Raw genomic sequence first — 144,179 nt, forward strand, 5'->3', positions numbered from 1 at the left:
AAGTATGGGAGTAGTTCTGTCTCTCGATGCCTGTACCATGAAAAATGTGTTCCTGGAGACAACAGGTTTTTCTTACTCAGTCGGGAACCAAGAAGTTGGGCACTCTCATTTGGTAAATTTAGGTCTCTTACGAGATCATTCAGTTCATGTTGTGTGAAAGGTTGCGGAGTGCCTGTACTTGTACCAGGACAGAAATCGTCACTGTCATCATAGTGTGCACGTTCAACTTCAGTGTCACTTGAAGTGCTGCAATTATCACTACTCGTACGTGGTACAGGTACAGGTACATCTGGCCCATGAGGCACGGGCCTAATGGCCGATTGTACACTGTTAAAAATGGTTTAGTCAATAGTGACTAAATCGATATATTCGCGGGGGTTTTAGTCAAAATTGAACAAGCCGTTTTCTAACTTGAGTAAGTTTGGGTACTCAGTCTTCATCATGTCCATTTAGTCATTTGTGTAGAATATTTTATTTTAAGTTTTGCAATCTGATTGAATTCTAAATCACCCAGAGAAAATGTTTTCATCCATTCTTCAGTTGAAGCAGATATTTTTTGTGCGTACTGTCAATAGAAAGAAATAACTATTTTTTCTCTCGGTGTAGCTTTGTTTCTGTGTGCCCAGCATTGCGCGGAAGGATACTACCACCTTGAACGTGCTGTTGTGCTCGCTAAAGTTGACGGGAAATGTTTGTCTCGTCATGCCTTCCTTACAATTTTACAAACCGAACTGTATACAAGGAGCTTTGAGTGAAATTCCATTGAAGAAGATGAGATTTCCTTCTGTGGAAATATTTTCAGGATCGTCTCTGAATTTAGAACGTAAGTACTTTTCGATATTGAAATCTTGGTTTGTTTTGTGCTCGAATATGGCCGACCACATTTCTCGGCCAGAGTTACTTAAGTATAGCGTATTTTAATCACTGCATTGTAAAACTCTAGAAAAATCAAACTCCATTTTTTTTAGGAAGTACAATTGTACAATTTTTGCTGGTTTGCTGCACAGGAAAAATTAACTTGTTCAAACGTAGCAACGAGGAGCATTACCGACATTTCGAAAATATTATCCGAGTCACCTCTAGTTTTATTTAAATATGTTTTCACGAAGATTGCCGTGTTTAAGCAGGTTGCATGTATATTTCGTTTTCAATAAGTTCAGCTGTAAAGTAAAGATATCCTAAAACAAAGGATTTTACGAATATTTGTGTCCACGATTTGTGTATTAATAATTTTTCACTACCTTTAAGCAGTACAGAATTTTCCCACACAGGTACTACCGATATACGTTATATATAATTTGTGTGTGTGTAGTGGTAAAAGTGTTAAAAATGTTTTGTGTGTGAACTGTTTGTGTATTCATAACTTTTCACTACCTTTAAGCACTACATAAGTTTCCCACACAGATAGATAACATTATCCATAATTTATGTTTTAGTGGGAAAAGTGTCACCAAAAGCATTTGATTCCTTGTAATCGTGTAGCAAACCAGCACAAAGTTGTAAAAAATTATTTAACACAGAGACTTTAACCTGTTCACTTTGATGGTCAAGTATCATACACATTTATCTATGTATTTTGAACACTTTTCTCTGTAAAAGACTGATTTTATTACCACTTGGAACATTACTGGAGCTCTCCATTTTGACAGGGTTATTGGTTGAGAAGTATGAGGGTGTATGGGGAATATGCATGTTTAGCATAACATTCTATGAAGCTAGAATCCCAGGTTGAAACACTGTGTAAGATATACCAACTTTCTATGCTATATCTATTACAAAGTTTCCATCAGCATAGTTTTTCCACTGAATGTTTTGCTATGCAAAAGGAGGGATATATACGTATATAAGATGGAATATGCATGTTTATAGTATGAGGGGTTACATGTATGTATGTTGTACGTCGTCCACACTACACAAATTTAAATAACACTGGCTGACATAACTGTTTTTTATATCTACATCATAAAAATGTGCTTACAACTAAGTTTTTATTTTTATTCTTAAAATTTGAGGTCATTACAATAATTAGAAGCAGACACATTCACAACTTTAATTTTGCTTAGCAAGCAGCAAATATTTTTCATACATTGAATGTTTTATTTTACTGCATGTTGTTAGTGCTAATCAAGGTGTTGATCTGCCTGCAAAATACAACTTTTATAACCATTTGGAGTAGTATTGGAACTCTTCCTTTTATGAGTGTATTAATGTGTTGCTTATTATGAGAATTGTTGCCTAACCTGGAATATACATGTTCAGTAAATGAGGGGCTACACGTCTGTATATTATATGCCATCCGCACTGTACAAATTTAAACGGATGTGTTTACTTCAGATTTATTGATTTAGTTTTGAAATTGGATACCATTGCAATAAAGAGAGGGCACTTTCTTCACGATACAAGAAATATTCCATTATGTTTCACAATTTTAATTTTTCTGAACAATGAGCAAATTTTTTACATTCACTCTACAATTCATACATTCTTTATTTCACAACATATTGTTAGTTCTAATCAGGGTGTTGATCTGTATGGATAGCTTGTCTATTTGTGAAGAAAATGTTCTACATTTTCTCCTTCATTTTATTTCATTCTTTGCTGCATGAAGTTGCATTTAAATTTAATTTAAAAGGAATGTTGCTCATGTTTAGAATATAATATCTCTCTTCTTCCACTTGCATAGCAACACACTCAGGGGAAAACTGCACTGATGGAAACTTTGTAACACATCTACTTATAAGCAGAATCATATTCTTTAAAAAGTAATGAATGTTTAAAATGCTATGGAAAATTGGTATATACTTGTCTCAACCAGTGTTCAAATCTGGGATTCGTGGCTTCCTACCACATTATGCTAACCACTCCCACAAACAGGCTAATTTCACAGATATAATCAGGTATAATTTTCTTCTTTCCTGTACTACAATGTATAACAAGCTCAAAATTAAATCATTATCACAAACACTCATGTAATGGTAGTTATGTATAATGTAAATAATATATATTGCCACTTTTAACTCAAAATAGAACTCAACTGGGAACAAAGTAGGTTTATGATAGGTATAAAAAAGTATACATCAATTTTGCATAATCTCGATGCATCTTAACTAGGGCTGAGACGATACCACTTTGAACCGATGCCGATACTCTCACCGATTCACACCGATACTTGAATATTGTAATAATTAAAAGTTACTTAGAAATTTCATTAACAATAGTGTATAAGTATTCCATTTTAATTATATACATCAATTGATCAATATATTTGCCTTAAAATACACAAAAATTACATTAGAATATTGATTTTACATGTTATGTTCACACAAAACTGCTGAAAACTAAAGAGAAACTTCTAATTTTGCATAATTTCCAGATAGGCCGCACAACATAGTTATGTTGGACATATTTGCTGGCACTATGTTTAAAAAAGTGAGCTAACTGCTGTCATAAGTACATAGTAAACTCAACACTAATGATGTGACTCACAGTTGTAACCTTTGTATGCCTTTACATGATATCTTTTAAAAATATCCCATTATGCCATTCAACATGCCGGCTGTGTAAGGGGATGAAACAGAGAGGGCCAAATACTTACCAATCAGTGGGATCGTATTACTTGCCACAGAACAATTTGATGTTTGTATTGCTAGTAGTAAGTGTCCTGTTGCCAGGAATATGATGGATGCATGTTTTAAATCCCAGTGACTGGTATGTTGTGTCATATGATTATAAGAGCTATCCAGGTGACTTTTGATATAGTCCAGAATAAAATACAAGTCTTCATTATGAGTAGAGCTGGCTTATACTTTCAGTGGCCTCTGCCAAAGGACCAGATTTTTTTTGTAAGGGGGGGACTTATCTTGTGTGATGGTCAATAGCAGAGGACATCTTACATTGAATGAAGATATTTAAACAGTTTACGTGTGGTGTAAGTTTGCTTATTCAGATTTGTAATATATAGTATATGTGTTTCTAAATCTTTTACTCCATGTTACAAAAGTCACATCAGTGTGTGTAAATTAACTACAATAATTTGCTGAATTTGTAGAATCTGATATTTTGTCATTTCACTCTTCAGTTGTTCAGTGCACTGCAAAAAAATATTCATTTGATTTATAGAATAGGCACCATAGTTTTTCTCACATTGGAGTTTTTTGTTTCACTATGTGTGGCAAATATGTTACATTTACAAAATTAGTGAGCATTATATTTTACTTAAACATCTCACACCAAGCACTATGTCCAATACTTACTATGAGCTTTCTAGGTGTCTGCACTTTTCATATTCATGCTGATCATATGACCTAATATACAGGTCGGGTACATTATTTCGCTAACTTAGTCACTTTGGAATGACCTGAATGGATTGATGAAGAAAGAGATACAATAAATATTCTTTAAAAATTGGTTTAATTGTATGATGAAGAAACATTCTTGTAGAAACATTCAATTTATACCTTCAGTTTGGTTCCTACATTTTAACACAATCTCTTTGGAATATTTTGATTTGATTTGGCGTTTTAAGTCCACTTTATGCACAGTAAGGCTAATCTGGACTGGACCTACAAGTCAAAATGGATCCGAACCACTATGTGCCTCCACAGGGTATAGAATTCGGGACCCCTTGATTACAAGGCGGCGACGCTACCACTGCACCATCGGGAAAGCACCTTTCTTTGGAATATAACTAGTGGGATGGAATATTGACAATGTCTTAATTCAATATCAATTTTGAATAAGAAATACATGTAATTAGGATTTTTTTTGTTATCATCCAAGTAATGGTTTATTTTGGGTTCCTGCATAGCCAAATGGTTATGGCTCATAAATGATTTTAGTACAAACAGTTTTAAGTTCAATTTCCATTAGCCCCCCCCCCCCCACCAAGATAGTTTGTTAGTGCCAGCATTGTGAGGACAATTAAGAGCTACTTGAAAAGAAATAGCTGAATCCAATTGGGAAAGCTACATAACAATGTCACTGGAGATCTACATGCACACCACATGTCGTGCAATGGAAGTCCACTGACAGGTTCTTGCAGAGCTCCGACATACCATGTCGTGCACGTTTGTGAATCTCTAAGATTTTTTTAGTTTTGTGTTTCTTCATTTTCTGTTAATATATGTTTCTTTTTCTTCTTTATCAGATGGAAATTTTTCATGGTTTAGAAATGAGAAACATTGAACTGAAAAATTAATGGGTTACATTTATGCACTTTCAAAAGCCTCCAGCAGAATTGAATTTTAAAATCTGTGTGTGCATGTGTTTTTCAGGCAAGAGAACTACGCAGTCAAGATTAGATGTGTAAGTTCACTTTGTCTCAATTATTATGCTTCACGCATACTACAGAAAATGCCTGCTAATAAACAAAATTGGAATATGTTAGTGAAACTGACAATTGAGAAAAGATGTGACTTGGAAGGAATTGTAGTCTAGAGTCATGGAATTTATTGACAGTACCCTAAAACATGAAGATGTGTGCAATAACATTTTTACTTTCAATATCAAACTTCAAATGCCATTATTTTTGTATTTTTCTATGTTGATAAAAATTCAATGAACAATGATTTTAAGCACACCTTATGCAGAGATAGGCTAATTGGGAGTGGTCAAGCCGTTTAAATTACAATTCAATTTACATCACTGTGTCCTGCTGGGAATCAAATCCAGAGATAACGTGGAATCAGAACAATTATGTGGCTCCAGGGGGAGTTACAATAGGTGATTTGAATAATACTCAATATGATTGATTTGTGAATCACTTAGATGTAAATTATGCTTTTATAGGGTCAAATAAAACTGAGTATTTATGTCCCTCAAAATCAGACAGCAATGCAAGTTATGCTGATTAGTGTGTTGCAAATTGAATTGCATCGTAGCATTTTGAAACGTTTCACTTTACTAGTGAAGAATAGTTCAACGAATGTGTTTCATGGTTTTCAAAAGCCTGCCAAACAGTCTTGCATGTTTTAAAACTGACAGTGTCAAAAATCATTATATTTATATATTGTGAATAAAAAGGGTTTGAAAACTTGTTTTGCTGAATTGAAGTACCATATACAGTATATCTACTGCAGTGTATAACCGGGGATTGTAAAATTTTTTCGTACACTGTCTTATATTCAAGAATTGTGGGTTTCTTATTTAGGATAATGTATTCTTCAAAAGTAGGAGAGAAACACATTTTTGTTTTGTGGCAATTATTATACATGTTAGATGCTAATGAAAGTATTATTTTTATAAGCAATAGAAATCAGCTTCATGTGGTAAATAGCAGCAAAGTTGAGAACATGTCTCATTTACAGGTGATCTTGACCATGTTCTTATTGGATATTTTATTGCTGTAATCCTTTAGAAATATATGTCAAGTGCTCACTTATCATGATAAGTTGCAATATATTTGTATAAACATGTTTTTCAATTTTAATATTCACTAAATGTTTCTTCATATGGTATGTTTTTGTTTTTCAGGATGAAGATGTCTGAGAAATCGTAGGTTTAAATAAAATGGTCTTATCCAGTCACCTGAAGAGGATATGTGTTGGGATGAAACTGAATGAATAATAAGAATGGACTTAAGGTGATTTCCAGCTGCTTTTTTGTTTGAAATATTGACATGACGTAAGTAGCTAGGCTTTGCTGCATCTTTTGTGGAGGTGAATCTTTGAACAAGTGATTACAGGTGTGCCTTAGATTTTATTTTGCTATGGAACATTTATTAGGGTGTGGTAGTGTATGTGGATCACCATCTTACATGTATTTTCTTTAGTTTTTAACATCTGAAAAATGTAGCAAGGTAAGGTAGTAATATACTTTGCATAGGCATTCATTTTGTTTGTGTAGCATCAATAAATGGTTATTCATAGTCATAAAATTCCTTCCACACATCTAGCATAACTGAGGGTGGGGGGAAGTTTGCCATGCCCACCCAGTGGCGGAGAAGTTATAGTTCGGGTGGCAAATTTCAGTCGGGTACCTCATCTGACCGACAATAAGTTCTAACAACGCTTGCACTGTTTTACATAAATAATATAGACTACTGTGGACAGGAACCAAGCAGACTTCCATGGTCTAGTGATTAGCATATTGGTTTGCAAAAATAAGAGTCCAGGGCGGGGAAGAATTATTATTGAAATTGCTGTTTGCTTTAAGTCCACTTTATGCACAAATATGCTTATAGGGACTGGAGTTGAAGTTGAAACTACTGTAGAATCCAAATCAAAATATTCCTCCATCAAGTATCGAACCTAGGACCCTTTTATAATTCTTCCCATTGCCATTGTAAACTGAATGATCAGACATGAGAAGTAATGTGAATAACCAATGAAAACAAAAACCTATTTTCTCACGGGGTCACCTATTAAGGCACATTCCACAGTGGGTTGGATCCAAATTTAAACGGTGGATCCAGTTTCGGTTAGTCATGAGCATATAGTAGGTTTAAACTTTGTGATGAAACACAGAACATTTTGGTCTTCAAAAATATTAAGAATAATAATATTCAAAAACCTGGCAATTAGGAGGGGTGAATGCCCAAATCCCTCTCCCTGTGGGTGCGTGCCTAGACCCGCCACTTCTTGTTTTTCAAGAAGGGGGAAAAATTCAACTGGTGGACCTTTGAACGCCCCCACCCTCTTGCGCATGGCAGTAACAGTGTACAAGTGGGTGGTAATTTTTGTAATTATTATAGTTACTATATAAACTATATAGACATTAATATGATTTTATGAAGTTTAGGGAATGATAAAATATGTGTAAATTCATTTAATGATTGGTTCTTGTTTTTTTTATTAATGATAGTAATTGTTCAATTGTTATAGTATAACAGCATCTATGTAAACAACAATGAATCAGTGATTCAATAATATAATGGCTTGGAGTTTAGGGCTAAAAAAAATGTAGGCCTCTGAGTCGACCGCTGAAGTGTACTGAAAGAAAATCTGATGAAAATTTTTAAAAATCTAAATACAGTAAATGCCTGATATAGCCTGGCCTGCTAAAGGCTACAAATGAAATTGAGTATAGGGAAGTATCATAATGATGTTCACAGCAGGGAGTAGGCTTATAAGTCCACGTCAGCACTACGGCAGGACCAATGAAAGTCACAAAAAAATTTAACATTCATAAAATAATATATTCAAAATATTTGCTTGTTTGAACTAGTTGCAGGCCAATATTTTGTAATTTTTTACATAGTATAAAAAATATTGATTTTATTGGCCTACTTTTACAATGCTATTTTAGTCTGTTTTTTTCATTTTAATGATTTGGTTTTATTTTTCCTTATCTTTATATTTTAGCCTACATAGACATGTAAACACAAGCAACTTCTTGAGTTTTTTAAATGTAGCCTACCTATTAGTAAGAAAACATACTTTTTATCCATAAGGTCATTTTCAACTTCCTTCATGTCACAGTGTTTGTTTCTAATGTTTGAACCATTTTGCAATTATAAAATGTAACACATTGTAGCTGGGTATAGAGCATATTAAAAATAACATATATTTTTTGTTCAGTATCATGTTTGAATTGAGAATTTGTGGTTTGCTATTGTTACTTATTGAACAGTTTGTTATGTGAGAGTTCCAATAAATACATTTCAAAATGAATTGTCCATTTGTTTTGATTCACAGTTTTTTTCTTCCAATCCTTCAGTTATTTACGTAATGATTTTAATGTAATTTTTAATTCCAAGAATATTTCCAAAATACACTTAGTTTGTTATTTTTAAGTCATAAACAATGGTGGTGTCTGTATGAGCAGTGATTCTCTTCTTTGTGTGTGTGGTGGGTAACTTATTTGCCCTTATTGAGAATGATTTTGATCATTTTTCTAAGGTATGTGCTTCAAGAATATGTACAGCCAATTTGAAGCCAACCTATCCTCTTTTCTCAATTAAATTTTCAGAATATTTATGCAGAATTTTTACTGTCATAGAATTTAGTTCGTAAAGAATTTGAGACACTTGACTTTTTTAATCATAAATGCATATATTTACAATTGAAGGTGTAATGCTTGTTAATTCTGTGTTAAATTGAGGAAACTACTATATATTCTCTGCATATGTTTCTTCTACATGTATATCTATCTGAGGTAAGATATTATTTTTCAATTACTGCAAAGTTGTCCAGGAACCCTTTTTTTCCAGCTTGAACAAATATTACTACTACAGAATTTTAGTCGCATACTCAGGGATCCATAATTTTTTCATGTTACATTGTTTAGTCTCAATCTTGAAATAAACTTGTCATTTTTTAAGCAACTTGTCTCAAATACAGGTAACTTGAAAAGTGATAAATTTATTTTATTCTTGGAAAGTAGTTTCTCTTTAATTTTAACTAAATTCTACCTCAAGCTTGAGAAGCAATACTAATTCAATTTTGACCAAATTTTAATCAAAAATTAATAAACTGACCTCAGCCTTGAGAAGCAGTAATTATTCAATTTTGACTAATTTTTTGTCAAAAAATGAATAAATCCACTTCAACCTTGAGAAGCAGTAATTATTCAATTTTGACTAAATTTTATTCAAAAAATGAATAAATCCACCTTAGCCTTGAGAAGCAGCAATTATTCAATTTTGACTAAATTTTAATCAAAAAATGAATAAATCCACCTCAGCTTTGAGAAACAGTAATTATTCAATTTTGACTACATTTTAGTCAAAAATGAATAAATCCACTTCAGCCTTGAGAAGCAGTAATTATTCAATTTTGACTAAATTTTAGTCAAAAAATGAATAAATATATTTCTCACTTTTGACTATATAACACACTGAAATGAAATGACTAAATGCATGTCGTCACTTTTGACGCAAATCTAGTCGGTGCTAGTTTCAGTACTGGATTTAGTCAAAAGTGACTAATTTTTGTTCGATTTTGACTAAGTTGTTGGGATAGCTCACATTGCTCTTGTTCTTAGCACTGAAACCGCTAACATCTATAGCACAGAAATAGCAGTCATCAATGTGATTTTTTGGTTCCCGCCATACCATTGGTATTCCAAATGGCAATGCTTTCCTCTTGCCACACTTCCACAATCGCAAAGCTTCCATACATGTTTTGCAAACTTCATGCGGGGCCCAGTTTTTGTTCTGATCACCTACTTTAACACCAAAATATTCGTGGTAAGCAGACCTCACAAATGTGGTGATACGTTGTCTTTGCCTCTTCACTACATAGCTTCCACAAATGTAACAGAATACGTGGGGCGAGTTCAAACACTTCCTGGACGACGACGACATTGTCTCTCGACACAACACTGCACGAACTATCGACAATGACGAAAACTTTATCAAATATTTTGCATTCCCTACTGCTATTTACATATATATTATCTACAATACACTTAACTAAGGTTTTCGGGTCACGTAACCTTATACACGGTAAATAAATTAAAAACTGTACTCTTTGCATTAGTTGGTATCGAATAACAAAACTTAGAAACAAATTTATTGAATCATTCATTGTTACTAGGCGTCTTCAGCAATTTTGTTAATCATATAATGTATTAAGAGGTGCACTGCCATCTATCGGGAATATTATTAACTTCTAAATTCTGGGCAGGAATTACGATTTATACAACAATGAAGATTTCTAAATAACTGAGGGTGATACAACAAAAAGAAGGTCACTTCTGAAATCAGCATCAAATGTTGTTTCAGAAACCACAATTAGTTTCCAAACATCAGAACCCATGTCGACCAGTGTAATCAACGAGTTAAAGTGAGAATAGGAGACGAAATAACAGAAGGCTGTGAAATTGGAAGAGGAGTACGACAAGGATGTTGCGTATCGTGTACTTTGTTTAATAACTATTTACAAGATATAGTGATTTTTTTTCCAGGGCACAGGAGGTGTCAAATTGGGAGGAAGAAGAATAAACTGCATAAGATTTACTGATGACATGGCACTATTCGCTGAGGATAAAAGAACCATAAATAGTATGTTAGAAGAGTTAAACAGCAGCTGTGAGCAGTATGGGATGAAGATTAATCTAAACAATACAAAGGCAATGGTTATAGGACGGAAACCAAGGAATATTAATGTGAGAGCAAACAGTGAAATAATCCAGCAAGTGGATAGCTTCAAGTACCTTGGATGCACTATAAACAGTGACATGAGCTTCTACCAAGAAGTGAAAATGAGAATCGCAATAGGAAAAGAAGCTTTCAATAGAAGAAAAAATGTTTTTGTGGACCCATGGACATAGGTCTAAGGAAAGGATTAGTGAAATGTTTTGTGTGGAGTATAGCACCATATAGTACAGAAACCTGGACGTTGAGAAGAAATTAAGAAAAAAGACTCGACGCTTTTGAAATGTGGACATGGCGAAATATGGAGCGTGTAAAATGGACGAACAAGGTAAAAAACGAAGCCGTACTGAAGACAGTTGGTTAAAAAAGATCTGTACTAGAGACCATCGAGAAGAGGAAAAGAAACTGGTTAGGACACTGTCTAAGAAGGAACTGCCTGCTAAGGAATGCCTTGGAGGGATTGTTGAAGGAGGAAAAGTCCGTGGAAGAAAGATATATCAGCTTATGGATGATATTAAAATAACTGGGTCGTATGCTATTACGAAGCGTAAGGCAGAGAATACGGAAAGCTGAAGATTGCAGTGAAAAACCTGCCAATTAGGCATAAAACAATGAACGAATGAATGAGTGAATATTTTTTATAAAATTACCTCGCCTGTTGGGGTGAGAACAAAGCGCATTGAAGGGAACCTACAAACAATAAAATCTCATTCAGATATAGCATAACTGAAAGATTACGTAATTTCGATGCCAACACATCCAATTCGCCATACGATTTTCACAGCCTGTGTGGGAGATCTTCCATCCAGTTAAGGGGTGACGTGTGGTCAGCACGTCGAACTCGCAGTCGTTGTAGGTTACTATGACCGGGTTACGCTACTCATTCGTAGCTCCCCAATTTGCTCACAGTGGTTGGTGGCAATAACAGGTTGGGACATGCACAGGTCTCAGAAGAAAAGTTGTTATGTTTCCCCCAGAAAACTCGAACCTTTGCGCGTTCATCAGCCCGAGCCCAAAACCTGACGCCTTGGATCGCAAGGTGCGGGACTCCTATGAATAATAAGTTTAGCAAATGTAAATAATCCATTACTTTCTTTTTAGTGATTGTTGGAAACATTAAAGCCCAATTTCGTGGTTCTTACAAAAAATGGTCACCTTTCCTAATACTCGTATGTATATGTTTCTAACCGTTTACTGTGTATTCGTTGCTATAACAGGTTGGGACATTGATACACATTAGGAGAAGGTCTGATAATGTTGCTCATGTGACTCCATAGTGGCAAATATTTTTAATGTTAATGCACTTTATATTAAATGTGGAAATCTTTAAGAGCAGTCTTGGAAATTTCCTAGGCGAGGGGAAGGGGAGGTTTCACTCTACAACACTTGCTTCATATATTTTTTCACTTGCTTCATATATTTTTTGGGACGTAAGATCTGGTGGTTTCCTAGTCTGTGTACTTCATGCACAAATAGGCTAATCGGGACTGGGCCTACGGCTGAAAATAGGGATCTGAACCACTACGTGCCTCTGCCTGCTATCGAACCAGGGACCGCTTGATTAAAACTTCGCCACAGTGGAGGCCACCTAGTCTGTAGACGTAGTATCCTTAAATTTTCTATCTGTTTCAGTAGGAACATTAGAATTTGTGAAGCAAAGTCGCACATAGTGGCAGAGAAGGGGCGGAAATCGAGTGGGTAGAGCGAAAGAGTACACGCCGCTGCGAAGGCTTGTACCTACATTCTCTTCCCCCTCCACGTAATCCCGTTCCCTCTAACGTATTCATTGGTGGAGCCGTCTTGGGCCACTAGTTGCGCAGAGACTTGTCTTCGCTCCCAAGCTCCACTGATACCCGGGACAGAGTATTATTTTTGTTCGTGAATAGGTATAACCAGTGCTTTTTCTGAAGATAGATACGTAGGGATCATCAAGAATGAAGAATCGCAACCCAAATTCTGCTTTAGGCTCATTCGTGTGGGGACACTCTTCCATCAATCAATTTGAGGTTTAAGTCCATTTTATGCGCAGCTGGACTAATCTAGACTGGACCTACAGTTTATAAAGTATAAATTTTCTGTATTCCAGAATAGGACAGGAATAATTGTATTTGTAATAATTGTATTCACTTACATCTAAGCTCAAATAAAGTTTGTGAATAAATAAACGGGGGAATTCTGAGAACACTGACGCCCTGGTTGTTATTTGATGGCCCCACTGCATAAAGCACATACCCCTGAATGTATGCGGTAGGAAGCGGGCCCGTCAGAGGGTTCCCCCTTTATACACACACACCTCACTTTACAGTGGAATCCAAACCACCCGAGCTCGGGACCCCTTGATTAAAAGTCGACGACGTTACCACTCGCCATCGGGGAGACTTCATTCAATAGATTTGGATAATAATATAATAGCATAGCAACACATCTACTTGCATCATTCGTCCTGAAGGTTGCTGAAGAACATAAGAACAATTCGTGATAGTCATCAGCGTAGGTGGTTCCATTTCATCTAAACAAAGGAAAAAGCTATTTGTTAAATGATTCGAAGGTCCACTTCTCTGAGAAAGCCATTACATTTTCCTGCTCTACTTTCCTATAAAAACCCACTTCGCTTGACCTCAAGTTCTTCATCCACCGATTCGTTCACAGCTGCACACATTCTGAGCACGATGAGGTTCTGCGTGATGTTCGTTCTGCTGGCAGCTTCTTTCGTCTTCCTGTTAAGTCGAGACATGGTTGAGGTCCAGGTGAGTAGAAAATTGCATTGCACTGCTCTCGATACATTTTTTTTTAATACAGAGCAGCTGTTCTCAAACGTTTTCTTGTAGTACCCTTTAGTCGTAACTAAACGTCTAATGTACACCCTACCATAGGTTTTCTTCGAATGGGTTTTGGTGATTTTTTTGGCTGACGGATTTGTGGGAAGTTTTTGATAGGTTGGAGGCGTATATCTGCAATACATCAAAATGGTTTTCGAGCTGTATTTAGAAAGATGGTAAACAAAAATACATTACAATCCTATGTTTATTTTATTGGGTGTTCCTACGCTTACAATCTTTATGATTAGTCACAAAAATGAAAATGTGAAACACATGTATGCAAAGAAGTATATGAAAAACTAATTTTCATATACTTTTCCTAACTTACTGAAAAAGTGTAAAGTACAAAATTAAGTTTGAAAAGAAACTGTCAGGTACCATTTTGTAGTTTTTATTGTAAATCCTCAGAGTTTCTAGTGAGAAGGATGTGCCTGCGTAGACTGACACAGTTTCCTGATGTCTGGTTGGGCACTTGAAACTTTCATGCGGAGATTCGGCTCCAAATTTAGTCCATTATAGATTTCGAACGAGTAATTTATTTCAAAACATATGAAAAAAAAGATAAGAGTGTCAGTGACAAAAACCAGCCTGTTGAGTGTTAAAGCTATGAAGTCTGAAACAATGAAGCTGCTCTACACACCCGCAGGAAAAATGTCGCCGTGTAGCTATTCTCGACATTTCTTTTCCGAGCTGATCGCGTACCCCATTCAAGTCGTTCATGTACTCCAGTTGGTACGCTTTCCACACTTTGACAACCAATAATATAGTGCCCAGATCACCAGACATGCTATATCTTTGAATGATTGTTGTTTGCACCAATTGCCAATAGGCTCCTTTATATACGAGGGGATGCTGAAACGTTCGTAGCCCGACGTAAAAAGAATGCACTTGGAATGATGAAACTTCATAGTTACTCAACATACTCCCCTCGAAGCTCAGTGCACTTTCTGGCCCGGTGCTCCAACTTTTGCAAAGCACTTAAAAAAATTCTGCAGTTTGCTCCTTGCATCAATGCTCTGTGCAGTAATCACCTCCTGATCTGAAGCAAAATGGCGTCCCTTCAGGTGTCTCTTGAGCTGAGGAAAGAGAAAGTAGTCCGATGGAGTCAGATCGCGGAAATAGGGTGGATGATTAAGACACCGAGAGCCCAGGTGTCGCAATTTCTGTTGTGTTGCTGCTGCTCGGTGGGCAGGGGCATTGTCATGGACAAGCAGGACACCTGCAAGAACCAAACTTCAGAATGTTTTAAAGTGGTTTGCAAAATTTGGAGCACAAGCCAGAAAGTGCATTGAGTTCCGTGGGGAGAATGTTGAGTAACTATGAAATTTCATCATTCCAAGTACATTCCTTCTACGTCGGGCTACAAACTTTTCAGCGTCCCTCGTAATGCCTATTCCAGACGTTTCTAATGAATTTCAATCATTATGCACTCAAACCGTGTTCAGGGCAGCAACTTAAGGTGTTCTGCACTGCAATTGTCAACTCAAAAGGATTGTATACACTCCTCTGAGTGTTTGTTGTAGTCGTAGCAACGCCGAGAGTGTGTCCATTCAGGAAAAAAATGGTAGTGCAATACGCCTTATCGGCAAATTTTGGCTAATCGGGAAGATAATTATACTGGCCGTGAGATTAGACGCCAGAGCCTAGCTAGTCTGCAATTGCAATCAAGGGTTTACTACGTGGAAGAGAGGTTCACATTTTGGTGACTGAAAAAACAGCCTTACACCCCACAAAGTTCATTCATCAACATACACTCGAAAACACAAAGTTCAGAATGAAGTATCATTGGAACTATCCATCTGCATATCGCCTTATGGCTTGGTACGTACAATTTCAAATAAGTGAAGCTTGAACCATGGGCGTGGCCAGAACGTTTTGCAAGGGGGGGTCGGGCAAATGATAAAAGTTGAATAGTAGAAAAATAAGTATTAGTACGACAATTATAAATGTTATTATTCAATAACAAATATTATAAACTAACAAAAATAAATTTTATTCGAAATAATAATAATTACTATATATATATATATATATAATAATAATTATTATTATTATATAAATGAGGAGACTCAATCCACCAAACGAGTGGACACCAGCACCACTATTTTTTTTGTTATTTCTTTTGCATTTTATGCAGTTAGTATCCGAAATGCATTTTGATATTAACTTTTGCACGTCTCGTTCAAGAAAAGGCTTTAAATGTTAGGTTTTTTTTGCATAAAATTTGTTGTGTGACCTCTCACCTACAACTATAATTCTTACAATTTTGAAACTCTAGAACGATTGCTCTTTGGATTAAATGGTATAATATAACCTTGTTCGTGTATTTTTCACTCAATGTTTTCCATCCAATGCATTTTTACTTTGATTATTCTCTTCGAATTCTAACTCAATAAAATTTATTTCTGTTCTTAAAAGTAAGAGTAACAAACTTTCGACTTTCTTGTATTTTTAAATTAACAATCTCAATCTTCTGGGGGTCCACAGACCCGTTCCAGTTTCATTGGGTATCGAGTTTCATAACTGTACTGTAATGAAATTCTTAAAGTAGTCCCTCCTCCAATCAATTTTCTAATAGCTCAGTAGTATGCACTGCTCTTACATATAGTAACACTATTAATGTTAGTTTATATTTATATTATTAATGTCGTAATTGTTGTGATATCAAAGCGTTTGTAGTGGATGGACGTGCTTGACTAGAGCTCCGCGCTTTCACCCCTCAGCTAGCCTGGCATTCTATTCTCCACCGCTGTACGTTGCCACATCTTCCGCCAGGTCAATAGCTTCACCGTGCGGATCTTCGGGGTTGTTATCATGTCCAAGCCTACACTATCAGTTGTTTCGACCAAAGTGGAAGAAATAGGCAAAACTATGGAAGCATTCCAGCAACGGCTTGATGAGTTGCTAGACAACCATGGATCGGTTCAAGAAGATGCTGACCTCCGCAAGTCACTCCTGAACCTCAGAGAGGAGTTTGTGGAATTTAAGAGATCGACGAGCGACTCCATGACAGAGCTTCGGCGAGACCTAGAGAGCATGAACAAGCAGATACGCACGAACACAATTGAAATAGATGACCTAGCGCAGTACTCTAGGAGGAACTGCATTTTGCTGCATGGGGTCCCCGAAACCACCAACGAAGACGTGGACAGCATCGTGCTCCAGACTTTACAAAATAAGCTTCAGTTGCAGCACATCAAGCTCGAGCACGTTGACCGGTGCCACAGGCTTGGCCCTCCGAAAAGATCGTCTCCGGAAGTTTTGAGATCGGGAAAACGTCCCATCATAGTGAAATTTGTAAGCTACCGCTCCAGGAACGAGGTGTGGAAGTCGAAGAAGATGCTAAAGAACTCGTCCCTATTAATTACAGAGTCGCTAACTCCCTACAGACAGAGGGTTTTGCGGGTGGCAAAGGATCGCGTAGGGACACGCAATGCCTGGAGCCAAGACGGGCGCATTTTCGTATCTCACGGAGGTCGTCGCTACCTTATATCTTCCCCCGAGGATCTTGATGTTCTCCCTTGACATGGGGTGCAACGCGAACTGAGTGTGAAGTGTAATGAAGAGCATATGTGACTTTTCTCGTTCTGATACGCTGTGTATGAATAATTGTGTGTGTGATGTGTTCAAATCATGTGTGTTTAGTGTGAGTTTTTTGTCCGGGTTCTTGTTTATGTTATCGTTTTTTAATGTGAGTGTGTGTGTGTCATTCCCTGATGCTTTCCTCCATGCTATTGTGCTTGACAGGGTAAGTAATAATTCTAAATTTAATTTTGGTATGCTAATGTTTCTTCTCCCATCTTGTTTCTGTTCGTTAAACCTCAATTCTAAAAATGGCTAATCTGGCAACAACGCATCTCGGTGACAGTGGACGAAATTCTGAAGAGCGTCGTCGCTCTGCTAATTGCCCTGGCACTCCGCCCCCCGCGGTCAGCACAGCCGAAATTCTCGGAAACGAGCTGAAGACTTGTCCGAACTCACTGTTGGTGTCACACGTGAATGCACAGAGCATCGAAGCGCACCTCGATAGCTTCAAAGCTATTTTCTCCCCCCTGAATCTCCACTGCATTCTTGTATCGGAGACGTGGCTTAATCCCCTCACACCCTCCAGCATGGTCTCCTTGCGAGGCTACAACGTTTTCCGAAACGACAGGTTGGGGAAACGAGGTGGCGGGGTGATGGCACTGATAAGGGAAGATATTACTGCGGTGGTTGTGGCTAAATCTGACGGTAACTACGCAAGAAAGACAGAATATCTTTTCCTGGAACTTACCATCAACAAACAGAAGCTACTGCTGGCTGTTGCGTACCGTCCAGCTGGAACGTGCTTTGTAAATTGTGAGGAGGAACTGGCTAAACTCATTCCCATGTACTCGCATGTATTATTATTGGGCGATCTGAACTTTCATTTAGAAACTGACAAACCTGAAGTAAATAAATTCCGCGCTGCTATCTCTTCTTACAATCTAAATATTTTGAAGCTCGATCCTACCTTCCACACGGCTACATCGCATTCTTGGCTAGATGTCATCTTAACAGGAGACTGCTCTCGTATCACCAAACATGGACAAACGAGCGCCTGCGGTCTCTCGTTCCACGATCTTATTTACGTTGCTTACTCGCTCAATGTTCCGAAATCCAAGCCAAACATAATTGAATACCGCGATTTAAAGAAAATTAACCCCGCTTCACTAAACGAAGATGCTACAAGAACCCCATGGAATTCAATAAACAGCTTCACTAATATTAACGACAAGCTTAACGAATTAAATAGTCTAATCTTACACCTTTTCGACAAACATGCTCCACTAAAGAAAAAACGCGTCACGCGGCCTGCTTCCCCCTGGATGACCGACAGCATTCTCGCACTTATGGCGGAGCGCGATTCGGCTCACCGCAGGTTTAAATCTGACAAGCGCCTCAAATCTCCAAATACTTTAAATAGTTTTAATAACTACCGCGTGTTGAGAAATCGATGTAATCAGGCCGTGCGCAACGCAAAGAGAAGGCTTTCTTACGAATTATTAAATATGCAAGGCAACCCCCGAATGTTGTGGAATAACTTAAGAAATCTAGGGCTAGGAGAGAAACGTAACGTAGATCCTACTCGTGTTTCGTCCCTTGATGAATTAAATACGCATTTCTCTCTCTCTAATTCAATGAATAAGGATGCTAAAAATGTTACTATTAGAGCTATAGCAAACCACAAAACAGAAATGATAGAGTTTAATTTTTACCCAGTCTATGAGTTCCAAGTTGCAACTGCAATCGGTCGGATCAAATCTGGTTCTGAAGGAGCCGACAACCTCCCATTGCGACTAATAAAGCTGATTTTACCTCATGTATTGCCATACATCACTGACATTTTTAATCTTTCTCTGCGCTCTGGTATTTTTCCAGATAAGTGGAAAATAGCACACGTTCTTCCTCTCGCCAAGACTGACCCCGCCACTTCCGTTGACAATTTCCGACCTATCAGTATTCTTCCCGCGCTATCGAAAGCTTTAGAATACATTGCTCACGACCAAATCAGCCGACATACAAATGAAGTTCTGGCTCCGTTTCAGTCGGGATTTAGACCTAATCACAGCACTAACACCGCCATGACTCACATAACCGACGACGTCAGACAAGCTATGGACTGCAGACAGGCGACAGTTTTAGTTTTATTGGACTACACGAAAGCTTTCCAGTCACTCGACCATGATATTCTCATTTCCAAGCTAAAATCATTTTTTAATTTTACCACCTCTGCAACCGACTGGGTCAAATCCTACTTAACTGGACGTAAACAAAGGGTGATTTATGATGGAAAGTGCTCGGCGCTATCTGAGATCACTTGTGGCGTTCCGCAAGGAAGTGTACTCGGCCCTTTATTATTTTCTTTATACATTAATGACCTGCCAAATATCTTGAAACACTGCCGTTATCACCTTTATGCCGATGACCTCCAGTTGTACTATTCTGCACCCCCAGTAATGTTAAGCGATGGTATTTCCAAGGTTAATGAAGATATAGAGAGGATTGTTAACTGGTCGCTTGACAATGGTATGTATATTAACCCTAACAAAACACAAGCAATTTTGATTGCTTCCGATAAACTGAAACGTTACGTAGATCTTAACATTCTGCCTTCCATTCTTGTAGATTCGACTCACATTCCATTTAACCAAACTGTTAAAGATCTGGGAATTGTATTAGACGGAAATTTATCGTGGTCACATCACACAAGTTCGGCGTGTAGAAAAGCCTTCGCATCTTTGTATTCTATAAGACGCATGGGCAAGTTTCTCCCCACCTCTATCAAGGCCAAACTATGTCAGTCCCTAGTTTTATGCCATTTAGATTATTGTGACGTAGCGTATTCCGGCTTAACAGGTGAGTCAGCTAGACGTCTGCAGAGTGTTCAAAATGCCTGCTTACGATACATTTTTAATTTAAAATATTGGGACCACCTATCACCTTATTTTCTCAAATTGGGGTGGCTACGTATGCAAGAAACACGAACGCTGCACACTCTGATTTTACTTTACAAAGTTCTCAACCTCAAGTCACCTTCCTATCTCCTCTCTCGCTTCCAATTTCTTCACGAATTTCACGATCGCGACACCAGATCACGGAGCTCCTCAGTTCTCTCCATCCCCGTCCACAGATCAAACTTATTCTCCAACTCTTTCTCCGTATCGGCTGTAAGACTATGGAATCAGTTGCCAGAAAGCACTAGAGCAGTAAGCTCCGTCGCTTCCTTTAGCAGACGTGTTCGCCACTCTCTTCAGAGTAGTCGTTAGATCTTCCCCTGTCAAGCAGACTAAAAAGCATGTGCAAGTTAACGAATTCTTAAAATACCTTGCAGTTACTTAAATACAATTTTAAATTTTGCATTCTTTCATTCCATATTTAGTTTTTTGTGTATTATATATTTTGTATTTTGTGTGTTATATTCAGGGCTTTAAGACTTGTGTGTATGAGTATAATGTGTGTGTGTGTGGACCTATGTGAAATGACTTAATGTACTTTGTGTATAATATAATAATGTAAAATTTTAAATGTATGGTTGAGTGGAAGAAAAGGCTTTGTACGGCCTTAACTCCGCCATTTAAAACAAGGCATTAATAAATAAATAAATAAATAAATGAATTAACGTTACTTATTTTACTTTATTTGAAGGGCTCGCCTCAACCGGATAGGCGTCAAAAGAGGGGTGAGAATTTAAACTTTCTTCAATCTCTTATGTACTCTTGTATGCGTATCAGCCCCGTATTTGGGCGCTCTGTCAGGATTCTGGTTTGGCGCCCCCAAGTATAACTTTTCATGTGCATCGTAGTTTGCATTTCTTTTTTAAAAAACACATTTAGGATAGAGTATTTGAAGGATATCTTTAAAATCGTACAGACACTCAGGTGTCTGCATACTTTTGGACCACCCTGTGTATTGAGAAACAGGAAAGTCCTGCATTTACCAGAGTATAAGCCTAAGTAATGGAAGGGAAAACATATTAAGAAATTGTACCGAGTTGAAATGTGTATACAGAGGCGTCTCGTGAACGTATGCGGTGCATGCTGCGCATGCGTCAATTGTGGAAAAAAGGACAGCTTGCTCTGCGACGACATTCATGAGCATTTCTGCATTCTAATTTCTTCATATAGGAGAAGTACAAGGTAACCAAAAAAGTTCTTGCCGTTCTAGAGCAGTGATAAACAAAAATCAATACAGTGAATGGTACGTACCTTTAGGTTTCGAAGTAATCTCCATCAGAATCCAACACCTTTTGTCAACGTTCCTGCAGCTGCACAATACCCTGGTGATAAAACTCGGTGGGCTTGGATGCAAAGAAGTCCGTGAGTGCGTTCCGCATGTCTCCCTCATTTGCGAAGGATCTCCCACGGAGGTGGTTGTCGAGGGAGTGAAACAGGTGGTGATCTGTTGGTGCAAGGTCCGGTGAATATGGTGGATGGCACAGTTGCTGAAGGGTCTCCCGGGTCCTCTTTGCCACATGTGGCTTGGCATTGTCGTGCAGGAACAGCACACACAGTGCACCCTTTGGAACTACTGAGAGTAGAGGTCAGCAGTGATGGTCTGACCAGGTGGAAGGAGCTCGTAATGCACCACTTGCCGACAATTCCACCATACAGAGAGCATAACCTTTCTTTGGTGCAGAGGTGGTCTTGAGGTGTGAGGAAAAGGGTCAATGTCTGGTACTCTTGGGAGTGTTCAGGTGCCGAGTGAGCAAGAACAAACAGGTTGTCACTCGTTGTTCCTTGTTGGCTGCCGACAATGTGTGAGGTACCCACTAGCTTAACTTGTATGACTTCCCTATCCCATGCAGGCGCAGTCTGACTATTTCAGCGGAAACATGGAACCTTTCTGTAAGTTCATCACACGTTAGATCACTGTCCTCCTCGATGGCTGCTTTCAGGGCCTCGTCATCCAACACATGTGGTCGTCCACTGTGAGGTTCATCCGAAAGGCTCACATCTCCCGAACGGAATTTCTGGAACCAATTCCTGGCAGTGCGTTCGTTCACGGCATTCTCCCCAAATGCCTGCCAAATGCGGCGACTTGATGCGGCAGCTGACAGGCCCACTTTAAAGTCATACAACAAACACACGCGAACAAGCTGCTTCGATACCCCCATTTCTCTTCGACACTAGACGAGCTATGACTGCTGTGTGTGCGCAACGTGCCTGTATTACTGACAGTCGATGGTCAGACTAACTCCCGAACTTTCCTCTCTGAGCGCATTATTAATGGGACGTCAAAAACGGCAAGAACTTTTTTGGTTACCTTGTATTTATTTTACACGAGAGCGCTTATATTACATTTCTTGCATCAATTGTTGGAAAACAATTGTTACTTTCTTTCACTTGCACCGCATGCCTTCACGAGACGCCTCTGTGTGAATATCTTTTATCTCTTAGTGATCCGCCTCAAAGGAAGTATCTACTATCGAATTAAAAATTATAGACACTAGAGTTTGGACTCCAGTTAAAAATTAACCAGTAGACCTATATAAAAACGAGTTACATCAAAATTTATCTTATTCAATTCTGTGTTAATCTATGCTAGTCAATTTGTCTTTAGAGTATGCCTTATATTTTTTATGGTCGTGAGAAAAATAGATGGGCAGGTTATTTTTAGGTTTGCAAATGATCGCCATATTTGAAATTCTGAAAATCAATAACGGGTTGTCCGATCGTAATGGAATTTTTGTAGGGTACAGGCAGAAAGGTCTTAAACACAGATATTATTTTTTTGGTTTTCAAAATTTCTAAAAAAAAACGTTATTTTCAACTTTGCAAAACAACTTCTTCTTGGTATTGGGAAGTCCTACAAATACAATATTGTTCTTGTTTTGAAGCTCTTTGCATCTGTTTTTAAAATTCATTATCATTGTCAATTCGCAATGCGAAACTGATTTTATACAGATTTTTATTCAGCTGAGTAAAGCTGTTCGGGGAACGTCGCAACAGGCAAGCAGCGATGTTCGTTGAACCACGGAAACTACCGGTGGGCAATGCGAGTCAATGCTTGCAGTATTGCCACGTTCCAAAATACATTCTGAAATAATGCAAATGAGACGACTGGATTTCTTGTATTTTACATAAAATGAAGGCAATTTTAAAAATTAACCAACACAATTGACTGAATTTAGTGTATCTACCTACAGTGACTTATCACTAGTGCTAGCATTTTTATGACCAAAAAATCACCAAAATATGCAAAATAAAATATGCTCTCATCACATAAAATTTTACAAAATATGCACTATAATTTGAAAAATATGCCCTTATAACTGGACTGTTTCAAACATCAATACCTAAATGCTGAGATATTTTCACATCGGTACTATTTTTAGTTCACTTTATGGGCCCTGAGTTGCAATACACAATGAATATTTTCTCTAAATTTTCAAATAAAAAATGAAAAATATCTTGCTACAGTCCAAAGAAAAAAAACTCGAGTAAACATGGGAGAAAGAACGAATCCACTTCGAAAATAACTGTATATTCCTTGAAAATGCAACAAAATATGCTGATTATGCCCGAAAATCGATCAAAATGTGCTCTATCACGCAGAAATAGCCAAATATGCCAAAATATGACCTTAAAAAAGCACCTTACTTTGATTAGTTTCTTCATAATATGAATTTCTATATGTTCGAAGAACACATCACCCTTACCTAAAAAAATATGCTAAGCCATAAAAATCCTAGATCTACTTATCACATTTAAAGAACGTATTACAATTAATATCACCTAAAATTTAATTATTATTTCAGCGTTACTGAACACCACTGCACCAGGGAATTCCATAAGTATGTAGAAAATCTTCAGTCTCCTTTTTTAAATTGAAATTAAGTCAAACAAATTAATATTATGTTATAAATTATGAAAATATTAAATATTGCAAATGAAGTTCACATATTAACTGTAAATTAACTTACACTCATTGTAGTTTTCATTAATGTTGACTGTAATAAAATCTACGAGGGGAATTCCGTAATAAGTATCGGATAATCATAGGCGAGCATTAAATTGATTGTAAAGTTTGTATTATCAGGGACGTAAATACATATGGGAATAGCCCTATTGAATTGTTGAATAGAATTATAGAATATATAAAGTTAATATAATTAAATATATACATATATAAGCCTCCCACCTTATAATTTAATATAAAAATATAATATAGATCATTCGCCTACTCTTGCATATTGATAACATGATGTGCTTCGAATCCACTGAGAGTGACTTTGTTTCTATATTATCCAGCTTTTTCAATTTACTTTTCTGCGGATATCCATTACTTTGATTTCAAAGTAACATCGGGTCAAGTTGTATGTGACACAAAGTAACTGACGCTTACTTTAAAAGTCATTAATACGTTGTCTGTGAAGATAGTGTGGATTAAGTGTTCGTTTCCGGTACAAGAACTGTTTTCTTGTCCTGTGTCAGAGGATGTAAAATTAGAAAAAAATGTACGATAATGTCGTTCATAAGAAAATTCAGCAACACTGGATATTCAAATTATAAGTTTGAAAACATATTATTCAATCAATAAAACATATTTTAATATAGTAATAAGAGTATTAAATTATTCTTGCAGGACTTGTAGCGACAGTATATCTCTCGTAACATCAGTAAACAAATAGTAACATCGGGCCACGTTTTACATAACAGAAAGTAACCTTGATTTGCTTACTTTCTAAAGTAAAATTAAAATATTTTATATCCAATAACCTAAATATCCTTATTCAGTTAATTTTAACGTATTAATAGAATTCGAATACTAGAAAACATACTGATAGAACATTTTAATTTTGCAAATACTAATAATAACAATAATAAATTTTACAAAACTGACGGTTCCCTTGAACTTTGAACACTCTCAGTACATACGCATTTTTTATCCGAAAATGCTTGATTGTTTATAATTGTTCTTATATTATCATATAAAGTGTCGTTGAAATAATAAAAAATAGGCTTGAATAAAATTAAATTTTGCAACTACGTCATTAATACATTGTCTGTTAGGATAGTGTAGGTCGAGTGCTCGATTCCCGTACAAGAACTGTTTTCTCTTCCTGTGTCAGTGGATGTGAGATTTTCAAAAAATGAAATTTCTGACTACGAAAATTCAGCAACCCTGGATATTGAAATTATAAGTTTGAAAACATATTATTCAATCAATAAATCATATTTGCCTCCCGATGGCGCATTGGTAGCGTCGTCGCCTTTTAATCAAGGGGTCCCGGGTGGACGTAGTGGTTCGGATCCCACTTTAAGCCGCAGGTCCAGTCCCGATTAGCCTTACTGTGAATAAAGTGAACTTAAAACACCAAATAATTCATTTTTTAATATTGTCATTAGAGTATTAAATTCTTCTGGAAGAACTTACAGCTTGCCACATTATACATCAGTAAACATTCATTTCGAACTGTTGAAACATCAGCTGGACTCTTGCATGTTCCAGCAACTCTATCCATCCTTCTTAAAACCAAAAGTTTATGGCTGCAGCAACACAAGCCTTCCACGTGTTCCTATCCTGGGCAAGTTCAACCCAATCTTTTCCAACCTTACAAATTCCTTTAGGTTCATCTCAACGTTATCCCTCCATCTACGTCTTAGATTTCCTACAGGTCTCTTACCGTCAGGTTTCAAAACCAGTATTCTGTAAACCATCCTTTCCTCTTCCATTCGTGCTACATGGCCCGCCCATATTCCAGCATGGTCATTTGCAAAAATCCCTCTCCGTTTTGTCGTGATATAGTTAATTCTTAAAAATTATATTTGTCTAGAAAATATACGCCAATTAAACTATAATAATGATTTTAGTAGCTTTTCTGCCATTGAAAATAAGACATAACGGATGTACTATTTATTGTGACTACAAATATTTTTTATAATCTATCTAGCTGAATTTTGGTGATTTCATATGATAATTTCAAAATATAAGCCGCCATGTTTATTTACAATTTAATGATAATGTTATAATTTTCGGTGTAATATGATTAGTATTTTGTATGTTTTTCTACAGAAAATATTTGCTATTTTTGCTTATAAAGATTATTAAATTTCAAATCAAGATAATTTTAAGTTTGTTTACAGTTTACATATTATACTTCCTTTCGTGTGAGCTTCACCCCATAAGTACATATCATATATCTTGTGTCCTTTATTTTCCTTTCTTAGAGCCTAATAAACACCATTAAATGATTACTATATTAACGCACTTTCACCAAAAGTGATTCTGATATCTACAAAATCCTTATGCACAATATTGAATCAATTATTTCTTTAGTGTGATTTAAAATAGTGATTTTTGTTTTAAAAAAATAGCTGTTTTGTATCTTCATTTAAATCCTGATTCATTAAAACCCAACTTGTTGAGGACTAACCAATACCCTCGAGCTCATACAATGTAAGTAAAACATGCATACTGAATAAATGGCTCCTTGTATAGGAAAGTTGGCTGAAACCCATCCGTTACAATTCCGTATGCTGTTTTTTATTCGAACTCCAATAGAACACGAAAACATTCGAATTTACCAAGATTCGAGTTAACAAGAACATGTATCATTAAAGATGATTTCAAGAGGAAATAAACCTCCGGTGCCAGTTTTTCGAAAGTATCCTCACATAAACAGACTTTTGGATTCACTAGGTCACTGATCCAGGTGTACCTGAGAGCAGTTTTTGAATTGAAGGAGGTGGGGGAAGCCAGGGAATTTCCTCCATTCTACTTTTTTTATCGCCGGCTCCACATTTATATTTTCCTTCCCAACCAGGGAAAGAAATTTTTTCCCCTCTGAACGTGTACTCCATTATCATTTGTGATGGTGTGACATTCATTCATTGTTTGAGTCATAAATTCTAGCTGACTATTCACGATGTGAAGAAACAATACAGTCGTTGCACTTTTAATCTTTTATGGATCATGGAATTATTTATGTTCAGCAAAAGTCATTCCTTGCATGGCATGTCATTAATTTGTGTCAACAAAGATAAATAATCATTTTTTCAAATGAATATTTTGACTTCTCTAAAACGAACATTTTGGCTTCTTTCTAACTTCGGCTAACCTATTTCAGTTGCAGTTTAAATTCTCAGTTTTGAGGTTCGTACTTGCGAAATTAAGCCTAACAATAGAGCCATGGAAAACAACTGCCTCCTCTCCCCACAAGCCTTTCTCGAATAATTTTCATCTCTACCTACAAGAATGACTCCCCTGTGACAAAATGTTCTGAAATGCTGCATCATTCATTCATCGAAATCTGTTGCAAAAATTGAATGCAAAATCTAGGGGATAAGGTGGTGGCGGGTAAAGGCAACTACCCAGCATGCTATCCTTGTTGCCTCCATTGATCCATGGTTCTGAAGTTCCCTCCTTCCTCTGCATTTGCTTTAATTAGAACACTGCCTGGGAAGGAGAGGGGGATATGGGCGTTTAAGTGTGGTGCCGATGACATATTCTCCTCTATAGCCGACATCGAGAATGTAGGTAGCCCTAACTCTACACACTCATGTGCTTTCATGTTAGATTGCAATGTACAGAGATGAGTCTTACATCAACAGAATTAATTTTCATATGGAAGTGATAGTTTTATTGAAAACGTATCATCCAATTCCTACATGTAAAGTCGTCAATACAAGATGCAGTAATCCTATTGAGCAATAGTCCATGTCACATGTTTGTTAATTATCATAGTTGACAATATTCTTGTAGAAAACATTTAAATTGAAAATTATTAAATTTCTCTTCCAGAAGCTGCTAACTTAACTAAAGGTAAAATTTTGAACTTATCTATTGTTTTTTTTACATTAACTTCACGATGGCAAGGAAGGAACAAATATATCGTTGGACAAGTATCAGAATCATCAGTAATAATCACCACTATGCATTCTATGTAACTTATGCATTACATACACTGTACACGTGCATATACATATGCATACAATATACATATGTATGTATACAAAACGTGTACATTATTTCAGGGACACAGAAAAACACCGCACAAGGAAATTCCACGGAGATGTATGAAATGTTCTATTTCACTTTTTTGAAATTTCAAATAAAGACAAACAAATTAATATTAGAAAATATAATCCGAAATGTTGCAAATGAACCGATTGGATTTATTTTATTTTACATAAGGTAAAGGCAATTTTAAAATTTAGCCAAAAGAATTGACTGATTTTAGTGTATCTATCTCCCGTTACTTATCACATTTAAAGAACGCATTATATTTAATAACAACTAAAATTTAAATATTATTTCAGGTTTAACGAAATCCACTGCACCAGGGCATTTCAAGAGTATGTAGAAAATCTTCAATTTCTTTTTTTAAATTCAAATTAAAACATCAAATTAATTTTTATCTAATAAATTATCAAATAACTAAATATTGCAAATAAAGTTCACATATTAACACTGTAAATTAACATACACTCATTGCAGTTTTTATTAATGTTGACTGTAATAATATCTAATAGGGGTATTCCATAATACGTATCGGATAATAATAAGCGAGCATTGAATTGATTGTAAATTTGTATTATAAAGGATTGTAGTATAATATAGATCATTCGCCTACTCTTGCATATTGATAACATGATGTGCGTTGAATCCACTGATAGTAGCTTTGTTTCTATACTATCCAGCTTTCTCAATTTACTACTGTGCGGATATCCATTTCTTTTGTTTCAAAGTAACATCGGGCCACGTTTTACATGACACAAAGTAACTGATGTTTACTTTAAGAGTAGCCATGATTCGGTTACTTGTTTTAAGTATCTCTTCACATTGAACAGTAACATATTTTAAATCCACTTACATAAATATCGTTATTCAGATAGTTTTATCGAATTAATAGAATTCAAATACTATAAATCATAGTGAAAGAAAATTTTAATTGAATTCTGTAAACTCTTCTTTCCTCTCCCATTCGTGCTACATGGCCTTCCCATGTTCCAGCAAGGTCATTTGCGAAAATTCCTCTCCATTTTGCGTGATATTGTTAATTTGTAAAAATATATATGTCTAGAATTTATTCTACACTCTTGAAAATTGGATAGATATATGTAATGGAAAATAAACTTACGATGTCTAGAACATCACAACAATAGAAAAACTGTCAGAAACAACATTGGCAAAAGGTCATTATGAGTATGAATTGGATAATTATTTAATTGCATGTTCCTTTCTGTTAAAATTCAGTTAGATGTTGACATTTTGTTTCGCAAGTAATAACTCGCAGCTTCAGCTACACATCCTGTAATGGATGGTTTGCTGAAATCCATCCGATACAATTCTGTGGACTACCGTGAACTAGCTAGCTAATCAATCCTAAGACCTTTTACAAGAGACTATCTAAGATCGTTTTAACGTAATAAATATGTGCATTTACCTGGCTCAGAGGTACAGTTGACGCAGTCCTGTGACGAGCAGCTATTCCTCTGGACAGGCATGATGTTTCCTAAAATGGAGAGTTTTTGTAGCAAATTGTCTTCAGTGGCTCTCAGTGGCTCTTTATGCATAGGTCCATTGTCTCGCTGCTCGTACTGAGTTATCACAATAACTCATATTTATTTCTTGAACAATTATCCATATTTGGCTAATCACATGGTCCACTATTTTTGCTTGTTTCTAGAGAACCTTTAACTCACTTGTTGTTTACCACTGAGAATAGTTCATGCTATTATAGGTTAACCACTCCCTATTCCATCGTTGGACCTTAGCTCATGGATTGGACTTATCCCTTTATATATACTTCTGGCTCGCAAAGAGACAGTGACGGTATGATTTAATGCCACATGCCGACATTCATAAAGTGAAATGATACTTACATACCAGTAAGTTTCAGGGCCAGGGTGGATATAAATCATGATTTTTATTTAAAGAATCCTTTTTGATATTTTTTTCTTATTTAAGTAGGAATTTCCTTATCTAAATCGATTTTTTTATAAATCACGCTTAAAATTGCTTGCATGGTATTTGACAGCGTACATGTAGATATATGTTATTTTATAGAGAGTTTTTTTTCTGGTAAACGACCTTCTAAAATATTTAAACATTTTGAATAAAAATAAAAAAATATGTGTAAATATACATTTATCGGTTTCTGATGCAGTATATACGGACCTGCTATGAACATGTTTGTTAATTAAACTATAATAATGATTTTAGTAGCTTTTCTTGCATTGAAAATAAGACATTCCGGATGTACTATGTATTTGTGACTTAAAATATTTTTTACAATCTATGTAGCTGAAGATCTTTTTTATGATAGTTTCAAAATATCAGCTGCCATGCTTTTTTACAGTTTAATGATAATGCTATCATTTACGGTGTATTGATTGACTTGCTGTTTTAAGTCCACTTTATGCACAGTAGGGCTAATCGGAACTGTACCTACAGTTTCAAGTGGGATCCGAACCACCGGGTATCGAACCCTGGACCTCTTTATTACAAGGCGACGACGAAGAGACCGCTGGACCGGCTAATATGGAAGTGAAAGTCTTATATAAAACGTATCATCCAATTCCTATATGTGAAATCGTTATTACAAGAAGCAGTAATACCATTGAGGAATAGTCCATGTAACATGTTTGCTAATTGCCATAGTTTAAAATATTCTTGTAGAAAACATATAAATTGAAAATTATTAAATTTCTATTGCAGGACATCATAGCATAACTCATGGTAAAATTTTGAATTTATCTATTATTTTTTTTACACTATCTTCACGAAGATTGTTTTAGGGCAAAGAAGGAACAAATATATCGTTGTACAAGTATCAGATTCATCAGTAACAATTTCCAGTGTCACCTCTATGCATTGCATGTAACATATGCATTACATATACGTGAATATACATATGCATACATTATACATATGTATACACAATGTGTATATTATTTCAGACACAGAAAAACACCGCACAAAGAAATTACACGGAGATGTAGCAAATGTTCCATTTCACTTTTTGAATTTGACATAAAAACAAACAAAATAATATTACAAAATACATTCTAAAATGTTGCAAATGAACCGACTGCATTTCTTGTACGTTACACAAAGTGAAGGCAACTTTAAAAATTAACTAAGAGAATTGATTGAATTTTGGTGTATCTACCTCCCGTTACTTATCAAATTTAAAGAACGCATTACAATTAATAACAACTAAAATTGAGAAAATATTTCAGGGTTGCATCACATCAGTGTACCAAGGCTTTCCACGAGTATGTAGAAAATTTTCAGATTCCTTTTTTATATTAAAATTAAGACAAACAAATTAATATTATATTATAAATTATGAAATTATTAATTATTCCAAATTAAGTTAACATATTAACTCTGTGAATTTACTTACACTCATTGTAGTTCTTATCAATGTTGTCTGTAATAAAATCTGAGAGAAATATTCCATAAAACGTATCGGATAATCATAGGCTAGCATTGAATTGATTGTAAAGTGTGTATTCTAAGAATCGGTATTATCGAGTATTGTAGTATAATATAGATCATTCGCTTACCCTTGCATATTGATACCATGATGTGCTCTGAACCTACTGATAGTAGCTTCGTTTCTATATTATTCAGCTTTCTCAATTTACTTCTGTGCGGATATCCATTACTTTGGTTTCAAAGTAACATCGGGCGAGCTTTACAGGACATAAAGTAACTGACGTTTACTTTGAAAGTAGCACTGATTCGGTTACATTCTAAAAGTATCTCTCGGAATTGAACAGTAAAATATTTTGAATCCACTAACAAAAATGTCGTTATTCAGTTAGTCTTTTCGTATTAATAGATTTGATTTGATTTGATTTAGTTTATTTTACTTCGCGTTTTGTGCCTCTTGGCTAATTTGCGAAGATGGGGATGAGTGATGAAATGATGAAATTGATGAATGGACATTCACAAACAACCAAGTCCGACCGGGATTCGAACCCGGGACCCTTGGCGTCGCAGCGCGATGTGCTAACCACTCGGCCACAGGGTCGGGCGTATTAATAGAATTAGAATACATTAAAACATATTGAATGAAATTTTTAATTTTGCAAATACGATTATATAATAATAATAATAATACTCGTAATAATAAATGGAACAAAACTGAATGCTCGCTTGAACTTGGAACTCTTTCAGTACATACGCTTTCTTTTTCGAAAATGCTTGTTATTCAAAATATTCCAAAAATAGAATTGTTTATGATATAATTATCCTTAGAATATCTTGCAGAGTGTCGTTGAAATAATAAAACATATACTTATAGTTCATTTTGAATAAAATTAAATTTTACAACTTCGTCATTAATACGTTGTCTGTTAGGATAGTGTGGGTCAAGTGTTCGATTACAGTACAAGAACTATTTTCTCTTCCTGTGTCAGTGAATGTAAAATTAGAAATGAATGAAATTTCTGATAGTATGAAAATATCGTTAATAAGAAAATTCAGAAACCCTGAATATTGAAGTTATAAGTTTTAAAACATATTATTTAATCAATAAAGCATATTTTACTGCAGTCATTAGAGTATCAAATTCTTCTGGAAGGACTTTAAGCCTGCCCATTAATATCTCGTAACATTAGTAAACATTCATATCGAACTGTTGAAGCTACAGTTGGACTTTTGCATCTTCCAGCAACTCTCTCTAACTTTCTTAAACCCGAAGGTTTATGGCTACAGCAGACACAAGCCTTCACACGTATTCTTATCCTGGGCAAGATCAATCCAATCCTATCCATCCTTACCGATTACGACCTTACCTATATCCCTTCCATCTACGTCTTGGCCTACCGTCAGGTTTCCCAACCAAAATTCTGTAAACTCTTCTTTCCACTCCCATTCGTGCTACAAGACTTGCCCATGATTCAGCAAGGTCATTTGCGAAAATTCTTCTCTATTTTGTCGTGATATTGTTAATTCTTAAAAATTATATCTATCTAGCATTCATTCTAGGCTATTCAGAGTTCTAGAAAACCTCGACAATAGAGAAACTGTCAAAAACAACATTTTTCCAAAGGTCAAGTTCTGGCATGAATTCCTCTGGACAGGCATAATATTTTCTAAATGTAGAGTTTTTGTAGTAAGTTGTCTTCCTGTCTCTTTGTTTACCAGTGACCTTCCAAAGTCATTGGATCTCAATTGCTCTTAATGCCTAAGATCCTTGTCTCACTGCTCGTACTGGGTTATCACAATATCCCATATTTTGTTCTTGGGCAATTATCCATAATTGGGTAAACAGATGGTTAACTCTTTTCCCCTGTTTCTTGAGGACCTTTGTGTCACGTGTTGTTTACCACTAAGAATAGCTCAAGCTATTATGGGTTAGCTACTCCTATCTATTCCATCGTTGGCCCTTAGCTAATGGATGGATCTTATCCCTTTATATATACATCTGGTTCGCAAGGAGACAGTAACGTTATGATTTAATGTCACATACCAACATTTGTAAAGTGAAATGATACTTACTTTCCAGTAAGTAATAGGAGCAGGGTGGATATAAATCATGATCTTTATTTAAAGAATCCTTTTTGATATTTTTCTTATTTAAATGGGATTCTTCTTATCTAAATCGATTTTTTAATTATTTTTTTTATAAATCACGCTTAAAATTGCTTGCTTGGCAGCGTACATGTAGATATACTTTCTTATAGAGAGGCTTTTTTCTGGTAAACTACCCTCTAAAATATTTAAACATTTTGAATAAAAACAAATGATGTGTAAATATACATTTATCTGTTTCTGATCCTGTATATTCGAACCTACTATGAAAATGTTTATTAATTAAACTATAATAATGATTTTAGTAGCTTTTCTTGCACTGAAAATAAGACATTAAGGAAGCACTATGTATTTGTGACATAAAATATTTTTTATATGTAGCTGAATTTTGGTGATCTGTTTTATGATAGTTTCAAAAAATCAGCTGCCATGCTTTTTTACAGTTAAATGATAATGCTATCATTTTCGGTTTAATATGATTAGTATTTTGTATGTAATTCTACACAAATTGTTTACTACTTTTGCCTTTAAAAATTATTGAATTTTAAATCAAGATAATTTTATGTGTGTTTACAGTTTACGTATTACATTTCCTATTCTGTGAGCTTCACCCCATAATTACATATATTTTGTTTCCTTTCTTTTGCTTTCTTAAAGACTAATAAACTCCATTAAATGATTACGAGATTAACATACTTTCACAAAAAGTGATTCAATATCTACAAAATCCTTATGTACATTATTCTATAAATTATTCCTTAAGGGTAATTTTTAAAAAAATCACCTGATTTAAATAAATCTACCTTGTTGAGGACTAACCAATATCTTCGAGCTCAGAGAATGTAAGAAAACATCCATACTGTATAAATGGCTCCTTTTAATGGAAAGTTTGTAGTTTTTAATTCGAAATCCAACGCGACACGAAAAGATTCGAATTAACAAAAACATGTATCATTAAAGATGATTTCAAGGGCAACAAACCTCGGGTGCGAGTTTTTCCAAAGAATCCTCCAATAAACAGACTCTTGGATTCAATAGATCACTAATCCAGGTGTCGCCTGGGAGCAGTGTTCGAATTGAAGGGGGTGGGGGAAGCCAGGGAATTTCCCCCGTACTACTTTTTTATCCCCGGCTCTACATTTATATTTTCCTTTCCAACCAGGGAATGAAAATTTTCCCCTCTGAATGTTTATGTACTGTTTTATCATGTGGGATGGTATGACAGTCATTCACTGTTTGAGTCATAAATTCTAGCTTACTCTTCACGATGTGAAAAAAGAATACAGTTATTGCACTATTAATCTCTCATGGATCGTGGAATTATTTATGTTCAGAAAAAATCCTTCTTTGCATGACATGTCATCAATCTGTATGAACACTGATAAAGATTTATTTTTTCTGATAAAATGCCGGCTTTCTTAAATTGAATATTTCGGCTTTTTCAAAACGAACATTTTGGCTTCTATCCAAATTCTGATAACCTGTTTCAGTTGTAGTTTCAGTTGTGAGTTTTGAGGTTCGTACGTGCTAAATTATGCAAAGAGAAAAAGTGGAATGGAAACAACTGGGCCCCATCCCCAAAAGCCTATCTCCAATAATTTTGAACTCTACTTACAGGGACGACTTTCCTGTGTTAGCACATCGCGTCGTAGCGCGATGTGCTAACCACTCTACCACAGGGAAGTGAAAATTGTTAAATTTGTATTGCAAAACCTTCAAGCATAACTCAAGGTAAAATTTTGAATTTATCTATAATTTTTTTTAAACTATCTTCACGAAGATTGTTTTAGGGCAAAGAAGGAACAAATATATCGTTGGACAAGTATCAGATTCATCAGTAATACTTATCAGTGTCACCTCGATGCATTGCATGTAATATGTGCATTACATATACGTGAATATACATATGCATACATTACACATATGTATACGCAATGTGTATATTATTTCAGAGACACGGGAAAACACCGCACAAAGAAATTCCACGGAGATGTAGTAAATGTTCCATTTCACTTTTTGAATTTGACTTAAAAACAAACAAATTAATATTTCAAAATACATTCTGAAATATTGCAAATGAACCGACTAGATTTCTTGTATGTTACATAAAGTGAAGACAATTTTAAAAATTAACTAAGAGAATTGAATGAATTTTGGTGTATCTACCTCCCGTTACTTATCACATTTAAAGAACGCATTACACTTAAAAACAACTAAAATTAAGAAAATATTTCAGGGTTACATCACATCACTGCACCAAGGATTTCCAAGGGTATGTAGAAAATCTTCAGTTTCATTTTTTAAATTAAAATTAAGACAAACAAATTAATATTATGTAATTGCAAATTAAGTTCACATATTAATTCTGTGAATTTACTTACACTCATTGTAGTTCTTATCAATGTTGTCTGTAATAAAATCTGCGGGAGATATTCTATAATACGTAACGGATAATCATAGGCGAGCATTGAATTGATTATAAAGTGTGTATTTTCAGGGACGACCGATTCTATAAATTGGTATTATCGAGTATTGTAGTATAATATACGTAGATCATTCGCTTACTCTTGCATATTGAAAAAATGATGCGCTTCGAATCCACTGATAGTTGCTTTGTTCCTATATTATCCAGCTTTCTCAATTTACTTATGTGCGGATATCCATTACTTTGGTTTCAAAGTAACATCGGGCAAGCTTTAATTGACATAAAGTAACTGATGTTTACTTTGAAAGTAGCGTTGATTCGGTTACTTTCTGAAATTACTTCTCGGCATTGAACAGTAAAATACTTTGAATCCACTCACATAAATATCGTTATTCATGTAGTCTTATCGTATTAATAGAATTCGTATACCAGAAAACTTAGTAACAGAAATTTTTAAATTTTGTAATGATGCGATCATTACTGGATCCTTTTTTATGTTATAAATTGTGTATGGCTATGTATTCCTGTACTTTTGGGTTCTTGGCCGTTGGGGAGCGGTAAGTTTCCAGTAACGGTTTAGGTCATTAGCAGGGCCTATAAATAGGAAGGGCAGGGGAGGCGTCAACCTCAGATGTTTGGCGGAGTACAGCAATGTAAGAGGTATCTTTTTCTCTGAGGGGAGTGGCTGGGCGAGCATTCTCTCCTTACTATGTGAACCGATGGCGGGGATGTTAACTTTCTTTCTTTTAATACACACACTTGCTCTTTTCACATTATTCCAATAGTTTATTTCATGTGGGAAACCGGGTACATATGCACACATACCTTCAGCCACCTTTTTTGGTACTGAGGGTTATATTTTTTTTTTACTCGTGGAGCCAGTGGCTACGCGAGTCTATACACTCTCTTCGGGAAGGGGGGACAGGGTACACCGAAATGTAATTTTGCGAATAACGGCCAAGAATTAACTTCTGTAAATATAATATGAATAAACCTCTATATATATCTAAAAGGAAAAGGGCGTTAAGTTGTAATTTGAAGAGGTACGTGTCTATTGCCTAAACTAGCATCCACAGAACTTCAGGTACTGCAAGTTTTGAACCTTGGGACAAGGATTCAAAAATGTATGGTTGTGTATATTGTGTATGTTGCTGAGAATCAGCTTAAAAGCACAAAATATACCGTTACAATTTGCAAATACGATTATATAATAATAATAATACTCGTAATAATAAATTGTACAAAACTGCAAAACTGAATGCTCGCTTGAACTTGGAAAGTAGTGTGATTTGTGGTACTACTGGCGCGAGATAGTATGAACCCCCCTCAGGCAGATTTGGCTACACTTAAAACAAGCTCAACATGCCCATATGAGCTTTTTGCTCAAGTGTGGAACCCTGTCTAATCCAAGATTTTTGTAAAAATGCCCTCGGGAATTTCCCGTGAAAGTATGACCCCCCTCAGATTGATTTGCCTACACTTATAAAAGGCACTTCTGTGAGATTGTTGTCCATAAATTTGTTAAAAATATGCCCTTCTTGATATTTTTTTTGGCTACACTTAAAACTAGGCCAAACGTATTAACACACACACACACATATTTACTTCCGGTTTAAGTTTAATTGGGCACCAGGCTCAACTTGTATATCTAGTATTAAGATAATGTAAATCTTCTAGAATTTCTCTGTGACTCTCTCATTTCTTACATCATAAACATATGATTTTTCACCTATAAGAATAACACTACATATGGTGTCATCAGGGAGTGTATCGTGGAATTCACAGATAATTTTAATGTTTGTCCTGTCATTAACCACAACTTGTTTCCTTTTTGAAGTGTTGATGACAAACATGGGTCTCTGTGCTTTGAATTCATCTGGTGTGTAATACATGTCAGTATTGCCAGTAGTGACCCTTCTGTATGCTGTAAATGCTTCATATAATTTAAGGAAATCATCCTTGGACATGTCTAAATTACAATTTTCTCTGGAAAATACCTCATTTCTGCCATCTTTAAGATATATGTTCTTGATGTTGCAGTTATCAAATCTACTTGAATTTTTTTCCTGATTATTGTGTCTTCCAGTCTGAAACAGTACCACCACAAAATCCGGAATGTCATATTGTATACTGGAGAATGAATTTGTAGCATCAAACTCATAATAAGTACCAGCGGCAGGCTTCTGTACACATTGATATGTATAAAATTGTAAAGGAATCTGTGGATTTTTTATTATATCTGCTTTGTATTTAAGAGCATAACTGGCTTCATATTCAACAACTGGGATTCTTAGCTCCATAGTCTGAATAATGCATTTGCCTTCATCAGGTAGGGTATTGGGCAGAGCTTCCCCTGTAGAGTTTAATGTGCTGTACCTCATCAAAGCATTATTATCATTGGCAGCTCTTCTAAATGTGATTCTTAAACCACCCTTCCACATAATGTCTTTGTAATCTGAGAAGAATCCTGGCAACAGGCGCATAGGAAACAATACTGTGTGGCTTTTAGATAATATCTTATCACCAGCCTCAAATCCACCTATTTTGTAGTATGATGCCTCGGTTTTGGATAATTTTAGTGTGGCCAATGCCGGGTAATGCCGGGATAATCCACTCTGTTTATAACAACACCATGCTTTCTGATCTCAATTTCAGAGAACAGATGCGGCACAAAATTGTCTACCAATCTTATATTTGAATTTGCCGGATAATCTGTTAAATCGAGCTTTACAACATCAAATTTGATGTATAGATCTGCTCTGTGGGGGTGTATAAAGCCATCCCCTACATCAAGATCAACCTCAATTTCTGTGTTGGGTTGATCTAAATTTGCAAATGTCCTCCTGTTTGGGGGGAATGATTGTAGCTCATAACTCTCAATATTTTCCATTTTTTTTGTATGTATTTTTATTTAAATATTAATCTCTATGATAGCAGTTGTTGTGGCTCCAGCAAAATCAACTAATTCTTCTTTTTCATTAGTGACCATCAATTCAATGTTATCTATTCTATTATGGTACACAGGAAAATATAATGTTGGGGATGGAGTGTAGATGATGGGCTCCATAAATTCAGAATTAGGTTTAAATGTTGCAATGATGCCAGTTTGTTTGTGAGTGCCTATGCCATTTGATTTGGTGATCATACCCTCAGCCACATTACAGTGAATATTCAGAGCCTTTATGGCTAAGAATTTGGGTATATTAATAGCAGTGTGTTTGATGGCTGGTTCAAGTTTTGTGTTGTTCTCAAAGCCTAACAGCTCTCCTATAGTACCCAGATCGACTGTCTCTGTAGCAGATACAATCTCTACTCTGTGAGTGACAGAATTTTGAGTTAATACTATACCTCTGGGTAATTGAGCATTTAGAGTGGACAGATTATATTGCCCTGGAGTGATGACCATTTTTTGATCATCAACTGCAATTGTGTTGTTGTGGTGTGTAATATTAGGGATCAAGTACATGCCATAAAATGCTCTGAGAGCTATTGTTTTGGGATACACTATATCATCATGTAATTTGAGTTTCAATATTGAATTTTGGCTGGTGAGATGGAATACCCCCATGATGTTTTAAATACCACAGGACCTTTTGAAAATTTTCAATTGATGGTTTATTTATTTGAGACAGATATCTGAGAACAGATAAACACAAATGTCCACAATTAACATCTTTGAAGTTTTGAACACGGGCATTATTGTAATAAAGATTAGCTGATTTTAGATATTTTACTAAATTTTCAGGTGGAACAACTCCAAATGAATCAAACACAAATGCCTCATCTTTTAAATATTTAAGATAACAAATCCAGTGAGTGCCCTGATTTTTGTACTTATCCAAATTAACAATGCCACACTCTTTGTTGAGTGGTTGCTCTGGCAAAGAATCAGACATGTACACACCTCTAAAACTTTTGATGCCCAGTGGCTTGATTAAAGCTTCAATATCTTGGTTTGTAAGCGGCTCTTGTTTTTTTAAACTTATTCATGGCTCTCTTAACACCTTTGCCTTGTTTCTCCATGGCCAGGTTATGGCGCTTCAATTCATCTAATTCTCCCCTATTTTTCTTGGCATCTATTACTGTTTTTGCTATGGCAGCTGATCCCCCAGCCAAGCTCCCCACAGCCCCAAGTGCTGCTAAGATGGCGGGATGGTAAATATGAAACCCCCCACATGTGATGTTTTCCTGGATTGTTGTAATTTTTTTAATTGGGGGATACTAAGCAACAATTTCATACCATGGCCCTTGGCAATACAAGAGCTTTTTTTCTTGCGCTGCTTTTTGGTTACAAGGCTATCAATAGTTTTAAGAGATCTAAGACCTGCATAAGGTATTTGATACATAACACCCCTGGCCTTCATTATAGGTTTATCATATACATATTCACAGCCCCACCCCAGTTTTTGCTTGGTGTTCATAGCTATGGTGGTTCCCAATGCTGCTATATTTTCACTCAAAGAAGCATCTTTGCTTACAAATCTACCAAATGCAGCCTCTTCTAATTTCTTGTCTGCAACATGTATCTTGTCAAGATCAGAATGTGTGTTGTATGCTATGTCATGGTCTCTACAAGCAGCATCTAGGGGATTAACACCAGGATCACCTCTGTTTAATCTATGGTCCAATTTTGTACCGGGACCACAATACTGATAGCCTGGAATATGTAGTTCAAATGGCAGCTTGTTTATAATGTCATTAACCAACCCCCGACCCTCAGAAATATTCCAAAATTTAGGTGGTAGAGTATTAATAATTTTTGTAAGATATCCAATCCCCTTAGTGTCATTCACTATAAAATTAGACAATTTGGTGCTTATCATGTCCATAATTCCAACCTTTTCATTGTAAAAATTGTGGTTGCCAGCATTTTCCTCCCCAGCTATCACCAATAACCTATCTACAAGTTTCCTGACATCATCAACCCAGACAAATTCTTTAGGCAGGGTGTTGTATTGTTTGATTCCACTGCCAGTCTTGATCTGTGACCATATGGGCTTGATTAAATTATTGTATTTTGCTCCACTGCTATACTTGACTCTTTTTTGTGTGGGATCATTGTTCTGGTATAGAGCATCTGATTTTATTAATATTTCTTTGTAGTGCTCATAGTCTTGATCTGTATAGTTGCCAGGTCTCTTCCTAGTCATCAGTTCCCACAACCCAGGTGTGCCGGGATATTTAACAAAACCACCTTTTTCTCCAAGATGAGATTCTGAATATACAATGAGATCATCTCCCATAAATGTTACTCTGAGATTGCCAATTCTATGTATGATGCTACCATCACGCTCTGTGTCAGCATATAAGCCAAAGACCTCATCTTTGTTGTCTTTAGGTGTGCTTAAATATTTTTGAGCAAGAAGACCCAATTCAATAGGATCCAGAGTAGCTTCAATTCTTCGAGGAGCAACAGGACTAGGTGTATGAATACTGGAAAGTGGGGTGATTGGATAATCTAATATGTTCCTTGCAGCTACAGGTACAAGCTCTGTGATCAAATTTTGATTTTGCTCTGTAACAGTTTTGATATTTTTACCTAATTCACTAATAGCATCAATAATAGGCTGTTCTGTTTGTTTGTGTTGTTCATAAATTCCTCGGTTCTGTGATTTCCATCCCTTAAATCTTTTTACAAGATAATCTCTTAATTTAAGATCATCAATGATTGGCCTTTTCATGGTTATTTATATATGTTTCAATGTCTAGAAAATTGTTGATTTTATTTCTGTATTTGCCACTATTGGGTTTTCTTGTCATATCAATTGTGACAAACCCATAACTGTCCTGGTTCCAGCACCCACTGCAAAACTTGGAAAAATTATTGTAGCTCAAGTCCCCACCTACATATTCATCATGTATGTGTTTGAGGTTGGTATGATCTTGATGAAACACACATATAAAATTGCTGTTGTCTCGGATCAGCTGCTTCGGTATTTTAGAAAAAGTCTGTGCCAGGTAGAAGCAATCAATGTTTTTGTGTCGGCCCTGTGTAAAGAAATTTCTAACCTTGTTTTGATTATCCAGTATAATGTCATCAAACACAACAACAGAATTATCGAGACATTCATGGAGTGGCTTAACATCTGATTCAAAAGTGGCAATATCCAATCCATCATATAGCTTCATCAGCTGCTGATATTTTAATTGTTCCAAGCTCTTAGAGAAAACATACAAGTGCCTGTTTTTCCAGTCTAACCAGTTGGGTGCCAATAAAAAATTATCAATCATTAGTGTAGTTTTACCACAAGCAGATGGCCCAACAATAAGACATCTAATATTATCAGGCAGCAACTTGCCATTTCTCTTAATCTGCTGTTCAGGTTCTGGCAGCCTTTTTATAACATCCCAAGTGCTCATATTATCACTTTGTCTGCATCGATCCAGCTGTGTTCAGGAAGTCCTAGCCATTTGACAAATAACTTGTTGCCTTTTCTGCGGATGATTTTTTCTATGAGATATGTGTCAGGCTGTTTAGTTTTGCTGAGTTCTTCTTCATAGAATCTGCCTTTGAGAATTTCTCCTCGCTGATCTTTTATTATATATGTGTTAAGGGTCCCAGGTTTAACTTGAACCACTGTAAATAATTCAGTGCTCCAGTTTCTTGTAAAGCCTCTTTTGAATAAGTGCTTATATTTGCTGATTCTTACTTGATCACCCACCTTGTATTTGGCTTTTCTTGTTGTTGGCTGGTATCTAGGATAATAAACAGTCCTGATCAATTTTTGCTCATCAGATGAAGTTACTTCAGAGGGTTTCATGTTGATTGTGGAATGGACCGAGTTGTTATATTTATGTAGAAGTTCTGGAAGAATATTAAGCCATTTATAATTACCTTGAAGTGTAAATTGTTTATACATAAGATTTTTTAGGGTTTTGTTGAATCTCTCTACAATTGAGGCTTTGTGATCACTGTAACTCGAATAATGTTGTATTGACTGGCTTTTAATAAATTGTTGGAACACAGAATTATAAAATTCTTTGCCATTATCTGTTTGCAAATATCGCGGTGATCTTCCACTCTGATTGATGATTGTCCTGAAGGCTTCTGTAACACATTTTCCAGTCTTGGATTTGAGTGGCACAGCCCAGGCAAATTTTGAAAATGTGTCTATTACAGTAAGTAGATACTTGTAGCCCTTGTTGATTTTGTCTAAGTTTTTCAGCTGTCCACTTGCCATCTCAATCAAGTCGCTCTGCCATAAATCATCTATGCCTTTTGTGACTACTGGCAGTCTCTTATAATTATGTCTGGCTTGTCTGTGTAATTCATCAACAATAATTTGTCTAGACATAATATGAAAACAAGAATATTGCAACTATGGGGTGTTCAGCAGCTGATACTACAGGATTTTCTAAATATAATTTGTCCTCTATTTGTATATGAAATTCCAGAGAGCCATCATCTTCAGCATAAGATGTTTCTAATGTATTGGGATCTGTAAAATCCTCTAACTCTACACTGGTGATTTTTGCTTTGTTGTCAGCATTTGTTATTGATAAGGTGGGGTAGTGGTGTGCCTGTGGTTGTAGCTAATATTTGATCTTGATTGGTCTCAGTGTGCCCCCAACAAAAAACTGGTAATAAAATTGAGCAGGGGACAGCATATATATTTTGCCACCTGGTGTAAATGGTGAATCATATTCTTTGTTGGGGATGCTGTACAATTCAAGAATTACTGTATGTTTAGGATTCTCGATTATGCCGGTTATTTCTTTTTCTGCTGTAAGCAATCTGCTTGTTACAGATTCAAGGTGCTCATTGATGGTCCTAACAATCTCATCGTGGCCAGGCTTGATTCTTATGTCCACAGCAAGTTTCTTGTATTGCTGCACAATCTCTTGTAGCTGGGTGGCAAAAACAGACAGGGCATTTGCTTGATTGGATTCCATGGTCCCTAGCTGTTGCTTGATATTAGCTACAATTTGCTGTAAATTTTCAATAACTGCCAATTTTGAATTTTGAGCAGTAAGATCATGGACCTGTCTTCTGATATCCTCAAACAGGGCATGCAGTTCATTAATATGTTGATTAGTTGGTAGAGTGGCCACTGTCTGAGTGAGTTGTTTGATCTCTGTCTGGATATTCTTGATATCTTCTGATTTCAATATGCGATTTACTGCTCTCTTAATATTTTTAAGTTCCTGTGATGTAGGCAGATTTGTTACAGTATTTTGCAAAGATTCAAGTGCCAATTTCACATTATTTAATTCAGAAGCATCAGCCACACCACGCATAGCATCTTGGAGCAGGGCTATATCTGCCTGAGTGGGTGTTGATTGTTGTAAAATTTCAAGTTTTGTTTGGATATCATCGATCAAGTGATGAAAATGAGATAGCTCAGATTCAGTGTTGAGGTTTTCAAGCTTTGTGATCTGTTGCTGGACACTGACAAGTGTGTCTACAATACCAGGCAGGCGGGATTCTAGAGATTCTTGTACATTTGTCAAATCACTTTGCACTGCTGCTATTGTACCCTCAAGATGGGTTATGGTACTTTGCATTTTTCCAAAATCTTCATATGTTTCAAGTTGCAGCTTAATGTTGGCAACACTCCGAGTTATTGCACTCAAAGCATCAGAAGATGGCAAGTTGTTCATAAAATTTTCAAGTGTCTCAATGTTTTCTTTAACCTCGGCTATGGCATTGTTCAAGGGGTCCAGATTAGGTATTTGGAGTGGTTGAATCTGTTCTTTTAGAGTGGAAATCACTAGATCAAAATCTTCTTGTGATTTTATGCTTTTGACAATTGTTTGGAGCTGTGTCTGGACATTATTTATCTGCTCTTCCAATTGTTGTTTCAATTGCTCAGAGTTGGTGGCCTGGGTCTTAAATTTGGCTTGAAGAGCTGCTACAGCTTTTTCTAAACTTTGAAAATTATCCAATGTTGCCAGATCAGTATATTTCTGAAGCAATAATTTGAGTTCAGAATCAATTTTAAGAAGAGGGTCCATGCATTGTGATTGTAAATTTGTAATTTCTAGTTGAAGACTGGCATTGAGTGTGGTTTGTAAAGCTTGTAAATCACTTCTTAATTTCTTGACTCTGACATCAAGCATTAGAATCTCATCTTTGTGATCTTCATGTCTTGTATGGCCAAATATATCATTAGGCATTTTTGTTTTAGTGGTTATTTATTATTGAATATCTGATTCTTAATTCTATGAAAAAAGGTATAAGCTTGTCATATGACCCAGGGACCTCAATATATAAGCAGTCACCAGCAGAAACAGTATATCCAGTGCCAGAAATCATGTTTGAGTGCTTAATTCTATAAATATTTCTCCCTACTGAAATCTTGACATTACCCTCAGGGGTTGTAATAAATTGCAATTGACCACCTACAGGTAATTGGTAATGATTTAAATTATTGTTAAATATGTACAATATTTTACCTGTTTCATCATCAACATCTGTAAATATGCTGTTCAGATGAATAATTAACAAACCACTTAGTTTAGATATCATATCAGAAGAGGGTTGTGGTGTTGGCAGGTCCATAATAGCCTGTTTTTTGAACCCAAATAAGTTCATAGGCATGTTTATTTATTTCAAATCATGCTCTGTAATTGGGCATTGTTTGCCACTTTTCAAATCACAATGACCCCATGGTAGAGTATGTATGCCACATGACAAAATGCATCTCTTATCATCATGTGGGTCCAGAGCCACTTTTCTTACAATATTTGTAGTCAATAAGTGATCCACACTCTGAATTCTGGATTCTGATGTTCTGATTGTGCTACATGATTTGAGGCAATTTTTGTAATCTTCAAATTCAAGCTTTTTGTCTACAGTCACTCTGCCAATGCCCTTGGCTTTTTTGGCAACAGCGCCACTACATGTTTCAAAACTGTACATCTTGGCCCTTAACCCAGCAAATGCCACAATAACATCACCAAGTGTCTCATCTTTTAACTTGCCAGGCACCTTTTTGTTGTGGGGTTTAATTTTTGAATGTTCAGTGGTATCAAAATATTTAAACAATTCAGGCTGTGCTATATCTTGACAAACATGTTCTGTTTGAATATCAAGAACAAAACTATCTGTGTCCATGTACATCAGTTTTACACGATCCTTATAAAAAGGCTTCAACACATCATAATACAATTTTAACATGTGTAATTTGGCCAATTCCAATATCACAGCCCCTACATAAATAGGCTTATCAAACTTAATTTTTGTTTTTTTCATGTTGAAAAGTGCCATATTCTCATCATAAATTCTTCTGTAATTGAAGTTGGGCTTTGCAATCAATTTTTTGCGCCGGCTGGGGTCAGTAATTATTTTAACATCAATATGTTTTCTGACATTTTCAATTGTTTTGCCATACACTGAATTGACCATCAATTTAAACAAGGTTTTATCAAATTGGCTCATTGCAGATGTTCGAAGCTCTGTGTTTGTATCAATATATGGATTCAACCATCTTGAGTGTCTGAACCTCAAAACTTTTCCAACTTTGGTCACTTGAACACCATGTTTCATCAGGAACTGGAGGTTTTTGTAATATATGACATAATCCTGTTTTGGCTCCAGAGTCATCATCAATTTCTTCTGTTTAGAGCCAGGTGAGCACTCAACCTCAGGAATTGGGGGCAGATCAGAAAATGTGTTGTGTAAATTATCTGGAATTGTCAGATCAACCTCTAAGAACAGGCCATAGTTACTGTCATCAAAATCATGAAGATCTTCAATATTGAAATCTTCAACCCACTCAAGCCCTGCATATGGCAGTTTTTTCATCATGGCATAACCATAGAGGCTGTTGGCATCTACATACAGTATATAATTTGATGGCAGTGCTGGATCATAATCAGGAATATATTTGTTATTTGCTCTGGCATATCTCTGAGAACATTGCACCATGCCTCCTCTTATACATTGTTCCATAAACAGATACATATATTGATCCTGGATCAGATCCAATTGCATTTTAGTGTTTAAAAACATTGCAGACCATGCTAGGCCCGGAGCACTGTAAAAATACATTGGATCCAGCTTATAATTTTGCATGGAAGATTTTCTGAATGCCTGCAGTATATCAGCTAAGAGGGTCCCATCAAGTTTTAAATATGCCTTGTGATAATCACCAAATGTCTGGGATTTTAAATTGTTCCACATCAACTGGGCATGGTGATAATCTTCATCAGTGATTCCAGATCCTCTGATTTTGCTGTAAAACTCTTGTTGTGGTGGCAGAGAACACTCATCAAATTTAGAAAAATCTGTAACATAATCATATGGATATACACCCTTCCGCCTAATTAATTTCAGCTCCTGATTTGGAAACAAAGCACATGTGATTTTGAATTGATCATCAGATAATTGAGTGGCCAGTGTAGCCAGGCTAGCAGAATTCTGTATGAGTCAAGAAATCTTAAGTGAATAGGAACACCATTAACTTTAATTATTTTGCTAATAGCAATATATTTCTCATTATTTTCAGCTAAAATATTTAAATTCTGCTTGTCAAACCCCTTGTACCTGATCAAATGATGAAAATCATAATTGGATGCACCATGGCAAAATATAGGGATAAATTTTGGTCTCTAGATCTTAATATTACAGCTATTACACAGGGCCATTAAGAATTTACCATCTGTATGAGAATGGTGATGAACCTTGATATTTGTATCTGAAAATTCAGAATCACATACAGGGCATTTTTCTCCATTGTTGAAATCTTCAATCTGTTCCTCTGTTAAAGGCAACATAGGTTTTGATTTTAATAATACATTAGATGCTATGTCATGGCACTCATTTTCTATTGTAAGTGCAAATTTTTTGATGGCATCTGCTCCCATGTATAAATCTTCTTTACTAACAACACCATCCTGTACAATCACATAACAAAAACTAGAAGGTTCATGTAACTGGTATGATGTAATTGAATGTTCATCAGGATCTGGGCTACAGAATGCAAGAGGTTTGAGATTTGATTCAAAATCACAGACTATATATGCTGGGTGTTCCAACAAGGCTTCAAATTTTTTGAATTTGGCATTTTCACTTGGATTAGGCATCACCATATAAACAGGTTTATGGTTGCCACAGTATTTCAGATGCTCAATTAACTTGTTTTTAGCAATTTCTGCATTCTCTTCACAAACACCATTCACCATTTTTCTACCATCAAATACAATTAAACATCTTCTGCACAACTTGAATATTGTATGAGTTTTGTCTAGTTGTGTTCTGACTAAAGCTTCAAGATTATGTGTCAGAGTGTAATGATATGTGCCATCCTCTTCAATTAAGAGCAGATCATCGGAACAGCAGAATCATCATCAAATGTACTGATTCTGAGAGGTGCTATCAAGCAATTGCCACGGCCAGTAGAACAAGTAAATACATTAATAGATAATTGTTTACCATTAATATCCCTGGCTTTTTTTTCAAATTTATCAATATTCTGAACAGACATTGGATATTCTAAGCCCTTCATTGCTTCATCAAAAACATTTTCATGCTGTTTATAATAACTTATTCTCTCAGGATCCCTTGAAACTGGATACAAAGCAGCTAAAATACATCACAAAAAGCATTTCTCATCATTATTTTTATATTAACCACGGCTTGTTTGTTTTTAATATTGGCAGGTAAAGGCACATAATTGGAACCTTGTAATGGGCTGAATTCAGAAATATTAACATATAACTTGTGTGGAGATCCGCATAGGCTCCATCCAGACTCTTTTCCAGCAAATTCAGAGTGTTTAATATTCAATTGATCTATCAAACTGCTTATTATTTTGTCTGAATTTGTATTTGAATATACAGGTACAGTTTCTGTTATGTGGGGCTGTGTAAATTTTGTGCCATTTGGCTTCTTATATTGTGTAAACAATTTGAGGGACAACTTATAAGAGCCATTTTGTGCATTTAGAATTGCCTGCACATCTGGATTTATACTGTTCAAAAAATTCTTAATGTCACATCTTGGCTCTGATACAAAACGGTGATCCCTTAATTGGCCGTTAAAACTGCTATGGATGGGTTCATAGCGTGGCTGCTTTGCCGGTGAAGCATTAACAGGTGTTTCATGCTTCCTTTTCAGACCAGATGTAGATGGTTGTGGGGGCAATATTGATAACTGTGCAGAGCAAGTACCTTTATGTGTATATGTGAAGTATTGCATACTATATTCTCTATGGCATTTTGGGCATATTTTTGTGGGAGTTCTGCTTTTGTCTGGATTACAAATCTTTTGGTGCTTAGCCCAATTGGGGCTGGATATATTCTTATTGCATTGATTACAATGTTTTTCATTTGGCATTTTTGTTGTTGTTTATTATATAAGATTTCCTGGGGTCCAAATCAAAATTCTATGCTTAATAAAAAATATCAGTTGGGTTCTTTATATTATATAGTATGCATTATATTAAGTTAAATTATAATTAGAAATTATCTCACGAAAATTTCCCCCTTATTGTTTTGTATACCTAGTGTGTGTATATGTGTGTGTATGTGTGTTAATATTTTTGGCTTTGGTATTTATATAATATTTCTTGGGGTTCAAATCAAAACTCTATACTTAATAAACCTATGACAGGTTGTCAAAAATTCTGTCTATTAAATAAAATAGATTTGTAATTCAATTTATATAAATTTGCAATATTTTTGTGTTTAAAAAAATATGAGCAGCACTGCAACAACACACCCTTACTCTTCAACAACTCTCTCAATACTGGCTGATATGCAATGCAAAATCTCTTTATATAGCCTAAGCACAGACCGCATTGAAAGCATCTGAAACAATAAGCCAATCAGAATATAACACATGTAACGTTCGAGTTGCCGGGTGCTTTTATCTTTTGGGTAAACTGGGCCCCTTTTTGTTACAAACAATTCCCTAGAGTCCTGGATCTAAATTATGTGCACCTCGGCATACGTCACAAAATCTAAATGGGGGGTAGTGACTATGAAAAGGGAGTGTAACAGTCTTTACAAGGATATCCGCAAACAATATTTATACAAAGTATCCAAAGGGAGGAGAACGTATTCCCAATAAAGTTTTCAAAAATGCGTTGCGCAATCCCTGCAAAATAAATTATGTCACTAAACTATTACTACACAACTTTTACAAATCTACCAATCACTAACTACTGTGTGACACACACTCTTGCATACTAGTAAGTACAAGCGCACGACGAATTAGGAAGGTACTTAGAGTAAATTGTATCAACAAAAAGTCAAAGGTTCAATTTTAACAATTTAATAACAATAGTGTAACTCATTTTTGGTATTCTAACAATTTACAACGATTTTAAGCGTAATTTTTCCAGTAATAATCAATGAACTCAAAAACGAATTCAAAAAGGTAGACGCATCAAACTAAGTCAAAGGTATACAATTTATTTTAACTTGCGTTTATGTCCAAGTTTTAAGTTTCTTTCATTCTACATTACATTAATCAAAGAACACTTCTTACATCTTCAATAATAAACAACCACCGATTTGTTCGTGATCACAAGTTCATAAAAATGTGGAAAAACCCACCTTTGAAAAGATAAACGTCTCCAAGAAATTACAAAAAAAATCTTATTGGTACGTATAAGAAAGGTTCCACCCCTTTAGATGCTCATTCCCAAATTACGTGTTTCATTGCCTCATTCAATTATAAACAAAGTTTTAACCAAATCTAAACGACCAAAAAGGAGAAATGTGAGGGGAAGTTACGTTAGCGAAACTTCGTCGCGATTACCTGATGTATGCTTTTGCGACGTATCTTATAAAAAATGCCAACCGTCGTTCTCGTTAATATAAATGTTGATGTAAGCACATTGCAGAATAGCTAATATGCTACCCAATTTTGCATCCGCGTATTTTTTGATTTTATTTTGTCTGTTTAAAGTGAGGGCCAGATGACGCAGTATCGAGTTGAACAGTTATTTAACAACAAGACGTATTCAGTTCTCAATTACGTGAATTTTTTACATTTTTGTACAAGGAAGGTTTATTTCTGTAATATGGCGCACTTCGTAAGCAACTCACACGTATCGGGCTCAAATATTAAACTCGTGCTTTTTGTCTGTCGCACTTCTATTCACCACAAATGTAACAAATCCACTGTTTCCTACCTTGATTTTGGATGTTGCCTCTCTCATAGTCCTGGAAAAAGGTGGGGATGCCCAACTTCCTTCACTTTTTGATCATCAAATCCTCGTTGACCAACGTACACCTTGCTTGGATTCCGACGTAGAACATTTTTCATTGCCAAAAATTACTGATAATTGCAGACTGTCGAAATGGCCTTTTTCGCAATCCGCGTGTCCATATTCCAACAAATAACGTAATTTAAGAAATAGTGCTTGGCACCTTTACAAACAAATGTTCCGGAATTGTATTTAAAGAAGCACTTGCAATTCATCGCGTGTTATAAGTAACATGGTAGAGAACGTCAAAGTTCACGGAGTCGTTACCGATGATGCATTATGCAGCGTACCACGCAACAGTCGACGGAACCAAACGCAATACACGACTGTTGCCCAAGGAATATAGAAGTATTTTAGGAAGAGCATTCCGAGACACGGAGCTCTCCCATTGGCCAGAAGCCGCAACGAGCTCTGACGTGACCAAGGGGATCTGTCAAGGGGCGGGGCTCGCGTAGCAATGGAAGCTTACGGGAAATATTTTCATTTTTAATTGTCCATATATTGGTTCTATTAACCATTTGAGGCAGAATAATAAGCAAAACGCAAGGAATAAGACCTAGGCAATAATATGAAGAAGTTTACAGCACGCAATTACAATAAATGGCGTTATACAAATCAAACAAAAAGTAATCACGACTATCCTCTTATATCGCCCCTACATTGAAATCTGAAGTTGCGTATGGGTAAATAAATACAATTTTACGTATTAAATATTTCGCTACCACATCAATACTTATTATCCTTCATACCTTCAAATTTTCACAGATGTTTGTTATTAATAATTTGTTCATTATAATTTATATATCTAGTATACATAGGATGTCGATGTCGCTGTTGTTATATGACGTCGCTTTTCTACGTATTTAGGGTAACCGCAACAATAAAAATGAATGATGAAATGATAAATTTGATGGGAGCGTAGGCTAGATGAGTGTGGCAAGCACTGGCGTACGCAGGGGGGTTTAAGGGGCTGCAGCCCGCCGAAATTCTTAGAAAATCAAAAAATCAAATGAATACAGTAATGAATTATAACACCAGTAATGAAGTAAAAAAAAAACTTTAAAATGACCCCCAATAACTATTTTTGTGTTTGAATAACTTTTAAAACGAAGGATTAAAATGGTAATTGGAGCTCGTATCTAATGAAAATAGAACAGCGACAACGGGATATCAGCGAAATTGATTTTCGGCGATACATTCTATGAACCAATCTCATTCTGTTCAGTAAAGGTTAGATTCATGGCACTGAACCCGCGTACAATTTGAATTGAATTAACATAATCCTTGAGTGAGGTGGAAATGGGTTTTGGATATTTTTTTTTGTAGATGTGAAAATCTTTAACTAGTGATGCACACATGTTTTCGCTTACATTAAAGTTTACACTATGGTAAAATTGCAAAAATATTCTACCTAAACTGATTTGTGTTTAAAAAACCGTAACATCAAACTATGTTTTTTAGAACTTAATAAATAAATAATAAATGGATAAAATGCAATGTCGTGGGAAAGCGTAATCCCTGAATAAATTCAAGAAAACTCGTGCCAGCTAGATGGCGAATCTGGTCAACTGCGTGTTCGACTTTGAATCCCATCACTGAAGTTCCCGACTTGGAGTCACGTCGTGGGCATTGATGTTCTTTGTGCCTGCCCTTTCATCAATTTTATGTGATCAACACTCATCACCGCGATTAACCAAAAGTGGTAAAAAAGCGACGTCAAATAACAAATACATGAACAATAGGCCTGGCCTCTGTCTTGGTTTAGCAATGTGATTTGTTAATCACTATACGGTGGAGGCCGAGGCGGAAATAAATATCAGTAAGAATAAAAATTCATTACAACTTACCCTTCCTGGAGACTTATGATTTTGAAGACGATGCTACCCACTGTCGTCTTTTTCTCGCTGCACTTGCTTCCATGGACTTGAGTTTCATTAGTTTATTCAAATGTCGAATTCTAATAAAAGTTCTTGTTCTGACATACAGGGAAATAATCTTTTCGTTAACTTCAGGAAATTTTGACTGAAGTACTGTCTTTAGAGTGTCCATAACTTTATGTTGCTTGGAAACAGTTAACCCATGGAAGGATGCAAACACAATCTCAAATTGAATAACTTTTTCCATATCCGAACCACTACGTGCCTCCACCGGGTACCGAACCCGGAATCCCACGATTATAATGCGATGACGCCACCACTAGGCCATCGGGGAGGCCTTCAAAATAGAAACAGATGTGGTGCCAGATTCCTTAAAGCCCCAATTGGTACACTCTGCAACAGCACAAGAATGTTTACCTTTGGCACGCTTATTCATGGTACAGACACCGAATAAACGTAATACGACCAAAAATTACTCGCTTTAATATTCAAGACAAACAGCACAAGCACTTCTGTAAACGAATACCTGATCGCTACTACTGGACCTGCAGATTTTTCTGACATCTGGGAGAAATCTGTGCCTCGAACTTGGCTTATACCGAACAATGAAAGCCATGTCGCTTTCGGAAACTGGAAGAAATTACTTTCCATTTGAATGTTCCCAACTGCAGGTATGAACCCCCTCGGTGTACGTCAAATAGTCTATCGTATATCCCTTACCTGGAGGAATGGCTAGCGTAACGCTCTATGAACTCGGAAGCGAACCCTGGTTGAGGCATGGGTGTGTATCATTGTATGTCTTATCTATTTCATCTTTCATTTTCATTTAATTACCCTAGTTTGCTCTATATGTCAAAAAGCGACGTGAAACATTAAGACAGATTGATTGAATTGGCGTTTCAAGTCCAGTTTATGCACATTGAGGCTAATTGGGACTGGACCTACAGTTTAAAGTGGGATCCGAGCCACTATGTGCCTCCACCGGGTACCGAACCCGGGATCCCTCGATTATAAGTCGATGACGCCACCACTACGCCATCCGGGAGGCCCTCAAAATAGAAATAGATGAGAACGTTAATTGGTTCAGTAACGATCTCGCTACCCAGCGAAGGTTTAAGGCTCGAGTCCCGCCTGGACATTGTGTCCCTTTGCGGGTGTCCATCTATTTCATCTATTCATTACTCATCCTCGCCTTTCAATTAGGTAAAAGTTACAGGAAAGCAACCCAAAAATAAGAAAAAAATATTTGCCTCGTAATGATACAATTTGACAAGGACGCCCGCAAGATTTTTTCACAGGAGAGGCAGCAGTGCTCAAAGAGGGGAAAGGTTTTGGAATGCTATCTCTCTAGTTAAGAAAATCCTCTTAAAGAAAATTCCCCCACTAGGATAAATTGCATAGACATCCTCCACCCACTGCATTTTGTCTATGATTTTGCAATATACTCGTACTTATTATGTTATGCAGCAGTAACTTCAATTAATTCTTGTCAACAATAAGTCGCCCCTGCAAAGAAGTTGCTGAAATTCTACTGCTGGAAATTTTTAAAATACAACACTACCTGAATATATGTACAATATATTGACATAATTTGATGCATGTTTCTTCCGTATCAAAAAAAAAACTACGTGTTAAATAAAAATTAAATAAGAAGGATACTGTTATAGACATTCGTATTATTGAAACTGATGGCAATATTTGCATTCATACGGCTTAGACGTTTATTATTGCATAACTGTAACTTCATAATAATAATAGTTTTATTCACACGCACATAACACCGAAATTTTGGAGCTTCCCGTGGATGCAACTCGACAGGACTCATACCACTGCATTTTACATACTAGTGACTAGCGAGGCTCTGGCGTCTGGACTTGTGGCCATTATAATCCTTGGTGGGGCTCGTATTGTGTTGTCCTTACATGTTTATGATTGTCCCTTCATCCGCCTCATCTTATCACGATTCATAGTCATCTTCGCGATTAGCCAGAAGTAGCAGAAAAACGAAATAATAATAAATCAATACGTATGTATGTGTCGTTCATTTAAAGACGAATTTCTACTGGGTTGATCGCTACTATGAGGATGAATGATGAACTAATGAGTGGAGAATGAGACAAACATTGCTATATGCCTTACTATGGTTCAAACTGGGGCATCTGGCTTCCTAAAGCGTTATGCTGTCATGGAGACCCGTTATATACATGTAGAGGGACTTACTTAATCCTTTCCGTTCAATCTTACTCTCTCGATCCTGTTGCAGTTATGTCCATGGTATAATTAATTAAGTTAGTAATCTATTTGCATGAAAATATGCGCACGAGACTCTACTCCCACCCCCCTCCAGCACACACAGGCATTTAAAATTGTTTCACTTTACGATTTATCGGGTGTTCTATCTATTGTGCTCGTCTCAAGATAAGACTCTCATCTAATAATCATTTAACTTCATTGCTGTCTCGTAATCAAGGGGTCCCGGGGTCGATACCTGGTGAAGGCACATGGTGGTTCGGATTCTACTTTAACATGTAGGTCCAGTCCCGATTAGCCTTACTGTGCATAAAGTGGACTTAAAACACCAAATCAACCAATCAACCAACCAACCAACCAACTTTATTGCTGCGTGTAGAAGTGTAGACAAATAGTGTTAAAGAACCAAAGACATTGATTCCCTTTTTGCTGAATTCAGCATGAATTTGTTCGTTTGCCAACCTCAGTTAACTTGAGGAGGTACGGGAAAGCAGTGAAGAAGAACTACATGTTATAAACATTGCTTCCCAAGAGTTATAATCGCCTCTATGAGGCGATAAACTTGTATGATTTTACATGTTATTAAGAGGCCCGCAGCTGAGGGATCCCCTTTTTGACGTCACTCTAGCAGAAGACCTTCACGTGCCGCCATAGCGCGGGAAGCCGGAATAGCACCCCCTGACTGTTGCCTCTAGCTGCACATGTCTGCCGCTCTCGCCTTCCGTTGATTTTGGGGGCGTGGTTTTACGATTCGATAACTGGAGAGTGATTATAGGAGCCATCTGTCGTAACTCGTGAGAATTAAATCATGAGCGATTATACATCGCGTAATTTTGAGCGGAGCATTTATTTTTTTCAACGAAGTTGTAAGTTGTAAGATTTTTGCTAATTTTACTGCAACAAATCGTTACACACATCATCACTTTATGTCATAACCAACCAATCAGAAAACAACACATGTCTAATAATTTATTGCATAATACTGGGTAATAATTTGTTGCAAAACATGATGCAATATAAATAAACCAGAAATAGGCTACAAGTGGACCGGAAGTAGGCAAACCGGAAGTGGACCGGAAGTGGACCGGAAGTAAATATGTGTGGGTGTGGGTGGGTGTGGGTGTATGTGGGTGGGTGTGGGTGGGTGTGGGTGTGGGTTTTATGAGCATCTTGGCTTAGTTTTAGGTGTGAGCAAAAAAAATATCAACAGGGGCATATTTTTAACAAATTTATGGACAACAATCTCACAGAAGTGCCTTTTGTAAGTGTGGACAAATCAATCTGAGGGGGCTCATCATTTCACAGGAACTTCCCGAGGGCATTTTTACAAAAATCTTGGATTAGACGGAGTACCACACTTGAGCAAAAAGCTCATATGGGCATGTTGAGCAAGTTTTAAGTGTAGGCAAATCTGCCTGAGGGGGGTTCATCATTTCTCGTGCCAGTAGTATATACTTTTATACTACTTTGGAATTCTCTCAGTACATACGCTTTCTTTTTCGAAAATGCTTGTTATTCAGAATTTTCCAAAAATAGAAATGTTTATGATATAATTCTTCTTAGAATATCTTGTTGAGTGTGTTGAAATAATAAAAAATATGCTTATCGTTCATTTTGAATAAAATTAAACTTTACAACTTCGTCATTAATACGTGGTCTGTTAGGATATTGTGGGTCAAGTGTTCGATTACCGTACAAGAACTATTTTCTCTTCCTGTGAAAAAAATGAAATTTCTGACAGTATGAAAATATCGTTCATAAGAAAATTCAGAAACCCTGAATATTGAAGTTATAAGTTTTAAAACATATTATTTAATCAATAAAGCATATTTTACTATATTCATTAGAGTAACAAATTCTTATTGAAGGACTTGTAGCCTGCCACATTATATATCTCGTAACATCAGTAAACATTCACATCGAACTGTTAAAGCTACAGCTGGACTTTTGCATCTTCCAGCAACTCTCTTTAACTTTCTTAAACCAAAGGTTCTATGGCTACAGCAGACACGAGCCTTCCACGTATTCTTATCCTGGGCAAGATCAATCCAATCCTATCCATCCTTACCGATTTCCCTTAGGTTCATCTCAAGGTTATCCCTCCATCTACGTCTTGCCCTTCCGTCAGGTTTCCCAACCAAAATTCTGTAAACTTTTCTTTCCTCTCCCATTCGTGCTACATGGATTGCCCATGTTTCAGCATGGTCATTTGCGAAAATTCTTAAAATGATGCGAAAAATGAAAAGGGAAAATTCGAAAGAAGCCCAAAAAAACGCCATGGAAAACAGCTGACCCTTCCCCCCTCCCTTCCAAAGAAGCCTTTTTCGAATAAATTTCAACTCTACCTACAGGGACAGCTTTCCTGTGACCAAATTTTCTGAAATGCTGCATTATTAATACATCGAGTTTTATTGCGGAAATTGAATACCAAAAGTGGGGGAAATGGGGACGTTGGAGGAAAATTTATTTTTTCTTTATAGTCAAGGCTTAACATTAAGATGCCAACTACCTAGGCACGCCCCCTTTTCGCCGCCACTGATCTATAGTTTTTTTTCATTTTCTTCAATTTTCATTTCCTACATTTTCTAAAATTCTAACACTGCCTGGGAGGGAGAGGGGGTAAAGGCGTTCAAGTGTGGTGGGGATTACATCTTCTCCACTATAGCAGGGATTGAGAATGTACGCAGCCCTACCTCAACACACTCATGTGCCTTCATGTTAAATTGCAATGTGCAGGGAAGAGTCTTACTTTATTAAATTTCACTTTAATGTGAAAGCCAAAGTCTTATTTAAAACGTATCATCCAATTCGTACATGTGAAATCTTTATTACAGGAAGCGGTAATCCTATTGAGGAATAGCCCATGTAACATGTTTGTTTATTGCAATATTGAAGTTATTCTTGTAGAAAACATTCAAATTGAAAATTGTCTCCTGTATGCATTCCATTTAACATGCATAAGCTATGCATACAATATACATGTATATTATTTCATGGACACAGAAGAACACCGCACAAGGAAATTCCACGAAGATGTAGCAAATATTCCATTTTACTTTTTACATTTGAAAAAAAAAATATTACAGAATACATTCTGAGATTTTGCAATGAACCGACTGGATTTCTTGAATTTACGTAAAGTGAAGACAATCTTAAAAATTTACCAAAACAATTGACTAGATTTAGTGTATCTGCCTGTCGTTACTTATCACATTTAAAGAGCGTATGACATTTAATAACAACTAAAGTTAAAACATTATTTCAGTGTTCAAGAATATCAGTGTACCAGGAAATTCCACGGGTAAGTAGAAAATCGTAAGTTCCGTTTCTTAATGTGAAATTAAGACAGTCAAATTAATATTATGTAATAAGTTACGAAATTATTAAATATTTCAAATGACGTTCGCATATTAACTCTGAAAATTAACTTACACTCATTGTAGTTTTTATTAATATTGACTGTAATAAAATCTACGAGGTGTATTGAATAATGCGTATCGGATAATCATAGGCGACCATTCAATTCATTATAAAGTTTGTATTATCAGGGACGACCGAATCTAAGAATTTGCCTTAGGTGGTATTATCGAGAATAGTAGTATAATATAGATCATTCGCCTACTCTTGCATATTGAATATTGATAACATGATGCGCTTCGAATCCACTGATAGTGGCTTTGTTTCTATATTATCCAGCTCTCTCAATTTACTTCTATGCGGATATCCTTCTCTTTGGTTTCAAAGTAACATCGGCCCAAGTTTTACATAATACAAATTAACTGATGTTTACTTTAAAAGTAGACATGATTTGGTTAATTTCTAGAAGTATCTCTTGGAATGGAACAGTAAATAATTTTGAATCTACTAAAATAAATATCGTCATTCAGTTTGTCTTATATATTAATAGAATTCGAATACTAGAAAACATAGTGAAGGAAAATTTTTATTTTACAAATAAATAATAATAATAATAACAATAATATTAATAATAATAATAATAAATTGTACAAAACTGAATGCTCGCTTGAACTTTGAACTCTCTCAGTACGTACGCATTTTTTTAAAAAATGCTTCTTATTCAAAATTTTCCAAAAATAGAATTGTTTATGATATGATTCTCCTTAGATTATCATGTAAAATGTCGTAATAATAAAAAATAAACTTATCGTTCATTTTGAATAAAATTAAATTTTTATAACTACGTCATTAATACGTTGTCTGTAGGATAGTGTGGGTCAAGTGTTTGACTGACGTACAAGAACTATTTTCTCCTCCTGTGTCAGAGGATGTAAAATTTGAAAGAAAAATGAAATTTCTAATAGTTCGAAAATATCGTTCATAAGAAAATTCAGCAACCCTGATATTGAAATTGTGAGTTTGAAAACATATTATTTAATCAGTACAGCATATTTTACAATAGTCATTAGGGTATTATATTCTTCTGGAAATACTTGTAGCCTGCTCCATTATATCTCCCGTAACATCAGTGAACATTCATATCGAACTGTTGAAGCTACATGATGTAAACATTTACTTCATGTTTAATATGCATACTTCTAATTGTTGTAATGTTATTTCAGGTGTACCAAAAATTACACATTGTTTCGCAAGCTCTTACATATGTATCTAGTTAAAATTATTTCTCTATTCATTTAGAGAGAAATAAATATTCTAATGTAACATAATTCTCATAGTAAAAAAATATATAATCTGAAATATTAGTAACCGTTTTCTGACGTTTTAGGCTCTGATATTAATATTATGATTCGTAAGTAAAATTTATTTTAAAGTTTATTGTCATAAATTTCTCACTTTAAAGGTAACCTCTCCATGTATTGATTATAGAACGAGATTATATGTAACAATATTAATAAATGATAACGTTGAAATTTTTATCTCTATCCAATTATCTAATAAATATAATATATTTTAGAAAATGATAATCCGTAAATTATTTTTTAGTTACTGTGTGTTACATGAAATATTTTTCACTAATTTAAAAACTTGTATAACTTTCATCATGTTCAAAAAATATTAGTACATTAAAAACCTGTTTTTATTGAAATGACTGACGATTTGACGTGAGTAAATAAGGCGATATTAATTAACGATTCTATTTAACTTAACGAATTTTGAATTTCAAAAAAAAAACTTGATGTCTTTTATCTTACATTGTAGAGCTTGCTGTTCACGGTAAGTCACTATTTTTTTCGATTTTTGTATAATTGTGTCTTTTTACGTGGATGCTGCTAATGGTGTTAAAGTTGAAAGAGAACATGGGAAACAAAAATTTGAAACACTGCGTGCACGTATAGCTTCTGATTTTAATATTTATGAAAATTTTGGCACACAAATGTTACTCAAAAAAATAATCCAACACACTTTTGTTTCAAATACATTTTTTGAATTTTTATTCCAATATTATTTATTCCTGTATTATGACGATCAGAATTTTATTATATTCATTTTAGTACTGTAGTTATTCTTATTGTTATTTTGAGTTTTCTTCTGCTTCGGGTTATTCACTTCTTAACTGTGAATATAGTGAAAGAAATAAACGGACATACACAAAGCAGCATTGCTTTACTTACAATTTGAACGAAGAACTCAAGAATTCTTCCCAATTGCTACAAAAGCTGAGTTTCGTTCTCATATCGCTATGCTGTCGCGATTAGCCGAAAGTGACACAATCTGATACGAAATAAGTAAATTCAATCAAATTCTTAGTTGGTGCTTTAAAACAAGCCTCCTTACATTATAGTCTCAACTGTCAACGCATATAGTCGATACAACATAGTCTGCAAATTGTATATTTTGTTGAAATTACCAGCATTTATATTAAGGAATAACTTAAAAATGATTGAGAAGTTAAATGATTTAATATTTTATTGCTAGAATTTGGATACATTTATTTCTTCCGAATAGAAGTGAAGTGAATGGGAATACAATACTTCTGTTCATAATTACATAAATACTTTTTTAAAATTCTAAAATTGCAAACTGTTGAATGACATGACTATGTTAGCCAAATCTCAAATTCACATCAATCTACGAGAAATATTGTTTTTCACCCTCTGATCTCTAGTCTCCTTCAAAATATATACCCCGAGCATTGCATAACTATACAAGTTTATAAATTACGAATCCTTGAGTTTTCTTTCGTGCGAAACATTTAATATATCGCCAACAGAAAACCGACTCGTTTTGGTTGTATTGTATTTTATGGCATCAATTTGGCTTTAATGCAAGAAAAGTCCGTTTGTAATCGATTATATAGAATAAAATTAATTTAACTTTCATTGTATTTTAGTTCCTAAGCAAGAGAATGGAAGTAAGTATTTAAAGTTCTATAATAATTTTATTGCAATGAGTGGAATTTGAAATATTGACGATGAACAAAAAATTATAAATATATTTCTGTTCTGGCTTTGTACTTGCTAGTATTGTCATAATTGCGTTGTATTGTACATATTAATTCAGACAAATTAAACTGTGGTATGGTTCAAATCTTACACTATGAAATTAATTCAATATTAAATTATTATTATTATCTTTCATATGTATTTCCAGTGTTGTATGAAGGATGTGCTGTTGGCAACACTAAATTAAGCCTTTCTATTTTTATTTCACTAATAATTTCGAGGAAAGAGGAGTTTACAGGATTCTTGTTGGGAAACCTGATGGTAAAAGACCTGTAGAAAGGCCAAGACGAAGATGGAGGGACAACGTTGAGATGGACCTAAGAGAAATCGGTAGGGATGGATAAGAGTATATAGAACTTGCTCACAATAGGGAAAGATGGAGGCCTGTGTTGCTGCAGCCGTGAACCTTCGGGTTTAAGAAGGCTAGAGAGTTAGTTAGTTAGTTAATTTCGAATATCATTTATAAAAATATGACATATATATTTATAAAAAATATAAAAGTATTTGCGCTAATATGGAAGATACTGTCTCATCTATTTTTTAGTTTGTGTAATATCCAAAATTCAACTTCGGTTTTCATTCATACGTACTTGAATTCTACCAATTACAATTTCTTATACGGGCTTAAATAATAGAAACTGGAATAATACTTACATTTATTCGTCTATTCCAGCTTCTTCCGCAGCTAATGGTGAGATAATTTACACTTTATTTTGCCTACAGATCATCTTGTGCTGAATGTTTTACTCGTATTTTCAAATAAATTATATTATTGCATGATTAAATTGAGGAAAAGTTTCACAGTCACGTACAGTTTACGTTTGTAAAATATATTAACATAATTTTCTGTGTTTTCACGAATAATATTACTGAAAATTATTCTCAGTCAACAAAGTGGAATTTGAAACTTACTGCCTACGTGACTCAAACTAAACTCAGTACAACACTAGCTGGTGCGACAAAAAATTACAACTTATTGCTATAGTAAATACTATATATTGCACAAAACGAATCCTAAAAAGAACTTCTAACTTTATCTATGTCTCTCAGTATTCCTAGTGTAGGACAGGAATAATGAATAGTGTAATTAATCATTATATAATTATTAATACGGTTGTAATTATGTTTCCCATTAAAATTAATTCAAGTACGACATTATTATTACTTTAACACAGAAATTAATAAATGATGAACTAATGAATTATCACATTTAGTGGGTAGTTGAAATTGTACGCACTTATTTAAAATATGTATTTCTTTCAGAAACTTCAAAGGCAAATGAGAGTAAGTTTTGAATTTGCTGCTTAATTTTATGAATTTGAGTATATAAGTAAAGGATTGGAATATAATTAAGCCTTGTTTCCATATTAAAACCAATAAGTTGCTGACCAAGGCAGTTTATTAAGATAAAAACACTTAACACGTAACGTTTCGACCCTGTATCAGAGTCTTCCTCAGACGAAGAACTAAACTAAAATGATGAAATATACTACACACAGAAAGATTACATACACATAGCAGGGTCACAAGCCACACAACAACAAATCAAGTTGACAGTCCTTATCTAGGAAGATTTCTCCAAAGGAATTAAACATATCACCTCCTGACAGTTGTTGACTAATGGGTCTACTACACTGACAGGTGATTGGCAGGTTAAGATTAGCAAGAGTCTAGAACCACCTGCTTACCACTCCCCCACCCCTCCTGCCTTTTTGGTTATGGATGAATACCTCCTTCTCTGGTCTTCTTCTTTTCTCTTTTTTCTTCCTTCTTCATACTTCTTTTTTCTTCATTCCTTTTCTTCATCCTTTCAACTTTCTCTAACACACTCTTCCATTCCTTATTTATCTTGAGTCTTCCTAGATAAGGACTGTCAACTTGATTTGTTGTTGTGTGGCTTGTGACCCTGCTATGTGTATGTAATCTTTCTGTGTGTAGTATATTTCATCATTTTAGTTTAGTTCTTCGTCTGAGGAAGACCCTGATACAGGGTAGAAACGTTACGTGTTAAGTGTTTTTATCTTAATAAACTGCCTTGGTCAGCAACTTATTGGTTTTAAAGGATTGGATTAACAAAAGAGCTATAAGTTTGTGAAATATGAAAATCTGATATGTATTTTTAAGTAAAGTAAGTTATTCCTTCATTGTATGAGTCGTTGACTTCTAATACACAATAAGGTTTAAGGTTTATGTATCGTATATGAAAAATTAGTACATAATATTTTTTCTGTTATATATACATATATAATAAAATTTCTGAAGAAGATATTCAAATTTTCATTTGAGCTTGTGGAAGTTTTTACGTGTCTTGTACAAATGCAAACTTTTAAAAATATACCAAAATGTTAAAATATATTCTGTGATTATTTAGCACTGTAGTAGGCATTCAGCTGATGACATGGATGACATATCTTACTTTCACTCCATTAACGATTTCGCACCAACATTCTCTGTGTATTGTTTTATCATTAATCAGTTACATGAAAATAATCATCTGTCCTACATCACGTATAAAGAAAGTTCTCCAGTACATCTTTGGTATTAGTAAACCAGTGCAAAATGGTATGTAAAAATATGTGAAATTTTGCCATTTTAGCATAAAAAGGTTTCTAATAATCCAACACAATTTTTTTCAGAATAACTTTTGAAATGTTATTCCAATATTTATATGCTATCAATAAATGGATCAGCATTTATATACAATTACTGATTGATTGATTTAGTTTATTTTACTTCGCGTTTTGTGCTTCTGGGCTAATTTGCGAAGATGGGGATGAGTGATGAAATTATAAAATTGATGAATGGATAATCACAAACAACCAAGCCCGAGCAGGATTCGAACCCGGTACCCTTTTATATTAAATTAATGAATGTTGAAAACTATTTATAAATCTATGTAGCACATTTTTACTTATTCTGCATTATGACGAGCAGAATTTTTATTACTTTCATTTTAGTAGTATATTATTCTCTTTGTTATTTTGAGTTTTCTTCTGCTTCAAAAATGTGGATATGGTGAAAGAAATGAAATGACATGCACAGAGTAATAGCCTTACTTTATTTGAGATTTGAACCAAGAACTCAATGATTTTAAATTTACGAGATTACTGTACTGTGTTTCTGTAAGTGAAAATTACCATTAATATTTTATTGGCTGTATATATACACCCTGAAATCTGATTGTAACAGCAAATAAATAAACACATTAAAGTTCAGTTTCTAAAAACTCTAATTTTTTTGTGTTTTAGTTCTGTCCTTAGCACCTAGTATGGGTAAGTTCCAGTACTTATTTCTGTTTGCATTTCTTATTACTTTACGTCGCTTTACTAAATTGTGATTCATTGTAACGATGAGAGCTAATGGTGAAATAGTTTTATAAGTGAAGAAGCAAATACAATACCTTAAGCTTATCCATTTCATATCCACGATTTGAAACCTGGAACCTCTAGTTTCTAAGAAAGTAGGCTCACGACACTGCCAGAAAAAAATGTGTGTGTTGGAATATTTCATGAAGGGACATTCGAATTTAACAACCACGATGTACAGTAAGATATACATATTTTGCTCAAAAGAGCATTTATTTACATATTTTTTATTGTTTGTTGAGGGACATAATGGTCAATCTATGGTGGCTCCCTCCTTGCCCCCTCAATGGGGGTCAACCTAAGGTTGTCATATATTTAAAGATATATTGTTAAAATTTATATATATTATATATATATATATATATATATATAAAGATTTTTAAGCAATTGATAATAACTACTATACTAATTAGTCTATCGCTATTAACCTTGTATTACTACATTAACAGTAATGTTAATAAATTACAAAATTAATATATGAATTATTTATAGTAAACCACTAAATTTAAAACAACAAATTTTATGAGTAATTACAATTTTCATATCAATTTCTATAATTATTCTAGTTCAACAAATTTATATATCTCTTAAGGTCTTAAGTTAAGTTATGACCTTCAAATTCACAATTAATAGATATTCTTTTAGGCCTTAATACATACTATAGTATTACCTTGAAATTGTAGTTCAAAATTATATATTAATTACAAAGGCTACTTTGAAAAACAGAAAATTCCATCAGAATATAAGCCTAAAGTTAAAATAGAAAAAAAGTTAAGAAATGATATATAGTTCAATGATGACATGTATTTTTCGCGTGATCCTCCGCGTAATTACCTAGGGGTCACGTCATCATTTGAAAATCTTCAATGGAAAACAGGCTCGACTAACACCTTGTATGTTTTCCATCTTCTCTGCCAAGTGTAGATTTCTCCGTCACATATCCTGATTTTGATGTCTTTAAAAAGTAGCAGGGTCTTCGAACGGCGCCCTCCGTGAATAACGCCTAGGGCTTCAGCCAAGGGGGTTCGCAGGGAGGGGCCAGAGGGCATTGCCCCCCACCCCCTGAGATGTATGGAAAGAGTTAATCTAATTCGAATGGTGAAATTGTAGAGATATTTTGTAACAAAATTGTTGTTTTCTGTGACTTGCAGGCCTTAAGTTACAGCAATTATTATTATTATTATTATTTGAAACAGGATTACATGTTAGCTTACAGTCTTTTTTACACTGATTAATTATCTAACTATAAAAAACAGCTGTATGATATGTATATGTATGATACAAATCTAAACAATTATAATAGAATAAAGCGAGAAGTTAACCGAACGTTTAGAAGTAAAAAAAGAGATTACTTGAAAAGCAAAATTAACGAAATTGAAACAAACAGCAAAAATAAAAATATCAGAGATTTATATAAAGGTGTAAATGAGTTTAGAAAGGGGTGGCAACCTAAAGTAAACTTGATAAAAGATAAAGACGGTGATTTTCTTGCTGACCCAAGCGATATTCTAAATAGATGGAAGAACTACTTTAATGACCTTTTAAATGTCCATGTAGGAGATAAATCAGTAGTGAATGAAGTACACACAGCAGAACCTTTAGTTCCAGAACCTAACTTTACTGAAGTTAAAGATGCTATTAAAAGGCTAAAGAATAACAAAGCACCTGGCATTGATTTAATACCAGCTGAGTTAATTAAATATGGTGGAAATTCATTAATATGTCAAATTCATAAATTAATTTGTTTAATATGGAATAAACAAGAAATCCCTCAACAGTGGAAAGAATCCATAATTGTCCCTGTGTTTAAAAAAGGTGATAAAATGAACTGCAATAATTACCGTGGAATTTCTCTACTCTCAACAACATATAAAATATTATCTAACATTCTTTTAACAAGACTAACCCCATATGCTAATGAAATTATAGGTGATTATCAATGTGGATTTAAACGTAACAGATCAACTACAGATCAAATTTTTCACATCAGACAGACACTTGAAAAAAAGTGGGAATATAATCAAAATGTCCATCAACTATTCATTGATTTCAAAAAAGCATATGATTCAGTCAAAAGAGATAAATTATATAATATATTAGTAGAGTTTGGAATACCTAAGAAGCTTGTTAGTATGATAAAAATATGCACCAGTGAAACAGAAAGTAAAATTCGTGTGGGTATTAATATGTCTGACAAATTTACAATTCATGATGGGTTAAAACAAGGAGATGCATTATCTCCATTGCTCTTTAATTTTGCCTTAGAATATGCTGTTAGGAAGGTAAAAGAAACTAAAGAAGGACTAAAATTAAATGGTGTGACTCAGTTGTTAGCATATGATGTAGACTTACTGGGGGATGATGTGAATACAATTAAGAATAATGCTAAAATATTTTTCAAAACTGCTAAAGAGATAGGTTTGGAAGTTAACAAAGAGAAAACTAAATATATGCTTACAGGCCGAAACCAAGTGTTAGGTAATAATCAAAATCTAATTATTGATAACAACTCGTTTGAACCAGTTTCCAAATTCAAATACTTAGGAGTAATATTAACAAATGAAAATTATATTAAAGAGGAAATAAAAAGTAGGCTTAATTCAGGAAATGCATGTTACTTCTATCTTCATAAACTTTTGTCTTCTCGTTTAATATCTAAGAAACTAAAAGTTAAAATATACAAAACAGTAATTTTGCCTGTAGTATTATATGGATGTGAAACTTGGTCCCTTACATTGAAAGAGGAACATAAATTGAGAGTATTTGAGAATAAAATCCTTAGGAAAATCTTTGGACCTAAAAGGGATGAGGAGACAGGTGAGTGGAGAAGGTTACATAATTTAGAACTACATAATTTGTATTCATGTCCAGATATTATTAGAATAATTAAATCAAGAAGACTTAGGTGGGCAGGCCATGTGGCACGAATGGGAGAGGAAAGAGGAGTATACAGGATTCTTGTTGGGAAACCTGATGGTAAGAGACCTGTAGGAAGGCCAAGACGAAAATGGAGGGACAACGTTGAGATGGACCTAAGGGAAATCGGTAGGGATGGAAAAGAGTATATAGATCTTGCTCAAGATAGGGAAAGATGGAAGGCCTGTGTTGCTGCAGCCATGAACCTTCGGGTTTAAGAAGGCTAGAGAGTTAGTTAGTTAGTTAAAAAACAGCTTTTGTCAGTATACAGTTATGCAAATTGTATATAGATATACAGAATATGGAAATTACAAATGTATGTAATTTTTAGAAAAATATAAGAAGTAGTAGTAGCAATTATTATTATTATGAAAGTTTCTATGACCTTGTCCCACTGAGAAGAAATCGTGCGGGCGCCCTTGGCTTCAGCTCCCCCCCCACCCCCCAGCCTACCGCTCGCTACCAGCTTGATAACTCTGCTCAAAGTAGGATGTAAAGAGTTAACACCACTTACCTAATCTCAGCAGCCAGAGGCTCGTTAGTTTGCTAAAATTCAGATTTCTGAATGTATACTCTGTCCCAAATATCTCTGTAGCAAGGACGCGCATAGCGGCAGAGAAGAGGAGGAATCGTGTGTGCAGAGCGAAGCAGTACACACTCCTGCGAAGGCTGGTAACCGCAGTTGCTTTTCCCCTCCACGCAATCCCATTCCCTCTCATGTGTTGAGTGGTGGAGCCGTCTCGCGTCACTACTTGCGCAGAGACTTGTTTTCGTTCCCTTGCTCCATGGACATAAAGTGTAAATCACCAACCCGGAGACCTTCTGTAAACAAACCGTCTCACCGATTCGATGTATTACTCCTTTGCGCACACATAGAACTCGCCATGTTGAAAGTGGAACTACTTCCTTGCTGTTCACATGATTATTTTTAGAAAATAACCAATGTTATAAAATATCATTATGTACACAAATCTCTAAGCTCATTGAAAGTTACAATGCATATTCCTACAAAATGTTCAAACTTATCTTGCCTTGCCATATCACCAAGTTATTTTACGAAGTGCACTACATTTGGCGGAACAAAAATCGTTATTAGGATGCTTGTCAAAGTTTCCAACCGTAATAAATTTACGAACTTTCTTTGTCTTGTTTTGATCATCATCATCAATATATTTATTGGACTTACAGCATTGCATATGGCTGTTTATGTCCATTATATCTTTTATTTACATAAGACACAATTTACATAAAAACTTCAAACAAATTTCAAATACACTCCTATGTATATCAAACCTTAGAAATATACATTACCATGTTATATCATTTTGTCTAAAAAAAATGCAAGTAAAATATATTCAATTCGCATGCAAGAAAGAAGCCAAATTTATGGGAAATGATTACTGGTGCAAAGAGTTAACCATAAAGGTGAAGCAATAAGTACAAAAGAAAGAGCATTGGGTTTAAAGTGAGACGTCATTTGCGGCAGCGTATCCCATACTACAAATTGGCCGTTGTTTTACCTTACGTAATGAATCCTGTAACAACGCTGGATTTTCGTGTGGATTATTTTACTTCTATGAGTTTGCAATGCTTTCTGCATGCACGTGGATTTGTTTAGGTCTTAGGGTTGGTGATTTGAACTTTAGTAATCTTGCATTTTCTTTAGTATTTAATTTTACGCTGGTTTTCTGCCCGTTCTCCTGTAATGGCGAAGATAACATAAATGGTGAATTGGTGTAAGAACAAAACAAGAAGGGACTGGCGTTACATATCAAAAATAAACCACTTTATACATCATGTCTAGTAGAGTACTGCATTGGACAACTTTCGCTCGCTCAAACTCGATCGAATCTCCCCGCTCGAGCATGATTCGCTCCAATATATAGAATATCAAATATGATCTGAATGTGACAATAATTGTGCTAATATATAAATGAATGGCTTATTGCAGAAAGGGACCTGAGTCACTTTTGCACAATTCTGAGAAAAAGAATGAAAAATCGTATAATATTAATAGTGTAAGAAAGAAATGTGCCGTTGTTGGCTCAAATATTCAACATAATGAATAGTTAATTTTGCAACCCTCAATGCACCCCCCTGCAGTATGCTGCTAGACACAGTGGAGATGAAAAAATTAACTCCGATACCTCAAAAATGTGACTCAGGTCCCTTTCTGCAATAAGCCATTCAAATGTAAAATTCGTGCTGGCAGTTTCAACCCATAATCATTTATTCATTTTTATATATTGCTGTTCGATACCCGGTGGAGGCATACAGTGGTACGGATTCCACTTTAAACTGTAGGTCCAGTCACGATTAGCCTTACCGTGCATAAAGTGGACTTAAAACACGAACTTAATCACTTAATCATATATTGCTATGCATTTGTAAATTACAATTTAACATGGAGCTGATAACTATGTTCACTTGAGTTTTCATTTCTCTGCGTCTTACACTTCACGAAGCTATTTGAAGGCCCACTACCACAGACAAATTACGGTTATATGTGAACTACTAGGGTTCGAGCGTGTACAGATCGTTTGCCTGTTCGAGCGTAATTCGCTCGAGCGAAGAAACTGTCCATCCCGTAAGCCATCTAGCGTAATCCGTCCGAACTATTATACGATCGAGCAAACAAGCCACAATACAGCACTCTACATGTCTACACTTTATCCAAAAAAATTCAAATCAAACATTGATCGTAATTTTCTCATACTTTAGATATTTTCATTGATCTTGGTAAGTTATTTATATTACCCTTTTATTTGCACATTTTATTTTTTTGCTTATGAATTGAATTTGTGTGCATAAGGTTGGTAGTTTCGAAGACTATATTTGTTTTTACGTACATTATAATTCCAGTGACAATTTTAGGTAAGAATTGACAATATAGAGAAAGTCTCCAATTTTGTTAATTTTCGGTATACTAATTAATTTTGGCATCCTAATCACGAATGTGTTGTAAAAAAAACCGGGGGTCACGTCTGGAAATTGTACATTTTGATGAAACATTGTTCGTTAGCCACACAAACCATTGACGTTAGCCCCAAAAACCATCCGCGGGTAGCCCCACGAACCATTCACACGAGGTTAGGTTAGGTTCCATTAGCACTCATTTTACCCCTAAATTCATAGAAAAAATAGAGTTCGTACTAGAATTGAACATCATAAATCATTTTCTTGTAAAACAACGGCGTGGTTGGAAACAATGACAGGAGATTACATTTTTGTTCGTAAAACTACGCATATACACCTATATATACAGGGTGACTGGTAATTAGATGTATTCCCTGAAAGGGGTTAAAGTAGAGAGAATTTGCAATAAATTTGACCATATGATACCCCGTCCGAAAATTAGTAGTTTTCGAGATAATCGAGTTTCAATTGTGCTTTTAAAAAATGACAATTTTCCACATAAAAAGATGAATTGAGAAAAAACTGCTCATTGTATGGAACTTATTTCAGCGTTTTCTGATAGCTAACAAATAAGTGATTCGTTGAAAAAAAAGTTTTCCCCAAATAACAATCACATGTAAGTAACGGGTGGGTCTAAACTTACAGTAATGATAAAAAATTGCGCTCTTAGTTTACTTGGCAACCTATTAATAACAAAAATGGTATGACACGAAGCGTACAAATTACGTAAATGACATCTGCTATCCAACAAGGTAGAAATGTTGCTAACATACACATTTGTGTACAAGAAATAATACTTCATTCATCTTCATGTGAATGGAATCAATGAACGATACAATTAAAGAACATTACACGTCTTGCTCAAAGTGGGAACCTCCGTTACGAATGCAGGCACGCAGGTTTTTACGGACATTTGGTCTCTTAACTCGTGATGTGATGGTGTCCTTGATGTGTTGACCAGCTGTTAAGATCCTCTCCCTGAGCTCTTCTTGCGAGTTTACCGGTGTCTTGTCATGTGGCTCCAAATGTAAAAGTCGCAAGGCTTCAAATCGGGGGATCGAGCCGGCCAGGGAATCGGGCCGCCTCGGCCAATCCATTTCTTTGGGAAATTTTCATCCAGCCACTGTCGCACGCCCAGGCATAAGTATGGATGGGCGTAATCAACAATCATTTCATCGAGCCATTTTTCCTGTCCCAAATCTTAAATTACATCACTTATGAATAATTTTTGAGGAACGGGATGGCAATGTTGTTGGAGGATGTGCCTCTAGCTACAAGACGTGACATGATTTATCAGCATGATGACTGACTAGCTCAATTCCCCGATCGATTTGACGCCTTGAGAATTTTACAACAGATTCGTGATTAGGAGGCCAAAATTAGTTAGTATACCGAAAATTAATAAAATGTGAGACTTTTTCTATATTGTCAATTCGCTCCCAATTTTATGATTTAGTTTTACGTTGTTCACTTAGTTTATTTGCATTGATTAAAAATGATTAAAATTCAGTACTGTAAGTGGAAACGTTGTAAGTGCCAAAAGCGAAAGTGTTGGGAAATCGCATCGTTCAGCACATCAGCTGAAGAACGTTCACACTAGTGTGACCTCTTTACACGCCCTTTGAACTACTTAGAGGGCTACCAGCCACTTTTCACGTTTACCACATTATAAATCATGACACATTTCACAGTTTAACGTGGAGAACGGTGTTTGAATTATTGTGGCACTTACAGCATTTATCAATTTTAGTCTTCAATTATTATGGATTATCCTATTTCCACTAATTTAGTAAAATCTAAATCAAATTAAACAAGTAAATGTGACAATTATAAAGAATCTTGCAGAAGTGAATTGTATCGAGAACAATGTATGCTCTTAGTGAATTTAAAATGTATCTGATTAAAAATTAATCTTATACTATTTCCTTCGTTTGCGTTCAAATATATAAAAGTCAATATCGTTGTAAATCCATTTTAACACAACATGATCATAATTGTATTAATAGTTGTATTGTATTTAATATACAATAAGATATTTTTCTGTATTTAGAGAATGACTTCATGAACAGACCAAAATATTTTAGTGTAAAGGTTCACTATGGTTAGGCACTCATAATTTTCAACTCATTTATTTAATATATATATATATATATATATATATATTACATTATTACATATATGTATGCATATGTGTATGTACTCACTATGATTAGGAATCGTAATAAGAAATATGTACAGTGATATCTCATTAATATTCTACTTCAGAATGATAACCAGCATCATGAACTGATTGCAACAATGCGCTCCAACAATTAGAAGAAGTGCATTGCATTTTGTCAGCACCCTTCATATCCTCAGTTATATATACTTTTGCATTTACAAAATTCTTGCAATAAAGTAAACCTACATAATAATTTTGTGCATTATTTATATTCATTTGTATTACCTTATTTGTTATATTATTGATAAACTTACTTTAAAATTTTAAAAATAATAACAGAATTATGAACTGAATAAAACTTTGTGCTCGCCACGTGCTCAGTTTTACACTTGCAAGAAATCAACTAGGAATAAATAAGAACTGCTATATTTCGAACTACAAAGGTTTTATTGAATATTTTCTAATAACAATAAAACATTACAACAAGAACAATAAACTTTGTTAGCCGAAGACGGAGCACACCTCAGCTTCTATATTTCTTCACTGTCTGCTATTTCTGAAGTAATAAATAAGTATTCAGTTAGAACATTTAGCAAATAGTTTCATATTTGAATATTTTATAGTTTCATTATAATTAGCTTAGGGATAGGAGCGACATGAAATATATGAATTCAATTCTTGCCAACCTAATCAAACTTTCCATGTACATTGCCAGAACAATACTTGACTACTAAATTAAAATACTGGTGAAAGTTTACGAATAATAATAGAGTTCTCATATAACTTCACACTGAATTCTAAATGTATCAAATCTAGGATTTGGTGCATCCGATTATACACGCAAGTTTGGTTTATTTGAAATGACTTTGTCTGATATGTTCAATTGATATGAAAAACTCAATATGCTGACCAAGGCAGAAATATATTTTATTATAAAACATGAAACATAAACAGCAGAAATTTATTTTATTATAAAACATACAGTTGACAAGGGAAAGCCACCTGCTAGATTGTTACAGAACAACTTTCTAATACTCTGGAGGGGAGCAATCTTTGTGTATATATATCGTCCTGTTTTGTACCTTGTTACATTTGTACTTGGTACAGAGTCTGAAGAAGACCTTGCTAGAAGGTTGAAACGTTACGTTTAGTTTATGTTTCATAATAAAATAAATTTCTGCCTTGGTCAGCATATATCAATTGAACATATCAGACAAAGTCATTTCAAATAAACCAAACTTGCGTGTATCATGGATGCACCAAATCCTAGATTCGATTCATTTAGAATTGAGTTATATGAGAACTCTATTCAGTTGATAAAAGCACTATTTGATGCATTTCTGTTTATATTTTATGCACACAACAAACGCCCATCATTAGCTGTTTACGACTTAAATCAACAATTCAATCCAATCAATCCAATCATTAGCTGTTTGTGTTCTTTCCGTGTACTACTGGAGTGAAAATAATCAGATTAACGTCAATTTATACATTTTGGAGTTGTGTATGTTAGATTTCATTAACTGGTCCCTTCTGATTGAAGATTATGTGTGGAATGTATCAATAGAAGAAAGGCCTGCAAAGACTTTGAAGAAATTTGATTCCCTCAATCTCAACTTCAGCATAATTTGAATCGAAGATGATACCTTATGGAATGTTATGCTAATTTAGCATAACATGTAGTGAGTTTTGATAGCAAATATGAATTATCGTATATCACTGAAACCAATAAGAAAGAAAGTTACTTTGTCCATCACAAACTGAATTGAAGCCAATAAGAAGAGAGTGATATTGTGTATCAACGTTTGGAGAGCTGATGTTACTCTTATCTTCAAGGACCTAAGCCATTAAGAAAACAATATCATTATCTATTCAAAGTTTGGAGAGCTAATGTCAGTCTTATCATCAAGGACTGAAGCCATTAAGAAAACAATATCATTATTTATTCAAAGTTTGGAGAGCTAATGTCACTCTTATCTGTAAGGACTGAAGCCAGTAGAAAAGGATATCATTACCTATTCAAAGTTTGGAGAGCTAATATAACTCTTATCTTCAAAGACTGAAGCCATTAAGAAAATAATATCATAATCTATTGAAATTTGGAGAGCTAATGTTACTCTTATCTTCAAGAACAGAACCCATTAAGAAAAGAATATCATTATCTATTCAAAGTTTGGAGAGCTAACGTCAATATTATCTTCAAGGGATGAAACCATTAAGAAAAGAATATCATTATATGTTCAAAGTTTAGAGATCTAATGTCACTTTATCTTCAAGGACTGAAGCCATCAAGAAAATAATATAATTATCTGTTCAAAGTTTGGAGATCTAATGTCACTCTTATCTTCAAGGACTGAAGCCATTAAGAAAATAATATCATTATATATTCAAAGTTTGGAGAGCTAATGTCACTCTTATCTTCAAGGACTGAAGCCATTAACAAAAGAATATCAAAGTTTGGATAGCTAATGTCATATATGTCTTGAAGTACTGGAATGGAACTGAAAATAATTATGTTTTCTGTTAAAAAGATTGATTTGTTAAAATCAGTAACGTGTCTAACATCTATAGTGTTTCATTCTTGCAGAAACATTAAGTGATATTTCCAAGAGAGCTACACAATATACATTATTTTATTTTCTCTTTGACTTCATACAAAGCAATTATTCAGATACGGTGCATTCTTCATTTAAAAATGTTCAGAAATCTTTACAGCCTTTTCTATGTAACAGTGTTGCAAACTGATGTTATGAACACGGCAGAAATTGTAATTTAGTAAATTTCGGATTTATAAAATTAGTAAATAGTACTCACATGCGGAAGGTTCAGTTGCAGGCTCCTGTCTCCGTTTACGCTCAGCTGAGATTGGAAGAAAGGAAAAATGTTTTTACTTGGAATTTTACTGAAGTACTCAAGTTGTCATGGCTCAAATTCAGATTGTTTAATTTCAAATTAATCATGGTAGACACAATTTCTTTAAGATGGTTTGATTTTTAATTATGTCTGTGCATCTCTATCGTTAAACTATTTAATTATTATTGCGCAGAAAATATAAATATATGTAGTTCTTATGCATATTTTGGCATGGAATCTCAGTGCATTCTTAATTACGTGTTGAATAAGCTATACTGGGTGTATCACAAGTAATAGCGTTGCCACCTCGTAATCAAGGGGTCCCGGGTTCGATACCCGTGGAGGCACAAATGGTTCGGATCCCACTTTAAACTGTAGGTCCAGTCCCGATTAACCTTACTGTGCATAAGGTGGACTTAAAACACCAAGTCCACAACAACATCGTCCATGTTGCATTATTTCTTCCAGACGGCCAAGAGCACCTGCTGGGGGACACAGACGGGCAATTGCCCCCCTCGATATCAAATTTTATACAAATGAAAATACATTCCGTAAAATTTTCTTGATTGCTTCGCTCGCAATGTCAGATTTTCGAACAGTTTTGTCAAGTTCAGAGCCATAGATAGGAGGCGGCGTGAGTTGGCCCTGGGCACCGAACGATCTATATGAAAAAAGAAATATAGAAGAAAATACCATGGCACTCAATGAAATTTTTTGTACCGTATTAAGTCAATATTGTTTTCAGTTTGCGGAAATTTGGATCTCAATATTTTCTTGCTCGCTTCGCTCGCAATTTTATTATTTTCTGTAATGCATTGTAAATTACAAAAGAGAGAAGTTATAACTGCTAAGCACTTCAGGCTCTTGCTGTTAAACAGTTTTGCCTTAATTGTATGAATATAATTGTTTGGAGGAAAAGGAGCGCGGTACAAGTTATTTATTCGTTATGCTACCTCTATGTTGCTGCATTATATATATACAGTATATATTTATTTATATATCAATACAATTAAACTAAAACAGTGATAAAATACGGTTTTTCTTTCTCGACTGAAATTTCATCAAGGCTTTTGCCCCCCCCCCCCTCCCCCTAATCAGAGGATCTGTGCACGCCTGTGCGTGGAGGACTTGTCTCCACAGTCCCTACGACGACAGGGGTTACACAATAACTTAAATATAATGGCTGCTGGCAGCCCGAGACAGTTCGTTTCCTGCATGGTGCACCTGAGGGGGCAGGGTATGTTAATGCAGTGCCATCTGTTGGCTAAGTTAAATAGTAATATGATTTTCGTAAAGTGGGCCACTTTGGGAACACGGGCTACCATTGGCTCACCTACCTTATTCGTAATTATGGTTCTCTGTGCAGACTTGATAATGGTGCACCTGGAGAAAACCACTAACAAATGCAGTATGTTCAACCTCACAGAAGTTTCTCTGCTTCCAATTTTAACATGTAGAATCGCAAATATTCTCTAACAGTATTCCTTATTTTAAGTCTCAAAATTTTGTTCTCCATTCATGTGTTGGAATACAGTTTCTCACTTCAGGTATCAGTAATAATATAAAATTTTCACCATGGTGTTTCTAGTCTAGTAAAGCAACCTATATTGGCTACTCTGTACTCATGTTCAAGAGCTCCGTTGCCAAGTTAAGAATTTGTGGACTTAGAAATATTTCATGGTGGTCAGATAACCTTTTGGAGAAGTGTACAATCAAAATCAACACTAAGACCATAATGCAAAATTGTTCATATTCTTTATACATTTCCATGCAGAGTTATCAACTATTTGCGTTCGACTAAAATAAAAGAAAAACAACAAATAAGTTTAAGGTCTAATGCTCCGTTCTGTAAATATTTACAGTGCATTCGACTGAGGAAAGAAATTTCATGTTGTAACCTTTTCTTAAAATCCATTTTTCGTGCCTGGTGCTGAATATCTACAATACGATTGCACCGTAACGATGTGGTATGATCAGCACCATGCTCCGACCGCCCATACCAGCACCTCGCGTGCCCGTTAATTAGAGGCTGAGTTACCCCAGAGCAGCATATACAGTTATCGAACCCGATTTTCTAGATGTTCGATCCCCTATGGAGACACATTGTACAGTTGTTGTGTTACCATTCTAAACTGTGTGCCCTGGTCGGGTCATGTGTGTTCATTGTGAATGTCCTTTCATCAATTTCAACTAATCATCATTCATCCTCGCGAGAAGCCAAAAGTGGCTGAAAAGCAACTAAATTGAGGTAAATACTACAAACTCCCTTGCTTGGTTACACATCTCGTAAGGCCAGCAGCCTGGAGTTAGTTGTGAGGCATCGCGTGAGATGGCGTTACAGGCCAGCGGCCGACAGAGACATCTGCGGTAGAACTTGGAACTACGTGAAGGTACGCAGCCTATTAGGCAGACTGAATGTTCAATGTCTAATCACAATGACTTATTTACACACACAGCTTTCATAGAATCCCATAGAACTTACACGATACGTGAAGTCCATAAATGCATCAAATATTTACTTAAAGTTGCTCGCAGGGGCTCTTATTACAATTATACAATTTATTTCAATGTGCTCATAATCTTACAATAATAATGATGATGACGAACAGTAAAATATGACATAATATTAAATGAATTAGATGGATGCATTTCACGTGCAAGTTCCGTCATATCAGGCTTAGTTACTGAAACATTTATTCTGAATTGTAGTTGAGTATTTGCCCAGAGGTTGTGACACTTGTTTTTAAGATTTGGCAGATAACAATCCCCACAAGAATGTCATTATTACTAAAGGCAATACCTCCAGAGCCCTCTTTTGAGACCTTCGATAACCTTTTCTGTAAGTGAGCCAGAAATTCGGAAAATATTTTTCCTTGTAAAGGAAAAAGTAAAGTGCTCCCCTGTGCTTTGCACAACGCCATGAAGGCGTATAGGGGGTGTGGGGTTAGGGCCTCACACTTTCTTGATCTCGGCCGAGCTGGGGGTGATGTGATCAGCAAAACGCCCCTGGCCGCCTTTGCCCCCTTCCCCAGAGTCTCCTCCAGGTACCCACGTTATACGACGCTGGGTGGGAGCCGGAGCCGCTTGAATTGGTGGAAAAAAATCCCGTTTCTCCCCCACCAGGGATCGAACTTGGGTCTCGCGCATGGTAGTCAGACGATCTGGAAATGTGAATTTTCATTATAAGAAGTGCCCGACCCTGTGGCCGAGTGGTTAGCACATCGCGCTGCGACGCCAAGGGTCCCGGGTTTGGATCCCGGTCGGGCTTGGTTGTTTGTGAAGGTCCATTCATCAATTTCATCATTTCATCACTCATCCCCATCTTCGCAAATTAGCCAAGAGGCACAAAACGCGAAGTAAAATAAGCTAAATCAATCAATCAATCAATATTATAAGAAGTTTTGTAAAACAGTTTTTAAAATTAATAAGAACAAAATAAAATATTGTGACGTTATTAGCTGTAGCGTATACGTGTGTGTGTGTGTGTGTGTGTGTGTGTGTATATATATATATATATATATATATATATATATCCTATTCTTTAATTTTACTTAGTATTTGAATTATTTTTTTAATAATAGTAGCTTCATAATAAAGCTTCATTTTTGCCTTCAGATTCCGTAATATGGGAGACTCCCCTAGGGCACAGTGTTAGCGTCGTTGACTTGTAATCAAGAGGACCCGGGTTAAATACCCGGTGAAGGCACATAGTGGTTTTGATTCCACTTTAAAATGTAGGTCCAGTCCTGATTAGCCTTACTGTGCATAAAGTGGACATAAAACACCAAATCGTCAATCAATAAACATTCCGTAGTATGCATTTACTGCTTGTCTTACATGAATTCCAATAATGTGAAAAACCCGTCCGGATGTGGGTTCGATTTACAGACAGTATTTCCTTGTGTTTGATGGAATTATCTTCGCGATTAGCCGAGAATGGAAGAAATCAACCTTATTTTTTAAAAAAAATTCTGTTCTCGACTTGAGAGCATACATAATGTTTAGTAATTCAATGCGAATGCTGTTTATGCTGTGCCGTGTTAAACGACGAGTTGGTGGGGGACTTAACCCTCCCCCATCCTTTGGGCTAGAATTCCTAAGAAAAAGAACGCCAATGGAAGCAAAATATGGCAAAATGGGAACTGAGTGCTAAAAAAATGTATACGTAAGCCCCCTTTAGTAAATCCTGCGCACGCCACTGTGTTTATGCGCATTTCAAAATATAAATAGAATTATATACTCACATGCCGGGGGTTCGGTTTCAGGCTCTTGCCGGCGTTTACGTTCGGCTGAAGGGAAAATACAAAAGGGATAAAATTAACGTCACAACCAATCCAATTGCAGGACCTCCTACAGCCTATCTATGAAAACTATTTATCAGATTTCATATTGTAGCAGGGCACGGATTTTGATGACCCAAAAATCTTTGAAAAATTACCTTTAAAAATACAACAAAAATCTGAGAAATGACCCAAAATATTTTATGAAACTCAATCTGCTTTTTGAAAGTAGTATAGTACATATATTTATATTGTTCACTTACTTTATGGATCACAATCAATAACATCGGAAGAATTCACAAATATCAGAGTATTACACAATAAAATAGGTATCCATACTTTCTATACAGTCAAAGCACAAGTATTAATTGAAAAACATTTGGAGAGAAAAAAAGAATTTCACTGTATTAAAGGTGCATGTTGCTTTGTTGCGCTGGTAGGTAAACACAGAGTAAGCACCACAAGATAACATTCTACTGAATATAGAACAGAAATTGTTGAACTTCTTATGTTTCAACCTGCAATTTCACAAAAGTTTAAAGAAAATTACGCCAAATTTTAAAAAATGACCTAAAAATGACGCAAAATTTCAAAAAAAATTACGTAAAAATTTGAAAAATGTTAAAAAATGACCCAAAAAAACCCAAAAAATTACATTTCTTCAACCTGAGGAGGGTGTTCAGGATTTCTGTACTAATTAGCAATGTCTACGTTGCATCAGTGAAAAGATGAAATGTCATCAAAATCCGGGCCCCAAGAAATAAGAGAGACCATGAACCATTTGATTTCTACGCTTTTTAGAATCGTAGAGCAAAATAGAGTTGAAAAGTACGAAAAAAAGTAGTGACTTAATGATCCACTTACTAAAAGAATAAAAACAAAATCACTAAATTTTTTTAAAATATATGATTTAAACAGAAATCTATGGCTAATCCCAAAACCTTTATAACACCATTAAGCTTTGATTCCATGATATGAAAAACTCAATATGCTGACCAAGGCAGAAATTTTTTGTCCTGTTTTGTACCTTGTTACATTTGTACTTGGTGCAGAGTCTGAAAAAGACCTTGCTAGAAGGTTGAAACGTTACGTTTAGTTTATGTTTTATAATAAAATAAATTTCTGCCTTGGTCAGCATATTGAGTTTTTCAAAACCTTTATTATAAATTTCAAAGTTACGCTAATTTCAAAGAACATGTGAGCATATGAGCCGAAGAAGGAAAACGTTGCAATAGTTCTAATTAGAATTGGCAATACTTTCGACCCACTTACGATAATTGTAATTCCGTTATGAATGCCATGTTTCGTAAAACAGTTTTTAAAATTAATAAGAAAAAAATAAAATATTGTGACGTTATTAGCTTCAGCCAGTCGTGATAACGTTTATTTAGCAGTTGGCAGTCAATTTTCTTCTAATAATTGCACTAAATACAGAAGCTCATAACATTGTTCAAACGTTTAACCAGAAAATCATTAAGCATTTGAAAGAGTTCCCCTTTTTATTTATTTTTGCGTAGACCATGTTTGTTCCTGCCTCTCAACACAAAAAAATATGAAAATGTTTTTTGTAAAAATCATTCCATGGAATCGCATTGTCATCATCATCATCCTTTGCCGTTTCCTGCCTCTGGCTGGGTCGGCATTGAAGTAAAGCCTGTCCATTTTTTCCTGGTCTTCCACCACTCCTCTCTTTCCACGGTGTTCCAATCTTGTCCTCTTCTCCTTACACTCTACACTATCTGCTCTTTCCACCCATATCTTGGTCTCCCCTTTGGCCTGGTTGCCACTCCTTGTTTATTGTAAGCTCATACTGGCAGTCTTTCTGCATCCATCTTCTTCATGAGTCCGAACCATTTCAACTGTGCCTGATCTACCTTGTCCTGAAGCTTCAGCGCCCCCACTGTCTGTCGAATCTCCTCATTCCTTATTCTATTCCTTCTAGTCTTCTTCAATATACTCCTTAAAATTTTCATCTCCACTGGCTGCATCTTTCTTTTGTCTCTCTCTGCCATTGTTCAAGTCTATGCTCCACACATAATTATTGGCACATAGAATGTGTTATATATTACCTTCTTGCATTTCATAGTGACATCCCTTTTCAATATTAATCTTTGATATAGTCCACCAAACATTTGTCCTCTTCTGTTTACCTCATCTATTCTTCCACCTCTCTCAATTATCGCATTGTATTCTTAAAAAGACAGGTTGAATATGTTACAATAGCTTGAACAATTAAATGTCTACATCAAACACTTCCCTTAACGTAATGCAACTTACCAGTGGGTGCTTCAGTTTTTGGTTCATCTTGCCTTCGCTTGCGGTTCACTAGAAGGAGAAAAATGATACGTTTATTTTAACCGATAAATTTACACTTTCAAGCATTCATGGGGCGAACTGTATATATACACAAAGCTTTATTTTTGCTTTCAGATTCGGTAATATGTGGGCCTCACCGATGGCACAGTGTTAGCGTCGTTGCCTCGTAATCAAGAGTTTCCGGGTTCGATACCCGATGGAGGCACATAGTGGTTCGGGTTCCACTTTATACTGTAGGTTCCGTCCTGATTAGCCTTACTGTGCATAAAGTGGACATAAAACACCAAATCATAAATCAATCAACATTTCGTAACATTCATTTACTGCTTTTCTTACATGAATTCCAATAATGTGAAAAACCCGTCCGGATGTGGGTTCGATTTACAGACAGTATTCCCTTGTGTTTCATGGAATTGTCTTCCCGATTAGCCGAGAATGGCAGAAATCAACCTTATTTTTTAAAACAAAAGCTGATCTCGACTTGAGATCATGCATAATGTTTAGTTATTCAACGCGAATGCTGTTTATGCTGTGCCGTGTTAAAGGACGAGTTGGTGGGCGACGTAAACCTCCCCCATCCTTTGGGCTAGAATTCCTAAGAAAAAGAACGCCAATGGAAGCAAAATATGGCAAAATGGGAACTGAGTGCTAAAAAAATGTATACGTAAGCCCCCTTTAGTAAATCCTGCGCACGCCACTGTGTTTATGCGCATTTCAAAATAAAAATAGAATTATATACTCACATGCCGGGGGTTCGGTTTCAGGCTCTTGCCGGCGTTTACGTTCGGCTGAAGGGAAAATACAAAAGGGATAAAATTAACGTCACAACCAATCCAATTGCAGGACCTCCTACAGCCTATCTATGAAAACTATTTATCAGATTTCATATTGTAGCAGGGCACGGATTTTGATGACCCAAAAATCTTTGAAAAATTACCTTTAAAAATACAACAAAAATCTGAGAAATGACCCAAAATATTTTATGAAACTCAATCTGCTTTTTGAAAGTAGTATAGTACATATATTTATATTGTTCACTTACTTTATGGATCACAATCAATAACATCGGAAGAATTCGCAAATATCAGAGTATTACACAATAAAATAGGTATCCATACTTTCTATACAGTCAAAGCACAAGTATTAATTGAAAAACATTTGGAGAGAAAAAAGAAGTTCTCTGCATTGAAGGTGCATGTTGCTTTGTTGCGCTGGTAGGTAAACACAGAGTAAGCACCACAAGATAACATTCTACTGAATATAGAACAGAAATTGTTGAACTTCTTATGTTTCAGCATGCAATGACACAAAATTTTAAAGAAAATAATTTAAAAATTACGCAAAATTTTAAAAAATGACCTAAAAATGACAAAATGTTTGAAAAATGACCTAAAAATGACACAAAATTTTAAAAAATTACCTAAAAAAAGAATGGTAAAAAATTTCCATAAGATGGCCACAAAAAAATACATTTCTTCAACCGGAGGGTGTTCAGGATTTCTGTACTAGTTAGCAATGTCTACGTTGTGTCAGTTAAAAGATGAAATGTCATCAAAATCCGGGCCCTAAGTAATAAAAGACACCATGAAGCATTTGATTTCTACGCTTTTTATAGAATCGTAGAGCGAATTATAGTTGGAAAGTAAGAATAAAGTAGTCATTTACTAAAGGAATAAAAATAAAATCACGAAAACATTTTAAAATTTATAATTTAAACAGAAATCTATATGCCTAATCCCAAAACCTATATAACACCATTAAGCCTTGATTCCATGATATGAAAAACTCAATATGCTGACCAAGGCAGAAAATTATGTTATTATAAAACATAAAATAAACGTAAGGTTTCAACCTTCTAGCAAGATCTTCTTCAGACTCTGCACCAAGCACAAATGTAACAAGGTACAAAACAGGACGATATATATACACAAACATTACTCTCGTCCAAACTATTAGAAAGTTGTTCTGGAACATTCTAGCAGGTTGCTTTCCCTTGTCATCTGTACTTTCACCTGAAAGGCTAAACAGTTTCTTCCATCTGTAATGTGGTTGGACTCTCTATCTCACGCTCTTTTTCCTTCATTCTTCTTCCTTCTTCTCTCCTCTTTCTCTCTTGTCCTTTCCACTCCTTCTAACACCTTCTTCCACCTTGTTTATCTTCAGTCCCCCATTCCAGTTTATTGTTTCTCCTTCACTTTCTTCTCCATTTCCTTGGACTCCTTCAAATTTCTCACTAGTATTATCTTCTCCTTCCTATCGCATAGCCTCATCCCACTCTATGACTGTCCTGTTTCTCTCAGGTGCTTAAATATCGCATTCCTCTCTCTCTCTTAAGTCGTACATCATCTCTATGTTGTTTGAACCTGTCTTTCAGCCTCCTTTTTGTTTCTCCTATGTACACACTCTGACATTCTTTACATTTCATTTCGTAGATAATCCCTTCCTCTTCCTCTTCTCTGTTTTCCTTTTTCTTGTTTGCATTCTTCGATATTCTTAAGATGATTCACCGCCCCTTCCTGTAAGATTTAATACCCCCTTTCCTAAGCACTTTGCATATCTTTTCTGTGATCTTCCCCATACTCCTTACCCCAAACCACCTCACTTTTTCTTGTTTAGCCTTTCAGGTGAAAGTACAGTTGACAAGGGAAAGCCACCTGCTAGAATGTTCCAGAACAACTTTCTAATAGTCTGGAGGGGAGTCATTTTTGTGTGTTTTTGTGTATATATATCGTCCTGTTTTGTACCTTGTTACATTTGTACTTGGTGCAGAGTCCGAAGAAGACCTTGCTAGAAGGATGAAACGTTACGTTTAGTTTATGTTTTATAATAAAATAAATTTCTGCCTTGGTCAGCATATTGACTTTTCAAAACCTTTATTATAAATTTCAAAGTTACGCTAATTTCAAAGAACATGTGCGCATATGAGCCGAACAAGGAAAACGTTGCAATAGTTCTAATTAGAATTGGCAATACTGTCGACTCACTTACGATAATTGTAATTCCGTCATGAATGTCATACAGTTTTTAAAATTAATAAGAAAAAATAAAATATTGTGGTTATTAGCTGTATTAGCTGCGTGATAACGATTATTTAGCAGTTGGCTGTCAATTTTGTTCTAATAATGGCACTAAATAAAGAAGCTCATAACATTGTTCAAACGTTTAACCAGAAAATCATTAAGCATTTGAAAGAGTTCCCCTTTTTATTTATTTTTGCGTAGACCATGTTTGTTCTGCTTCTCAACAAAGAAAAAAATATTAAAAATGTTTTTTTGTAAAAATCATTCCATGGAATCGCATTGTCATCATCATCATCTTTGCCGTTACCTGCCTCTGGCTGGGTCGGCATTGAAGTAAAGCCTGTCCATTTTTTCCTGGTCTTCCACCACTCCTCTCTTTCCACGGTGTTCCAATCTTGTCCTCTTCTCCTTACACTCTACACTATCTGCTCTTTCCACCCATATCTTGGTCTCCCCTTTGGCCTGGTTGCCACTCCTTGTTTATTGTAAGCTCATACTGACAGTCTTTCTGCATCCATCCTCTTCATGTGTCCGAACCATTTCAACTGTGAATGATCTACCTTGTCCTGAAGCTTCAGCGCCCCCACTGTCTGTCGAATCCCCTCATTACATATTCTATTCCTTCTAGACGTCTTCAATATACTCCTTAAAATTTTCATCTCCACTGGCTGCATCTTTCTTTTGTCTCTCTCTGCCATTGTTCAAGTCTATGCTCCACACATAATTATTGGCACATAGTATGTGTTAAATATTACCTTCTTGCATTTCATAGTGACATCCCTTTTCAATATTAATCTTCGATATAAATCCACCAAACATTTGTGTTCTTCTGTTTACCTCCTCATCTATTCTTCCACTTCTCTCAATTATCGCATTGTATTCTTAAAAAAAAACAGGTTGAATATGTTACAATAGCTTCAACAATTAAGTGTCTACATTAAGTTATTCCCTTAACGTAATTCAACTTACAAGAGGGTGCATCAGTTGTTGGTTCATCTTGCCTTCGCTTGCGGTTCACTAGAAGGAGAAAAATGATACGTTTATTTTAACCGATAATTTCACACTTTCTGGCATACATGGGGTGAACTATATATATATACATACACAAAGCTTTATTTTTGCCTTCAGATTCGGTAATATGCGGGCCTCCCCGATGGCACAGTGTTAGTGTCGTTGCCTTGTAATCAAGAGTTTCCGGGTTCGATACCCGATGGAGGCACATAGTGGTTCGGATTCCACTTTATACTGTAGGTTCAGTCCTGATTAGCCTTACTGTGCATAAAGTGGACATAAACATCAAATCATAAATCAATCAACATTTCGTAACATTCATTTACTGCTTTTCTTACATGAATTCCAATAATGTGAAAAACCCGTCCGGATGTGGGTTCGATTTACAGACAGTATTCCATTGTGTTTCATGGAATTGTCTTCGCGATTAGCCATTCAATCCGAATGCTGTTTATGCTGTGCCGTGCTACATGACGAGATGGTGGGGTACTTAAACCCCCATCCCTTCGGCCAGAATTCCTAAGAAAAAGATAGCCAATGGAAGCAAAATATGGCAAAATGAGAACTGAGTACTAAAACAAATGTATACGTAAGCAACATAGAGACTTAAGAGAGAGAGAAACACACGAGAGAAACAGGACATGACATAGAGTGGGATGAGGCTAAGCAGATAGGAAGGGAGAAGAGAATACTATTGAGAAAATGGAAGGAGGCCAAGGAAATAGAGAAGAAAGGTTAAGAAGACACAATGAACTGGAATGGGGGACTGATAAAAAAACAAAGAATGGAAGAAGGTGTTAGAAAGGGTGGGAAAATAAAAGAGAAAGAGGAGAGAAGAAGAAAGAAGGAAGAAGAATGAAGGAGAAAGAGCTTGAAATAAAGAGTCCAACCACATTCCAGATGGAAGAAAATGTTTAACCTGTTAGGTTAGCCCCTTTATTAAATCCTGCGCACGCCACAGTGTTTATGCGCATTTCAAAATATAAAAAGAATTATATACTCACATGCCGGGGGTTCGGTTTCAGGCTCTTGCCGGCGTTTACGTTCGGCTGAAGGGAAAATACAAAAGGGATAAAATTAACGTCACAACCAATCTAATTGCAGAGCCTTCTACAGTCTATGTATGAAAACTATTTATCTGATTTCATAATGTAGCAGGCCCGGGATATTGATGACCCAAAAATCTTTGAAAAATTGCCTTTAGAATTACAACAAAAATCTGAGAAATTACCCAAAATTTCGTACAAAACTCAATCTGCTTATTGAAAATAGTATATATATATATATATATATATATATATATATATATATTTATATTGTACACTTAGGAGAAAATGGGGTAGCCCCGGACATATTCACACAGTGATGTGCTTCTTGGTAAGAAGATGCAAAATTGTTTTAAGACAAGCCTGAAATATTTATTTGGAATGTGATCTTTATTGACAAAGCAAAGTTATCGAAAGAAATGCAAAAAGAAGTACATAAACAAATGACAATACAGATCGCTACATTTTACATATTTTCACATATTGGCGGGTACCACCGGACACTTAAGATAATTGAAAAAAATCATATTCTACACTTGGAAGGAACAATAAGAACACCTACCCAGGAAGTTTACAGTGATCACATGTGTAATGGATATCAGTTGATTCGATATCGGTGCAGTTGTCATGGGTCCAGCCATCGCAGGATTGACACTGAATCCAGCCTTCATTGAAAGTTTCACTGCAAATGATGCATTCAGTTGTGCTTTCCTGTTCGTCTGGTCGTATGTCCTCTTTGTTATTGTCACAAGCAAGCTGATCGTGGCCCATTAGCTTCTTGTGACCTTTCTTTGCTAGTACATGTGTTGAGGTCACCTTTCTTTCAAGTTGCTTCTTATATGGTGAAGATGTTAGTATCTCACTCACTGCAGTTCTTCTTGTTCGTGACGCTAAACGTCTCTTACGATTTTCTGGTAATGGTGATAACTTTTTAATACTGGAGAGCCCTTTGCTAATTGATGGACGAGGAGATTCAGGTTCCTCGGTGACATGTAGAGAACGTGGATCCACTGCAGACGACTGAGAAGAAGCAGCCCTCGTTGCCTCCACCGCTGCTGAAGTTGAAGGTTCTGGGTCTTCACAGGTTTGCGGAGTGTAACATCTTTCAACGCGAGTCACGTTTGCGGGCAGGTAGTCAATATCTGTGAATATATTACGGTTGAATGGATATATTCCAGTGCACGCAAATCCATTGAGAGCAATGTCCATGCGACACACCTTACGGCATGCCTCTGCAACAAGGTGCGCTACATCATAATCGGTTATCTTTACTCCAGCATTCTTGCGCATCCACATCGAACAAGCTTCATTGTATGCTCCTTTAAACGGTTTCATAAAAGACCTGTCAAGGGGCTGAGTCTTGTGCGTGGTATGTGGAGAAGTACTGAGCATATGAATACTGTGATCCCTCGCATATTGGATCACTATCAAATCCTTATGACTGCAATGTTCGTCATAAGTAGCAGAACTGGAACGCTATCACACAGTGTCAAGAACTGCTACATTTCGTCCGGTGTTACCCTCCAATTGCCTGTCCGGGGCTACCCGACACGTACCATTCGACAATAACATGCCTCATACTAACACACAGTCAAATATATACTTGCGGTTTCACACACGATTTGTTCAAACCCTAACCAGTACACTGACAACTATTTGTGTTTCGTTTACTTACCTTTATAATAGCAATGACCTTCCTTAAGTTACTTCGGGACGAACACCGCATACGCAGAAACAGAGCGGCTTGCAGTCCGTCCGCTATTCTTCACCGACCAACTCCTACTACTTGCACGTGCAGGGGAGAACAAAGTCCTTTCTTTTTCTGCTGATACAGTGTTGCTAGCTCATACCGCAGTTTCGGAACTCACACTGTCCGATGGTACCCGATGTCCGGGGCTACCCGATTTTACACTTTATATATCATAATCAATAACATTGTGAAGAATTCACAAATATCAGAATATTGCACAATAAAACATTTATCCATACTTTATATACAGTCAAAGCAGAAGTATTAATTGAAAAACATTTGGAGAGAAAAAAGAATGTCACTGCATTAAAGGTGCATGTTGCTTTGTTGCGCTCGTAGTTAAACACAGACTAAGTACCGCAAGATAACATTCTACTGAATATAGAACAGAAATTGTTGAACTTCTTATGTTTCAGCATGCAAAGACAAAAAAAAATTAAAGAAAATTACGCAAAATTTTCAATAATGACCTAAAAATGACGTAAAATTTCAAAAAAAATACGTAAAAATTTAAAAAATGTTAAAAAATGACCCAAATATAACCCCAAAGAATTACATTTCTTCAACCTGAGGAGGGTGTTCAGGATTTCTGTACTAATTAGCAATGTCTACGTTGCATCAGTTAAAAGATGAAATGTCATCAAAATCCGGGCCCCAAGTAATAAGAGAGACCATGAACCATTTGATTTCTACGCTTTTTTAGAATCATAGAGCGAATTAGAGTTGGAAAGTAAGAATAATAGTAGTGACTTAATGATCCACTTACTAAAAGAATAAAAACAAAATCACGAATTTTTTTTAAAATATATGATTTAAACAGAAATCTATGGCTAATCCCAAAACCTTTATAACACCATTAAGCTTTGATTCCATGATATGAAAAACTCAGTATGCTGACCAAGGTAGAAATTTATGTTATTATAAAACATAAACTAAACGTAACGTTTCAACCTTCTAGCAAGGTCTTCCTCAGACTCTGCACCAAGCACAAATGTAACAAGGTACAAAACAGGACGACATAAATACACACAAATTACTCCCCTCCAGACTATTCGAAAGTTGTTATGGAACTTTATAGCAGGTGGCTTTCCCTTGTTTACTGTACTTTCATCTGACAGGCTAATCAAGACAAATAGATTAGGTTTGGAATAAGGAGTATGGGGAAGACCAAAGAGAAGATATGCAAAGGGGTTAGGAAAGGAACCATTAAATCTTACAGGAGGGGAGGGAGAAGCTTCTTAAGAATAGCGAAGAATGCAAACAAAATAAAGGAAAACAGAGAAGAGGAAGAGGAAGGGATTATCTACGAAGTGAAATGTAAACCATATCAGTGTGTGTACATAGGAGAAACGAAAAAGATGCTGAAAGACAAGTTGAAACAACATAGAGTCTTAAGAGAGAGAGAAACACACGAGAGAAGCAGGACATGACATAAAGTGGGATGAGGCTAAGCAGATAGGAAGGGAGAAGAGAATACTAGTGTGAAAATGGAAGGAGGCCAAGGATATAGAGAAGAAAGGTGAAGAAGACACAATGAATTGGAATGGGGACTGAAGATAAACAAAGAATGGAAGAAGGTGTTAGAAAGAGTGGGAAAATAAGGTAGAAAGAGGAGAGGAGAAGAGAGAATGTAGAAGAATGGAGGAAAAAGAGCCTGAATTAAAGAGTCCAACCACATTCCAGATGGAAGAAAATGTTTAACCTCTTAGGTTAGCCCCTTTGTTAAATCCTGCGCACGCCACTGTGTTTATGCGCATTTCAAAATATAAAAAGAATTATATACTCACATGCCGGGGGTTCGGTTTCAGGTTCTTGCCGGCGTTTACGTTCGGCTGAAGGGAAAATACAAAAGGGATAAAATTAACGTCACAATAAATCCAATTGCAGCGCCTCCTGTAGCCTATGTATGAAAACTATTTATCTGATTTCATAATGTAACAGGGCCAGGATTTTGATGATCTAAAAATCTTGGAAAAATTGCTGTTAGAATTACAACAAAAATCTGAGAAATGACCCAAAAGTTTTTATAAAACTCAATCTGCTTATTGAAAGTAGTATAGTACATATATTTATATTGTACACTTAATTTATGGATCACAATCAATAACACTGGGAAGAATTCACAAATATCAGAGTTTTACACAATAAAATAGGTATCCATACTTTCTATACAGTCAAAGCACAAGTATTAATTGAAAAACATTTGGAGAGAAAAATAATTTCACTGCATTAAAGGTGCATGTTGCTTTGTTGCGCTGGTAGTTAAACACAGAGTAAGCACTGTAAAATAACATTCTACTGAATATAGAACAGAAGTTGTTGAACTTCTTATGACAGAAAATTTTAAAAAAAAGTAATTTAAAAATTAAGCAAAATTTTTAAAAATGACCTAAAAATGACAAAAAGTTTAAAAAATTACCTAAAAAGCTTAAAAAATTACCTAAAAACAATGGTAAAAATGTCCATAAAATGACCCCAAAAAAATACATTTCTTCAACCGCAGGGTGATCAGGATTTCTGTACTAGTTACTAGCAATGTCTACGTTGCACCAGTTAAAAGATGAAATGTCATCAAAATCCGGGCCCTAAGTAATAAGAGAGACCATGAAACATTTGATTTCTACGCTTTTCTTAGAATCGTAGAGCGAATTAGAGTTGGAAAGTAAGAATAAAAGTAGTCATTTAATGATCATCTTACTAAAAGAATAAAAACAAAATCACGAAAACATTTTAAAATTAATAATTTAAACAGAAATCTATGGCTAATCCCGAAACCCTTATAACACCATTGAGCTTTGATTCCATCATATGAAAAACTCAATATGATGACCAAGGCAGAAATTTATGTTATTATAAAACAAGAACTAAACGTAACGTTTCAACCTTCTAGCAAGGTCTTCCCCAGACTCTGCACCAAGCACAAATGTAACAAGGTACAAAACAGGACGACATAAATACACAAAAATACACAGAAGTTATTCCCCTCCAGACTATTAGAAAGTTGTTATGGAACATTCTAGCAGGTGGCTTTCACTTGTCAACTGTACTTTCACCTGACAGGCTAATCAAGAAAAATAGATTAGGTTTGGAAAAAGGAGTATGGGGAGGACCACAGAAAAGATATGTAAAATGCCTAGGAAAACGACCATTAAATCTTAGAGGAAGGGAGGGAGAAGCTTCTTAAGAATAGCGAAGAATGCAAACAAGAAAAAATGAAAACAGAGAAGAGGAATACTCTTGGTTGGACTCTTTATCTCAACTCTGCGTGATCTATCCTGTCCTGAAGCTTCACCACGTCCACTGCCCGTCGAATCTCCTAATTCCTTATTCTCTTCCATTTAGTCTTCCTCAATATACTCCTTAAAAATTTCATCTCCACTGGCTGCATCTAACTTTCTTTTGTTTCTCTCTGCCATTGTTCAAGTCTATGCTCCACACATAATTATTGGCACATAGTATGTGTTAAATATTAACTTCTTGCATTTCATAGTGACATCCCTTTTCAATATTAATCTTCGATATAGTCCACCAAAACATTTGTTCTCTTCTGTTTACCTCCTCATCTATTCTTCCACTTCTCTCAATTATCGCATTGTATTCTTAAAAAAAAAGGTTGAATATGTTACAATAGCTTCAACAATTAAATGTCTACATTAAATACTTCCCTTAACGTAATGCAACTTACCAGGGGGTGCATCAGTTGTTGGTTCATCTTGCCTTCGCTTGCGGTTCACTAGAAGGAGAAAAATGACACGTTTATTTGAACCGATTATTTTACTCTTTCTAGCATACATGGGGCGAACTGTGTATATTTATATACACAAAAAGCGTAATTTTTGCCTTCAGATTAGGTAATATGCGGGCCTCCTCGATTTCACAGTGTTAGCGTTGTTACATTGTAATCATGATTTCCCGGGTTCGATACCCGGTGGAGGCACTTAGTGGTTTTGAGTCCTCTTTAAACTGTAGGTCCACACCTGATTAGACTTACTATGCATAAAGTGGACATAAAACACCAAATCATCAATCAATCAAGAATTCGTAATATGCATTTACTGCTGCTGGTGGTGGACTTAACCCCCCATACCTTCGGCTAGAATTCCTAAGAAAAAGATCACCAATGGAAGCAAAATATGGCAAAATGAGAACTGAGTACTAAAAAAAATGTATACGTAAGCCCCTTTTAGTAAATCCTGCGAACGCCACTGTGTTTATGCGCATTTCAAAAAATATAAAAAGAATTATATACTCACATGCCGGGGGTTCGGTTTCAGGCTCTTGCCGGCGTTTACGTTCGGCTGAAGGGAAAAAAAGGGATAAAATTAACGTCACAACCAATCCAATTGCAGAGCCTCCTGTAGCCTATGTATTAAAACTATTTATCTGATTTCATAATGTAGCAGGGGCCGGATTTTGATGATCTAAAAATCTTTGAAAAATTACCTTTAAAATTACAACAAAAATCTGAGAAATGAGCCAAAAGTTTTTATAAAACTCAATCTGCTTATTGAAAGTAGTATAGTACATATATTTATATTGTACACTTAATTTATGGATCACAATCAATAACACTGGGAAGAATTCACAAATATCAGAGTATTACACAATAAAATAGGTATCCATATTTTCTATACAGTCAAAGCACAAGTATTAATTGAAAAACGTTTGGAGAGAAAATAGAATTTCACTGCATTAAACGTGCATGTTGCTTTGTTGCGCTGGTAGATAAACACAGAGTAAGCACCGCAAGATAACATTCTACTGAATATAGAGCAGAAATTGTTGAACTTCTTATGTTTCAGCATGCACTGACACAAAATTTTAAAGAAAATAATTTAAAAATTAAGCAAAATTTTTAAAAATGACCTAAAAGTGAAAAAAGTTTGAAAAAAGACCTAAAAATGACACCACATTTTAAAAAATTGCCTAAATAACAATGGTAAAAATGTCCATAAAATGACCCCACAAAATTACATTTCTTCAACCGCAGGGTGATCAGGATTTCTGTACTAGTTAGCAATGTCTACGTTGCATCAGTTAAAAGATGAAATGTCATCAAAATCCGGGCCCTAAGTAATAAAAGAGACCATGAAGCATTTGATTTCTACGCTTTTCTTAGAATCGTAGAGCGAATTAGAGTTGGAAAGTAAGAATAAAAGTAGTCATTTAATGATCATCTTACTAAAAGAATAAAAACAAAATCAGGAAAACATTTTAAAATTTATAATTTAAACAGAAATCTATAGCTAATCCCGAAACCTTTATAACACCATTAAGCCTTGATTCCATGATATGAAAAACTCAATATGATGACCAAGGCAGAAATTTATGTTATTATAAAACATAAACTAAACGTAACAAGGTACAAAACAGGACGATATAAATACACAAAAATACACAGAACTTACTCCTCTCTAGACTATTAGAAAGTTGTTATGGAACTTTCTGACAGGTGGCTTTCCCTTGTTTACTGTACTTTCACCTAACAGGCTAAACAAGAAAAATAGATTAGGTTTGGAATAAGGAGTATGGGGAAGACCAAAGAAAATATATGCAAAGTGCTTAGGAAGGCGACCATTAAATCTTACAGGAAGGGAGGGAGAAGCTTTTTAAGAATAGCGAAGAATGCAAGCAAGATAAAGAAAAACAGAGAAGAGGAAGAGGAAGGGATTATCTACGAAGTGAAATGTAAACAATATCAGAGTGTGTACATAGGAGAAACGAAAAAGATGCTGAAAGACAAGTTGAAACAATATAGAGTCTTAAGAGAGAGAGAAACACACGAGATAAGCAGGACATGACATAGAGTGGGATGAGGCTAAGCAGATAGGAAGGGAGAAGAGAATACTAGTGTGAAAATGGAAGGAGGCCAAGGATATAGAGAAGAAAGGTGAAGAAGACACAATGAATTGGAATGGGGACTGAAGATAAACAAAGAATGGAAGAAGGTGTTAGAAAGAGTGGGAAAATAAGGTAGAAAGAGGAGAGAAGAAGAGAGAATGAAGAAGAATGGAGGAAAAAGAGCCTGAATTAAAGAGTCCAACCACATTCCAGATGGAAGAAAATGTTTAACCTCTTAGGTTAGCCCCTTTGTTAAATCCTGCTCACGCCACTGTGTTTATGCGCATTTCAAAATATAAAAAGAATTATATACTCACATGCCGGGGGTTCGGTTTCAGGTTCTTGCCGGCGTTTACGTTCGGCTGAAGGGAAAATACAAATGGGATAAAATTAACTTCACAACCAATCCAATTGCAGAACCTCCTACAGCTCATGTAGGAAAACTATTTATCTTATTTCATATTGTAGCAGGGCCCGGATTTTGATGACCCAAAAATCTTACCTTTAAAATTACGACAAATATCTGAGAAATGACCCAAGAAATTTTATGAAACTGAATCTGGTTATTGAAAGTAGAATAGTACGTATATTTATATTGTACACTTACTTTATGGATCACAATCAATAACATTGGGAAGAATTCACGAATATCAGAGTATTATACGATAAAATAGGTATCCATTCTTTCTATACAGCCTAATCACAAGTATTAATTGAAAAACATTTGGAGAGAAAGAAGAATTTCACTGCATTAAAGGTGCATGTTGCTTTGTTGCGCTGGTAGTTAAACACAGACTAAGTACCGCAAGATGACATTCTACTGAACATAGAACAGAAATTGTTGAACTGCTTATGTTTCAGCATGCAATTGTAAAGAAAATGTTTTATAAATGACGCACAATTTTAAAAAAATGACCTAAAAATAAAAAAGTGTTAAAAAATGTCCAAAAAATTACCCCAACAAATAACATTTCTTCAACCTGAGTATTGTGTTCAGGATTTCTGTACTAGTTAGCAATGTCTACGTTGCACCAGTTAAAAGATGAAATGTCATCAAAATCCTGGCCCTAAGTAAGAAGAGAGACCATGACGCATTGGATTTCTACGCTTTTTTTAGAATCGTAGAGCGAATTAGATTTGGAAAGTAAGAATAAAAGTAGTGATTTAATGATCCTCTTACTAAAAGAATAAAAGCAAAATCAAGAAAAAAATGTAAAATTTATAATTTAAACAGAAATCCATGGCTAATCCCAAAACCTTTATTATAAATTTCAAAGTGAGCCTAATTTCAAAGAAAATGTGCGCATATGGGCCGAACAAGGGAAACGTTGGAATAGTTATTATCAGAATTCGCAATACTGTCTACTCACGATAATTGTAATTCCGTTATGAATTTCATCGTTACGATTAACCAAAGGAGTATAGCCTGTACCAGCTAACTGTAGACCAGGCGAACGAGAACAAGGCTCTGCGCAAGAAGTGAAGCGAGACAGCTCACTTCGAGAGCGAGAAGCGAGACCAATGAACAGTGAAGCGAGACCAATGAACAGTGAGAGAAACGGGATTGCGTAATGGGCTGCTGGAGTTACCCGACTTCCCAGCTTTGCTCTGCAGCGTTGCAAACTTTGAAAACGATAATACCGTACGCACATGGCAAACGCATCGTATTTTTGTCTCCAGGTCCGTACGATTGGTTTAAGAATAATTTCTTAGGAAAATATTAAGGATAAAAGTGCAAGAGGAAATTTTGACAAGACGTGCCTTTTGCGTACGGACATGCGATGAAATTTCCGTACATGTACGATCAGGACAGTACTGTTGGCAACGATGGGCTTTCACCACTGGATTACCCTCCTCCTCATCTGCCGCTATGCGCACCCCTGCTCTAATGTTACCTGGAACGGGGTATAGACAAGCGACGTAAAATAAACAAAACAGAATGAAATTGGTATAAATCTTAAAATAAGCATACATAATGCTTTATCTACCAGCACGAAAATGGGAAGAACAATTCATAATCCCATCATATACAGGGCGTCCTATGAGTAAGTTGATAGATGTTCATTATAAATGTAAACACGTTATATTATTTTCTTTATAAACGCAGAGCCGTAGAGACAACTAATATATATAAGAAATAGATAATTGTGCACACAGTAACAACAAGTAACTTAACTAACGTAAATTACATGTTTTAAGTGCGCTCCTTCCTTTTTGACGCAATGAAGAAATGAAAAATTTTCAACCGATATTAATTCAGCAATCGACATATACTCTGGAATTCCACAGACAGAGGAACATATAAACGTTGAACGGCCACGTCGTTCGTCAGATTTCAATGTGTTGGGATTTTCAGTGTGGGGAATGCTAAAAGATGGCAGTGAAAATGTCTTTCAATAGCTACCACTCATTAACACAGCTCTGTAACGTCAGGACCTCCCCGATGGCGTAGTGGTAACGTCGTCGCCGTGTAATCAAGGGGTCCCTGGTTCGATTCCCGATAGAGGCACATAGTGGTTCGGATCCCACTTTAAACTGTAGTCCCAGTCCCGATTAACCTATCTGTACATAAAGTGCACTTATAGCAAAACTCACACAAAGCTACTACCCTAGGCACTTTATGCACAGAAAGGCTAATCGGGACTTGACCTACATTTTAAGGTGAAGTTACTGTACCATGTGCCTCCACCGGCTATTGAACCCGGACCCCGAGGTGAACTAACTATGGCCTCCCCGATGGCGCAGTGGTAGAGTAGTTAGTCACATTGTAATCAAGGGGTCCCGGATTCGATACCCGGCGAAGGCACATAGTGGTTCGGATCCAGCTTTAAACTGTAGGTCCAGTCTCGATTAGCCTTACTGTGCATAAAGTGGAATTAACACTCCAACTCAATCAATCGAACCGAGGTGAATTGCTGTTAATGCAAATTGACACTGTTTATTGAATATTTTCGAAATTTCACATGCGCTGAACGTTTTCTGGTGATTTTACTTGCAAACATTTATATACTTAGTCTATATACTGGGCTGGTATAGGTTAAGTATATAAATACAGGGCTAAGGAACTGGTAAAGCAAGGATTGGTTGAACTTGTCTTGAATTCCGGAATTGGACATATTGTTACGGACATTGAATTTTCGCGATGTGCGAAATCGCGAAAAGTGGAAAAAAGATGCAATTTTGAACATTCTGCACGTAACTACACCTCCAATGATGAAATATGCATGACTTTTATTCGCGAAGTAATGTGTGCTTTCCCACGAAATGAACGCTTTCGCGCGAAATAACCGTGAAATATCATCAAAATAAGTAGAAAACACGCAAAAACCGGCAATCGAGGTTGTGCAAGGAAACTGTCGATTTGTAACGAATCATTTGCCTAAAGTTTGCTACCACTTGCAGCTGAAGAACGTTTTATCTTCGATCACATCAGGAAGACGCTGCAAATTGGGATTTCCCATTCACATAATCTCAGTTCGAAAACTTCGCTCCCTGTCAAGCTGCATTCCTTTCTTCCCCCGAATGTCTACACAACTTCCAGTTTCATTGAACTTGCTAGCTGTAGCAGCGATAAGATTAGTCTGTTCCCGCACATCAAGGGAAACAATGGTGTCATTTGTGTTCAGTCATGAATGAATTTTGTTTGTCATCATGTGATTTTCAACATGTGTTTGTGTATGTGCAGTAGTGATTATTTTATTTGTTGGACAGCAAGGATATCCTTTAAATACATACAATGAAAAAAATCACTTGAGATATGCAATTTAGAAATGAAGTGATTTTGTGTTGATGTTTTATTTTTGGTTGGACAACTAAGTACTTGTGTATGTGTACAGTATATAAAAATGAAGTAGTTTATCAATTTATAGCTCTTTTGTATGTTGTTTCCTCTCATAATGAAAAAGTGTGTACCAATTATTTTTTTCCACCGCTGGTATATACCGCTGATCTAACATTTTATTTTCCGCTCTCCTCAGTTTTTATTTACCATAAATTTGTCTCCCTACATATTGTATACGGTAGGGTAAGAGTGACGTATGCAAGACCCTTCCTGAGCATAATATACGCTGAACAAGGATCTTGCATACATCACTCTTGCCCTAGCGTCTACAACATGGAAACCTTGGTATTTCGGAGTATCAGATAGCTATAGCATACCTGAAGCTTCAGTTGCAGGGGGTTCTTCTTGTCTACGTTGACGGATAACTAAGAAGACAAGAGAAGTAAATAATTAGTAAAGCATAGCATTCATTAAACATAATATAATATTTTGCAAAGTAGACATAGAATCAAAATTATTGCATTTTTTATACATCAATTGACACCGTTAAACGCGTGAAATAATCGCGTGTGTCCTGATAAAAGTGTCCTTTTATTTATTCTGCATGTATTTTGATGCACAAGGAGTTCATTATTAACCGTATATGCAATTTAATGTTTTAATTAATATAGGGAAACACACGACTGCTTCAATTTACATATCTCTGACTCTACAGCCACGACATAAAACCCATTCTCTAGAACAGTGGTTCTCAAACTGAGGTACGCGTACCCCCAGGGGTACACGATCGACTTGAAGGCGGTACGCGATCAGCTCGGAAGAGATATGTCGAGAATACCCACATGACAACATTTTTGCTGCAGATGTGTAGAGCAGACTTCATAGCTTTAACATTCAACAGGAAAATAAGCATGATTTTTGTCACTAACCCTCTTGTCTTTGTTTCATATGTTTTGGAATGAAATATTCTTTTGAAATCTATAATAGACTACATTTGCCGAATCTCCGCTTGAAAGTTTCAATTACATAACTAGACATAAAGAAACTGTGTCAGGCTATGAAGGCACAATCTTCTCACTTAAAACTTAGGATTTACAATAAAAACTCCAAGATTTCGTTTGGCAGGTTGTTCGCAAACTTATTTTTCTTCTTTACATTTCTTCAATAACTCTGGGAAAAAACATATGAATATTAGAGTTTGTTATATACTTATTAGCATACAGGTGTTTCACAATTTTATTCTTGTGACTGATCTATTGTTTATTTGTTTACCATCTTTCCACACACAGCCCGAGTACCATTTTCCTCTATTGCAGATACACGCCTCCAACATATAAATAACACTCTACCAATCAGGCAGCCAAAAATAATCCCCAAACTCACTATTCGGAGAAAACGAATTGTGGGGTTACATTAGACATTTAGTTACGACTAAAGGGTACAATGAGATAGAATTTTGAGAACCACTGCTCCAGAGGAAATCATGAGCTAATAATTTAGTCCAGTGACTTTAGGACGTAAATTTCAATTACATATTTGCTATGATTTGTCTAGGAAATCAACTTTTACGCAAATTCTAAAAATTAAACACAATATTCAACGCTTTCTACTTCAATTAATATTTATGGTAGCTCTATCAAACAAAAACCATAATTTAGAAACATTTCTGCTATTTCATTTTGGTTATCTTCACTTTTTGTGTACAATTCACTGTTTTCGAGACATTTTCTATTTACTTTCAAGGTAAAGTTTTGCCGCCATTTTTTCAAGATGGCGGCAAACTTACAGGTCAGAGAGCGGTACACCCTTCAAAATCCGATTTGTGACATTGTTTCTTACTACAGAGACAGTTGGTTTCATATCTGGTGCAAATAGTTCTTCAAATGGCCAAAAAATGCCATAACCTATCATTCTTCGGGTTGTTCAATAAAATAAGACTGATGTTTACACCAAGTAAATATTTGAAGGACACCTAAGAATATTGTTTATCAAAATTTTGATAAAATTGCATTATTTGAAGTAGTAGCTTGTAAACCCGTTACGAGATATAATTTTTCGTTAGTGTTAATGTAGCGTGGTTACTTGAGCTTCACCTGTAACGCAATTAATACTTATTTTTGTATTTACTTTGTTCTAGCCTAATTCACGGCTTTTGACCTTCAAAAAGATTTGCAACCTTTTTCCACTTCTACCTTGTGTACAATATACGTAGTTCTTACAACGGTGATTTCAATAGATAACTATTAATAATTACTCGTAGTACAGTAAAACCTCGTTAATCCTGACCCCAATATGCCGGACTTCGCTTAATCCGGACAGGCAAAAGGTAAAAAGAAATGCAGAATGCAAGGTTTTAAATTTGACTAGAAGAAGTCAACAAGAGAACTTCCCAAAGAAAAGGAAGTCAACCACTGATGTTTCCAGCAGACATTGGACTGCACTCTATAGTGTATTTAGGCCTATGCCCTTTAAATACACCATAATAAACGTGTTTTGTTTCTATAAACGGAGTTTTAATGCACTTTCTACTGTTCTTTTAGGTTATTTCAGTTAATCCAGACTTTCGCTAAACTGGTCAATTTATCACCCCTCCATTAGTCTGGATTAACGAGGTTTTACTGTACTTATTACAGCTCTTTTTCCCGAATAATAATAATAATATTAATGTGAACCAACCTGCATGAGAATCCACATCGGATGGGAGGGCGGAAACCTGCAAGAAATAAATATTGATATGAATAAACATCAAGAAAATATCTAACTAATATCATTATTGTAAATTCGCATGGCATGTAAGTTTATAAAATGAAGACAAACACCTGTGTACAAAGGTGCAAGAAAATGGAGCATACCAACGTGTTGCTCTTGAAATTATTTCCCATTTTCATGTGCCACATGCCTACTTTTTTAATTTAAAAAAAAAAACTGGAGTTTAATCCAAGATGACGGACTTCAAAATGGCTGTCATTTTGGTCACATACCCTATCCATTTTCCCCCCTTTTCTGTGTTTTGTTCGTGTCCCATCATCAATATATTAAATCAATGCTTGCCTACTTATGGACAAGCTGCACCGTTTCCGAAAATTTACGGTACTGTACCGTTAAAATCTAACAGTCTGCCTGTTAATTTTCAGAAAACGGGGCGCAACCGTTCTAGCAATTTTCATGTTCCGTGGCGAGATCCTGACCACTTAAGGTCACGAGGAACAGTTTCAATGTCCAGCCGGACACGAGGTTGTGGAAAGACCCCAAACCAACGTTTCCCCACGGTGAGCAGTTGCGTCTACACAGTAGACAAACAATTGTGCCGAATTTCAATTGATATCGTAACCTCAAACCTTAAGAATGTCGTGAAAAGATTTGCTTTGGAAAGCGTGCATGTACAAGTAAACATAAGTTGTTTTCTTTCGACTATGCATTTGCTGGTAAATTCTCCAGAGTAACAGAAAGTGTGTCGAATTTCCCTTCTTACAGGCGACCTTTCACACACAACTTGTTCACAATGAATATGAACATTTAGGCCTATGTTTCTTAAACATGTTTGTATTGTATCTTTCTAAGCAGCTTTGTATTGTCATTTGTGGGTCTTTTACACTTTAATGTCTGGCTTATTGGCAACAACTTGGTATTTCATACACTTAAACTGACGATAAAATGATAAATAAGTTATATGAAGAATTTCCCAGCATGTGGCGGGAATTTCGCCACTTTTTCTTATTTTAGTATTTTTAATATTACGTCATAAGTATAAGTAACGCAGTATTTATGTTATATTCCTCATAATCCACAATGACTACTTTTTGTATCGTATAAATTTTGTCCTTCTCCCCCAGTTCGTTTAGAAGGAAAAGAATGAAAATCATTTTGGTGGCGAACTTCCCTTCCCTTAACCTATTACATTTGACACTTTACACTTCCTGAAAATCACTGTTACAGTAGAGAAATCAAAATGAAACATTCATACTTATAATATAAACAATTAATGTACTGAAGGTACAGAGTTAAATCTAAAACCACAATTAGAATACAATTGTTACAGCTAAAACTACAACCAATATCTCATTCCCATTCATTACAGAAAAGAGAAATCCAGACACTATTGTTTGGACAGTAGATCTTTTTTAGGTTTATTTTGTGTGTTGCAGGGTGGAGCTCCCCTGAGGTCAGTGGTGGGGGGAGTTCATTCCATTCTTTTATTGCAGTGACTATGAAATAATTTCCATAGAGTGTTATTCTGTGTGTGGGGATCGTGAATTGTGGACTAAAAGTGGTAAACGTTGTAAGTGTCAAAAACGAAAATGTTGGGAAATCGCATCGTTCCGCACATCAGCCGTAAGAACGTGCACACTAGTGACCTCTTTACACGCCCTTTGAACTATTTAGAGGGCTACCAGCCACTTTTCACGTTTACCACATTATAAAGCATGGCACATTTCACAGTTTAACGTGGAGAACGGTGTTTGAATTATTGTGGCACTTACAGAGTTTACCAATTTCAGTCTTCAATTGTGTTTTTTGACGAAGGATAATTTGTTTCCCCTTCTTCTTGTACGGGGCAATTTGATCATATAAATATTTTGGTTGATTGTGAATCAGGGTTCGCACAGAACCAAGTTATTGAGCTAAAAAAACACCCCAAATAGTTTGACTGTTCAGAGTTGCATGAGTATATTTTGACTAAACCTAAAATTTTGAGAAAAAATCCTCCTCTCAGAAATCATTAAGATTTTTTTAAAACTAAAAATTTGTCAATTTTACATTAATTTTAACGTGTTCTAGATATTTGTATTATTTTGTGTCCTACAGTCCTACTTTTCCATATGGCGATCTATACCCTGTACCAGCTAACTGTAGACCAGGCGAACGAGAACAAGTCTCTGCGCAAGTAGTGACGCGAGACGGCTCCACCAATGAACAGTGATAGAAACGGGATTGCGTAATTGACGACTGGAATTACCCGCTTTCCCTGCTCTGCTCTGTCAGTGTTGCAGTCTTTTGAAAACGATAATACCGTACCCGCATGGCAAACGGACTGTATTTTGTTTCCAGGTCCGTACGATTGGTTTAAGAATTTCTTAGGGAAATATTAGGGATATAACAGCAAGTGTAAATTTTGACAAACCGTGCATTTAGCGTGTGGACTAAGGTCTGGACCTTACGTGGGTACATGCCATGAAATTTCTGGGCATGTACGGTGATGACCATACGATTGGCAACGTTGCGCTTCACCACTCTATTTCCCTCCTTCTCCTTTGCCGCTCTGCTCTACAGTTAGCTGGAACAGGGTATAGTAACCTACCTATTTCTGAAGTTGATAAGGAGTAGATGTGCAATATAAACTTACCACAGCAACCGTGGCGAGCACAGCTAAAAGACCAACTAGGCTCAATCTCATTTTAGTTGAGTACCAAATCCTGCTCGACAACTGAAAAGACGGAGTGACACCAGTAGCTACAACACTATGATACCCACTGTCCTATATATACCCCTCTCCGTGACCTTCGCCATTGTTTTCCCGTATACTTTACTAGTCATGAAACCTATAGGTTCGTTTCCTCACTGGGCTAATAAATCTACACAAAGGTAGAACTTTGTGGATTATCAGTTCAGAATCGGGCTTCCCTTTCCTGATTATTCATGATCGTCCGGAGCAGTTGCGAAATGTATCCTATCGTGGCATTCAGTGTATCGTTGTTGCATGTTTGTAAGTGAATTCTCGTGTTACCGTGTATCGCAAGAATACAATATTGTATTCAATGTCACTGGGTTAGGAAATACGCAATTAAAACTACCTAGAGCTCCGGACTTGAATGGTGATTTATAATGTTTCGTGCCTCTAAACGCCATTTCTATTGAGTTTGGATACAGGGGTTTAAGACATGATCTTCTATAATAATAATAATAATAATAATAATAAAGTAATCTTTATTAGAGCGGGCATTTTTCGACCTCTTAACTGAGTGATTATTACAAAGCAGGGTGGATTTTAAATCACTGATTTAAATCACTCTAAATAAATAATTTATAGAATAATGTACATAAGGGTTCTGTAGATATCAGAATCACTTTTGGTAAAAGTACATTACTCTCGTAATCATTTAAAGGTGATTATTATGTTCTAAGATAGGATAAATAAAGGAAATAAAATATATGTACTGATCGTGTGAAGCTCATACGAAAGGAAATTTAAACACAGGATTTCTCTTGATTTAAAATTCAATAATTTTATGAGTAAAAGTAGCAAACATTTTATGTAGAAAAATATACAAAATACTAATCATGTTAAACCATAAATAGTGTCAATATCATTAAACTGCAAATAAACATGGCAGCTGTTTTTTTTTCAAACTATCATTACAAAATCTCCAAAGTTCTGCTACAAAGACTATAAAAATATTTAAGTTAATATTTTAAATTACAATTATGTAGTACATCCAGAATGTTTTATTCCACTGGAAGAAAAGTTACTGAAATTATTATTAGTTTCTTTAACATACTCAACAAACATTTCCATAGCAGTTACAGTATCAGAAACAGAAATATGTATGTTTACGTATATTTTTTATTTCCTTTAATCAAACTGTTCAAATATTTTACAGTGCTATTTACTATAAAAAGCCTTTCTATAAAAACATATATCTATGTGCATGGTGCCAAAAACCATGCAAGAAATTTTAAACATGTTTTTTTTATATATATAAAGAATTGATTTTAAAAAATCAACAAATTTATTTTTTAAATTAAAAATCATGGTTTTTATCCACCCTGTTACAAAGTAACGTAAATATATAGTACCCTGATTATATGTAAGTTTGATGAACTCTGAATATAAAAATATAAATTGAATAAAATAAAAAGAAACAAACAAGGATAACATGTATAAACTAATGGACATAGATACCTAATGTTTGTCACTTTCATCTTTAGTAAATGTACATGTGTGAAATGAACTGGAACAATAAATTAAACGACAGTAGCAATATAAAATAATAATGATAAAAAAAATTGAAAAGACCAAAGAAAATGATGAAATTTTGAATGCTAATAGTTGTAAGAAGTTATATGAATAGAGATGCCAATTATTACAATGGATATATATATATATATATATATTTATAACAGAAAAAGTTGCTCGTGATTATGTGCTTACCTACCTTGCTAGTAGATGATTTTTTTTTGTTTCTTTTCAAACTGAGGGGTGTAAGGGGTGCTCCTTCCACGTAGTGCACCCAATGGTCAACCTCACTTCCACGTAGTACACCCTGGACTGCAGACTAACGAGGCTCTGGCGACTGGCCCCATGGCCAGTATAATTTTGTTTGAGTTGTCCTGTGTTTTGTCCTTATTTGTACTGAGTGCTCCTTTACAACCTCAGCTTTTAACGAAAGTCAGGAGATTTTCATATTTTATGATTTTAGTTCTGCGACGTTAGAGTTGTTATGTGTAACGATAAGGGGCTGGACCCCGTATAATGTGACGGGTGCAAAATAGCCTTAGTGCTGACGCACCCAGCTTATTAGATATGGAGCTGCTTGCAATGAAAGCAACTATGGGTCCATAGATTAATCGTGATAATACTAGGCTTTCTCACAATTTGTTCTTAGCCTCAGTGCCTACAATATTCTTTAAGTGGTACAAGGCTCGAAGAGATTTGTTGGCTTTTTTTATCTGCGTTGAGATATGACCTGACCATTCCATGTGGGGATCCATGACAAAGACTAGGTTATTAACATTCTTTTCTAAAGTTAGTGTGTTCAATGTAGGGAGAATCATGTGATTTGTGCTTGCGCTTAGCTTTTTCACAAGACATTTGGATCCTATTATTATGAACTTCGACTTAGTTGGGTTTAATTTTAGCAGGCTAAATTGTGCCCAGTTACTAATGGTCTCGAGGTCCTTTTGTAGCTGGGATATCATACTTGAGTATTCTTTTATCCTTGTGTGTATGTAAACCTGAGTATCATCAGCACATTGGTGATACTGAACATGTGAGAGACTTTTATGCAAACCCGTTACATAAATGGAGAAAATAAGAGGTTCAAGGATGTTCACCTGGAGGACTCCATTACGAATGATTAACCAGCCAGAGGAGCAGATATTTTTGCCTCTGATTTTTACACACTGCTTTCTGCCAGAAAGGTACGATGCAAACCCAATTATGGGTAGTACCATTAACTCCAAACTTAGCAAGTAGAACTTCATGGTTTACGCAATCGAAAGCTTTTGAGAAATCAAGGCAAACAAGTAAGGTGATTTTGCTTTCATCGATAGCTTTGTGTGCATCGTCAGCAATTTTCGGAATGGCTGTTGTGGTGCTGTGATTGGGCCGAGAGCCAGATTTGAAGAGTAAGATATTTAATAGGGGTTGCCTAGGGATCACCCCCAAAACCCTGACAACAAAGATAAACATTTGGGGTGTCAGAGATGACCTTCTAGTAAGGCACCCATAACTCAACCTTACTTCAAGGTAACAAACTGCGCTTTGCAGAGCAACGAGGCTCTGGCGTCTGGACCCGTGGTCAGTATAATCCTCCAAAGGGTGTATTATCCTGTGGTTGCCCTTCAGTGTGCTCCTTTACAGCGTCAGCTTTCAACTATTGATTGATTGGTGTTTTTAAATACACTTTATGCACAGTAAGGCTAATCGGGACTGGACCTACAGTTTAAAGTCGGATCCGAACCACTATAAGCCTCCACCGGGTCTCGAACCCGGGACACCTTGATTGCAAGTCGATTATTGTGCAACTACGCCATCTGGGAGGCCCAGTTTTAGTTCATGTTTAGTAGTGAATAAGTAAACTAGTTTTAAAAATTGTATAAGGATGTTTTTATCAGACGTTTTATTTTGTTGTTCCTGGGCTGTCCCCGCATATTGTGGCGGGGAAAAGTACCCTACGTGCTGAAGTCCTCATTATATAAAAATATCAGTCAATCAAAGGCAAACTTTCAACCCTGTCAAGTATGATTTCTACCCAAAACTCAATATGCTGACCAAGGGAGAATTTTATTTTATTTTAAAATATAAACTAAACGTTACGTTTCAATCTTCTAGCTAGGTCTTCTTCAGACTCTGTACCAAGTACAAATGAAATAAGGCACAAAACAGGACGATACATATACACAGACATTACTCCCCTCCAGACACAAGAGTATTAGAAAGTTGTCTATCTGGAACAAAAAAAGGATGAAAGACAGGTTGAAAGAAAATAGGGATGATGTACGACTTAAGAGAGAGAGAGAGAGAGAAATGCGATATTTAAGCTCACAAGAGAAACAGGACATGACATAGAGTGGGATGAGGCTAAGCAGATAGGAAGGGAGAAGAGAATACTAGTGAGAAAATGGAAGGAGGCCAAGGATATAGAGAAGAAAGGTGAAGAAGACACAATGAATTGGAATGGGGACTGAAGATAAACAAAGAATGGAAGAAGGTGTTAGAAAGAGTGGAAAGGACAAGAGCGAAAGAGGAGAAAAGAAGGAAGAGGAATGGAGAAAGAAAGGATAAGGAAAAAAGATAAGGAGTCCAACCACGTTCCAGATTAAAGGAAATGTTTATCTAAATCGCGTGTCAGGTGAAACAACAGTTGACATGAGAAGGCCACCTGCTGGAACACCTGGAAAGGAATGTTCCAGATAAACAACTTTCTAATAATCTTGTGTCTTTAGGGGAGTGAATATATGTATGTTCCTGTTTTGTACCTTACTTCATTTATGTTTGATACAGAGTCTGAAGAAGACCTTGCTAGAATGTTGAAACTTAACGTTTATGTTTTAAAATAAAATTAAATTGTGCCTTGGTCAACATATTGAGTTTTTGGTTTTCATGAAAACAGCGTAATGGTGTTATGATTTTTATCCCCTACCCATCCGACTATAAGGAAGAATGCTGTTTGACTGAGGCTAGGAATCTAACCAGCAACCTTCGGTGGTGAGCCACTCCGCAAGCTTTGCCATTTTGTCTGCTTGTCTTCCTCTAGATAGGCAAAAGCTATCCTCCCTGGACGTTGCTATATAGGTGGAATGTGGAGGCAGAGATCCACACATTCTCAAACTTGGCTATTTGTGGAGGTGATGTGGTAAGCACCACACTCCGGCCACCCCAGATACCCATTTATTAGGGGCTGGCTGAACCCAAGAGCTTCTCTACGCAGGGTAATTGCCAAACCCGGGAATCGAACCAGGTACTCCAAGTGCCCCACCAACTTGATCATTTCGTCTTCCAGTTAGTATTAGCATTGCTTTTATGCCACTTTTGGCTAATCTCCACAATGAGGATGAGTGATGATACGACGAAACTTATGAAGGAGCACTCATACAAAACATCCTTACCAGGTCGGGAATCAAATTTCGAGAATTAAAATCCCCTTAGCTAGTTAAAACTGAGATTGTGAAGGGGCACTCATCACATATAAGAACGAGAAACAGGACAACACACAGCCGTACAGATGATTATACTTGCCGCAGGTCCAGTCGCCAGAGCCTCGTTGGCCTTCAACATTTCAGTCACCGCGGTGCAATACGTGGAGGTGAGGTTGACATTTGGTTACCTCCTCAAGAGACCACCTGGGGCCTGCCAGATGGCGCAGTAGAGTGATCGCTGCCTTGTAATCAAGGGGTCCCGAGTTCAATATCCATATAGTGGTTCGGATTCCGCTTTAAATTGTAGGTCCAGTCCCGATTAGACTTAATGTGCACAAAGTTGACTCAAGACAGCAAATCAATCAATCAATCGAATCAATAGGTCACCCCTTAGAACTCTTTTGCGCATTTTGGCATGAATTATTTTGACAATTCTCATCAGAAAATATTTTGAAAAGTCCTTCATAATTCTGAGGGTGTTTTCTCAGGATAATTATTACCCCCCCCCCCCCCCCAACGCCAACTACAGATATTCTGGCGCCATTCCTGGTGGGAAAACCCTTCAACATGCATCTCTGGTTTGACAATAACATCCGCTCTTGTGAAGTGACAATTGAATGTGTATTTATTGCACCGCGAGTGACCTTCAAATGACCTGCGTGACTCTTAACAATTGTCATCTCTTCCACATACTTTTATCTCATATTTTTCATCGTTTCACATCCTTTTTGGTGTGGTTGTTAACGTGCAAGAGAATGGACGCCAAACTGAAGTATATTATGGCAGTCCTTCATAAATTATTCCAGAAGGTCGATGTTTATTTGTCTGCATTTATGTTCCCTGTTCTGTATACATCTGTGATATGCAAGCATCCTGTTATGTTGGTGTAAAATGCCTAATTCTATCTTTGCGTCCGGTGATTGGCTAGTTCATTTTTATTATTCGTCCAATCGGCTGCTGCCACTCATCCCGTCCTTGCCAATATGTCAATTCCTTACATCCCGTTCTTGGCTGTTAATATTAATCGCGATTTAAATCAAGATTTAAATAAATAATTTATAGGAAAATGTACATAAGGGTTTTGCAATATCAGAAACACTTTTGGTGAAAGTAGCCTATTGGTGTTTAGGAAACTCAATATATGTACTTATGGGGTGAAATTCATACGAAAGTAAACTGTAAGCACACTTAATGTTAAATATCTCTTGATTTAGAATTCCATAATTTTCAGACGAAAATAGCAAACATTTTGTCTAGAATAATATACAAAATACTAATCATGTTAAACCATAAATATCATTATCATTAAACTGTAAATGAACATGGCAAACTATAATTAAGAAAAATGGCAAAATTCAGCTACAAAGGTTATAAAAATATTTTAAATTAATTATAGAGTGCATCCAGAATGTTTATTTTGACTCGGAAGGAAAGTTACTGATTTTATTATGGTTTCATTAACACACTCAACAAAACATTTCCATAGAAGTTTCATATGGCTACAGCCGGATTGCGCACACTTTTCCGGTTATATCAGTGGCATCTGATAAGCCGTTGACAAGCTGTCGCAATGTACAGGATTGCGCACAAGAAAATGAGGCGATGTTGTCAGATGTAAAATGTTCTCAAGCCGTTCTCACTTCTCTTGTGTTTGTGTGTTTGTGTGTGTGTGGGTGTGTGTGTGTGTGTGTGTGTGTGTGTGTGAACTTACATGTGTTTTTGCAGTCATTAACCTAACCTAACCTAACTTTTGAGTTTGAGTAAATTGGTATGATTTACTATTTTATTTCTAATTTCTCTCTCTCTTCTTATCTAAAGAAGAAAACAGTTTTGCGCACAGACTGTTAAAGCTACCAAAGTGGCAACGTTCGATCAAAATCTGTGCGCAAAACAGGTCAGTGAGATTTGTGCGCAATCCTGGATATAAAGTGTGCGCAATTCGGTTGCGGCGGTTCATATATCCAGTATCAGTAACAGAAAAATGTATATTTACATTTTTTTAATATTTGCTTTAATTAAACTGTTCAAATATTTTACAGGGCCGTTTACCAGAAAAGGCCTTTCTATATAAAACATATATCTGTATGTATGATGCCAAAAACCTTACAATAAATTTTAAGCGTGTTTAAGAAGAGAATTTTAATAAATTGATTTAAATAACAAAAATCAGATTTATATTTAAAAAATCATTAAAAGTTATTTTTTTTAATAAAAATCATGATTTTTATCTACCCTGATTGTGATAGAAACCAATGTGATAAATATTTATGGAAAGGACGAAAGGCGAATTCAGTTTCTAACTAAATAGTACACTCGAGTCTGAACTTATATGCAAAAGTGAAGGGTAAAATATGAATTTTACTCTGCCACTCCTCCCTGAGAAAATATTCTGCGGCGCCATTGCACCAGATAACTGGTAACTTGAAAAGAACATAATTGGCAACACTGACTGAACAGAATTTGCAACACTGACTGAGCAGAATTGGCAACACTGACTGAACAGCATTGGCAACACTGACCAGGTATGCATTTGGACGTATCTCACCTCCCTTTTTATTCATCTCATTGGATTTATTTGCGACAGATTCCTCTATGTCTTATCTCCATTAGGATCCTCCAGTCATTGACAAAGCGACCGGCCCGTTACGGCTGAGAAATGTCCACGACCGGGAACTTTGATTGGTCTTAAGTGGACTGCTACGTACTACATACACGATCGCGCGTGTGGGGAATACATTAGCATATTCTTTCTTTACTCGCACTAAATTATTTCGCAAGCCCTGCTGTTGTGGTGTCCAGCGAGAATTAACTTCTTAGGGCAACTAGGGAAAAGTTAAGCAAGCGACGCGTCACGCACCTCGCCATCTCTCTAGAGTTTGATCTGATATGTTTTATGTAGCGTCGATTTTCTGCCACTTTTGGCTAATCATGACGATGATGAGTAGAGCCCGGAAGTTCAGGCATTTATTTTCGTTAAAATAGGCAGGCAAAAAGACATTTATAATGTGGAAAATAGGCACTAAAATGTAAAAAAAGGCAAAATGAACCGAAAAAAAGCACATTTGAAGTCGCTTACTTTTATCTACAATTTCTGGCAAAATGTTCAAATCTACATTGGGAAGAGCATTTCAATTTTCACCAAATTCACGCACGTAACCATGTAATTTACCACTTAATGGCACACTAAATTTCGGCATGATGACAACTACACGATCCTTTCCCTTCAAAAGTACAGAACTAAACTAAAGATAGAGAACTTGATTTTGGAATCCGTGCAAAGGCCCTTGGGCATTAGTGCTGTTTCTTGTCAATAACGTCCTGACACGGACGCTGGACGTGATGACGTAATTGTGCAGACGTTCTGCTACAGGTTTTCAGCAGTCAATCATGCACAAGGAAATGTTAACCGAAAGGCAATATCCTAACTCAGCATGAAATACTTTTTCTCACACTTTTCTCCTTCAGCAATGTTGAAACATGCGTGAGTTCAATATTACTTAAATAAGGCGAAAATTATTCACATAATAAACGGAAGAAAAATAAATGCCAACAACGTTTTTTGGGAGTAAAATAATTTATACACACACTTTTTTTAAAAAAAAATGGTTCAATTTCATTGAAAAAGGCAAAAAAAGGCATTATAATTCAAAATAGGCAGTGGGGTCCCAAATAGGCAAAATAGGCAAAATGAAAAGGCTTCTAAAACATTAGCCGAAAGTGGCCAAAAAAATTATTTCCCCAATCTCCCCCTCAGTGTACCTCAGAAATAGCGCAACGTCGCTAACTTTGAAAGGCCTGAGATTTTGAAATAATGTTAATTCAATATACAAGTTTGAATTAGTCAATCCAGGTGGCAGCACTGTGTAGATAGCATTGGAACCGCCATGCAGCGAGATAATAAATTACACTCTCGGTTAAATAACACGCAAGTTTTCGTCGTCTTTCACTTCCACGGGTTCCCAACCCCCGTCGCCCCTCCCACATTACGTCAGAGGCGATCTGGTTGGCTGGCGCGGTCACATATTAACTGCAGAACGAGATTTATGGCGGTCGGAGTCAGGTAACTGCGGACGAGAAAGAGAAACAGCTTGGTTTCACGTACGAGATTGTGATGGATTGGAGGAAAGGGTTGGGGAATGGAAAACTCAAGACTAGAAGAAAGATCTGAATGTATTTTTCATTCACTGGCGCCCCCTTTTTTACCCGTTTCTCTGTTTATTTAAACATAAAGTGCATGCAATATAGTGCATGAAAAAATGCATTTCTCAGCTGCTATTCCGTTTCAAGTACATAATATAAATGCATGAATTGGGCCTAGTAGACAATGACCGTTTTAAAGAAATAAAAATTACTAAGCGAGTCAAGTGATGCATCAAAATTTCCTGGTTTAACAGATCCTTTTAGTACTGCGTTTACAGTCTACAAAACAAGTTTTTTTTAAATATTTCTTATTCAGCTTGTCCGTTCGAAGCATCAGATTGCGGTAAAGCTTCCTATACAGGCTATGGAGACAGTGGGGAAGCGAATGCTGACGAAAAAAAAACAGTTCAAATTTTCTCCACCAGGTGGAAATGTGGCGTTGCAAATTAAAATTCCTCTACTCAGAGCCCTCTGGAGTCCATTCGAATCAACGGATGGCAATGTAACTTGGTATAAACGCTATGGAGACAGACAATGGAAAAGCGAATGCAGACGAAAGAAAATAAGTTTGAATTTTCACCACCAGATGGTACTGAAGCTCAGAAGAAAGAGCAACCAGTAATTTCCGTTTATGCGTCAACATGAATGACACTTTATAAGCGTAAGACAGCGTTATCAATGGTCTCAAGAAGCGTTTCCCGGGATGTTGTTCACCGTGCACCATATTTCAGCGCCACATTTCAACCTGGTGGTAAAATGTTTAACTTTTTTGAGTATTTTGACTGTAATAAGCTCGCTGAAGTAACGGCCCTGAGCTTAATGTTGTAATAATCTGCGAATCACTTTCAAACGCCTTTGAAATTGAACGCAGTGACTTGAAAAATAAAGAAATATATGCTTATATTCACTGGCGTACGCAGGATTTATTTTCGGAGGGGGCTGGAATTCCAAAGGTGGATATTATACAGGTGTTCTAGACGCAGGGAATAGACAATAAAGTATTTCATACTTACACTTTCTAGAACAGTAAAATCTAGATAGTTCCGATAAGCCGGACTTCGCTTAATCCATACAGGCAAAAGGCCAAAAAAAAAAAGCAGAATGCAAAGTTTTAAATGTGGCTAGAAGCACTGCATTGTCATATTCCTTTACATCTTACTGTACTGTAGTGTATTTAGGCCTATGCCCTTTAAAAACACCACAAGAAACGTTGCTACAAACGAAGTTTTAATGCACTTTCTACTGTTCTTTTAGGTTATTTCAGTTAATCCGGACTTTCGTTAAACCGGTCAACTTACCCCCCCCCCCATTAGTCCGGATTAACGAGATTTTACTGTATTTCTTTTAAAAGTTAATTCAAGACAATAATGGTAATTGAGGAACTATTAAGGGGGTTTGCATTTACCCCTTTATTTTATTCACGAGTTCTTTACTGCTTTCGATGACCTCCGTGGCAAAGTGGTTAGCACAGCGCGCTACGACGCCAGGGGTCCCAGGTTCGAATCCTGGTCTTAGCATTGGTGCTCAACTAATTTTTGAGATTAGTTAAAAGTTGCAGAAAAGTGAAGTAAAATATGCCAAATCAATCACTCAATCTTTACTCCTTACATTTAAAATTTTGATTTTCTCAAAATTTCTGGAGGGACTTGTCACGTAACCGTGCCTGACTCCTTTGGACCTTCACAAATATTGTTATAGTCCACGCATTTACTTCGTTAACGTTGAAGAACAGAAGAAAGCCGCCGTCACGAACGTGGGTGGGGATAAAGAGCGGGCGAGTTGTTTTCGTCCAATCACACACAACCTTCAACCAATGGGCACAGCTGTCATTCTGCTCGTCTACTCCACGTGGAGTCTCAGTCACATGACTGCGGATACGCTGTTGCCGTACTTTGCAACTTCAATGCGGAGACCGTGGGAAGATGCTTGTGCGCGGAGGGACAAGGTGTCGTAGAGTAGATGTGTGGCAACACTGTGCGTTCAATGTGATGGTTGCAGCTGGTGGGCGCACTCCGTGGACTTCAAAGACAGCCGGTCGTTAAGGTAGCTAGCGCGTCGACTATACCTTTCTATATCGGACTTAATTTGAAGGCTGAAGGTAGCACCTTGTCCGTTGTCAGAATTTAATGCAGGTCGGAATTTATCTGTTCTTTCTCGAACAAATTCATATCAATCTGTTTCTTTACAGTAATTTGTGTTCTTATCTCCGCCTCTGTCGTTTGTTGAATCGTTATTACGGTAATAATTTGGACATTTGCACTTTCGGGTTCACCATATAATACTAGAATACCCAAAAGATGATAGAGAGAAATATCTTATATATAACTTTATATAATTTAAAGTTTCAGTTTACAATACATTTGTCAAGTTTAGTAGTCAATCCATATGTTGCAATGTGTTGTAGTTAATTTTTTTTAAGAAAGTGTAAAATACAATTGTAAAGTAAAAAGTAAAAGAAAGTAAAGTGCTCCCCTGTGCTTATCACCACGCCATGAAGTCGTATAGGGGGTGTGGAGGTAACGCCCCACACTTTCTTGATCGTTATTCTTTTTGAATCTAATGTCTGTGAAATGGGGCAAATACGGATATTTGTAATGTAAAGCAACTATGTATCTTTTATATGCATATCATAATGGACAAAGAACGGCTTAAAACTGTCAGATTCAAAATAAAAGAATGGTTGAATGAATCTATAATTTGTAAAGGAGAATACAAATTTATCATTTAATTACTATAACTCTTTTCTGAATTTATATTCTTTAGTTTCGACATTGTTAAAATTCAAGCAAAATAAATGTGATATTCGTTGTTTCATTTACTTGCCCATCATATAGGTGAGTCCTTGTTATTGATGAAAGTGGCTTTCGTAGAGAGGTACCTGTCAGACTGTACATGCGTACGCCAGTGCTTATATTCAGCCGTATCATTTTTTATGCTAGCTCCTTGTAAGCTATTCAAATCTCAGTAGCAACAACTGAATTTAGCTCAATCGGAGAAGGATAAGCCTGGGTCGTGAGTGGGATTAGTGTGTTATTGCCAATCATATCCCTTCTGCACACAAGAGAGAGGACGTCCACATAAAGTGGCCTGGCTCAGTTAATTACTATTACATGTTTGAGGAGCGAAGCGATTAGGTGGTGTATTGCAGCAATGAACGGCAGATGGCAGTATCATTGTTCAGTTGTTTGTGTAGGGGATAGTTGGTGTCGCTTTGGATTTAAAGTTGCCTAACTCAGCGTCTTAAATAAAACAAATAGTTGTTCACTTAAAACAAAGTATTATAATTGAAACAGAAGTGAATAATCGAAAGAATCAAACTGTAGAATTAGGTTGCTGTATATGTTTTGATGTAGAAGCAGATAAAGTTGAAGGTGGTAAAAAAAGAAGGCACATCGAGAACACGGATAACATGGCGGACAAAATAAATAGTACCGTTGCGGGCTTAAAGTCTTTTAGTTTTTGCGCTTTGAACTCAGTCAGCAAACTGGCCTAGTCTACACACAGTAAGCAAACAAATCTATTTCAGGCACTACAAACGCGTCGATTGATGCATTCAATTATGTTTTTTGCCTTTTCACAAGAATCAGGTTTGCACATCGTTTGTAAATTTAACGCCAAAATGCATCATGCGATGCATAAAGATATTACTTTCTAGGTCGATCTGTACTTTAGATGTGTTTTTTGATGCATGTTATGCATTTTTTCCTAAGAGTGGACTTAAACATTTAGTCTGAGCTGCAGACTTTATGCATTTTTGTTTCAGCTTTGCATTTACTTGACTGTGTGCACAGTCTCATGTATTTATTGGCTCTGAGAGACAACAATCACTGATTCTAATCCAAATGCCATGAATATAAGCAGACCGTCGCGTGCGTGGCACTTTCCTCAACAATAAAGTTGATTTTCCATTGTCTCTTTACAGTTTATTCGACTCTTTAGACCACCACTGCCATCTTGTTTTATCCGAGAGAGTTACATTTCTGTTGAAAGGTGCTTTTATTTAGATCCGGAGGCCATTGAGGTGGGTGTTTATGGCCACCTGGCGGTCTGCACTTGTACCAAACGACGTAGGTTTCTCAGAAACGACCCGATGCGGACGGATCAATTAAGTCCCTTAAAGGTTTACCTATGGCTGTTAAGTGCACAATCCGACCCTTTTGAAAGCTTACGTGGTCGTTGAGGAAGTGATTGTCACCTCTGAAAGCTCTTTATCGTCGCCGAAGGCTCATATCCGAAATGAAATAGACGGGATTGCATATTTCACGATCTCTTGGTGGTGCCAAAGAGGTAAAACATCAAAGATATCAATTGGAAAGGGCTGGCATGACGCTGACTTGAATTCAGGTTTAGTTTGGTGTAATGGATAGGCCTTCAACTTCTCTGTGCGGATTCACATCTAAATGCTATTACGTGTTTTTATTAATATATTTATATACTTTGTGTAGATGAGGAAAGGACCTTTTAGGAATAGAGAAGTAACAAGCAGGATTGTTAAAGTTCCAGGATCCCATAAATTCCAATGGGTTCTATTGGGTTTCGCTGTAGGACCGGAACATTTTTTCTCGCACAATTTAAATTCGGTCCAAGTTGCGTATTGTTACATTGAAAAAAGGTTCCTGGACCGTATTTAAATTGATGCGAGAAAAAAGGTTCCTGGACCGAATTGAAATTCATTCTGGAAAAAGGTTCCTGGACCGAATTGAAATACTTTACAGATAAAAAGGTTCTTTACGGTCCAGAACCAATTTACGCTTGCTGATTTTCTCTCCTGGACCGGAATTGAATTTATTTTAAATTCCTGGACCTTTAACAACCCTGGGGATTGCTGGGTTCAGTGTCCTTAGAGATGAGGCTCTTTGTTGTCCGTTTTTTGTGTATTTTTTCGATATTATTCCAGTATAGTATATTCGACTCCCATACTGATTGTTTATGTTTGTTGTGAGGACAAAACCTCCCCCCCCCCGGAAAAATTGGTGGGGGGCTAAATTTTAGGACAAAGTCGTTGGTGTGGGGGAAATTCTCCCCTGTTCCCCCGGGATTTCCCAAGTCAAATAACAATGCCCAGGCCGGGATTCGAACCCGAGACCTCTGGCGTCGTAGCGCGTTGTGCTAACCACTCCGCCACTCATATCGGCTGACGCCTTTCTGTTGTTATAGTTACATTGAGAAATACTGGTTTCCCCCACCCTTACAAAAATTTGTATCCCCGACAAAAGAAAGTTATTATTTTTTTAATGTTGTTATCCCCTCAAATGAAATGGAATGGAAAGCATATCTATTATGACAGTGACCCTTTGTTGCAGCGTTTACCTACCAAGGAGCTTGCGGTCAAACATCCAATTAGGTGTATGCATGGGCAAGAAGCGGCAACATTAAAATCCATCCTCCACAAAGCAGCCAGCAGGAAAACAGAATTTTGTCAAAATACCAGTTTTGCGGTTGGTACTGCGGCTCCACTATAGTATACCACTATGCAACAAACACAATTGAATCATTCGTGACTATTAATGGTCTAATCATCAATGATTTCCCTGCTTAAAAGTATGCATCCTTGTGGATCAAAGAAGGACACCATTCTGCAACTGACCAACCTCACTGTTTTCAACTTTAGTTTTAATGGCATAGTGCTAATATTTTACATGCATTAAAGTGTTCACAAGACACTTTTAGGTAAGTTGAAATGGACATTACATTGGAACTTGGGAACAGTAATTAAGTCATGTTTTCGGTACTAAAGTTTGAAACCTCTTATTGTGCACACGTTTGGATTTACTTAGAATCAGAATGGATTGGTTCAAATGAGGTTGATTGAAATCAAGATTTTATTCAAGTGATTTTTTTTAAAAAAAATGTACATAGCCTAAGGATTTTGTAGATATCAGAAACACTTTTGGTGAAAGTGCATTACTCTCGTAATCATTTAATGGTGATTATTAGGTTCTAAGATAGGAAAATAAAGGAAATTAAATATTTATACTGATGGTGTGAAGCTCGTACGAAAGGAAATGTAAACGCAGGATTTCTCTTGATTTCAAATTCAATAATTATATGGGCAAAAATAGCAAACATTTTGTGCAGAAAAATATACAAAATACTAATCATGTTAAACCATAAATAGTGTCAATATCATTAAACTGTAAATAAACATGGCAGCTGATATTTTTTCAAACTATAATTTTAAAAAAATTCCAAAGTTCTGCTACAAAGACTAAAAATATTTAAGTTAATATTTTAAGTTAAAATTATGTATGTTTTTTTCCACTGGAACAAAAGTTACTGAAATTATTATTAGTTTCATTAACACACTCAACAAACATTTCCATAGTAGTTACAGTATCAGAAAAATATATATTTACGTTCTTTTATTTGCTTTAATCAAACTGTTCAAATAATTTACAGGGCCGTTTACTACAAAAAGGCCTTTCTCTAAAACATTTATTTATGCGGATGTTGCCAAAACGAATGCAAGAAATTTCAAGCATTTTTTTAAAAAAAAAAATCCGATATAAATAAAAAAATCAACAATTTTTTTAAAAAATAAAAACATGATTTTTATCCATCCTGCTTATAATGTAAATATACCGTTTCCAAATTATATTTAAATGTTATAACTAATAAGACTTAATGACCTGGGTTAGAAGCAATATCCTAAGGTACCTAGAACTGCAAGGCAATAAATAATTTAGTTTACTGACTGGTAACATGTACACATTTTCATACACATAAAAACCTATAGATCGATCCCGAAATGAAATCACAGATACGGCACTGACAATGAGTTGGCATTGTCCCCCAACCCCCACCAAAATGCTTAATTCGCACAGTGATTTTCTTGATGGGGTTGCTGCACCATTAGGCTCTACTATGCAGTGCTTTAGTGCACAGATACATAGAGGGGAGCAACACAATAGGTGTTGAAGCGAATTCCACGACTGCTGAACAAGTTTTTGTCTTTTCTCGTAATTCGATTGATTGATTTTTGTTTATTTTTACTTCGCTTTTCTGCCACTTTTGGCTAATCACGAAGATGAGGTTGAGTCATGATACGATAAAATTGATGAAGAAACGCTCACCAACCATGCCGGGATTGGAACGCAGGACCAGTAGCGCCGTAGCGCGCTGTGCTAACCACTCTGCCACGGAGACCGAGGTCATCACTTCAACGTCGAGGCGAGAACAATAAATGAAGGCCTCGGGTGTAAAACATGGTGACATTTTGGTAATTTCTGAGTTCATTAAGAAAAAAGGTTATTAGAAGCAATGCTATAGATAAATTGTTTCCGTGTTGTGTTTACCAATTTCAGAAGGCTTCACTGAGTCCAATGCTAATTGTATGACATTTGCAGGATGACACATTCTTCTTTGTAACTCAAAAAGTACCAAAATGTTACTTACCCTGTTTAACACCCGATGCCCTTCAAATATGCTATGCTTATGAGTAGCTCAGACTTCCAAATATTTTGAGGGCTCAGGAATGAAAAGTTAATCATTGAAAATATTTGCCGGTTCGTTGGCCGATTTCGCACAATCTAGTTCTAGTTCTAGCCTGGTATGGGCATTGCTCATCAGTGCATCTGCATCACATCACCATCATCGTCGCGATTGGCAAAGCATAGCAGAAAAGCGACGCTAAATAACAAAAAACATATTTTTACAAATAATTGTAGTTATTATTCTCTTTATTTCGCTTGCGTTTGTTGGTTTGGTCAGTCGGTCATTAGAAATAAAGAACTGCTAGATAGATTACAACTGATTTTCTGCATGTGGTAATCGCCCTGTCCTGCTTGTTTGATGTATGCAAATGTTATTATTCTTCTTGTTCACTATTATCAGTTGAGCGAAGGAGAAGGTTTTTAGAGATATTTTGCAATTTGACAATAATATTGGATATTGTTATTTCTATGTTTTTAATGATTTTGTGAGGTTATCGAATGTTAAAATATCTAAACCCAATAACATCGCTCTTCTCGTGATGGACGGAAAATTCGCAAGGTATTTCAAATTTGTATACTAATGTTTTTGATACTTTTCATGAAATAAAACTCTCCTATAGCCCTCATTTTCAGTGAAAGGTGGTTTTAACTTGGGTTGTCAACATGGACGTCCTGGAGGGAGTGGGGCACGCCCCCCCTGGAACGTGAAGGTCCACACCTAAAAAGTATATATCTTGCACATAATTTCATTTCAATCACAGTAATTTATGTTAATTAGCCTATTATAATGGTGTTGAAGGAACATGATAATTTCAGACTGGAACACTACTTTTTGAGGGGGCATCACTATTATGGAGGGAAAATATGCGTCCTTGCTCCCCTGGAAAATAATCCTGCGGACGTCCATGGTTGCCAATACATTTAGCATCATTATGTACGCAAGAGAAGGGAGCTAGTATTTGAGAGGGGTGGCGGCGATTGGGGGAGGGCACTTTTCGACACTTTTGACCCCGCACTATGCTCAACTTTATATATGCAAATGGAAATATACTGTTTTTGGAGCCTTGGAACCCAATCGCCGCCACTGAGAGGGGTGATAAAACACTTCTTCTGGACGCGAGGCTCAAGTGCACACCCATAAAGTCAAACCACCACCCGCCACTGCTTACACTTGAATGTAAAAAAGAAAATGGTTGGAAAGAAGTTTCGTTTCTTCTTTCTCACTCCTGGCCCCGGGAGGTTGAGCAACGCGTTGTGGAATGGTGTGTGAACCGCATTATAAATGTCAAACTCCAGCTGTAAAACACGTATGCGCGTGACGTATGGCAAGCGTTAAGGTCCGCGTCTCGTGGTTTTATGGCCCCATTTAATAGAGCGTAAGGTGGACTCTCTGCTGGCTACTTCGGACAGGAGATGTATTTATTTCGCTGCTTGTCCAACAGCGAGGGCGTCATAAGCGTAGCTCAATGAGGCGGAAAATTAGATTGGATGAAGAGGCCCTTTTCGTGACGAGTGATTCGGTGCTACCGGGCTTTCAGGGTCAGATGCCGATCCTCGTGGAGTAATGGGTAGCGTGATGTCCTGGGTTCGAGTCTTGCTAGGGTGACCATACGTCCCCCGTTTCAGAGGCGTGTCCTGGTCCTGGTCCATATTATTTGTCCAGTTTTATAAAAGTCTAGAGTTATCTTGAACCAAGTCAAATTTGAGAAACATTTCATCCTAAAAAAAGATGTATTGTTTTGCTTGTGTTCCGTTATTTGTAGAGCAGTGAATAAGCTTGCAGTTTCTTTACGGAATTGCAACAAGAATTAATACTTCCTGCAAAACTCAATATGCTGAACAAGGCAGTAATTTATTTTATTATGAAACATAAACTAAACGTAACGTTTCAACCTTCTAGCAAGGTCTTCTTCAGACTCTGCACCATGTGCAAATGTAACAAGGTACAAAAACAAGACGATATATATACACAAACATTACTCCCCTCCAGACTATTAGAAAGTTGTTCTGGAACATTCTAGCAGGTGGCTTTCCCTTATCCACTGCCAAGGATATAGAGAAGAAAGGTGAAGAAGACACAATGAACTGAAATGGGGGACTGAAGATAAACAAAGAATGGAAGAAAGTGTTAGAAAGAGTGGAAAGGACAAGAGAGAAAGAGGAGAGAAGAAGGATGAAGGAAAAAGAGCGTGAGATAAAGAGTCCAACCACGTTCTAAATGGAAGAAAATATGTTTAGCATTTTAGGTGTAAGTACAGTGGATAAGGGTCAGCCACCTGCTAGAATGTTCCAGAACAACTTTCTAATAGTCTGGAGGGAAGTAATGTTTGTGTATGTATATCGTCCTGTTTTTGTACCTTGTTACATTTGTACTTGGTGCAGAGTCTGATGAAGACCTTGCTAGAAGATTGAAACGTTACGCTTAGTTTATGTTAATAAAATAAATTACTACCTTGGTCAGCATATTGGGTTTTTCATATCATGGAAACAAGGCTTAATGGTGTTATACTTCCTGCGCCTTGACACAAACTCAAAAGAAAAATGTAGAGTTGTGTGTCTGATATGTGGGGTAAGGTTTTCGGGGAGATTTATAAACGGTTTCTGAAGAATGAAGCTGCTCTCAAAAAGATTGGTTCTTCTACTAAATACATCTGGCATTACTTAACTGCAGCGTAGGACTGGTTAATGAAAAAATGCTGGAAACGCTATTTAAGTCTTTCAAGAAATAATTAATACCTTTTGAAAATGGAAGATGATATTTCATTTATTGGTTATGATGTACCATTTATGTGATCCATCCTTTAATAAATAATAATAATGCATTAATAATAACAATTTTATATTTAGGCCTAAAAGAATTTTCAGGAACACAAGGGGAGGGCTGATTTCCTGGATGTCTCATTTTTGGGTCAAAATATATTATGGTCATCCAAAGTCTTGAGTAAGGGAACAACGATCTAGGAGGGGCTCGAACTAGGGATTACAAGTTATCCGGTATCCGTTTCGGATGCAACGGATAATACGGATAATTTGCATATTCTGGTAATTCGGATATCCAGATGGTACCGATTGGATGAAGCATTTGTAGCTAATCTGTACAGTGAAATACGAACATGACGTACAGAAGAATATGTGGATAGTCCGTGAAACTTCCGGGTAATGCACACATTCGGATATTCAGATAATGCGGATGATATTTCATTACAGAATTTCGTATCAAATTCCATTACATTATATGACCGATTTACTATTACTATTACCAGCCTGGTCTTCCCAGAGATTTTTTTCTTGTTCTCTGAAAACGATTCACAACTGTCTCTATCCAGCAAACAATTTTCCCACAGACCCGGCCATCTATCCAACCATAAAATGAAAAGGCCTACATCAAGATAAAGAAGCCAGCCCATATTGATATTGTGTAAAGAATATGCTGAGGATGCATGTATAATTCCAGCCATAGAGCAGAAGATTTGCCCTTGGTGGCCATTTTTGTATTAAATATACACATGTAAGGGGCTGTGTGCCCGCGCCTTAACTAGTGTTTACCTTGTTCATGTAGGTTTGTTAACTTACTTTTAGTGAGTGTGAGTAACTGCTTCAGCCCAGTAATTAAATTTTTAAATGAATAAATAAATTGCATATGGAGTCGAAGAGAGTGGTGCATGAATAAAATAAGAGTTTCATATTTGATTATAGTAAGCTGTCATTGATTTAATTTTCACATTTTGATTTGAAATCAATGAGCAAATTAATTTTCATCATGTAATATGGATTTAGTATCATAATATCGTATCAATCCCTAAGATTATATGTTTATTTTATAAAAGCGTCTCTGAATGCTTCATGTTGACCAGGACATTCACTTGTTTTTCTTAGTTGTCTCAACCTCTGAGGCATGTAAACAATGCACAGTGGTGTGCTATGCAAACCTCCTGAGCTATTCAAGAAACAGGTAGTTTCTTCTGCCTATGGAGTCAGCGGTTTGCATAGTGGCAATTAAAAACACGATTCGGCATGGAGGAAGAGCTCCATGGCCTAGAGAATATAGAGGTGAGACAAGCTGAGAGGGGACTGACTTTGGATTGGGATTGAGGGGGGAGAAGAGGTTAGGAGAGCAGTGGAACAGAAGTGAGACGACGCGCTGGTCAACCTATAGAGAAGCCAACAGAGGACTTAGTATATTTTATTCATCGTAATTATCTTCATTCATCAGATAGACAGGTAACTATCCTAAGACCCAGCCATGATTCAGGTTCAAAGGTTCAGAAAACCCAGCGAGTGACCATTGTCTTTTCTAGCTGTTTAGTTCCTAAATCTTATTCGTACCTTTCGTATTGCCAAGCGTTACCTCGTCATGCCAATGACGAGTGCTCTCATCAGAGGATGAATGATGAATAGCTTACATCACCCAGCAATTAATTGCAAAGTGACTGGTTCTGATCCCATCATTCTTTAGAATGATACGATATAAATGACACTATATATACACTTTGTACAATTTTCTTTTGTAACTTTTGTTATTAATCATAGTTAATATAAAGATAATCAAAAATACATTAAATGAATATCTCAAGAGACACAGTGTTCAGAACTAAAGAGAAGATGCAAGAGAACAAGGAACTTAAAGTGATCAAGAAACTTGAAGATGACCAATATTTTGATTTTTATAAGCGAAAATCAGTGGCCTAGAGCGAGTAAAACACCCGGTACATCTCAGTCAATGGATATGAGAAACACTGCATCCTAATTTGTAAGGAGCTCCTGTACATTTGCACAATTCGCAGGGAACCAAGAAACCCAGCATGTGTTCCCCAATTAGAGAAACCCCTGCCGTTCTCTTTGTGTGTACAGTATGTTCCGGGAAACATGACGCTAACCTTGTAAGGCAGGATGCTCTACGCATAATATGATTTAAATTTGATGAAGTCGGTCGTTCTCTCGCTCTACAAACCCACGCTGTCGAAGATCAGGCTCAAATTAACTTCGTAAAAGAAATCCTAGAACAACGAAACTCTTTCCACAATTTATACACATTAAAATCATCAAATTGGGTAGGAAAGCGAGACGCACAAGAATAGTCCGGAATAATAATATTTACAAAACAATATTTGAAATGAGAGAGGAATGTCCATCATAAAAGTTGATAAGCTTCCCATCTTCCTAGAAGAGCGTGTACACAGAAATATGATTGACTTATTGATTTGGTGTTTCAAGTCCACTTTATGCACAATCAGGCTAATCGGGACTGGACCTACAGTTTTAAAGTGGGATCCGAACCAGTATGTGCCTCCACCGGGTATCAAACCCGGAACCCATTGATTAGAAGGCACCGACGCTACCAATGCGCCATCGGGGAGGGCCAGTACATAGTGAGAGACAAAGAAACGAAGAGCGACACTCTCTCTCTCGCACACACGCACAAACATGGGGTAGTGAGCACAGCGCGCTACGATGCCAGGCCTCTCCCGGGTTCGAATCTCGGCATTGGTGTTCTTTGTGAGTGTCCCTTTATCAATTTCATCATAGCATCATTCATCCTCATCGTCGCGATTAGCCAAAAGTGGCAGAAAAGCGAAAAAATCAATTAATCAATCAATTTTCCTCCTTGTCACACGATATATCGGTAGGCTTGATTGATTTTTATATTATGAACATATCAACTCAAAGGCTATTTCTGCCCCCTTAACTGAAATAAAATCGAGGACAGCTCTTAACAAGAATTTTTTTTTAAAAAAAATGTTTTAAAACTACTTCAATCTTTCATTACTTATCAAGAACTAAATCTGTATCCGAGGTTAAAATCTCCTTAAGTATCAAAAGCTGAGTCTGTAAAGGGGCACTCGCACACGCAAGAACACACTACTCCCCAGAATTATCCTGGCCGAGGCCCCAGTGCCTCGTTGGCGTATGATTCGTGTTTCCTTATCCGCACTGGGGTGTTTCCGCACTATGGACTTCTACCCTGATGTGATTGTAGCAAGAATAATGGAATTGTTGGGTTTACGGGCACAAAGAAGTCTCAAGAAACCAAAACAAAATCTTAAATATGGCACTGGCATAGGATGTATTCCTCTAACTTCCTTGTAAAAACAGAATAAGATATCCTCAAAGCTGTGATACTTCCAAGTAAGAGAACGTTGAAAGCTGCACGTAACAACGTTTTTGAATGAGATGAGATTCTCAAACTGAGGAAAAGAAAAAAATTGTAATTTCATTTTCGTTCCTTTGTCCATAAAAGGGGGACTACCCCCTTTCCGCCTCCAACTCGGAAATTCTATTTTGTTCCCTTGCAAAGCGTTTTTTTCCATAATGAAGGAATTCTTGGAAGAATTTGAACGATGCAGGATGGAGCTGATACTTCTCTCCTGTCTTTTTTCTCTCTGAGAGGAAAACATTTGAAAGTTTTTCCAGACATATAGCCTACCTGATTTGGAATAGGATTTCAAGAAGCCTAGGTTCTACGCATACGTACAAGGAAATTGTGTATAGAACAATGGAGGACAAAAACAAGCAGACCGAATGAATTTCTTATGGAGTAGAATAGGAATTAAGGGAAGGGATAAAGGGAAGACCAAAAGGTGCACAATGAGTGGGGAAGGGTGTAGAGAGAAGAGCAACGAACTTGACATTCCTCACCATTCGACTACGCTATCTATATACCTCATATTTTTTCTATATCTGCCCCGAAAGCATGGAATGCACTACCAACAAATGTTAGGTAAATCCATAAAACTCAATAAGAATTTCAAAATTAAATTGAAATAAATTCTTCCACAGGAACAGCAGCAGAACAGTAGCACATACTAGAAGAAAACTGGCACTCAACAACTGACAAAACACTCATATTCTATAATTGTAACTATTGGAATTTTATTACTATCTTCAAATTATTATTATTATTATTTACTTAAAGGCAACCTTATGTTAACATTCACATTTATATTTTTTTTCTTTTTACATTTGTATTCTTTTATTTTATTTTATTTTTTTTATTATATTTATTTTATTTTGTTCTTTCACATTTATATTATCTTATGTATGAATAATATTACTGTAATGAGCATATTCGTAATTGTAGGTAATGTGAAATTCTTTATTTCTCTTTAGTGTAATCAAGCTTTTCATCTGTATTCATATATTATACTATACACTTGTATTTCCTTATGTAGGTCATGGTAGAGCAGCCTACGGCTGAACCTCGCCCGCTAAATAAAGGAATTATTATTATTATTATTATTATTATTATTATTATTATTATTATTATTATTATTAACTAAAGCTGAAGGAACACTGGGGTGTTGTGCACATTGAGTAGAGAAAGGGTTAAGGGATGGCCAAGGTGTGGGTAAAAATGACAGTTGGTGAGAGTGCGAGATGTTGAGGGTAGGTTGAAGCATTGAAGCTAAGTGTAGTGTGGGCATGGAGTACACATGGATGTAGAAAAAAGCTAAAAGGAAGACCTATGGGTAGATGGTAGGCTCAGTGAAAGAGAGCCCAGGGGGTGAGGACAAGGTATAAATCGAAAGTCAAAGAGGAGAGAAGAATACGAGAAGAAAGCAGAATTGGAACATTGCAGAAGAGGGGGTGCTGTGGGCAAGGAGTGGGAAGACAAAGGTAATAGGTAATAAAAGCAAGTAGTGGAGGGTTTTAGATGAAGAGGCTAGAATTGGAACATTGTTGAAAGACCGTAGTGGTGAAAAATGAGAAGAAGGGTGAGGCATGAAAACAGTGATGAATGATGATATTATACCTAGGTATTTCGAAGTTCGCGCAATTTAGGTAATTTATTTCAAAGTACAAAAGGAAGTGTATATATAAGCAAAGCAGCATAAGGTTAATTTGATATCTTATCGCTTGGTGTTGTGTCTAATAGCACAAATGTGGTGAATGACGGTTGTTTGCGTTTCAAATGATTACACATGACAACAACCAAACCATGGGTCTACACGTGTAATTTCTATTTCTGTTATATCGCGTCGCATTTGGTTAAATGCAAAGATGAGGAACATTGATGAAGTAATGAAATATATTAAATATAAAACATAATGACACATCCAGGTTTCAAACTTGTAATCACTGATTTAAAAGTGACCATTCCGCTTCTAAGTCCATCGAGTATCATTTCCAGAACAGAGGAAAAAATTAAACTGGCTATAAATATTGCTACTGTTATTTCCTTGCCATTTTCATGTCCTAAAATACTAACACAGAAGGTTTTAAACCTGGAGAAACAGTCTCACGTTTGGAAACACTGACTGAAATAACTCAGTCTGTAAGTCCAACAAAGGCTGTTGGCACGAATTATAAATAAAACAAAGCCTGATGACGTGTAGACTTGGAACCCCCCTTCCAAATTCCCGCTCAGTGCTGTCCTTCTCCCATGTCTGTGGTGGACAATTACGCTGGAACTTATATGGAACATAATGAGGTCATTTGTATTCTGGAGGAACGCGCAGTCTGGTATACGTCATCCCTAGAACATTTGCCTAATTCACTGCGGACATCTGAAGCAGTTCGGTCTTTCGTAGTGTGACGTCATCCTTTCTCACCTTGATGCAACAGTTTGCAGTTGGAGGAACAAAAAATGGCTATGGTTATTTTCCCAATACATTCTACGATGCATCACGACGTTTTACAGTGGATATGCACAGTGAGCCACGTTGACCTCCTGGTTAGTGTGGTACCGATTTGTAACGATTTTCAAATTCCTTAAATTGATTTGAATATTTCTTTTACTACTGAGATGCGATCCAGAAAGTATACAAATGTATACATACGAGTAAAATATACAGTGACACAAAAACTCCTTTTTCAATTTAACCATTTACAATAGAGATGCGAAATTTCGAACGAAAGGCGAAATAAATTACACAATATCTAAGTGTAGTGTATGTAAAAGTAATGTTGAAATCAACACTTATCTATTTTAACATTTCATATATAACAAACGACAATTCGTACGAAATATTGGACAGAAGAATCATGAAATTATTGCGTTTCATGTCTGGAAGGTTTTTACATTCGTCCAATAGATTAAGCATCTCTTCCAATATTGTTTTCTTCTATGAAACCACGAAAATATTGTTTTGAAATTTCAATTTATATTATTTTTGAAAATATCTAAGAAAACGAAAAATGAATTACACAGTATAAGCTATTTTATTTTAAAATCTTTCTGATATAAACCTAAATCATTTGATAATTTTCCATATTTTCGAAATCGTGATCACTTAGTTGTAAACTAAACTTTAAAAAAATATATATATTTCTGTATTTTACGGAGCGGCACAGAAAACGGAAAGGGACTAAGTAAAAACAATATTTTTTGGTGTTTTGAGGAGTACCAAATAATAAATAAATACAAAATTTGACAAAAGAAGTGTTGATGGTACAGCAATATGGTGTTACAAAGAAACATGTTGTTTATTTTCAATGTATATAAGCTGGAGCCGTGCCCGTGGCAGAGTGGTTAGCACATCGCGCTACATCTTGGCCTGGGCATGGATGTTTGTGAGTCTCCATTGATCAATTTCATCATATCATCACTCATCCTCATCTTCGCGACCTCTTAATGTTACCAATATGCCATCGGGAAAGCCCTATGCTATAGTCTATTGGAACTGATGCGATATAGCAATTGCGTGTGATCTCGGTGTTCTGTTTAAACGAGAAGAAAGTTTGAAAGGAAACCTACCCCCTTCCCCTCCTCTGGCATGACTTTTCATTAGACCTCAAAGCAGAATGAGTTGGTAAGTCATTCAACTTTCTAGCGTTTATTTTCTTGCATATAAATAGTCTTTTCATAATACTCATATAAGCGTGTTATTGTATTTATAGTAATGTATTTTAATTGCTAACTAACTTGACTTTTCGCTCAAGCAAGGTATCATGTAAAATTTATAAACTGTAATCTTAAGAAATCAACGTGCACAACTGAACGTACCAAACAGTTAGTTGAATTGTGTGCAAGGGCAATTTCGTTGAGCCACATTGGTTCCTCAAAGAAAAGTTATTAATTCGTTCTAACAGGATGAATCCTTGAAAATAATTATGAACGTACAACTGTATTAGGTCTAATATTTAATGAATTTCAATTAGGCACTTTTGATGCCAGAAGGGCATTCGAAAAATGGTGCAAAGTGTTCGTCATGCAACTTCATTCAAGTCATTTTTTCTTTTCAGATTGCTATTTTGGTCTACCAAGCCAAATGCGAAATTTTGTAGGTCGCTTATCGTTTGCATTGTTCTAGTTAAACTTATCTTTCTTGAACATTACTTTTTTAACGTTTTGTATAGGTTGAGTACACGTATCAAACTGTGCTTTCAGCCCTATCTTTATTCTTGTTGTCGCTCAAGTTTCTTACTTACGAAATCCTGACAATGTCAAGTTTTGCTGGCACAAATGTTTCCTGTTCCACGAAAAAGAAACACCGATATCTTCCGCACGCAAACTTAAAAGGCCAAGTTTCAGGTCGATCTTATCGTTGTAGATGTCGCCCTTGCACACATTTGGCGTGGAAGGGGCGTAGCGCTCCAACCAACGCAGATAATAGCCATTATTAACTGAACCGGGGCCTGCTTTTGAATCGTGAACAACCCGCATAATGTACGTTGCCATCAAGTTGATGCAGAAGAGAAATATGTGTGCGTGTGTGTCGTGCATATAAAGTACTGATTTGTTCATTTTTTTCCCTGCAGGATTTTTAAAGCGAAGAAAGAACTGTTTTCTATTTTGTTTCTTGTCTTGGTCAATTTTACCAAGTTTTGACGCTAATGCAACAATAGATTGGTTCTAATGCTTAACGCAGACACGTCGCTTTCTTCTTTTTACCTCTACCCGAAACGCTTGGCAAGCTTCCACGCAGACCATTCACTTCCAAAACCCCTCCGTGTCAAGACCCAGTCCACAACAGGTGCCTCTTATCAACTTTATGCCATGTTTCGTACGGAATTTTTCGGACTATTTAGCAGTGATTTGCAGGCAAGTGTTGGCAACACTGTGACAGACGTTGTTAAAAATCTTGGCGTGGGTGCAGGCACACGTTCCTGCTTCCACATTTAGCTGTTTATTTTCAATGCCTATAAACTGGAAGTTATAACGTTCCTTTGCTCTGTTCCGATAGTGTCTTGGAGCCGATACGGTGTAGTGATTGCGAGTGATTTCCGTGTTCTGTGTGTTGTTGAAACAAGAAGAAAGTTTTGAAAGGAAACCGCCTCTGGTATGGCTTCTGCACAGACCTCGAAGCATAAATCGAGCTGGTGAGTAATGCAACTTTCTATCGTTTATTTTCTCGCTCATAGAATGTTTCATAATACTTATGTATGCTTCAGATTGTTACAAATGGATCTACAATCAAGGAAGTGCGTCATGTATTTCTTTCAAAAATGTATTGAGCTCTACAGCTGTTTTATCAGTAAGTCGTAATTATGGTTTACCGTGGACTTGTAAGTATAAACTTATAAGTAAATGTTTGATTTCCTACGATAAATATAAATAGCAAACATAAAATATACGCTAATAAAACCGAAATACACAACGTGAAATGGGAAAATAACATAGTAGAAACACCATACACAATTTCAGCACACTAAATTTGCTGACCAAGGTAGTTATTCAAATTATGTAGTGATTTCTGCTACAACCTTTCCAAGCATTCCCATTGGCTTGGTAGCTTTTTGGGGTAGTAAATAATCTGTGTTGGTTAGGTTAGGCAAGTTGGGTTTGGTTCTCTTAGAAGAAGACGACGACGAAAATGGTTGTAGCAGCAATACCGACCTAAAATTGAAAAGCACATTGTACATGACAATTTTGAAGAAACTGTTTTAAATTGTAGTTAGGAAGAATGACATATGACACAGATAAGTGAGAATGAGCCTACAGTTCGAATATGATTTTTTGTTCCAAAAATGGAAAAGATACGGTTTATCACAATACATACTATGTAAAACTTTCCGTGAATTATTATTGTTACTATTGAGAAGAAATTTAGGGGTGCGAAGCTTATAACAAGTGCTACGTAAGCACCTTCTCAAAACGCTGTGGCACCGCACATGACCATTGTATTTGACTAATGACACGCGTATTGCAGTTGTTGACCAATGTGTAGCTCTGTTCACGTAAGACGATCAGATACAAAAGTTAAAATCTGTAATCGAAAGACATCAATTTACTGCACGCAATCGAAAAACACATTTCCTTTGAATTTAGCAGAAGGCAAATGGGGCAACTACATTGAGCTGCATTCTTTTCAGAGGAGAGGGTGAATCAGAAGCTAACGACGTGCCTGTCACATGTCATAATAATAATAATAAATTATTTAGATCAGTACGTAGGTCTTTGTCAAAAGTTTGTTTTAAGATGCTTTTAATCTTAGAAAGACGGGATTGAACCTCAAGTTTAAAAATGGGATTTTAACCACTGCACTGCTCTTCTATCGGGGTTCAAACCCGGAACGCATTATAACAATCGATTATGTTACTCCCATTTGCAAGGCGCAACGGTCCTTTAACTGTTGTTATTAATAATGATATAAGAATATAATAGCAGCTTATTTCTCGTTAATGTCACTAAAATGTGCAATAGAAACAGTTGATTTGGGTTGTTTTATGCCTCTGTTTCGGCTAATTCAGACGATTTGGGTGGGATGGATGGATCGTATTCTCCTTCAGAGGATTAAATTGCATGTACGTAGGTCCAGGCACCACAGCCTCGTTAGTCTGAAAAATGCAGTTCAGATTGTACTACGTGGATGACATTTGGGTGGATGCCTTCAACAAAGATCACCCCTTAAACCGTTAAAAACAGTCGTTCTATACCAAGGAAATTAATGAAAATACAAAAGAAAACATTTTTATTGAATAACAAGAAAATTGTTGATTGTAGCTGATGAAAAATGAAGTTCTTGATTATTATTTCTGCATATACATTAATTTTTGCACACGCTGTCAACACAAAACTCGTTCGCTCTAAAACAATATTTACTTTATTGTAAGTTCCCTTGAAATAGGTAAACAAGTATTATGTTTATACAATTTTAGTGTTTTAGTTCATTTTACTTTTATGTGTTATTTAGAGCGAATCGTATCAAATAATATTTGAAACAATTAACAAATTTTACTTATATTCAAAAACAGCGAAATAGGTATAGTTAAGTATTATTTTTGTTAAGCTACACCAGTGGCTTAGCTCGTTGTGTTTGACTTATCACCGCACCGATGGTTCAAGATTTGAAGTTGCGATTGTTCCTTTGTTTCATGTAATCATTATTTATTCTTGTGGCAATTAACCTAAATACGTACACTGATAGAAATTGCTTTAAGTTTTACAGTATTCTACCAAGGCAGAAATTAATTTTATTATAAAACATAAACTAAACTTAACGTTTCATCTTATAGCGAGGTCTTCTTCAAACTCTGCACCAAGTACAAATGTAACAAGGTACAAAAGCAGGACGATTTATATACACAAACATTACTCCCCTCCAGACTATTAGAAAGTTGTTCTGGAACATTCTAGCAGGGGTGTCGGGAAAAATGCGCCCGGGAAAATTGCGCTCTCGCAATAAAAGTGGGAATAATGCGCCCTCCCAAGAGTAACCACAGTGAAAAGTGGGAAAAATGCGCCCAGCACACACGACCTTCACCAATATGATAATAGGTTGATTAAAACAACCTTGACGTAGCTTCCCCTCACATTTAACACAGTTTTGGGACTGTCAGGAAAGATATTTTTTTTTAAAAAAAAAGTACAGTAAAAATATTCTCTTTTCTGGCGTGTTTAGAAGCTGGAGATGATGTCCTTTGTCATATTTTTTTTTTACTTTTGTAACTTTTATTTAATATGTTGTAATTTTTATTTCATTCTTTTGCTGAGGCACTTGGTAAGGTCCTTGGGTGTGCTTGTTTTGTAAGTATGTAAAATTTTGCTAATCTGTTCATCCAGTTTTATGTACGTTCGTTTCCTCTTCGTTCCATCCAAACCGATGCTAGCCCTGTCATATTTGTATCCCCTGTATTCCGCTTCCTGCTTCAGCGTCTTCAGAAGGGTGTAGAATTTGGGATGAAGTCGAACTTTCTTCTGCAGCTTATTGTTCAACCCTTCGACAGCATTGTTCGTTCGGTGCTTTGCATCTCCACAGTGCCACACATCAACTGGCGTACTATGGATTAGGAGCCACCCATCTTCAACGTCCTCGCGGGGGATCATTGCCAGAGCGCTGCACATGCGGACATGAAGCCTTACTTCTTCGTCATTCTTGTAGCCCGGTACCAATCCAACGTCTTGAACTTTGCGCCACAGACACTGATTAAAGTGGAAGTAGCATCCCTTGACGGTACAAGTCGAGAAGTTTGAAATGAGGGAAGAAATGCAATCATCTTCTTAGTCAACCAGGATTCTTTCTGGATTCCAACCCGGTAAAGATTCCTTCATTTTCCCAAAAAGTAGGTCGTAAGTTTATCTTTTTTTGTTGGGAAGGAAGGCGAATACTACTGGAGCGAAGTTCGTCTCGTTATCTGTACTGCCAAGGTCTGCATGGATTGTATAGAGCTGGGTGAACTGCTTGCTACACGATTTGAAAGTCCCGTCCATGAAGAACTGATTGTGATTCTGCAGTATTTCCCTGCCTTTGGAGCTACAAAAAACTAGGATTCTCTGCTCGTCTCCTTCATCTAGCAAAAGGAAACTTGAGCTGTCTCCCATTTTCAGGTCTTCTTCAGATAAAACAATGTTCTGTCTGGAATTCGGTCTCGACGATCTCCTTGTGCCTGCCTCCTCACATAGTTCATGCTGCGTTTGAAGCTGGAGTACACAGGAACTTCCGCCACGAGGTCGAATCCTTGATTAAACAAGGGACCCATTTCTTTCTGGTAGAGCTTAGACATAGATTCGTCACCTTCTCTTGCTCGCTTCTTAGCTGCCACTCGCTCAATTGTGTGCTGGGCGCATTTTTCCCACTTTCTAATGTGGTTACTCTTGGGAGGGCGCATTTTTCCCACTTTTATTGCGAGAGCGCATTTTTCCCGGGCGCATTTTTCCCTGATTCCTAGCAGGTGGCTATCCCTTTAGTTTTTAGTTTGTTTTAAGATAATAAAATTAAATTACTGCCTTGGTCAGCATATTGAATTTTTATATCATGGAAACAAGGCTTAATGGTGTTAGTATTCTACCGTAAAAATTCAATAATCTGTCTCTTAATGTACAAAAACGGGACCAACTGTTGTTCTATACATTTTCATATTTTCTCATGCATAATGTTTACACATTGCAGTTACGTACACAATATTTAATAACTGAATCATAAACATTACATTAATTATGGTTGTTTGTGTAATGCAGTTAATACCTTAAAAAACAATTGTGGTAATTTTCTAAGCTAGATCGTCAATTGATTCACTGTTCATTTGTATCATTTTACTACACTTTTCTGGCATTGTTATCTAATTGCTAAAATAAGAATAGTGATAATACGATGAAATTGATGAAGGAACAATCACAAGGAACACTCACGGCCAGGCTGGGGTTCGAACTCAGGACACCTGACTTATTAGACGTCATTTCTCCAACTGTTTGCAGAATGGAAGAGCGACGTAAAGCATTTTAAAAATAAAATATTCAACTACAGTAAAACCTCATTAATCCGGACTAATAGGGGGGGATAAGTTGACCGGTTTAACGAAAGTCAGGATTAACTTAAATAACCTAAAAAAACAGTAGAAAGTGGATTAAAACTCAGTTTATAACAACAAAACACTGTTCTTATGGTGTATTTAAAGGGCATAGGCCTAAATACACTATACACTATAGTAAAATGTAAAGTAATACTGTGGAGCAATATGACGAATGCTATTGTTGACTTCTAGCCACATTTAAAACCTTGCATTCTGCTTTTTTTATTTTTTCTTGCCTTTTGCCTGTCCGGATTAAGCGAAGTCCGGGTTATCGGAGTCCGGATTAACGAGGTTTTAATGTATTACAATTATGTATTTTCTAAAAAAAAAAAAAAAATCATTTCATAATAAAATCGGGCTTTGGTAACAACTTGGGAGTACAATCCTACCCGAAAAATTTGCTGATTGGAAACAGCTAGAATGTATAAGAGAAGCAAACGTTATATTTTAATGTTTTCCTTACCGGTGACACGGATATCTGGAATTTCGCTTCATAACCGCGAGGTTTTTAAAATAAATTTGCGGGAAATATTACGAAACGTTATAATTGCGTTATAGGAACAAAGTAAACTTTGTTTCGTTAGTTTTACGTATGATAATCATTCTCAGCCGAAATTATGGTACCGGGTGGCCAGAATTAGTTACCCAACTCGGAGCCCTCTGTAGTCTGTTTGAGGCATCGTAGAACTCTGAAATTTGGTGAATCCACTATGCAGACCATGGGGAACAGGATGATGATAAAAATAGTTCAATTTTCCGCCACCAGGTTGAAATGTGGCGCTGTACTTCCATGATGGGTTGTAATAATGACGTAAACTGCTCCAATTGGTTATTGATTTGCCTTTACCTTGCAATCTTGCAATAAACGAAGGATTATTTTCTCGCAACTTCCAACCACTAACAAAAATGTCTTTCTAATTAATAACTCAGCTAAATCACTTAACGTGACTGCTGAACAAAAGTTCGGAAGTGATCACCATGCCATTCAATAAGAAGGAACGTGCATTGCTGCTGAAGTTGTGTTATCAGAACGGTAGTAATAGTGCAGCTGCACTGTGAAGTTATCTACATGCGAAAGGACTTCGAAAGGGGTTAAGAAAGATGATGAAGAAATTTGAAGAGACTGGAGATCTGGGTGTTGCAGCAGGAAGGGGCCGCCGATTGAAGAAGTTGTCACCGAAGTGGCTGTTGCAGTGGCGGATAGAGCCTGTTGTCCCCGATATTCTGCGACTAGTGTGCGAGCTTACCCATCATGGAAGTACAGGGCTACATTTCAACCTGGTGGCGGAAAATTTAACTATTTTTTATCGCCATCCTCTTCCCCATGGTCTGCATTGTGGATTCACCAAATTTCTACGATGCCTCAAACAGGCTACAGAGGTCTTTGAGTTGGGTAACTTCATTTCTGGCCACCCGGTACATGTTTTGTACATTAGAAGACAATTTTTGAGTTTTCAATTACAGATCTATTTTTCTGTTTCATTAAGAAATGCCATGTGATTGAATAACGTTAGGGTAAACATAAATTAGTAAAAATATTCTTCAACGTTATGACAATATACATAAAAGTTTATAAAAAAACATAACAATAAAGGCAGTAATTATCCTAAATTTACATAAGGGAAATTACCCTAAATGATGTCACTGACCCCCATATTCCATTTGAAAGGATGGGACGTTCTTCTGATAAAGCATCTATTTCGCCCCGGTATCTGCACCCTTGTAGGGCAACGATGGTCTGGCTCCTTGACCAACGGCCAGAATAATTCATTGTGGCATTGTGATGTCCTCTGTCTGTCCTTGTGTGTGCTGGGTGCCCCTTTACAGCCTCAGATTATAACATAGATAAGGAGATTTAGTCCTCAGAGATGTATAGTTTTAGCTCCTGCTAAGTATTGAATGAATGAATTAGTTTTTAAAAAAATGAGTGAGGATGTTTTCACAGATATATTCTATTTTCTTGTTAGAGGCCTGTCATTAGTTTTGTTTTAGCTTATCCCCGTATTACTTGGCGGGCAAGAATAGACTATGTGCTGATGTACCCATGCCATGCAAATCAACCAATCAATCGATCGACTTTACTTGAATGTATTAACAGGGACAATGGTATACCCTATCCCAGCTAACTGTAGAGCAGGGCCGTGCCTATCGGCAGACGAGGAAAATCGAGTGGTGGAGGCGCAGTGTTGCCAACCGTACGGTCCGACCTTAGTCCGTACGCTAAATGCACGGCTTGTCAAAATTTGCTCTTGCAGTTTTATCCCTAATATTTCCCTAAGAAATTCTTAAACCAAGCGAACGGACCTGGAAACAAAAATACTGTCCGTTTGCCATGTGCGTTCGGTATTATCCTTTTCAAAAGTTTGCAAGGCTTACAGAGAGAACGGGTAACTCCCGTCGCCCATTACACAATCCCGTTTCTCTCATTGTTCATTGGTGGAGCCGTCACGCATCACTACTTGCGCAGAGACTTGTTCTCGTTCGCCTGGTCTACAGTTAGCTGGTACGGAGTTTAGTTCCTCCTTAAAACTATGCATCTATTTTAACTGTATTACACAAGTCAGAGCGATTGAATGAGTAAAATGATATCATATTGAAGTGACGCAGTGGCAAGGAAAATTATAGCAATTGGTTGCTGTAGGCTAAAGGTTAAAGTAAGCAAAAATTAGAATTAGTAAACACCCGCTATTGAAGTGCTCTCTATTGCTCTCTCGTCTTGTAGTGGTTGTTTTTTTAATCTCGCCTGCAGAGATTACCTGCATACAAAACATCAGGGTTATCCTACACAAATATTTCATGGATATAGTTGACCTCTCATTTCACTGTGTACGTGCTCGCGTGAAAGGTAATTTCTTTTGTTTGAATGTTTTCAAAATAGTTTTTCACGGTGCTTTGAAATTGACAAAAGAAATTTCTCGCAGTTCACTGGCCATATAAAATATCGAAACCTCATTCCCCCGTAACATCCCGCCCTCTGGGCTGGAACATGGGAACCCCAGAGCTAGTTCCACAGACAGATGCAGTTATACAGAAAATTTATTCTCGTTACACCGCCAATAGTATGGCTGTGTACTAAATTATTCGTGAATAACTGTTTGCTCTCTATCTGTGTATTAGGTTGTTCATATTGAAACGCTTTTGGAGAAACAATTGCCTGACCAGCATTATTTAATATACAACAAACATCATCAATTGAATGATATCAAGCAACTCCCCAATCTGAACATATATATTCAGAAGTTCCTATATGTATGAGGTATTAAAGAATATATTACACCATTAAGCCTTGTTTCCATGATATGAAAACCTCAATATGCTGACCAAGGCACACATTTATTTTATTTTAAAACATAAACTAAACTTAACGTTTCAACCTTCTAGCAAGGTCTTCTTTTGACTCTGTACCAAGTGCAAATGAGTACAAATGAAACAAGATACAAAACAGGAATAAATATGTACACAAAAATCACTCCTCTCCAGTACAGTTGACAAGGGAAGGCCACCTGCTGGAATGTTCCAGAAGAAACAAATTTCTAATAATCTTGTGTCTGGAGGGGAGTGATGTTTTTGTATATATAATAATATTCCTGTTTTGTACCTTGTTTCATTTGTACTTGGTACAGAGTCTGAAGAAGACCTTGCTGGAAGGTTGAAACGTACGTTTAGTTTATGTTTTAAACTAAAATAAATTTCTGCCTTGGTCAGTATATTGAGATTTTCATAAAGAATATAATGTTTGACAAAAATGTATCTAAGAAATTGACATACCCAATCCGCATTCTAAATCCGGGGTTCCGCTAACTTGGAAAAATCACGGAAATCTATCTATGGCGGGAAAATCCATTGGCAATTGTTGAAATTGCTTGCATTTTTAGGCAAGGAGCCCAGGTTTAATTCGCGAGAGTTAGCTTGCACAGTGCAGAGTAAGTCTCCCCGATGGCGCAGTGGTAGAGTCTTCACCTTGCATTCAAGGGATCCTGGGTTCGATACCCGGTGGATGCACATAGTGGTTCGGATCCCACTTTAAACTGTAGGTCCCGTTCCGATTAGCCTTACTGTGTATAAAGCGGTCTTAAAACAGCAACTCAATCAATTAGCTAGCACAGTGTGTCGTCGCATACTTTAAAATGATAGACCCAGTCCCGAAGAGCATACCTGAGTCAACATGAAAGTGCCTTTCTGTATGCGCAAGGTGTGTAAAGGATGTTGCTAGATCACGCCTAATGAGGCAGAATAGCAACGTTAAACCAAGAACGCAAATATACTGTTACCCTGTCCCATTCTATTGATATGCTATTTAATTAGGTAATTATCCGGCCCCCGCACATCGCGCTATGACGCCAGTGGTCCTGGGTTCGAATCCTTGAAGGGGCATGGATGTTTGTGAGTGTGCATTTATCAATTTCATATCACTCATCCCCATCTTCGCAAATTTGTCAACAGTGGCAGAAAAATCGAAGTAACATAAAGCAAAAAAGGAAGAAGGTAATTACATGTATAAAATATGTATGAATGTGTGTGGATACCACCGTATTAATACGTATTCATACATTAGTGTAACGTGATTAATTTTGTATTTTAAGGTCCGTATATTCCCTGAATAGGTACCATGTAACACTCTGTGTTCTTTCGTATCTGGAACGTTCAAGGAAAGGCGGGCGTTTTTGGCTGTTGAAAATTAAATGTTTTGAAAGAAAGGAAGTCTGACGCCAACCAAACATACATAAACTCCCAGATGAGAAGGGGCGGTTGCCTGTTGGAAGGGCCTGTTTCGCTTCGGTCAGCTCGGATCGGAGGACAGATCTCCCGCGAAGGATGCTGTAAGAAATTAGATTGCCGGGCTAGGTAGTCCCAAGGTGTCGGATTTACAGGATAAAATGTGGTTTCATTTGGATAATATTTGGAAGCAATTACGGTGCACCGAGCTGCCTAAGGCCTTGTCACCGTGGAGTGTTGTATAATGTACACACGTCGGGTGACCTCGCTCCTGTTAACACGTTTCTTGGAGTAACGTGAGTCTACCTTGTGACAAGCTTACTACCGATGTAAATCATAAAATGTAAAGCATCCAGGTACAAACATTAGAGATTTTCAAACTAACAAAATTGGAGTTTTTTGCATAGATAATTAGAGAAACTAGCGTTGATATATGGCTTGTGTACATAAACAATACATGAGATAAAAGTTTGTGCTGGACTTAACATGTGTGCTTAGTACATTGTATATCGCGACAAGAATTCTTAATTTTCCTTTCGGAAGAACTCACCGTGAGGAATTTTTAATCGCAGTGTAGAATTTATGAAGCTCTGATGGGATTCATTTCCCCCCGCACCTGTGCGCTGGTATCGTTCGAGTTATGAAGGAAGGAAACAGATGAAGGACGAAATTAAAGTGGAGTTGGAGCCAAGAGATCTCTGGTTTCTGTTATTTCAGTATTTCATGTATCCCCCCTTCCCCCTCTCTAATCAAGTTAAGCAACTTAGTTTTTTTCTGTCTGGTAACTGCTGGTGAACTATCGTTTTTGCCCTTGAATCCTCAACATTAATTTCGTGTAACGATAATTTCTAAACTATACATAGTTTTGATTAATCAATTGTTTGCAATGTAAAGATGTAAAGAGGCACGGCCAGTTTTATTAAAGGCCGGAATCCTTAAATTTGGCAACGCTGTCTCGCCGGCCTAAACATCAAGCTACATAGCATGGGCGCGAATAGAAAAATTGATGTTGACTCTTAAAGAAACACGGGAATCAGTGTAAAATGTTTTTCTTTTTCTAAATCTAGACAGAAGATTGACATTACGATGTAAGTGGTAAATATATATTAACAATAGAAACATAAATTTGCCGTTAAATAACTGGAAATAAGCAGAAAATACAAGGCCAACTTTGCATTTTATACGCAGCATGGAACTTTCCAATAATGTGTAATTCGCTCTTTTATTTGCTAGCATTTCGGAAAGACATTCGAATCTCTTTAACAACTAAATATTTAAGTGGTGGAATATCTAACACACTGACCTTAAAGTTCTAAATGTAAGACGTCCAAGGTAGTTGTGGATGTGATAAACCAGCATGAAGGAGGGTTACATTCAGAGTTTAAATAAATCTTACGTATAGATTTCTGTACAACGTCTTCATTTTAGCAGTCTATGACATAATTGCCAAGATTTCGTTCAACAGGGAGTACATTGTAATTACAATCTGCATATGTACAAATATTTGTTTTATTTGTATAAAACCCATATGTATGTAAACTGTCTAAAATAATGCCGAGAGCTGGTGACTATCTACTCCCTGCGAGGAAGTGGATAATTTTACATGGTTTAGAAATTAGAAGCAGTTACATTTCCGTTGTTTTTCTCTTGTGGAGCTATGATACAGTGAAGGAATCAGTGATTTTGTGTTCTACTGTTTTTGTTAGGTTAGGCAGTTTTATGCTCTTAGAAGTTTCAGTTTGTGTTGTTTCCCGAATTCTAGTTTGAGTATTGTAGTTTAACCCTTGTACTTAATACAAGTAAAATCTTAACGTGTGGTGCCTCATGCGCACAACGTTTCTCAGCGTCAACGTGGGAATTTGCTTTTTGTGTACACATTCAAGCCTCTATGTCATGGTTATAGCTCTTCGACGTCGCTAATTTATTTTGCACATGATAATTAACAATATTAATGACATCAATATTGGATATTTATTATATTTGATGCTTCGCCATATGTGAAATGTACGGAATGCTCCGTGAAATGCTGGTATGCAGCACAAAAAATGTATTGTATATTTTTAACAACTTAATAACATACTACTTTACTTATGAAAAATAACGTTGAATAAACTAGCGACTACAATTTGAGCGAATGAAGTGATTACGGGATGAATAGGCTACATAAATATATTACTTTTTACGTCTGTAAGTTCATTCTCTACTGTTTCTTCCGAGTAACATCGGCCGACTGACATTACGGTTTACATGGTTGCCAAATTGAAGGCTCCGGCCTCCAATAAAGCTGGCCGTGAGAGATGGGAATGTTGTAGGAAATGCGTGTTTTTTTTAACCTACTGCGTTTGAATTTTGAACGTTGAGCACCGTTGAGGCTATACACTGGTACGAGCCTCAATGGGAACGGGAAATATCTTGTTGCCATATGCGTCATCCGTAAAGGAAATATTTGAGGTCCTAACAGATATACGCGCGAGATCTTGAGCGAACTATGCACGAGATCTTGAGCGAACTATGCACGAGATCTTGAGCGAACTATGCACGAGATCTTGAGGGAACTATTTGCGAGATCTTGAGGGAACTATTTGCGAGATCTTGAGTAAACTATTT

At 36.3% G+C, this 144,179-nt stretch overlaps 2 protein-coding genes and 1 long non-coding RNA gene across 17 annotated transcripts in view; 2 read left to right on the top strand and 1 right to left on the bottom strand.

Moving 5' to 3' along the window:
* The first annotated feature begins 13,637 nt into the window (after positions 1 to 13,637).
* LOC145981331 (uncharacterized) lies at positions 13,638 to 73,610 on the top strand. Its single transcript, XM_083114540.1, has 17 exons — positions 13,638 to 13,782; positions 21,022 to 21,055; positions 24,134 to 24,169; positions 28,120 to 28,140; positions 28,638 to 28,673; positions 31,039 to 31,059; positions 31,563 to 31,598; positions 36,104 to 36,139; positions 58,843 to 58,878; positions 60,322 to 60,345; positions 60,756 to 60,770; positions 61,888 to 61,908; positions 62,673 to 62,690; positions 63,263 to 63,283; positions 65,248 to 65,271; positions 71,002 to 71,019; positions 73,462 to 73,610. Exons 1-17 carry the CDS (start codon positions 13,705 to 13,707, stop codon positions 73,464 to 73,466), a joined length of 480 nt encoding a protein of 159 aa, XP_082970666.1. The 5' UTR covers positions 13,638 to 13,704; the 3' UTR covers positions 73,467 to 73,610.
* Positions 73,611 to 73,785: 175 nt separating this feature from the next.
* Positions 73,786 to 104,720, bottom strand: LOC145981279 (uncharacterized). Of its 15 annotated transcripts, XM_083114438.1 has the most exons (14): positions 104,600 to 104,718; positions 101,932 to 101,968; positions 99,633 to 99,680; positions 95,792 to 95,836; positions 93,887 to 93,931; positions 93,319 to 93,366; positions 91,421 to 91,465; positions 87,842 to 87,886; positions 86,796 to 86,843; positions 83,550 to 83,594; positions 82,768 to 82,815; positions 80,455 to 80,499; positions 76,172 to 76,216; positions 73,786 to 73,913 (listed from the first exon to the last, which is right to left on the bottom strand). In XM_083114438.1, coding segments are annotated over exons 1-14 (597 nt in total). In that variant the 5' UTR covers positions 104,651 to 104,718; the 3' UTR covers positions 73,786 to 73,911. The 15 variants fall into 15 exon arrangements, with proteins under 15 accessions (XP_082970564.1, XP_082970568.1, XP_082970570.1 ...); XM_083114442.1 differs by lacking the exon at positions 93,887 to 93,931 and having other exon boundaries at positions 104,600 to 104,719; XM_083114444.1 differs by lacking the exon at positions 93,319 to 93,366 and having other exon boundaries at positions 104,600 to 104,719.
* Positions 104,721 to 132,041: 27,321 nt separating this feature from the next.
* The window catches only part of LOC145981545 (uncharacterized), a 276,942-nt gene continuing 264,804 nt past the window's right edge, over positions 132,042 to 144,179 (top strand). Inside the window, exon 1 of the long non-coding RNA XR_014440968.1 lies at positions 132,042 to 132,446. This is a non-coding gene — a long non-coding RNA (uncharacterized LOC145981545). The remainder of the gene's footprint in view (positions 132,447 to 144,179) is intronic.

The sequence above is a fragment of the Lepisma saccharinum genome, chromosome 29 (genome assembly GCF_977018435.1).
Source record: "Lepisma saccharinum chromosome 29, izLepSacc3.1, whole genome shotgun sequence".
NCBI classification, from domain to species: Eukaryota; Metazoa; Arthropoda; class Insecta; order Zygentoma; family Lepismatidae; genus Lepisma; species Lepisma saccharinum.

Coding starts and splice junctions, on each gene's coding strand:
- LOC145981331 (XM_083114540.1), top strand. CDS start 13,705: ATGAGGTTCTGCGTGATGTTCGTTCTGCTGGCAGCTTCTTTCGTCTTC. Junction 24,170..28,119: donor TGCACCAGGGAATTCCATAA/GTATGTAGAAAA, acceptor TTTCTCTTCCAG/AAGCTGCTAACTTAACTAAA. Junction 63,284..65,247: donor AACTTCAAAGGCAAATGAGA/GTAAGTTTTGAA, acceptor TTTGTGTTTTAG/TTCTGTCCTTAGCACCTAGT.
- LOC145981279 (XM_083114438.1), bottom strand. CDS start 104,650: ATGAGATTGAGCCTAGTTGGTCTTTTAGCTGTGCTCGCCACGGTTGCT. Junction 93,367..93,886: donor TGAAACCGAACCCCCGGCAT/GTGAGTATATAA, acceptor TTCTCCTTCTAG/TGAACCGCAAGCGAAGGCAA. Junction 82,816..83,549: donor TGAAACCGAACCCCCGGCAT/GTGAGTATATAA, acceptor TTCTCCTTCTAG/TGAACCGCAAGCGAAGGCAA.